Here is a 144,179-nt window from a genome sequence, read left to right as displayed (position 1 = left end):
ACATCAGTATCTTAATCTAAACTTATTAACTCTATTAATGAAATCCTGTATTAAAGCTACACATATACATATACAAATAACAAAATTACAGTTACATAATTTCTTTTGATATTAACTAGAAAGGGTGGAAACTGATTCTCTTTTTCATATTGGAATTTCAGTTTTAAGTATTATACTCACACACCATTATTCTCTGTCAACATTGAATAAATATCATATATTATTAACTTTCAATGAGCCCTCATACTTCATTATATTCATTCAGAGTTTTAAAGGATCTGCATTCATCCTGCTAACTTTAATTTCAAAACGTCTCTCTTTAGTACTGCGAGCTAACAGCCGAAAGATGTTTGGGCTCACATGCTGTCCCTCTTCTTCAAAATGTCTTGACTCTAGCTCGTACATGTGTCGCATTACATGCCCTAAATTTGACACCTGTGAACCTTTGGTTAAATTGTCTGGCTGATGGCAAGTTTGCGAAATTGTATGAAACATACAACATTAATATAAGATATAACAACAGTAGTAATAATATTGGGAGCTAAATTAGCGACCCATAAATAATGTAGGCCACACAGTCGCGATTTGGTTAGAATAATATTTATTCATAGAGCAAACTAATAACGAAAGTGATCATTTTTAGAAGTACTATTACACTCGAGTGCATATCCATTTGACACAGTTCAACAATTCACAATCTCATTGCAAATTACATGTCCAATACTCCATGTCGTTAACTACGCGAAAAGTTTGAGTTCACACGAGGTGCATGGCTGCTCACTGCTCAGAGACTAAGTCCCAAGATACCACACAATGCGAAATGTTCTAAGTCGTTTCATTTTTTGCTACCTAAAGACAGACCGTCCACTTTCGTGTCTCCATCAGCACTGTTCCTCTGGCTGTCGCCGGCCGCGATTCCCACTTGCTGAACATCCTTGCTCAACTGACTTGTGCAGTTCCCTTTCCTGAAGCCGTCCATCTGATTGGCTACAGGTTATTCTTAATTATTTTACATGTTAACATATTTAAATAATCAAAGCTTGACCACTTTCACATTCTAAATAAAGTAACAATAATATCCATTATATAATAAACATTAAAACCAATATAATTTCGTTTTTAACTTTGAATGTCATGGCCAATAGCCTTGCACCAATGTCCTTTCTGATAAATAGATAAAGAACAAAAATAATTATTATCCACTAAACTTTACAACAAATATTCTGTTACTTAATGATTCAAAAAGGTGTCATGCTCTCATCATTCAGTGTATTCTGTGTGGAGGAAGTGATGATCTGATGCGTAACTTAAAATACTGATAATTTAAATTTACTTCACTAAAGTTACAGCCTTGATATTTACAACATCTGTCATTTTAATAGTGTTCTTCTATACGAAATGTCGATTATTAAGATCGAACAACGCGATCAGATTTTAGTATTCAGGTTTCTGTTACAAAACTTGTTAATTTCACTTTAACAGTAAATCCTAAACTATTATAGATGTGATCAATATTCAAGTCTTATTGAGATCACCATGAAAATTTATGAAGGACGGATGGTAGATTAAAATTACTGTGGTTACATTCCCTAAATTACTACAAAATTAAATAGTTTTCATAAATATTTCGCTTTATGGCTGATCTTAGGTCCGCCATACCTTACTACATCCCCCTGGCCACAAACAGCTTCTACAGGGTTTCTCTACGACATAGGTTCTCGTCTGTCTCACACACTACAGCACTTAGGTTTCATTCAGCACAACAGACGTCTGTGAATTTCCCTATCTCATTGCGAATCTGCACTCTTTTTGGCACATGGTTCTGGATGACCCAGTTTGCTTCACAATTCCTATAGGCTGACTCTTTCAGCCAAATACATAAATGAGAGTGAAATGCTCGTTAACTCTCAGTACATTACAGTCACATTATTTGTGATCTTACTTTTAGTGCATAACGTTATACAACAAAGAAATGCTTTGGTTATCCATCAGATTTTTCACTCTTTAGGAGCATCCATCATAACATATAATCAATACGTTTCACTAGCCTTTTTTACTGTTATATTTTCACTAATTTTTCTCTAGAAGATCATGTTGCACTACTTGAATGTCCATATTGCATGTTACTGCAAAAGAGAGTACATGAAATCATCATTACATCATGTATTAAAACAATTTGTTTATGACAGAATGAAAAATATTGCTTCTAATATCGAGTTAATTATATTCAGATAAATTCATCAGTTATTACACACCTTATTTAGAAAACAGCAAATATTAAAGGTTTGCTTGCATCTCATATAGTTGGTACCAATTGAAAGAGTGTTATCTTTTGTTTAATATTAGGGACTGAAAACCAATGAAGTCAACATCGTTAAAGAAATCTTCTTTATTTTTATGTATTACTAGTTTTGGCTAACAGTCTAGGGGTCTTCAGATTTAAGGTATCAAACAGATTTTTTCTCATGATAGCACCATATAACAGCATACAGAACTGCATGTAATACTGTAACACTTTTGAAGAGTATATACACAAATTAATTACAGAATACATATCATAAAACATTCTTGATTAATGTTGGTGCCATTACAGCTTCACATTTCATTAAAATCGTTCTGAAAATGACAACATCCATACATGACCTGGTTAAAAAGAGCTTTGCGTTGCTTGTGGCCAGTTTAATTGAACTATGGCCACAAAACTGAAAATATACATTACTATAAAGAAGGGGCACTGCTAGAAATTTAATAGATATGTTAAAATTGACCGTCTTTTGTCACATTCTGCTATCTTCAGTTTTTAGCGCAGTATAGAGTTTGGACAGATAGGAATATATCTGTTTATTATTTAATAGTAACCACTAAAGTGAAGAAAATGGCGTGTACAATTATTATTGTCCTGTGTCACCCTTTTTGTAGAGGTGGCAAAGGTGTTTAGCTGTTCTTGAGGATGTAAAAAGAGCTAAATGAAAACGGATTAATTCATAGCTGGCTTGGACAGAGTCAATATGGCCACTTGTGCGATACGTAAAAATTAATCGTGTATAGTTCTCACCCTCTTCAAGAGTTTGCAGTCTTAACTTCCTGTTTCAAAACATAGAAGCAATAATAGTTTTCTCCAAGTTAGCTCATCAGAGAAGCCTTCTGCTTCCTGAATACTGATCTATAGGGAGACAGGTATTTTTTGGCTAGATTAAGAAGCTAATCATAATCATGAAATATGGCACTAGGAAATAAACCATTTGTCCCTCTCTTGCTAATGTAAATCCCTTCTTGTGCTGCAACTAACGAATCATCCTCAAATTGTGGGTGTATCTGATTTTCAAAATTATTAAATTATTTTTTTCTCACTAAACAATCAACAATTTTTCTACTCCTGTCAGTACACACAGCTAACACACAAGGAGATTTTGCACCTTTCTTTTGGAAGAACCCTCGCTGAAAAATTATCCAAGTGGTCATTGAACATTTTCATTCTTTACTACAACAAACAAAAAAACTAAGAGGTTGTAAAAGCACAAATTTTAGTACTATAAGACCCTACATTTTGGTACTGTACCATTTACTACCAAGGCTGTGTCATTCACTAGTCATTGCTGCATAGACTGCATAAAAAATTAAAAATATCATATAAATATAAATATAAATACTATGTGACATTACCATAAAACGAAAAGGTTTAGAATTTTACTGTATAGATACATTTCATTTTCCATTGAGATTCTAATTCTCTGACTGATTTGCGACAAAATTTAGTAAATCCATTTGCTTTCATCACAGTCAAAATTTTCCTGTGTGGAGTATAGCAGATGTAGTTTTAACTCTCTTGAATTTTCTTTTTACCCTCTCCAGTGACAGGACCTCCACTTCCATGGGTAGTGATTTGAACATTCACAGAGCTATCTTCAGAAAGTAATCTCTTGTTTTGGAAAGCTGATAGGTTGGTACATTTATCTTTGTTGCATGTGTTGTGGTCATGTATCTCATGCATCCTGCTGAAGGAATCTATTTTTTCTTTAATATGGAGGCGGCACAAAAATATATAATGGCTGTAAACAGACATTATTCCTAATTTTGTTCATAATGGTCAGCAATGCTCCTGTCATCTCCTCGATGTAATAATTGTTATTACTTTCTTTTGCAATGATAGTAAATTCTTGCAGCCTGATGAATGACTCCAAAGCTGTAGTCTACAGGTAATACAACTATGGAATAGGGCATCATATACATTTAGCAAACATTAGCCTGTAATAATGCTTTTTAATGTTCTCAGGAGGTACAAAACGTGTGACAGTCTATAGCATATATGCTCAGGGAGACTGTTCTCTGTGAGTTTATGGTCTACCACAAAATCTAGCAGTTTCACAATTTCTACATTTTTCAGATATATATTTTTGCTGAATCATCATTCCATATGCTGCATTCTGTCTACATTTACTCTCGTCTTATTTGAGGTAAATCATTCCTTCCTCTTTTTGTTACCACATCTGATTCCAGAACTGCTTGTGTTGGATCTTTCCCTTCTGCAATGAGAGTAATGTCATCAGAAAACTATCTTGTGTTACTATCTGTCTTTCTTTAGATCTATAGAGTAGAAATATCTCTGGAGTAAGCACTGCATACTGTTCAGATGGTTCAAATGGCTCTCAGCACTATGGGACTTAACATCTGAGGTCATCAGTCTCCTAGAACTTAGAACTACTTAAACCTAACTAACCTAAGGATATCACACACATCCATGCCCGTGGTGACAGGAGTCGAACCTGCGGCCATAGCAGTCGCGCGGTTCCAGAATGAAGCGCCTAGAACCGCTCAGCCACACTGGCCAGCGACTGCATTCTGTGTATGTTGTCAACATTAAACGGCGAGTGTCACATGATCTGTAAACTACACTGTGTGTTTGTGCTGGTGTCGAGTATAACACATATTTGTTGCATTTTTACCATTTGTTCATTTGTAACAGTGATGGAGAAAAGGGTAATCATTGAAAATTGTCTTAAATGATTAAATGTGTCATTTTATGCTGCTAACATGATTTTCCACTTGAATTTCAATATTCGTTTACAAAAACAGAAATGAATTTGAAATAATTTGAAAGCCGCTAAAACGCTCCATTCACGTCATGTGATGCCTGTACATCTCTGGCTAGCTCGCTGCTCCTACTACTGTAATGCTAATTCACAGTGATGTCATGTTTTGGAATTTACGTTTCGGAAAATGGGTTACAGGTAGTTTGTAGTACCATACTGTAAAATTCCATCTATAAATACTGCTAAAAAGCTGTTTTTTAGTGTTCAAGAGAAGAAGAGGATGCTTAAAATGTGGTTGCATTGTACTGGCAAATTGTCACTACGTCAACAAAAAAGTTCACTAATATAATTAAAAAATGTGTTGCACTTTCAAGTTAACATTAACTTACCTCTGAGGTATGCTCCTGACTGCTACAACAAAGGATAGCGTCATTCAAAGAAATTAAACTCGTAGTGAAAATCGTCATTGTACCCAACTACACATGAGCTCAGTTGTTAGAGCTTTAGATCCTTGAATTTTAGAAGATGATATCCATCGATAGCTGGTTTGAATCTAACCTGAAAGAAAATTTTTGCTTATATGTAAAACAAACCCACTTCCAATCGCTGTTAACGCATGTCACAGTCAAAAAGATATTTTCTACTTAATGTGACTACCGACTTTTTACTCAATTATGAACAATGTTTTTATTTTCGTACCACCCACCTAGGATCCCTATTGTTTAAACTTTTGGAGTTTCATCATCTTCCACAAAGATGAAGTAAGTCTGCTTCAGATGCTAACGTTAGTTTACACTTTGCAAATATCAAAAACCTTTACGTTTGAGTCACCTGCATGTTCTACATGTTTGATATCTCTCCATATAACCTCTTTGTATGAGACCGCATGGTGATATCTTCACTACCAGCAATGCTTTCCAAAAAGAGAATTGTCTGTTCGCAAAGTAAATGCATTTATCCTCTGTGGTCCATTTCTCAAACTAAAACTAATGTGAAGCTATATATAATACATCCCACAATCGAAACAACTGCCACAATCAGTTCTGGCTATTTTCGTATTTAATGTAAAACTTTTAAAAGTATATGACCCTTCCAGGATTCGACATGTGACCTCTTTCACTGCAGTCAGATGTGCTGTCCATGGCACCACTGAATGACTGCTAGATTCCATATTTCCACAGAGTATCTTCTACAAATGAAATCAGCACTATGTTTTGCCAAGAATAATTTTATTGTGCTTTCGATCATAGTTCATGACAGTCGACAATCTAGTTATAATATATAGACTCATTTGAAAAAGTTCTACAATTCCTTAGTTTTGACTGATTTTAATGATGTTTGCAGGGTCCAGGGGAAAGAATGTCTGTCGTTACACATATCACTGCTCTAAATGGGTGGAGCATAAATTAATCAACTTCAGCAAGGCTTCCACTATCAGTATTCACAATTTCTTTCTATTGTTACTTAAAATTTGAAATTGCGTTTTCCATCACTAAATAGGTAACTGTTTGCAGAAAAAGTACATAAAAACCTCGTATCATCTGCTGACACTCCTAGTCAGTGATGTCGTCGGAGCATCAGCCAGTAACAGAACATTTTCAATCATGTGACCAGATCTTGATATTTCATGATTCTTAAGCTTTGATTACATAAAAATAACAGACATTTTATGAGAATATTGACCATAAATGCCGTTTAAAAGTCATAATCACTCAGAATAACAACAATCCGAACATATTTTAACATAGGAAATTAGCCCATTACTGTAAATACTACAGGTACAAAGAGAAATACAGGACATAAGGAAAAACTGGTATTGTATGATACTTCGACATACCGATACTGTAATATACTGTTTTGGCTGCACTTTGAATAAATGTTTTAAATCTATTTTATGTATCTAAAATGTGTAGGATGACTCAGCAGCCTTTGGTCATCAGCAGCAGTCATTTCTGAGTATTCCTACACATAATAGCAGGAAACCCACAGCTCAAAAAATGGCCTTTTCTTTTGATGGTGATGAATCTCAAAGAAAGACTGGTAAAAGTTAGGCTATTTTTCCTTTTCATACATTTCTGATATCTCAAACCTGCATAATTTATGGTCAGTTTGGTTGTTTTAAACTGATATATATACTTTTCTTAGGATGCAATGTAACATGAAGAAACGTTTCATCAGTATATATATATATATATATATATATATATATATATATATATATATATATATATATACTGGATAGGATTTTTTACAGAATAGAGAAGAAAAACTATATGTATACAATGTAACATGAAGAAACATTTCACCCATATATATATATATATATATATATATATATATATATATATAACATTGTACACTAAGAAAAGTATATATATCAGTTGAAAACAAGCAAACAAAATATATATATATATATATATATATTATATATACACTCCTGGAAATTGAAATAAGAACACCGTGAATTCATTGTCCCAGGAAGGGGAAACTTTATTGACACATTCCTGGGGTCAGATACATCACATGATCACACTGACAGAACCACAGGCACATAGACACAGGCAACAGAGCATGCACAATGTCGGCACTAGTACAGTGTATATCCACCTTTCGCAGCAATGCAGGCTGCTATTCTCCCATGGAGACGATCGTAGAGATGCTGGATGTAGTGCTGTGGAACGGCTTGCCATGCCATTTCCACCTGGCGCCTCAGTTGGACCAGCGTTCCTGCTGGACGTGCAGACCGCGTGAGACGACGCTTCATCCAGTCCCAAACATGCTCAATGGGGGACAGATCCGGAGATCTTGCTGGCCAGGGTAGTTGACTTACACCTTCTAGAGCACGTTGGGTGGCACGGGATACATGCGGACATGCATTGTCCTGTTGGAACAGCAAGTTCCCTTGCCGGTCTAGGAATGGTAGAACGATGGGTTCGATGACGGTTTGGATGTACCATGCACTATTCAGTGACCCCTCGACGATCACCAGTGGTGTACGGCCAGTGTAGGAGATCGCTCCCCACACCATGATGCCGGGTGTTGGCCCTGTGTGCCTCGGTCGTATGCAGTCCTGATTGTGGCGCTCACCTGCACGGCGCCAAACACGCATACGACCATCATTGGCACCAAAGCAGTAGCGACTCTCATCGCTGAAGACGACACGTCTCCATTCGTCCCTCCATTCACGCCTGTCGCGACACCACTGGAGGCGGGCTGCACGATGTTGGGGCGTGAGCGGAAGACGGCCTAACGGTGTGCGGGACCGTAGCCCAGCTTCATGGAGACGGTTGCGAATGGTCCTCGCCGATACCCCAGGAGCAACAGTGTCCCTAATTTGCTGGGAAATGGCGGTGCGGTCCCCTACGGCACTGCGTAGGATCCTACGGTCTTGGCGTGCATCCGTGCGTTGCTGCGGTCCGGTCCCAGGTCGACGGGCACGTGCACCTTCCGCCGACCACTGGCGACAACATCGATGTACTGTGGAGACCTCACGCCCCACGTGTTGAGCAATTCGGCGGTACATCCACCCGGCCTCCCGCATGCCCACTATACGCCCTCGCTCAAAGTCCGTCAACTGCACATACGGTTCACGTCCACGCTGTCGCGGCATGCTACCGGTGTTAAAGACTGCGATGGTGCTCCGTATGCCACGGCAAACTGGCTGACACTGACGGCGGCGGTGCACAAATGCTGCGCAGCTAGCGCCATTCGACGGCCAACACCGCGGTTCCTGGTGTGTCCGCTGTGCCGTGCGTGTGATCATTGCTTGTACAGCCCTCTCGCAGTGTCCGGAGCAAGTATGGTGGGTCTGACACACCGGTGTCAATGTGTTCTTTTTTCCATTTCCAGGAGTGTATATATGTGTGTGTGTGTGTTTGTGTGTGTGTGTAAGAGAGAGCGAGAGAGAATTGAAAGCAAATGTGGAAGTTAAATATATACTAATAGCAACGTAATATAAATATTTATGAAGTAAATGAAAGCTGGAAAGTATGACTTGCTATTCTGAGTGAAATGTCAGCATTTATCTTAAATATATTTTGTGCACAGTCTGATACAGAACTGTTATTTTTATCACACGCATGGGCCTTTGGCTCCCAAAGCCCATATCGATGATGTTTCATTGAATGGTTCACATGTTGACACTTTTTGAAGGTTCAGCATTGAAATTTGGAGCAAACTGTAGAAGGATTGCACTTCTGTCATGTTGAAAGATTCTCTTCCGTCGTCATTCTCCCTGTTCTTGCAGGATCTTCTTCCAGCCACAACAACATAGGAGATTTGATGTTTTACCACATTCCTGATATGCTTAGTACACTCATGAAATGATTGTATGGGAAAATCCCCATTTCATCACTACCTCAGAGATGCTGTGTCCCATAGCTCATGCCTTGACTATAACACCACATTCAAACTCATTTAAATCTTGATGACCTACCATTGTACCAGCCGTAACTGATCTAGCAACTGCACCAGACACTTGTCATCTTATATATGCGTTGTCGATCGCAGTGTCGTATTCTGCCTGCTTACATATATCTGTATTTGAATACACATGCGTAAACCAGTGTTTTTGGCACTTCAGTGTAAAACCCAGAGGTAGTGGTGGCTTTCCCAGATATCAAAAAATGAGTGCAACTGGACTGTGACACTTATTGCAAAGAAGCAAAATTGCCTCTTCATTTCTCTCTTCAAGGTTAGAGTCCAGTTTATTCTCGGTATCAAATGCAAATTGTTATGATGTTTGTGAAGAGTCTATACCAAATCTGCAGCACCTACGGAGACAATCTGTTTGTAATAGAGGTGTAGTGACATTCTAAATGTACAAGTCGCCTTAAATACAGACCTACTGCTTCCAGAGATCACTTAACTACTGTGACTGTTTATGTTGGCAACACAAAATCTATTCTCCACATCCAAATGTTCACTCCAGAGATATTTCTACTCTATGGTATGTCTGTGACTTAGATCAGTAGAGGACAAACATCTCTGGAGTAAGCATTCGGATTCACACAATAGATTTTGTCATGGAGGTAAAAAAGGAAGGGAGATGACCCAACAGACATATGCTGTATATTGTGTTGAAGCCAGAGTAGTGCCTCCTGCCATCTTAGATAGCCCACAACATAAGCAGACTACTGTTTACGTTACAGAGTATCAGGTCACAAGTATTCTAGAGGCAGATGCTAGCCTGAGCCAGGTGACAGAGGACACAGGGAATTTGTGAAAAGGTTTTGGGAAAGAGGGTGGGTTATTATAGTTAGTGGTGCAGGGGACAATCTATCTAAGAACAGTAATTACAGCATTAGGAGTTACCTGAATAAAATAGGAGAAGCAATCTCATATGAGTGCAGTGCCAGTTGCTACAGTTGGGAGATGGAAATATACTAGACATGGCCTACATCTGAATAAGAGAGGTAAAGATAGGGTTTCTGAGGTTTTTGCAGATAATATACTGAGGGAGGAGAGGGAGGGGGGAGGTGGGCTAATCGCACATAGCAGGATCCCTCATACCAGAGGGAAACATTTTTTAGTTTATAATCAGGCTTCAGGTGCCCTGTTTTGAAAGAAGTGAAAATAACTGAAGAGCCCCACAAGATACTTCATCATGCACAGAAAAGTAAGGTTAGCTCATTTCATCAATATATTAGGGGATCGAGTAGTAAGGTATGAGAGCTTCTTTTTTGTTTGGAAAATTTAGAGAACTCTTGAATCATTAATTAGACATTCCATGTTTAGGACACAAGTAAGCCACTCAGCAAGTTGTGGGACGTTTCAAAAATTTACATAATGATAATACATCTCTATTTAAGCAAGATTTATTCCTAGTTTAGGCTCATTTCTTAAATTAAGATCAGTGAAACTTACGAAAAGGGAACTATGATTGAAAATAGTAAATGGTCAACATATTGGAGTACATGTATGTGATACTGATACCACACCCCTTGGAGATTAGTGTACATGACAATATTTCTGAATGCTAAATCTATAACTGTAGGCACGTAGTGTGTTAAAAACAATGGATCCAGTACTTTCAACCAGTCTTTTTATCAGCGAAGCAGCATTAATGACATTGAATTGTTTGGGATACACTCTATGTTCTTCCACCATTTTCACATATTCGGTAGAAACTTCTATATTTTCAACCCTCTTTACCAGCATACCATATTTTCCAAAATTTCAGTCACATTGGTTGTAGGAGTGACCCCTAACAGGGAATACATGTTCAAATTCAGTATTAAAATGTTTGGCCAGCCATGATGAAAACATAATGACAATAATATTTTTGTTCTGTCCTCTACAAAAATCGGAAGAAAACAGTTTTCTTCACATTCACATATATTAGCAACATTTTGTGGATAAAATCATACAAACATGAACACACGGACTGTGGATTTTTTCTTGCTTCTATGTCCAAGAAATAGTACCATCATTGTGGCAATGAATAATAGAAGTATACAACCAAAAATCTGTTTGTAAAACTGTGACATTACGTTTAATTTAGGTATGGGCAAGTTCTGGACATAATCAAATTCTAGAAAAATAATCCTATCATCAGAGACAAATTTAATTTCTTTCATTAAAACTGCCTCTAAAGATTGGTATGCGTTGGCACATACGTTATGTATATTACAGTTAACTCTACATTGATCTTCAGGACTTTTGCCAAAAGCACATCACATTCAACACAAAAATCACACCTATCTGATCTCAGTTGCCAAAAAGAATATTGACTATGTTGCCTCCAATAACTGTGGTTAAGTGCTGTACTTTATTTTAAGTGGTTTTCCTTCTAACTCATAAAAATGTTGCTTAAAGCACATATAAAGATTATGAACAGTTAATTAAGGATTATCAAAATACATCCTTTTGGTTCTGGCACTGCTGCAGCCGGACTCCTTATGTGGGAACTGGGACCAATGTTCTAATGTTCATAAACAAGATGCGAAACTTTTTTTCTATCTTATTGGGCTGATTATGGTGTTTACCCCTTTTGTCTTCAGAAATAACACCTAGAGCATGACAGAACTAGCCAAAATAATTATAACTGAATACGATTGTTGAAGTTAATATAACAGACCTTACAATAATATTTGTGAAATGGACAAGTCAGTGTTAACATAACATACCTATCTTTATTGTGTTTTGTATTGATCTCAGCCTTATTTCAGAAATCTGCAGCACAGATCTTTAATATTTCTCGTAAACTATTTTTACAAATCTTTTTGTTTTATGGTATATGTCCAATAATAGCTCCTTTTCTGTGCTTCGTGATTGAGAGCTGCAATTTCTTTTTCTTTTTTTATATGTATCCCAACAAGATTGCGTCCTGAAGTATTTTGTCCCTATTATCCCAAAATACAACAAACAGTTGCTTCTGTTGATTGATTTGTAAACTCTGACAGCACCTAGAATAGATTGCAACAAATGTAGACTATGATACAACAATAAGCAGAACTGTATAATACTAAACTTCGTCCACTTGAAGATATGGCAGACAAAAATGAACAAATAAAACGCAGACCTCTTCTTGCAACAGGATTCAACTGGCTTGAACTTCTTGGCTTGGCTGGTATTTTCTTTCCTGTATATACAGATATTTATATTTCGCCTGAATTTCGGAGCTTCTTAGCAACATTTCTTCTCAACCCTTTTGAATTGCATTGTCGTTTTAACCTTCCAATCTCGCGTCCGTCGGCCGTCGCAATTTAATATATTATTATCGTTATTATTATTTTTTGATTGTTGCTGACTTACGTGGTGGGCCTTAATAAAAATGATATTCCATTTAATTTTGATTTTACGATTAAATGCTTTCCTGAAGTTCTCCTTTTTAACAATATTAATCTCAAATTATTTGTTACATTAATGAATGTTAGACTCGCTGCATCTTAAAACATGAGCATACAAGCTGAACAATGTAATAAACTTTTCATATTAATTTCCTCGGCTAGTCAGTTCACTTTAAAGCAAGAAATCTTTAGTTATTAATTAAAATTGCGGGCCACACACACGCGCGAGAGTATTTTTCTTACCTCCGTTAACCATTGTATTGTAGTCGGAGTCCTGGCTCTGGCTCTGGCTCTCGGCTATGGTACTGAAAATAAGAATCTTAAAGCTTAGTATGTTCTGCAACGTCGGGCGCCTGTGGAGAAAAGTTAATATTATGTTAATAGCGGGCGAGTTTTCCGCTTCCGCTAATTTTTCATAAGTTAATATCGCCACGTAATGGCGTCGTTGGCTGCATCGGCTGCTGCGATTCTTGAACTGTAAATTACTTGAACGCAGGTTAATTCAAGGAAGGCGGACATGAAATCGGGATCACCTCTTACAAATTAAAAGTGCACAATAATATTAAATCAGTATATTATATGCTTAACTCATACAAATATGCTTACATTTGCCAGCACTCGCAAGATGTCCGTCTGTACACACTCAAGACAAAAATGGAAGTGAAGACGACTAAAAAATTAAAAAAAGAGCGTATCTTGTCGTCTCTTTAGATCACTTTGTTATATTTCTTTGCATTGCATTTCTTTGCATTTCTCGACAGAGAAATTATTGTTTAACGGCTACATGAAAAAAAAATATATTATTAAATTTAGGAATGTCTCTTATTTATAAATATTGTTTTTAAGTCTTTTCGTAATATGGCCCTGGGGACGCTATATTGCCCCCCGAAATGTTTATGTCATAAAAAATGTTCGTGTTTTTTGACATAAATATTTCCTCTTTCATGTCCACAGTGTCCACACGCAGATTTTTCTTTCACAGTCTACATATGTCACATCATATATTTACACAGTAGTAATTACTGAGGTGTGTTGCACACAAGGTGTAATACAGATGAAGTTATCTGCATAACAATATAATATACAATTGGTTACGTATACAGTCATGTACAAAAGGTCATACAATATAATTAATTTCATTTTGGCTGCTTCCTTTTAGGGTTGCAACTTTTGCAGTGTTCAAAGGTATACAATCACGAGTTAGTCCGCAATATTTGAAGTCCCAGGGGTGTCAACTGTTCGCTCCCCATTTGGTGCGGCCGTAGGGAAACCTGGGGAACACCTCGGCGGAGCGACATACTAACTGCTTGGGTCACTTTCACTTAAACGTTTCTGGGATGTCATTGGAGTACAGAATGTGCATACATTACAAATAATGTTTTGTTGCACTACGCAAAGAAATGAGGTCATTATAACAATTGATTGCGGTGTCGTTGATGATCTACGCCGCGGCGTTTAGCTCGCGACGGCGTCGGTTGGTGTGTTCGGAGCTCGGCGGTCGCGGCGGCTGCGGAGAGGTCAACGCCCGCTCGACGCCAGCGTGTCTCTCGCCGTCGCGTAACGTCAGAATCAGGTGATCGGCTGCACGGTTGGCGATGCGCTTCTGTCTCGCCCGGGCGTGGCGGAGTGGGATGATATTCGCCCCCGCGCTTGTTGGCAGGAGTCAGCTCTGCTACGCATCTCCGACGTAGTACATGAAACATACACACAACCAACGTAATATTTGTTTCCCGCTGCAGATGGTTACGCTAGTGGGAAAGAAGCAATTATTAGTGCGGCAGTTGTTGTTAAGCTTTTGCCAGTTTCCGAGTGTCAAGCCAGCACTGTCTTGCAGAATACATGACATGGACCTTCTCCCGTGAATGCAGTTTTGATGCAATACTGTTTCCATTACACGTCAGTTTTTGTCTTGACAAAATTATTTGTTTTCGCCGTACTCGCAGGCACTGGCGAGTGTCCCAATACGAGCTTAACACAAACATTCGCCGTTTCTGCGGTCGCTGTTTTGCAACAGTCCACGCATCGCATTCCAATCTCGCATTGTTGTACTCACTGAAATTACAGTCTGTCCCAAAAATATTGACTGTGGGTTCATTTCACGTTAACAGTTCACATTTATAAGCAAATTCACAGTTTTTCGTGCGTAATATTGGCGTTTGGCGTCTTCACTGCTGTTGAACGTTCAATACTAGCGCTTCACCGTCCGCATTCACAGTTTCACCTTCACAGTTTTTCACACTGCTTAAAGTAACTGTTTCGATTAGTTCACAAACCCTAATGTGTTTCATTCAGTGTGAACTGGATTTTGGCTCGTGCTGGATTTTACCAGTCTCTCGCACTATTTATCTCTTTTTATTTTCCACTTAGGGTCGTACTTGCCTTCAGATTTTTTGACTATACAATTGTATTTCCGTCCCATCTGAGGTAAGTCCCCATGTCATGTCTGCCCACTCATTGCGTACTTGCCCTCCAGAGCCAGGCTCGACTTTACAAAACTTTGCCTCTCGCATTATTGTACACATTTTATAATCTACGCCTAGCGTGCAAGTTCCTAGATTAATGTTAGATTTGTGACTTCTGTTTACACTACAAATTCGTGCAAATCTTTGCCTTAGAAGATGGCAATATATTTTAACAGTTCTTAGCGGTAGTCGCGTTTACTGATTTGCTTTGTACCTTGTCCACAACACATGAGGTACCTTGGGTGATGTACACCCTGCACTGATATTGTTAAGTAAATTATGATTGAGCATATTTCAAGATCGGTATAGACATAAATACATGGAACAACATATACACTATAATATTGAATTTCATAAGTTTCATTACTACTACAGTTCAAAAATATTCATGACACACTAATGAAAAATTCTTTCATCATTAAATGCTGTTGAATTGTTTTTTAATCTTTTTTAAAGCATTTTTAAACATGAAATTTGTAAAATATTCTTAAACCTTCGTTCATTTTTTTCTTTCAAAATGCAATTGCTTAAAAATACTGTTACTCCTTCACATCTACAAAATTGAATCACACTAATCTTGTGTGCCTCATTGTCTTTAAATATTACGCTAATATCTTAGCATTTACTCACAGAAAAAAATACACTATAAACTTAACCTACTGCTAATATATACGTAAAAGTTGCTCTACTGAGCGAACGTCTTTGTAAGAATTTTTCTCATTTCCTTCGTAACTGCCTCCTTCTTTGACCACGGGATGGTGTAGTTTGCGTGACAGAAAGTATCGCGAGGTACCACTTCGATGTTATAGGTGTAGCCCTCGATAACACCGGGTTTTTCCGAAAACACATTCTCATAATCTGTAAGTAGCTGAGTCAATTCATTTTGTTGTGCTTCAGTCAAATGTTCTGACTCCCTAACTTTCATGGCTATCAGTTTCCTTTTTTCCTCTTTGTCTTCAGTAATAAAATCTTTAAAATATACTTGTCTTGCACTTAAGTCAGAATATACATTCATTACCTGTATTCCTTCGAATCTCGACCGAAAGCTCCGGCAATATTTACCGTGCACTTCCCGTGTCCTCAACAATGGCAAAATTACACATGTACCCTCATTCATAAGGCTTACTTCCCCGCACAAGAGGTCGAGTTTTGCGTCCCTCTGGCGTATAAATTCCATCCCCAGGATGCAAGCAACACCTAATCCTTTAACTACTAGGAACGAGCTTTTCATTGCTTCATTTCCTACCGTAAACTCGACTTGCACCTGGTGCTTTATGATATGATATTGTGCACCTATTGCACCTTTACATGACAATTCTTCACTGGCAATACTGGTATTCTATTATTTTGACTCAAGTACTTGTAAAAATTTGCGCTCATGACATTGGTTGACGCACCGGTATCGACTATTATGTGTATTGGTGCTCCGTACATATCTGCTTGCAATATAGCCTGCACAACACTTTTGTCGGTTCGGTTACATTTCTGCGGTATGTCTACAAGTTCCTTTTCTATTTTTATTCCCTCATTGTATCTCAGCATACAAAGTTTCTGACTGTCATTCGTGAATGTGCCCTCACTACACCATCCTGCAGCCAACAACGGAGAGCGTATTGTGGCTGTCTTTAGTTTAACGGATGAGCATTATTGGGTTGACAGTTGTCTGTCGCTTCCACTAACCTCACATTGTGGTTCTGGTTGTTGTTGTTGCTACTGTTGGGTTGGCCGCCCTGCCTCCCCGATGGTGTATTTTGATATTGTGTATGGCTCTGGTTTTGCGGTGGTCGGTTGTAACTTCCTGACATGCTCTGTGATGGACCTGGGTTGGCGTTCCATTGTGGCGCTGTGTTTTGTTGCCACTGTGTTGTCGGTTCGTTACGACCACGCCACTGGTTTCGGTTATTCCGCCATTGCGGATTGCCGTTACCATTATATCCATTACTCATGCGTCCATCATGATGTCTCTTTCGATTTTGACGATTATAACCGTTGCCGTTATAACCATTGCCATTGTTTGTGCCTCGATTCTGTTGCCGGTGCTCTTGCCTATTCCCGTTACCATTTGGTACTAAGTTACTACCGTTACTGTGGCTGCTATTGTAATCGGCTTTTTGTTGATTACAGCCTGCATGGTTCCACTTGTTTTCGGTTTTCATATCTTCTATCAATAAGTCAACAGAATCCACTATTTCCATGAACTGTTCTATATCGTATTCCGGCACATTGATGAAATATCTTTTAATTTCACTGGGCAACTTCATTTTTATTAATCTGATTATATCACGATCGGACATTGGCTCGTCCCAGTACCTGGTTTTGTTTATATACTTTTCGAAATATTTGCGTAACGTTCCCATCTTAGGATTGTACATTTCTGGACTGTACAACTCCTTTCGTAGTCTTTCTTGGACGCTATCGGACCAGAATTTTTGCAAGAAAGCACCTTCAAACTGTTGCATCGTTAGACATTTTTCGGACACGTTGGTGGCCCACAGTGCCGCGTCACCTTGAATAAAGGAGACCACGAACTGTATTCTTTGTCTTTCCGTCCATGTCCTGGGAAACACATTCCTGAAGCTCTTAATAAATACAACAGGGTGGACATTTCGTTTTTCGCTATTGAAGGGTTGGAATGTCCTGTGTTTTATTACATTGTCCTCTTTTTTGCACATCTGATTGCTACATTCTGTGACATTCATTACTTTGTGATGTGCGCTGCATGGTATCGCATGTTGTTCGTGCTCATAATTCGCATTAGGTTGCGGTTGCACACTCGTACCTTGCATACCGTCAGCGTTATTACAGTAATCAGTACGCGGAGTCGGATTCATGATCTGTCCGCCACTGTTTACATTGCTTTCCAACGCAGACAGTCTCCGCGCGACCTCCTGTTGCCAATTTGGCAACTCCGCTGTCACACGGGATTTGATCTGTGTTAATTCGGCATGTAGTGCAGCAGCGCTAGCGTCAATATTTACACTCGCGGCCGCAGTCGCTTGTTCTACAGCTGTTTTTACGTCGCTTTCAATCTTTGCAGATATCTCGCGATCCTTTACTTCTAGCCATTCATTTAATTCTTTTTCTACTTTTTGAGCTTGCACTTCCAAATATGCGTCAATACTTTTCCGTGCATCTATCTCCACATTATCCACGCGGTTGGTTAAAGTCTGGACATTGTCTTCACGCCTAGCCTGCGATATCTGTAATTCTTGCATCTCGCCGGCTAAGCTTTGCACAAGATCGGGGATTTCTTTGCAAGCGTCCTGCATCTCGGTAAGTTCGCTTTGGATCCTATCTAGTTTCGCTTCATTGCGCTGCTCTTGCTCACGTAGCATCTGAGCCAGTTTTTCGTCTCTTTCCCTATCTCTTTCTTCGAGCCTCCGCAGAAATTCTGCAAATGGGTCTGCAATCGGTGAGCATACTGGTGCCCCGCTTAATCTAGCACTGGCCCCCCTGCCCAGGCAGTGGAGTTGTTACTCTATTCCCAATCTGCTGTGGAGCGTCATTCACCGTCCACAGATCCTCGCCCCCCGCTCCGGAAATTATGTTATCCGAGGCGGTGGCTTGGGATTCGTTTACGTATTGCAAATGATCCTCACTTTCTATACTAACAGAATTTTGTTCTTCTGGTACAGATGCTTTAGGTTGTCCTATCTTAACCATACTAAATTCACTTTAAGCCACTGACGAATCTTTAACACTGATACACACACGATTAACTATCCCCTCCAAAAATAAACACATAAATACACAAAACACCGAAGGTATCTCATGTGCACATGGGTTCGATATTCCGCACAGAGCTACACAGGATGCTTGCACAATAGGCCTTACCTTACTTATTTTTCTTTCTCGCAATCCTTTTTCTTTTCTACACTTTTTCCTCTCCAGATCTCCTCAGGGTGTGGTTTTGTTGTTGTACATGTAAAAGAATTCATACAAGCATTAATATTTTACAACAATTAGACACATACATAATTACATTCATTACAATAGAGTCAGATTTCGTAAATTTCGTATTTTCTTTAATCGGGCACCAAAGTTGCGGCGCCAATCTCGCGTCCGTCGGCTGTCGCAATTTAATATATTATTATTGTTATTATTATTTTTTGATTGTTGCCGACTTACGTGGTGGGCCTTAATAAAAATGATATTCCATTTAATTTTGATTTTACGATTAAATGCTTTCCTGAAGTTCTCCTTTTTAACAATATTAATCTCAAATTATTTGTTACGTTAATGAATGTTAGACTCGCTGCATCTTAAAACATGAGCATACAAGCTGAACAATGTAATAAACTTTTCATATTAACTTCCTCGGCTAGTCAGTTCACTTTAAAACAAGAAATCTTTAGTTATTAATTAAAATTGCGGCCCACACACGCGCGAGAGTATTTTTCTTACCTCCGTTAACCATTGTATTGTAGTCGGAGTCCTGGCTCTGGCTCTGGCTCTCGGCTATGGTACTGAAAATAAGAATCTTAAAGCTAAGTATGTTCTGCAACGTCGGGTGGCTGTAGAGAAAATTTAATATTATGTTAATAGCGGGCGAGTTTTCCGCTTCCGCTAATTTTTCATAAGTTAATATCGCCATGTAATGGCGTCGTTGGCTGCATCGGCTGCTGCGATTGTTGAACTGTAAATTACTTGAATGCAGGTTAATTCAAGGAAGACGGACATGAAATCGGGATCACCTCTTACAAATTAAAAGTGCACAATAATATTAAATCAGTATATTATATGCTTAACTCATACAAATATGCTTACATTTGCCAGCACTCGCAAGATGTCCGTCTGTACACACTCAAGACAAAAATGGAAGTGAAGACGACTAAAAAATTAAAAAAAGAGCGTATCTTGTCGTCTCTTTAGGTCACTTTGTTATATTTCTTTGCATTTCTCGACAGAGAAATTATTGTTTTATGGCTACATGAAAAAAAATATATTATGAAATTTAGGAATGTCTCTTATTTATAAATATTGTTTTTAAGTCTTTTCGTAATATGGCCCTGGGGACGCTATACACTGTTAATTTCATTGTCATCAACGATAATTTCTTCTTCCATAGTAACATATTCATCACTAGTGTCCATCTTCACCATGTGGCTGCAGCATGTGTGTGAACAATGAACTGAAGCCATGGGTGCAACAAAAGCGTTGCATGCAATCTTCTTTCCAAAGAGCGCCTGCCATCTAGCGGCGTCATATGGAACTAATTTCTTTAAAGGTTATAGTCGAATGTTTGAAGAATGCAATACACACTCTTACACAATATCAGCGTTAGCTGTTTAACACTCTTATTGCACCCAGGTACTCAATTAATAACCCCAGCAGAAATGTTTTTAAGAATAGGTTACAGGAGACGTAATTTATAATGAACTAAATACTAACATAAAATGTAATCTTTTCCATGATATATTCGTATCATTACTTGAAAACATCTCTCTGTGTAAGTTAATCAGAAAGGACACTAAACAGCCATGTAAAAAACCATGACCACTAGAGAAAGTAAAATATCTTGTGAAAGGAAAAGGGAAATGTATCTTTTGGTAAGAACAAGTAGAGATCCTGCAGTAGCTGCACATTACAAAAAGTACTCAAAATTACTAAGAAAGGTTATTCAAACAATCAAGGAACACGCACCTTATGTCAGAAAGGAGTACTTCCACCATCAGACCTAAGGCTGTATAGAATGTAGTAAAACAAGAGACAGAACAACCAGACATAGAACAAGACAACATCCCTACTGAACTGAATCGAAAAGCTATAAATGATGGGTCACAGATACCAAATGCATATAGTAATCATTTATCATCTATAGTAGAAAGCATAAGGACAAGTAGTTTAAGAGAAAAATCAAGGTAGTAAGTTGAAAATGTTAGTTTCACAAGATTCAATCATAAGAATATATCACCAACTTCTTCTGAAATTAAGAATATCATACATTCTCTCAGAAATAAAAGTTTATTTGGTTTTGATGGTGTTTTCAATGAAGTACTATAAATTTGCTCCTATGTAGTAAGCCTAGTCTCATCTGAGATATGTAATGCATCACTAGCTCAAGGAATTTTTTCAGAGAGACTGAAATATACCATTGTTAAACCCCTCTTTAAGAAAGGTGATAAGAGGGGTGACAATAATTACTGACCTGTTTCACAGCTGACGTAATTTTCCAAAATTTTTGAGAAGGTGATGTAGTCTAAACTAGTATCTCACTTTAGCAACAATAGTATCCTTAGCAAATCACAGTTTGGGTTTCAGAAGGGTTGCTCTACTGAGAATACCATTTACACATTCACTCACCAGATTTTACAAACATTAAATAATAAAACAGGGCCTGTTGGTATTTTCTGCAACCTCTCTAAGGCGTTTGGCTGTGTGAATCACAGTAAACTCCAAAATAAATTGACGTTTTATGGGATTGATGGTTTATCCAACCAATTGATACTGTTGTATCTAACCAAAATAATGGAGAAAGTTGTGCTCAGTAATTCAAGAATATGGCCCAGGTACAGAATTCTGACTGGGGAGAAATCATGTATGGGGTTCACAAAGGTTCAATCTTAGGTTCGCTACTATTCTTCAAATATGTAAATAATCTTCTGTCTAGCATACAAAAAGCAAAATTAGTTACTTTTACAGATGACACTAGTGTTGAAATCAATCCAAGCATGTGTACAGAAACAGAAGAAATGGTAAACAAAATAAAAGTATCATTGACTAGTTTTCTATGAATAGTATCACTCTCAATTTTAAAAAGATGCAGCATATTCAGTTCTGCACACCTAGTGGTACACCATCAAATATAAGTGTAACATATGGTGAGGAACTAATAAACAGAGTGGAAACTTCAAAAGGCTTAGGGGTCCATACTGATGAGAATTTAAATTGGAAAAAACACATTTTGGGACTCCTAAAACAGCTTAGTTAAGCCACACTTCTGCTTAGAATCATTGCAAATCTTGGAGATAGACAAATTAGTAAGTTGGTGGAGTTTGCATATTTTCATTCAATAATGTCGTATGGGATAATGCTCTACAGTAACTCATTTTTAAGAAAGAAAGTCTTTCTTGTGCAAAAACGAGATGTAAGAATAATATGTGGTGCTCATCCATGGTCATTTTGTAGACATCTGTTTGAGGAGTTGGGCATTCTGACTACTAGTTCATAGTATATTTATTCCCTCATTAAGTTTGTTGTAAATAATCCACTATGGTTCAAAAGGAACAAGGAGGTATATAATTATCATACCAGAAGGAAAACGACAATCATTACTTTAGCACAAAAAGGGGTGCATGGTGCTTCAACAAAAATTTTTGATCACTCACCCAGTGATATAAAATGTCTGACAAACAGAGAAGTAAAATTTGATCAGAAGCTGCGAAAGTTTCTCCTTGACAACTCCTTCTGTTCCTTAGAAGAGTTCCTATAACAGTATTACACTAACAGGTAAAAAGTGTTGAGTATAAATAACTAACTCACAACTCTACATATTTTTGGTAAAAAGAGAGAAAAACTATAGAAATGTTCAGAATGTAACCATATGGACAAATTAATTTGTGATGTGAGTGCAGAAAGACTCATTCGACATCATTACTATCTATCATGCAAAATCATCCATGGAACATGTAACTAATTGACTTGTTCGTTATTTCTGTCATGTGCACACAACAACTGTTTTAAATACTAAACATTACAGTACTTACCTGATTAACATAGGTTCACATTTTGTCTTGTTAATGCTACTTTTTTGTTGACATTTTAAAAATAACCAAGAAAAGAAGGAAGAGATGTTGCAAAGGATGTTTTCATAATACACTTAATGCCACTTTTACTGTATTTGTATCGATATCAGATGAAGCTGAAAGTCCGAAACTGATGACTTTTGTTTACTGGTACTGTTTCGTGTTCATTACATTTTCAGCTTTCAATACATATGCACAACATTTCTGATGTTCATTTGCAAAAAATTACATATGTGTTCTGTATTAGCCAATAAACGTGTGCAATGAAGAAAGAAGAAAGGCTTGCTGTCGTATCTTATGCATGTCAATAAAGTGAACTGTTACTAAAATATGAAGAAACAGAGCAGCATAGAATTGTACCTCCATGCAGACTACAGTTCCTGTTTTATTAGATTGCTTGTACATTAGCTTCACTGTAGTTTACACGGCTTCTCGCTTAGATATCTTACCTAATATGTGTTGTTCAGTGTGTGATCAATAGTAGCAATTTACAGGATAAAAAAAGATACAATTTTTTAAGCATGTTCCAGCATTGTGCTATACTATATGTGATTAAGGGAATTGTCTCAAACGCTTAGACCCCGTAAAATGGATATTTTCCTTTAACATGCAAGTAAGTCATTTGTTTATTAATGATAGCCTAACCTGTGTAACTATTACTACCTTTCGAAAAGTAGTCTATTTGCTTATGTTCCTAGAAAATTTCTCACCAGCAACTGTGTTAGTTTGGCAGGAATAACGAAACGTAGCACAATTGGAATGTACATCCACTTTGATCATTTGCTTCATTTTATTTCTGAATTTCATTTTGAGGTGTTCAAAGTGTATAAGACTATAACATGCATTGTGATATACCAAGTGTTACTTCTTTAGTTATCATTTGCATGATACATCATAATGATGTGCAATGAATCATCATGTACTGATATCAATTTGTTTTATGAGTATACCTCCATGCTGATAATTTATTAGTTGTTTCGTATTTTAATCAGAGATGTACATACATTAGTTATAATTCCTATGCATCACTATTTGCATATTACAATAATAGACAACCTTCTGCAGAATAGAAGGAGTTTTCAAAGAGAAAAGTTTTCTGTTTAGTTTCAAATTTTACATTGCTGTATGTCGGGTATTTTATATCAATGGGTAAGTGCTCAAGACTTTTGGTTGCAGCATTGTGAACCACTGTTTGTGTTACAGACAACCTTATTGTGGTGTAATGAATGTCATTCTTTCCCTCTGAGATTGTAATTGTATACATCTTTGTCCTGCTGATGGGCAGTGGATTCTTTAAAATAGACTTCCATGAAAAAATAATTGTACTCTGAAATGGATAGATTGCTACTCACGCCGAGCAGCAGGGAAGCAAGACAAAATCAACGTCCACATAACTTTTCAGCCAAAGCCTTCTTCAGAAAGGAAGTAAAGCACACACACACATTCATACAATCATACACACAAACTCACACACACATGACCACCGTCACTGGCTGTTCAAGCTAGAATCTTTCTTAAAGAGGGTGGAAATGTGAACAATGAATAATTATTGGCAGGTGGAATTTAGAGCATGACAAGCTGCCACAACAATCAGTGGGGTTACGTAGCTGTGTGTTGCGCAGGGAAAAGAGCGTTGATATAGTGTGTCTTGAATGTCTGATCATTTGTGATTTGGAAGGGAATGAAAAACACAGGAAATGGGAGAAAGAGTGGACATTGAGTAAAGTAAACCAAATCTAAAGTCAAATGAAAGAAATAAAACTAATACAATAAAGATAAGCAATGCAACCACATTATTCATATACACAAAAAAAGGCTACACTTACAAATGAAATGTGATTCCTTTAAATTTTAGATAATGTTCAGATCCATTAGTACACTCATAAACAAACCTAGTTGGCGTCTTTGATGAAACAACTACGTCTTCACACAATCTAAGCACCCAACAATGCCGAAACTGGGCATTGAGAGGTACGAATGCGGTAAACGTAATGCTTTGGGCTACTTAAGATTGCAGATGTCACCTTCAAATCTGTGATGTATTGATGACTCCCTTCTTTTTTTACCTCCATGGATTTGTGTTGTCAGTACTCTAATCGTGTGATCTCGGGATGCAGTACGTTTCTCCATAAAGTGCCTTGTACATTTAGAATGTCATTATGTCTCTATTACAAACAGATTCTTTTCATAGAGCTGGCCGGAGTGGCCGTGCGGTTCTGGGCGCTACAGTCTGGAGCTGAGCGACTGCTACAGTCGCAGGTTCGAATCCTGCCTCGGGCATGGATGTGTGTGATGTCCTTAGGTTAGTTAGGATTAATTAGTTCTAAGTTCTAGGCGACTGATGACCTCTTAAGTTAAGTCGCATAGTGCTCAGAGCCATTTGAACCATTTTTCATAGGTGCTGCATATTTGTTATAGAAACTTTGCATTTGGTAACTGGACTCTTTATCTTTGAAGAAGACATGAAGAGGCAATTTTGCTTCTTTGCAACAAGTCTCACAGTCCAGATGCACTCATTTTTTGATATCTATGACAGCCAGCACTAGTTTTGGATTTTATATGGAACATTATCATGTTACTAAGTCCATTGTGGTAAAGTTTTGCTATGATAGCGTTGGAAAACTGCTTAATAACAAGCCAGTACTTTTGGAAGTGCTTCAAAAAGTGCTGAATTTGCCGTACTATTTATTTTCCTCTTTTCTTAGGCTAAAGCACAATTTTTCTTCATGGTAACACTTTGATCTGTTTATGTGACACATTTATTGCATATACTCCCACAACATTACAAACCAAGTAGAAATGGAAAAAAACGATCACTGGTTAAATCTAGTAGAAAGTCAAATGTATTCCAAGTATTGAAAATATATATGACATATTGCACTCTACGCTTGCTCCCTGCCACCACCCCACTTCCCTCCAGCACACTGAAGATTGCATGAACGTACAATACAGTTTCCTCCATAACATTCATTTAAGCTCCTCAGTCCCATCTGTCGAGGTGTAGAAGATATAACAGCATGAAAGAAGTGGACAATGACACACATGTAGGAGTCTGATGCTATCTTTGGCACTAATATTTTATGTCTGTTAATCGGATGGTAAAGACTGTAATTTGAATGTATTTCCAAAAAGGCAGCTGAATTTTAGTTTGATTACAGTATATGCGTGTGTCTGATTTCTGTTCCCCATTATTGTGGTTCACATTCAGTATGTTGATTTCTTATTGACTTACTTGTAAAACAGAATATAGAACCATCAACCAAGATGTGAAGATGCCATTGTGGTGATAAAAATAACTAATGCATACTGTACCAGACCTGCACAGAAAATATATTTAAGATAAATGCTGAAATTTCACTCATTACTGTGCGTCATATTTCCCAGCTTTCACATATTTCATAGATTCTCATTTCACATTTAACCTTTTGTTTACTCTTTCAAGTCTCTTTCTCTCTCTCTCTCTGTCTCTCTCTCTCTCTCTCTCTCTCTCTCACACACACACACACACACACACACACACACACACACATATATATATATATATATAGTATTGAAAATATATATGACATATTGCACTCTACGCTTGCTCCCTGCCGCCACCCCACTCCCCTCCAGCACACTGAAGATTGCATGAACGTACAATACAGTTTCCTCCATAACATTCATTTAAGCTCCTCAGTCCCATCTGTCGAGGTGTAGAAGATATAACAGCATGAAAGAAGTGGACAATGACACACATGTAGGAGTCTGATGCTATCTTTGGCACTAATATTTTATGTCTGTTAATCGGATGGTAAAGACTGTAATTTGAATGTATTTCCAAAAAGGCAGCTATATATATATATATATATATATATATATATAGAGTGGTCCATTGATAGTGACTGGGCCAAATATCTCACCAAATAAGCATCAAACGATAAAACTATACAGAACAAAACTCGTCTAGCTTGAGGGGGGATACCAGATGGCGCTATGGTTGACCCACTGGATGGCGCTACCATAAGTCAAACGGATATCAACCGCGTGTTTTTAAATAGGAAACCCCATTTTTATTACATATTCGTGTAGTACATAAAGAAATATGAATGTTTTAGTTGGACCACTTTTTTCGCTTTGTGATAGATAGCGCTGTTATAGTCACAAACGTATAAGTATGTGGTATCACGTAACAGTCCGCCAATGCTGACGGTATTTGCTTCTTGATACATTACTCGTGTTAAAATGGACCGTTTACCAATTGCGGAAAAGGTTGATATCATGTTGATGTATGGCTATTGTGATCAAAATGCCCAACGAGCGCGTGCTATGTATGCTGCTCGGTATCCTGGACGACATCATCCAAGTGTCCGGACCATCGCCGGATAGTTACGTTATTTAAGGAAACAGGAAGTGTTTAGCCACATGTGAAACGTCTACCACGACCTGCAACAAATGATGGCGCCCAAGTAGGTGTTTTAGCTGGTGTCGCGGCTAATCCGCACATCAGTAGCAGACAAACTGCGCGAGAATCGGGAATCTCAAAACCGTCGGTATTGAGAATGCTACATCAACATCGATTGCACCCGTACCATATTTCTATGCACCAGGAATTGCATGACGACGACTTTGAACGTCGTGTACAGTTCTGCCACTGGGCACAAGAGAAATTACGGGATGATAATAGATGTTTTGCACGCGTTCTATTTAGCGACGAAGCTTCACCAACAGTGAATAATATGCACTATTGGGCAACGGAAAATCCGCGATGGCTGCGACAAGTGGAACTTCAGCGACCTTGGCGGGTTAATGTATGGTGCGGCATTATAGGCAGAAGGATTATTGGCCCCCATTTTATCGATGGCAATCTAAATGGTGCAATGTATGCTGATATCCTACATAATGTTCTACCGATGTTACTACAAGATGTTTGACTGCATGATAGAATGGCGATGTACTTCCAACATGATGGATGTCCGGCACATAGCTTGCGTACAGTTGAAGCGGTATTGAATAGCATATTTCATGACAGGTGGATTGGTTGTCGAAGCACCATACCATGGCCCACACGCCGCCGGATCTGACGTCCCCGGATTTCCTTCTGTGGGGAAAGTTGAAGGATATTTGCCACTGTGATCCACCGACAACGCCTGACAACATGCGACAGCGCATTGTCAATGCATGTGCGAACATTATGGAAGGCGAACTACTCGCTGTTGAGAGGAATGTCGTTACACATATTGCCAAATGCATTGAGGTTGACAGACATCATTTTGAGCATTTATTGCATTAATGTGGTATTTACAGATAACCACGCTGTAATAGCATGCGTTCTCAGAAATGAGAAGTTCACAAAGGTACATGTATCACATTGGAACAACCGAAACAAAATGTTCAAACATACTTACGTTCTGTATTTTAATATAAAAAAACCTACCTGTTACCAACTGTTCGTCTAAAATTGTCAGCCATATGTTTGTGACTATTACAGTGTGATCTATCACAAAGCGAAAAAAGTCGTTCAGCTAAAACATTCATATTTCTTTATGTACTACACGAATATGTAATAAAAAAATTGGGGTTCCTATTTTAAAAAAACGCAGCTGATATCCGTTTGACGTGTAGCAGCGCCAGCTAGCGGGCCAACCATAGCGCCCTTCAAGCTAGACAGGTTTCGTTCTTTGTAGTTTTTTCGTTTGACGCTTATTTCGTGAGATATTTGTCCCAGTCACGATCAATGGACCACCCCACAGACAAACTTTCCCTAAATTATGCAGTTATGAGCTATCAAAAATGCATGAAAAGGCAAAAAGCCTAGCATTTAAGAGTCCTTTTTTGAAATTCACCACTGTCAAAAGAAAAGGCCATTTTTTGAGTTGGTGGTGTAAGAATACCAAGAAATGACTTCTGCAGATGACCAAAAACTTCGCTCAGTAATCCTACACATTTTGCAAACATAACAATAGAGTTCAAACATTTATTCAAAATGCAACCAAAACATCACAGCGCGGTATCAGTTCATCAAAGTATTCATATAACACCAACTCTTTCTCGTTTCATGAATTACTCTCTGTACCTGTAGCATGTGCAGTAATTCTCCATTGCTGTTATGAATAAACAGATGGTAAAAACGCAGCAAATACGCGTAATATTAGGTGTTTCGAACGCAGACGCAAGTACAAATAGCGTCGTCCCGAGATCACGTGACACTCTCCATTTGATGTTGACAACATGTCCAGAGATACTTCAACTCTATGCTTAGGTCACTTACAGAAATGAGAAAATGAATAGTGGCTATGACGATACCTTGTGATATCACTTCCTATGATGTTGCTCCTTGAACTGAAACAGTCTGCCATCTGCTTTCTAAAAAGCACTGAAAGGTAACTGTAACAGCGCCTTCCACACCATAGTATTTTAATTTTTTGAGTAAGGTCGTATGGGGTATGCCGTGAATGCTCTCTCTTTTCAGTGCTACCTTTATATTTTTTAGTAAGTCCAGTGCAGCAGTAGTTGTGAATTCTCGCTTTCAAAAACTAATTTGCGCACTATGGAAGAGATTGCTTCCCTCGAACCCATGCAAAAGCCGATTTTTCACAATATATTTCATCGCTTTAGGTAAGACTGATATGACTGAGTGAGGGCTGCGAAAATAGGCTAACTTCCGATGCTAACAGACAACGACACAGTTTTGCCCATCAACGTCAAAACTTTCTTTCCGAGAAACCTTGACGGTGACGTCCCGCTCCGATCCCTCGCTTTCCGCGCCGTCAACGGATTGTGTGGCTGCCGCCATTCCGTCAAGTGTGAATCGGCTTTCACATCGACAAACTGAAAATATCGATAGCTACTTCGATTACGCTGAATCATACGATAGTTTAGGCGAGTTCTTAGATCGATTTTCAAGTGTTGGACTTGTTTAATGCTTTTTTCGCGGAGAAACCCGTGTGTGGGTATGTGGAGGGGCAGGGATTGCAGACGTAAAGGAAGCTGAGGGGAATCTGTCAGTGTACATCATTCCGTCAGTAGTGAGTAAGGCACGTTATGTGGTGGTATTCCGATTTTAGGTGAAAGAACCCAAACAAATATGGATAAATTAAGGTAAATATGATTCAGAAAGTTCGGTTAGCAAGCCTTATTGCTTTTAAGTGCGAATGATCTCCAAACAGTACTTTATTATGCACAATAATAATTCACATCGAATACAAAAAAAAAAACAATAAAGTAATCATAGATTGGTTGTCATTTTTTGCCTTGTCAAATGAAAATCACTGGACGTAAGTTCGACTGTTGCTTCGTTTGTTTATCTGGAGTGGTCACATCAAGTTTGAACACATATAACGCATGTGTGTAAGACAGATACGGACCAATTGGAGCCCAATCCAACAAGCAACATCATGTCAAATTGTATTTTTACGTTGCTTAAGTCCTATTGCCGTTCGTAACATGAAAAACTATCTAAATGCGAACCCTTCCTTTCGGCTGCTAAGCTGGCTTTATTGTTGGGTAAAAGTTAATTATTGGCGAAATACATCACAAGTTTTATTTTAATGTGTTCATATATCCCATGCTGTTCTGCTCCGGATTTGAATTTTGGGATGATGGTTAATGAGCATTTTCTCCTGATGTTTTTACTCCTGTCATGTGTTTCAGGTTATACATGGTAACATGGAATGTGGCCACCCGACAACCAGAAGAAGATGTGGAAGAGATGTTGGGAATCGATAAAATGACTGATGACTTGTTGCCAGATTTGTATGCTATAGGGTATGTTGCCTTCAGTTTTCCCATAATTCATTACTTTTGCGTATAATATCCAAATAAACAGTTGTTTTTCTTGTCTTGTCAGTATGCAACCTAGGTTTGTAAAGAGCCTAGCATTTGTGTGTTTATCTGTTCTAAGAACAATAATTTGTTGTTGACTCAAGACTATTTGGACTGTCAGTTATTCAGAAAATTTTGCAGAGACATGATGTATTGACACTTTCCTTGCTTTCAGCTATCATTATTATTATTATTCTCTAAAAATGATTAGGCCTATCAAGTTTTGTAGTGACCATACACGCCAATGAATCTGTTGTCAGCCCATGAATATGGGTCTATATAAGTAAAAGGACAATGTGGAAACATTATAGAAGTTTTTCTGCCATAGAATTGAGAGTATTTGAGCTGGGATTGCAGGTGACCAAATTTTGGTCATCAGTCTCTTCCTCAATAATTATCTGTCACATCGTATGCCTGTTGTTCCAGACCACATAAATCAGGAAATTCTGGGTCCAGATTGTTTGCTGTGAATTTTCAAGATAAAATAATAATAATGTGTAGTAGTATCCATGTGTGAATTCTGTCATTGATTTCAGTGAACATTGTTGAACCTATTCATGTGTAAGTGATTTCATTTTAGACTGCATGAAATATTGATGCATTTGCTTCCTGTGTGTCAGTTTCAGCTTTATTAATACTTGCACAAAGTAAAGTGTAACTCCCAATTACCGCTACTTGTGTTGTAGCTGTCATTTTTAATGACTTGTGTATGCTGTTTTCCTTCATTCTGATGCAGACTAAATGTACATTATGTTTTTTGGAATTTTACTTTCTTTCTTTTTCTCATGGTGTTGAACTGGCTATTCCCTAGGTTCTGCTTTCTTTTCTTGGAGTATTCATTCATCACCTTCCGGCTGACGTAATCTTTGGTCCACTTCTTGGTTTCATGTTCATTTTCCAAATTTTTTTCTGCCCTTGCAGGTGACTGTGGAAGGACACCTTAAAAAGCACCTATTGCATGCAGTTTTAAAGTTCATCTGCACACAGTACCTGCATAGAATATTATACGCACTTCAAGCCAATGCAGTAGCCAATCTGATGTGATGTGATCGTTAGCTGCTATTTTGGTTGAGCTCCCAGACAACACTGTTGATGCCTGAGCTGCTGTCAACCCATGTGTACCAAGGAGCCTGTCTTCTGGAGCACCAGGAATCCTGGCAACAGTTGTAATGTCAAATGGACTTTACTGTGGCCAGATTGTGCCTTTGTGGAGAGCCCTTGATTGGAATATGTGGTGCCACGACAGATATGTCGCACATAAATCATTAAATTACAGCAAACTAGTGGCCGTTTTATTACCTTTATCTGATCAGACAGGTATAGAAATTTCATTGTGGACAGTTATAACCCCACTTCTTTCCTTACCCTGGATTTCCATAGGAAGAGGCACAAGCCAGATGTCTGGGAATGCAACAATTTCTCCATTACTAAGTATGACCAAACTGTTGGGGCCACTTGTATTGTGATGTAGCCATTATTTCTTGTAAAACACTTAGACGTTGGAAAAAGTGTAATAGATAGCCATTACTTAAAGCCTCATCTGATACAGTCTACAACTCTTCAGCCCTGTGAATGTCTGGGCAACATATCAGTGACTAGTGTCACACACAAAAATGTGTAGCAAAGGAATCATCAGCTACAGAGATCTTATGCTCAGACGAGGCGTTATGACTAATCTCAAACAACGAGGCGTGCATTTTATCTGCCATGTCGAAAAGGGTCCCAAGGATGATACAACAGGTATAGGTGCCTTTAAAGGGAATGCCCTCCCAGAAAAAGTTAGTCATGATGTACAGGTGTACATCCCACCATCCATCATCCAAGAGGCACGTCCGATGCTTACGCTTCAGGCATATGTCATCTCACTACATGGCAGACCCAAAATTTGGGAGCTGCAGACAATCACTCCACAAAGATAGTTGTTGTTAACAATCACGTTTGAGTGTCAATTGCATGGAACAGTATCCTTCGCAGTCACCAGTTTGCCTGATCTACAAGAGAGAAAAGAAAATACAGGAATATAAATATATTAACTGCTGTCATGTAATGAGATATGAAAGATATATGAACACCTACAGGTGGTCAGTTATGTGAGTCACATCCATCACTCCCACTACCTCAGTTTCTTTCAAATCAGTCTTTCACTGCTCTCCTCTCTTGTGGTTCCCTGTGCCATCATCTTCGGGAACCATGTCCCGCACCCATTTGGAGGAGCAGCTTCCTCCTCCGGCATCTACTGTTGACAGAGGTCTCTGTAGCTCTGGAAACCCATGGACCATAGACCTGATATGAGCCAGTGACTGAAGGAACAATTGCTCGACAGTCCCCGAGGTATTCACTCCCCGTCCATCCCCACTCTCATCACAGATAGGCCCTCGCAAGGATCTCAACCACCAAAGCCTGTGAAGGAGAACAAGAAGAATCGGGACAAGGCTAATCTGATGATCCTGAAGGTGCCAGATCCTCACATGCTGTTGGATTCTGAATTAATGCTCATTGATGTGGTTTCATCCGTGTCAGGGACAGGTTGTGATCCTGGGATGTGACTGCTCCTCCTGGCCCTTCACAAGTGCTGGACACCTGTAATGTGATAATTCAGTGGAACTGTAATTGGTGTTACTGGCACCTGCTGGAAGTACTCCACCTGACTTCCTTCTCTTCTGCAATTTGCTTTGCTCTATAAGAAACACACTTCACTGATGACTATTCCTCTATGCTCCAGGTGCAGTGTAGTGCATTGTCAGAACTGTACTGGCACTGAGAGGGCATCTGGAGGGGTCTGTACATTGCTTTGCACAGATGTCATTTAAATGTGCCTTCCTCTCAATACCATATTGGAAGCAACAGCAGTGCAAGTGCAAACAACCTCAACAATAACCATTTGCAATCTTTATTTACCTCCAGGCAGGCCACTTATTTGCACTGAGTTGAACGCTAATCCAACTACTCGCCCACTCCCCTTTTCTAGGAAATCAGTATGCACCATCCCCTTTGGGGGAGTACCACTTAGTCTGTTACAGGCCTTATAGTTGAGCAGCTTCTTACCGCCTATGACCTGTATCCTCAGTGATGGTTCTCCTACCCATTTTATTGTCGCCATGCTCCTTTTTCAGTCATTGACCCGACGTCCATCTCTTTCCCAAAACTCATGGCTTCAATAGATAGGTCACTATGTGACAGTATTTGTGATAGTGGCCACTTTCCAGTGATCCTGTTGCTTCCTTGGCACTGCAAGGTGGACTGACCATCATGTTAGGTGCTTTGAAGAGCAAACTGTCAGTTGTACGCCTCTTGGTGTTGCCTTCACCTCATCTGTTATGTTGCATCAATGAAGTTCTGCAAGACGTCTCATACACGATGCTATGCTGCTGTAACTACTATTCCCCTTTCTACTTGTCCTCTCTTTTGCCGGATGGTGCCATGGTGGACCAAAGACATTGCAGTAACTGTTCATGATCACTGAAGAGCACTGCATTGTTTCAAATAATCTTCAGAAATCAGCCTTACCACATTTAAGTGACCTCATACTATGGCTCGCTACCTTAGTAAATGCAGCACGAAGGAACTCGGGGAGTGCGACATCATCACTGGGAACATGTATCGTGTCTTCTCTACATATTTCTGTGTGGTGAAACTTCTTGGTGTTTATCTGCATAAATATACATAAAGTGCTTCATACAGTCTTAGTTGCTGCATGATCACAAGCAGTCAGCACGAGAACATAATGATGTGGATTTTTCAATGGCACCATCACCCCAAGGAAATTTCGTCATTTGGGAAAACAAAAAGTAGCTAATGTAAAATTTATTTTAACATGAACTAACCATCTGAAGATGAACCTGCAACGGCACTATTTAAATAAATAAATAGCACTGTAAAAAGTGACTGGATGTTGTCGTCTTCTGTGTAAAAGTCAATCTATATTTTGTATACAGCGATGGCCACAGAATATCAGCTTTCAACAAAAATAGCATAAAGCATAAATAGGTCTGTTTACAACTCACAAAACTGAAGAACTGTTGAGTGTCATAGACACGCACACAAACAAGACTGCAAACTTCACTAGCTTTATAGACAAATCCTTACACACACACACACACACACACACACAAACAAAAACTGTATTGCTATGAGAACACAGAGCCATGACTGCAGTTCATAAGGCAGGCTGAAATGAGAGGTTCTGGTGGGTGGAGTGAGCACGGGAAGAAGAGGCAGGAGAGAGGGTTGGGGAATGGTGATTCACACCTTAGGAGTAGTATGATGAGGGGGAAAGGCTCAGATGTAGATGAAAGCTGACTGACTTTATTTACAGATATATGCAACCATACCAGGGTCGACAGAAGCGTCCGATTCAACGCGTCGGCTTTGACCCGTGACATAAGGGTGTTGTCGTGTGTGACCTCATGACGGCGCGGAGTTTGGTTTGAGTGTGGCTGTCTCCAGTTCTGTTTTATCTTATTTTATTTATCTTTCTGATCTGTTCGTTCTATCCCGTGAGATTTTTTTTTTTTAAAAGACAAAAAACACTAATCAGCTACTGAAGCATCTTTATCTTCTATGGGTTGCAGGTGTTACGACCCCTGGGGAGGTGGGTGGGTATTCATGCATGGCTGTCTTCACTTACACGTTGTAGCTACGCAAGGCGTCTAAATTTGTTTACATTTAGTTTGCCCCCCCCCCCCCCCCACCCAAAACACCACATTTCCCGCGCTTGTCTTGTTAGTGTCATTAGGCTTCTTGTGGAAAGTGTGTGTGTTTGTTTTTGTTTCCGCCATATTTGTGACGTCATGGGTCAAAGCAGACGGGTGGGATCGGACGCTTCCTTATTTCCCCATACCATACCAAAGTTCAGTATTTTATCTCTATTTTCAGATAGCATTGCAAAATTTGTAAGTGTTGACCTTTTTAACACTATGATGGTGCAAGAGACATTTGCTAACAGTTTGAAGATAAATTATTTTTTTAAAAAATTGTCATCCAGTTAGTATACATTTGGTGGTTGTACATTGTAAAGTATAAAGATTGTAAACAACATTATTTAACATCTTTAAGTAAACTCGCCAAGGTAGCAAAGAAATGTACTGTGGAAGTCTACGCAATTATATGAAGTAGTGTCAGTTTCAAATAGCATCAATTCACATGAAAACCTAACATCTACTTATTATTCACCATGAAGAATGAAGAAAAAAAAAATTGCTGCACTGTATCATAACTTAGTGATAATTTGACTCTGTAAAACTATAAAAAGTAGTCTTTATTTAGTATTATCTCCAGAATGGAGAGGTAATGAGAATCTATATAGTGTAAATTTCTATTAAAAATCATTTTGATTATGTGTGATAAGTTTCCTTCCGGCACAGTCCACATCTGAAAGTATTTGTTCTGTGTCCACTGGCCTCATTACTGTTCACATTTGGTAATGTTATTTTTGATTCTCTTAAATTTCAGTTTTGAACATATAATTCCTAAATTTATTGTGTTGCAGTCTTCAAGAAGTTAAGTCGCAGCCTCAGAACATTCTGATGGATGCCATATTTGATGATCCCTGGACCAATGTTTTCAAGTAAGTCAGCTTTGCTTGTGTAGACTTGACAGTCTTTCTCAAAATTTTTTGTTCCCTGTTTCACCACCAGAGAGTAAATTTCCAAAGACAATGAAACACTTGCTCTTTTTTATTTCTGACTAAGAAGCCAAATACAAATTTTTATAGATTTATCTTTGAAAATGCTTTCAGAATGAACTAATTTCATGAAAGTGGTAATTTCCAATTCTGGTTCCTTAGGGAGTTGAATTTCCAAAAACACTAAAAGCTGAGAAGTCAGATTCAGATTTTTATAGATGTAGCTTCAAGAATACTTTAGTAATTCTGTGATGATGATTTACTTTCAGAAAATCTTTCACACACTACTTTTCTCTATAAGCAGTTGAATTTTCAAAAATACTGAAACAGTTTGTTGTTGTTGTTGGTTTTTTTTTTTTTTTTTTTTTTTTTTTTTTTTTTTTTTTTTTTTTTTTTTTTTTTTTTTTTGGTGTGTGACTGAGAAACCAAATACCAATGTTTGTAGTTCTAGCATCAAGATTACTTCAATAATTATATATTTTCAGAAAACTTTTCATCCCCTAAGGAGTCAAACTTCGACTGATCTATTCTTAAACAATGTTTAAAATGTAGGATCCACACCCTCACCAAATTTCATGATTCTACACTTAGCGATTTTGGGTGGGTGGTAGTGGGTCAGTCAGTCAGTCAGTGAGGACATTGCCTTTTATTTAGACAATTAAAAACACACTATATGCTGGTATTTTTTAAAAATGGAGGCACATTGTGCATTAAACATGTAGCAGCAATCAAACATCAATCAGCATTTTTCTGTCTGCCCAATAATACCTTGCTGCTTTTATTCACAGTGTAACATGTGTGCACCTATGTCTCACCTGAATAACTTGCTTGGTATTTAATTCCAGTGCTTCAGTTTTTCATAAACATTGAATGTAATATACTCTCTTCACAACTAAGTTTTGTCCATTGTGCAACATCATTTACTTATTGTCATCTTTTAAAGCCAAGTTACATGGGGAAATAAATTTTTTGGAGAACTATTTTGCTAATGTTGAAGTTCACTTTGTGCCACAAAATTAGTCCAGTTTTACTGTTCATAAAAAATAATAAACAGGACTGTGATTAAAGTTATCAGGGGAATGCTTATTGTGGACATTTGGTGACTTGATCTTCAAGATAACAACTTTAACCGTCATGTCCCTCCCGTCATAATTTGCAGACCATTGAGTTGACTTAAATTCCCTGGAAGTCTGATTTGTTGCCTTCTTTGTTACTGTTGCTCCTTGCCACCAATAATTTTAATGAGAATAGAAAGCCAGTGTGCTTGTATGCCATGATCATTTCCACATTTGTCATTCCATACATATGAGGTAATTACCATCGCTGGTACATGGTTGTATCCTGTCATGGGACCAAGTTGCTGGCACTACTTGATATACTTGCACAGACTCCAGGAAGCTCATAGATAAATTTTTGAACAACTATCATAGATAGTATTAAGGCCTAACTATCAATGAAACAAGCTGTTCATTTAGTACTGGCAGTAGCAGAACAACTGTTTAGCTGAATGTTTTCCTTGTTGTCAAATCAGCTAGATCTTCGAGGAGCTGTTAGCTTTATCTATCCAAGTAAAGGATTACGGGAGAAAAAAGACAAGCCTTGGTACTCCTGTTTATGTATTTTTCCATCACATTTGTCAGCAGCAGAATCCAGCCTGAGATAAAATAATGATAAATGTCATGTTAAAGTAGGAGAAAATTGTCGCAGTGATGAGCAAATTCAAATGAATGTGTGGATTTTTATTTCTGCATGTCTCTGGAAGACTACTTACTATTAGAACAAAAGTGCTATAAGGATAAGATTGTCCTGGAGCGCTTCTTTGGGGGGAGGGGAGCAGTAGGAAAGGGCTTACATCTATAAAAAATGACAGATATTAAGAGCAAATCCATAATTTGTGAAAAACATGAAGATGAATATTGGAATAGAGGCTTTTGAGGGAAGAAGAATCAAACAGAGCTATGGGTGAAACAAGGAAGGTGAAAAAGCAACAGGGGACAGGATAAAAGAAGAGACAACAGAAGAGTTTGTGGAACTGAGAAAAGAACAATAAATTTGTAAATTTATTTATATACTGTATTTATAATGATCACTATTGCTTCTCATACTTTTGTCAGCAAATTTCACTCTTAACCAATGTTTTGTTAGTATTTTATTCTTCTATCTGATATTACTGCTGACCTTCTAAGAATTCGATGCTTGAGTGATACTCTGTCTTATTCTTTCTTTCCTGTTTTAATTTATCCCATATGTTGTGTTTTTCAGCTATAGCTGCACCATAGAGGAATGCATTAGTCAGTAATTAAAACACTGTGTCATGTGACTGTGAAATTGATATTGAGAAGTGTACAAAATATATCTCGCCCCCCTGTCCCTTCCCCCCCTTCCCCTCCCTCGCCTCCCCTCCCCTCCATCCTCTCCGACCCTTCTTGTGTGTGTGTGTGTGTGTGTGTGTGTGTGTGTCTGTCTGTTTCGCTATTAATATTTCATTCGTGACACTGATAACTGATATTCACCAGTTATCATAAGTAAGTCCTCAGCCAGTTGTTACTATTTTCATTACCCCATTCTTTATTCTTTTATAAAACTATGAAATAAATCAAATATAAAAATAATGCTGAATTTTGTGACTTACAGTTCATTTCTGCAATGTATGCACAGTTATTTACTAATTACTTATACTTCAAACAATTTGAAAAACTGTGCCTGTTGGAGTAACTATTAAAGAGTAATGTTAAGTATCATTAATGCTGTTATTGTATTGTTTTTTTTATTTTTAGAGATGTATTAACAAAACGTGACTACATAAAGGTGAAGACCATAAGACTCCAAGGAATTCTTCTAAGTTTGTTTTGCCTCAGAAAACATTTGCTGCATGTGAGAGATATGGAGACACAATACACAAAAACTGGTTTAGGAGGTATCTGGGTAAGATCCATTTTCTTTTCTTTCATTTGTTGAGGCATATTTAAAATGGGAGAATTGGGTTGTCAGTGATTCTATTACTAAAATATTTGACATTATTCACGACTTCATTTGGTGCACCTTTGTCTTTTAATTTAGTAAACTATAATTTTATTGTTAACTTATTCTTGTACATACCTGTTAATTTCTGAAATAAGAACTTTGATCATCCTTTAGTATATAAGTTTTGCAGAAATAGTGTCCACACCTGAAAGATGAAACATTAATGTCCCATCATATGCATACTGGGCTTGCTACTTATTGATTTCCTGAGATTAGACTACTTTGGATAACTAGGTTAGTTTTGTCTGCAGTTACCAGCCTGTGGCCAAACGGCACTTCTGTGCAGTATTAGCAGTAGTTGCATTACTGTTTGTAATGTATTTTTGTATCATAATGCAACAGCTGGTGGGTTATAGATAACGGAAGGAGTAAAGTTAACAACTCACCAGATAGTTGAAGTACAGAGCCATCAGTAGGCACATAAGCAAGACAGAACATTGCTACGTTTGCGACAACTCTTTCTTCATGTGTAGGATACTTCTGTGCTGTGGCCGAGGGAGCCACGCCAAATAATGTGCCCCAGGCAGAAACAGCTATGAACTTTATTTACACTCAAATGGAATACAACAAAACAAGTCATTCAGACTTGAATACACAGTACTTGGTTCCAGTCCACTGGTAGGCACTGATGTTGTGCTAGGAAACTACTTACGAGGATGGCAAAGGTGCAGCTTTATCAGTGATGAGCAGTAGGGTTTGAGGATGATCCAGGAGAGATGTACCAGCGAGGTGAAGGCTCATAGCCAGCCAAATGTGGATGTGGCTGTTGTGGAGAAACAGCTCCCTCAGATGTACTGATGAGGTGGCTGGCAGAGGAGGGTGCAAGGTTAGTTGCACACAGACAGGCCACAGGTGTGACTGATGTTAAGCCCAGCATGGAGAACTTCGACTAGATGTAGAGGGATGGCTCGAAGTGAGGGTGTCAGCAGCCGGTATGAAGAAATTGAATGAGGATTGGATTGAAGACTCAGACATGACTCCAAGTAGGCAACAGTGCTGATCTACAGAAGATCAGATTGAGGGACCAGTTTTTGTAGTTGGCATGATGCCCTAGAGTGACTCCTGGCAAGGACTGGCTCTGATGGGCTGGGTGGTGTCCTTTATAGCTGCTCAGCAGATGAATACTTCCACAGTGATCAGCTATTATGTGATTGCAGTGCAAATTGCAGCACCTCTTGTGGGACAACAAACATGATGTGCTTGTATTTGTGGTCAAATTGTTTATCGTGCATGTCTGTGGTGGTGTTGGCAGCAGCCCACAATAAATTCCTGTATTGCATACCAGTGGAACCCAGGGAGGGTACTATAGGTACACATGGAAACTGCATCGTTACATTTTTCTGGCTTATTACACTGTGCCAACACTGCAGCTCTACAAGGAATTGGGGGTTGTGTTGGGTGGTATGATTGAGATGAAAAAGGTGACATACTGAAACATCACATTTGTTTTATGCATGTTTTTAAAATGTTGGGATTTTATCAGAAGTTTGATCCTGTGTAGTGCTATCACAGTTCATCACAAGATGATTGATGCCTCTCTATTAAAGCACATAGTTTTTCTGCTTACAGCCAGACTGATTGAGGAACAATAATTAGATTGTGCAGATACAGCTGTCCAAGTGCTTGACAGGTCTTCATGCATTACATGAAACCTTATAAGTTTCTTCATATGTATTCCTTGTACATGCGCACTAAATAAATGAGAAAGTTACAGTGTAACAGAAATTGCTGTAAAATCACGAAGGATAGTGATACAAAAGTGTCTTGAATTAAATGGCCACACTTCACCTAACGAAAATTACTGCATGTGGTGTTCTTAAAGGTTCCCTGTTAAGTTCTGTATGAATATCAACAATCTTCCATCAGATACTGCAAAAGGTCAAGTTTGTTTCATGTGCTGCAAGTATTGTGATACATGGCAAAGGAAATATCATTTTTGAATGAGCTGCTAACGAAATTTTCATTGAATAGCTGATATACTGTCATTCAACTAAGGAAAGTTTATCACGTACACTTCATACTTATTGCCCAAGTCTAAAAGGAAACACCTTATTATTAATAAATTATTAGAAAAAAAATTAGATGGACTGGAAAGACTTAAGGCTCCGGAACGCCCTATACTTGCAATGTTAAAATAACGCTTATAAATTACATCTTTCCTCACAAAGTATTTGAGGTAGGAAGTTGAACTTTTTACAGATTATTTATTGGAATATGGGCTACAACTTAACACAGGGATTTTAAAAAATTTTAGTTCAGTTATTAAAGATGATTTTTTTTCATTGTAATGAAAATTCACAACATTTTTTTGCAATTTTTTATTTATATATTCAAAAATAGACAGTTTTTTGGAAAAAGGCTGTGTTAAATTATGCAGAAGGTACTGTGTAACATTTACTGAAAGTTTGAAACAAATATGTTTGGAAGATCCTTAGAAAACATGTAATTAGTATGAGAAAATAAAAGTTTTGGGAATCGAGCGACAAAGATTGGATTAACTTTTTAGTGCATTCCAAGTCCATAGGATGGATTATCTCCATCCTCTGCAAACTCCTCCTCCAGCTTCCTCTTGTTCCTCCTCCTATTTACTCTTGCTTGTATTTCTAGACTCTTTACAGCCCTGTCTGCAGCCCGAAGGCGTTCCTTGTCTAAAGCAAGCATCGCTCGTTGTTGTGTTCGTAGATTTTGCTACCATTTTCTTCAGTTGCAGTTACTGCAACACTGTTCCAAAATGTGGTCATGTATGAACACTTATCACATTTCAATTGTATTTCACTAGCAAGTCGTACGCGCTTTATTATGGAGAGTTCCAGACCAACTTCACTACAATGAATACATCTTACACAGTTTGAAAAAATTCCTTTGAGAACCGACATATCAAATATTTCATTCACATCCGATTCGCCCATAAAACATTCATAGTTTTCACTCATTGAACCAAGCTTCTTCTGTGAAGTATTTTCTTTCCCACTTTGACTGCTATGGGCAGGTGTACTTGAGAGGTTAGGTTCACTCACTTGGTTATCGTCTTTATTGTTTACAGTAATAACACATACCTTTGGCTTTCCAACATTTCTCCTTTTCTTAAAAGCCTTCAGAGGATTTCTAATAACTTTACTTTTACTCATTATTATACTTCAACAAAACAGAGACTCAAGAAACAGAATTAATTACGAATATTTTCGAGATAACGACAGAGTAAATAAACATGAAACAATCGACAATCACACCAGCGATATATATTGAACCATCACAGGTTAGCCACAACACATACTTTATCTCACATCACTAAAATGTACCTGATGAACACGGACGTTAATAATAACACCATTTGACAGCAAGTTAACAGCGCCACAGTGGGTCACGCCCATGTAGAACACATTTCAAAAAAAATTTAAAAATAGTTGTAGTCTTCGGAATTGAATAAATTATATATCTATTAAAAGGTAATAGTCTGCAGATTCAGAAAACGCAAAAAAGTAAAAATTGAACTTTTCATAATTTTGAGCCTTTCCGGAGCCCCTTAAACAGTGTGGAAACTGCCTCTTATGCAGCTATTAAGGTTAAAGCACTACTAATTATTTCAGAGAAAGTATTTAGAGCGGCTTAAAAGATATTGAGGTGCAAAATCTTCTAATTAATTTTGTGGATAAATCTTTTCATCAGCTGACTTAAAGAAATAAGGATGCACTGTTGAAAAGAGTTGAGCATTCACAGTACGCACCTGAAAAGTATTTATGGAATATCAATCCTCTTATGGATAATAATGGAGAAGAACACATTGTTAGCTATTGTTCTTTTGTGGAGCTTAATTTTTACCTGTCATCCAACTGAATATAGATTCAAGAGGTGAGAAATTCAAATAGTTGAAAGATACCCTTCATTGAAATGGGCCCTCCTCCCTTTTTGTAAGGTGAATTGAATATCATCCTGAAAAAGCTTTGTAAAATACTAAAGTGAGATTATCCTACTTGTTCTTACCCATTCTTGATGCCAGTAATTTGCTCCGTCTTATCTCTTTTCACTACCAGGCCATATTCCATGGTTAAATAAAATAACTAATTTTTCATGCTTGTTGGACTTGATTATTCATAGCCAATTGCTGATGACAATAATATCTTTAGTTCATATGCAAAAATTTTATTTAAAGAAATATTTATAATTTAATATTGAACTACGCACACATTAAAATTCAAGCCTGCTAAAATTCTTTGTTTTAAGATTTATATAGCAATTTTGAAAGCTCTCATTCTCCTCTTTCAAACAAACATTTTACTTTGTCCAAAAGCTTAATATTTCAAAAGTTATTTCTATTCAAAATTTATGTATCTAGAATTTCCAATCATAAATTTTATTCTTTCCAAAAATGTATGCTTTTACAAAAATATGATACTAGTTTATTAATTATGCCAATTAAAAAAATTCCATTTTCTAGAAAGATCTTGATGAACTTCAGGGATCCCCTTGCATATTAAAACTTCCTCATAGACACAATTTATTCTACCATTCTCTAATTATAAACACGTTTACTTCATTTCCTAATATAGGTACATATCTTTCACTTTTTCCACCTTTGTCTAAAACGTAATAATCCAAACAGTGGAATGTCCTGAATGGAATAACAAAAGTAGGGAAAGGATAGATAGCTACTCATCACACACAGGGTGGATTTGAGTCACAGACACAATGTATAAAAGACTGCTGATGTATTAAACTTTGTCCGAAGTATAAAAACACACACACACACACACACACACACACACACACACACACACACACACACACAAAACCATGTATGAGTTGGTTGTGCTTGTGTGAATGTGTGTATGTTTTGTATTTCAGAAGGATTTTGTGCCAAAGCTTAATATTTTAGCAGTATTTTTCATTATGCCTGTCTGCAACTCGGTGCCTCGTCTATGTGGTAGGATACAATCTATCCTTTCAGTAGGTTTAATAGTTCTGTGCAGGGTGTAATTAAAGTCCAGGAACACTTTCAATTATTTATTGCACAAGAACTAAACATTTTACAGATGTCATACATACTGCAGTTTGGAGAGAAACTCTGAAAGTTTTTTTTACAAACATTCGATATGCGAACCATGGTGACCCAGCAGGCGTCAGTACGGTAATCAAATTCTTGCCATACCAGTCCCAGCATGGCATCGTCGACTGTGGCAGTCACTTCCCGTATTCTGTCCCAGAGCTCTGCTGCATCATGTGGTAGAGGCAGTACATACACCAGATCTTTAATGTGTCCCCACAGAAAAGTCACATGGAGTGAGATCTGGTGGTCGGGGAAGCCATTTCATGAAACAGCTGTCTGCTTCTGTTGCATGGCGGATCCTTCGATGCGGCAGCACTGTGTGGTCAGGTACCCACTAATATCACAATGAAAATAGGGTTGACCCCATCCTGCTGAAAGATTAATGGAGAGTCCAATTGCATTTGAGGCATCAGCCATTGCTGCAACATGTCCAAATAGGAATATCCAGTAGTGACAGGGCTCTCAGCGAAGAAGAATAGCCCCTACAGTTTTCGATGTGACAAGGCACAAAAAACATTTACCTTTGGGAAATCACGCTCAAATTCAATGCATTCGTGTGTATGCTTTGTACCCCAGATTCAAGAATTATGCTGGTTCACTTTCCCATTAGTGTGAAAACTGGCTTTGGTGCTAAAAATTAAGCGATCAGCAATGCCATCCCCTTCCTCATTCAGTTGTTGCAACTGCGAACAAAACTCAAAACATTTGTCATCGTCGCCATTGAGCTTCTGCACTAGCTCCAATTTTAATGGTTTCATAGACAGCTTCTGTTGCAGGACTTCCCACACTGTCAGTGGAGCCACTTCGAGTTCATGGGATGCATGATGTACTGATTTCTTTGGACTCCTTATGAATGTCTTTCGTATGTGCTCCACATTCCCTTCACTCGCTCTGGGACGTCTGCTTCTCTTTGCCAGACACAAGCAACCTGTCGTAACAGATTTGTTGTGCCATTGGTAAATGGCCTTCCTTGTTGGTAGCTTCTTACCATAGTTCGTTCTAAACATCCATTGAACAGCTGTAGCACACTTGTTTTTGTCGAACACTGAAAGCTCACTCTGAACCTGAATTAGCCGTGTTTGTGACTAGTGCTGACTATCAGCAAATTACCAGACTGTGCTGTGGTGGTACTCATCGGAAAAAAGACTTCCAGGGTTTCTCTTCAAAATGGCATATGTATGATACCTGTACAATGTTTGGTTCTTGTGCAATAAATAATTGAATGTGTTCCCGTACTTTATGTACACCCTGTATTTTACCTTTCTGTAATACACACATCTATAAATAGGTGTCGTGCACACAGTAGCAGTCAGTCAGGGCCAAGAAGTGAACTCAGACTGCCTTGTTCAGTATTTAATCATGTAAATTTCAGTCAGTTAGTGTTTGGTGATGAACCTGTGAAGTAATATGTTGGTCACTCAACACTTGGTAGTCATAAGGAATATAACTGTAGTGAGTCTGTACAGTATTATCAATTTTGCATTTAGCAAGCATAATGTAATGTTCTAAGTCAGTGTTACCACTTCTGAAACTTCTGTTAATTGGTGTAGCTTAATGACCTGTTTTACAATATTGGTATTTAAGACATATCAAGATAATTGATCATCAGTACTGAATATAGTGTTTATAAATTTGAAGAAAATGGAAAGAAAGTCTTAGTGTCATTTACATCTATTTAACAAATGTTTATTACATCAGATAACCATAGGAGTAAGGTTAAAGAATATGTAGGAGGCTTGTGTTTGAGTCATTAGCCTTCTGAATGATTTGCTGCAACCCACCACGAATTCCTCTCCTGTGCCAGCCTCTTCATCTGAGTAGCACTTGCAACCTTTCAACTATCTGCTGGATGTATTCCAATCTCTGTGATCCTGTACAATTTTTGGCCTCTACAGCTCCCTCTAGTACCTTGGAGGAAATTCCCTGATGTCTTAGTAGATATCTTATCCTGTCCCTTCTCATTGCAAGGTTTTCCACATATTCTTTTCCTCTCCGATTCTGTGTAGAACCCACTCATTCCTTACACTAATTTTCAACATTCATCTGTAGCACATCTCAGGTGCTTCGATTCTCTTCGGTTTTGGTGTTCCCACAGCCCATGTTTCTCTACCATTCAATGCAGTGCTCCAGACATACATTCTTAGAAATGTCTTCCTCAAATTAAGGCCTATGTTTGATACTAGTAGACTTCTTTTGGCCGGGAATACCCTTTTTGCCAGTGCTAGTCTGCTTTTGATGTCCACCTTGCTCCATCCGTCACTGATTATTTTGCAGCCTAGGTAGCAGAATTCCTTAACTTCATCTAATTCGTAACCATTAGTCCCGACGTAAAGTTTCTCGCTGTTCTCATTCCTGCTACTTCTCATTACTTTTGTCTTTCTTTGATTTACTCTCAATCCATATTCTGTATTCTTCAAACCAGGGCTTCCCAATCTTTTCAGCTGGCGGACCCCTTCTACAGTCGAAAATCCTTGGCAGACCCCTTCTACAGTCGAAAATCCTTAGCGGACCCCTGGTCAATCAAGAGCACAGTAACTTTAAATTACAGAGTGAAACCCATGGGAACGGAAAGCTGATCCCAGTGGAACCCCCCCCCCCCCCCCCCCCCCGAAGTATCAATAGTCTTTGGAGCTTCTTGTGATTTTTCTTCCTTTGGTCATCCTCCTCCTCAATCATTTCAACTGGAAACTTCCCTTGTAGTGAAGGCGATGGAGAAACTGCATCCTTCTTCAATGATCTTGAATTCAGCCACGGATCCATGTTAGAAGTAATAAACTGGTCAAAAATCGACTTATGAAATAGGTAGTGCACTGACACAGCAAGTTTCACATTTAACGATGCCTGGAGCCGCATATGTGCCAGCGAGCGCTGTGATTGGTCGAAAAAGCTCACTCCGCGCATGCGTAAAAGGTTTCAGCGCATCTAGTGCCTTGATCCGGAGCACAAACGACCCCCGTACTGCTGCAAAACAGTCAATCAGGAAAGCCGTATTGTCTGGCACTAAACTGTGTATGCGTTCTCACTTAGGAACCGCAAAGGCTACTTGGGAATACGACCTGAAGTAAAAGTACACATTTTACATACGAAAAAAAAATTGTGATGAATTTGATTTTCACATTTTTATTCAATAATTTTACTCATTATTTTACACGTTTTGGTCAAAGGTGGCTGCGGACCCGCTAGAAAGAGCCGGCGGACCCCTAAGGGGTCCGCGGACCACACGTTGGGAAACCCTGCTTTAGACTGTTCATTCCATTCAGGAGATCATGTAATTCTTCTTCACTTTCACTCAGGATAGCAATGTCATCAGTCAATTGTACCATTGATATCCTTTCACCTTGAATTTTAATTCCACTCCTGAAACTTTCTTCTATTTTCATTCATTGCTTCTTCGATGTACAGATTGAACAATAGGGCCAAAAGATTAAATCCTTGTCTTACACACTTTTTAATCCAAGGACTTCAATCTTGGTCATCCACTCTTATTATTCTTTCTTGGCTCTTGTACCTTGTCATATAGTTTACCCCTATTTTTCTCATAATTTTGAACATCTTGCACCAGTTTACATTGTCGAATGCTTTTTCCAGGTCGACAAATCTATGAACGTGTCTTGATTTTTCTTTAGTCTTGCCTCCATTATCAACCGCAACATCAGAATTGCCTCTCTGGTGCCTTTACCATGCCTAAAGCCGAACTGGTCATCTAACACATCCTCAATCTTCTTTTCCATTCATCTGTATATTATTCTTATCAGCTACTTGGATGCATGAGCTGTTAAACTAATATTGCGATAATTCTTGCAGCTGTCAGCTCTTGCAGTCTTCTGAATTGTGTGTATGATATTTTTTCCAAAAGTCAGATGGTATGTCACCAGTCTCATACACCCTACACATCAACCTAAATAGTCATTTTGTTGCCACTTCCTCCAACTTTAGAAATACTGATGGAATGTTATCTATTTTTGTGCCTTATTTGTTCTTAAGTGCTCCAAAGCTCTTTTAAATTCTGATTGTAATACTGGACCCCCTATCTCCTCTAAATCGACTCTCTTCAATCACGTCAGACAGATCTTCAGTGTACTGTTTCCATATATCCACTCTCACCTCTGCATGTAACAGTGGAATTCCTGTTGCACTCTTAATGTTGCAACCCTTGCTTTTAATTTCACCATAAGTTGTTTTCACTTCCCTGTATGCTGAATCAGTACTTCTGACAATCATTTGTTTTTTGGTTCCTTCACATTTTTGATGCAGCCATTTCGTTTAAGCTTTATTTCATTCCTCAGTGACTTGTATTTCTGTATTCATGAATTTCCCTGAACATTTTTGTACTTCCTTCTTTCATCACCCAACTAAAATATTTCTTCTGTTACCCATGATATCTTCCCAGTTACCTTCTCGGTACCCATGTTTTTCTTTCCAACTTCTGTGATTGCTCTTTTTAGAGATGTCCATTCCTCGTCAACCTCCCATGGGGCCCACAGTCGTTTTGTGGGTATGTGTGTGACATGCACGGGGCCCTGAGCTATTGCAGTCTCCTTTCCTTTCCCTATCCTTACTCTTTTGTCCCTGCCCACTCTTTTCCCTCTTAGTGGACTTCTTTATGATGGCCTGGCTATCCTCCTAGCTTTGTTAGGTCTGTGCTATTGTTTAGTTTGTGTTTCCATCTCCTTTTCGGTGTTTTTGGTCCCTTTGGGGTTTGACCACCATTCCCAAAATTTTCCGTTCAGTGTGAACCATTTGGGGATGAACTCCCTACCTAGCTTCCATGGTGCAGGTTCCTCTCCACCTCTCCCCTCCTCCCCCCCCCCCTTTCCCTTTGCACCCTGGCCCCCCACCTGATAGGTCACTAGCATGGTAGCCAGTCTGTGTGGTGGGGCTGTTAAGTACCCACTTGGCTGAGCCCCCTGAAACCACAAGGATCACACTGCTAGTACCTGAGCTGTTAATGCCTCGTGTATGCCCAGGAGTCGATGCTCATCAGTTTGGGGCACCAGAACTCCCGGCAATGGCTGCAGTGCCAGATGGCCCTTGCTGTGTCTGGGTGGCACCCACGGGGCAAGCCCCTGATCGGAGTGGGTGGTACTAGGGCGGACGCCTTGCAAATGAAGTGTCAAAAGCTTCAACATCTTGGCCATTCTGTGGCTGTCTCTGAGTGGTAGCAGACGTAACACTCCTTCTTCTGATCCTTCAGCCTTCCTCTCCCTGGCCACCCCCCTGGGAGGAGGGTCAGGCTCGCCAGCTTGGGTTTAAACCTTTCCCTCGGTACCTGGTTTGTACCAGGACAGATTGCGTAAGTTTTGCCATGACCAAGCCTTTGTTTTTCGTGGAGACGATTGAAGATAAGTATGGCGAAGTGGAATAGAGGAGTAAAATGCAGTCCGGTGCTTTGCTCATAAAGACATATTCTGCTGCCCAACTGATGCCCTGCGTGCTTGTGACTGTCTCGCTGATGTCCCAGTCTCCGTCACGCCCCATCAATCTTTGAACTGGATACAGGGCATTATTTTCCACTGAGATCTTCTTCTCCAAACTGATGAGGAGCTCTGTTCTCACCTTGAGTGGCGAGGGGTTCGTTTTATCCTCCATGTGCAGCGAGGCCCTCCAAACAATCACACCACTACAGGTGCCTTTATCCTGGCCTTCGAGGGGGATGTCGTCCCAGAGAAGGTCAAGGTAATGGTGTATCGGTGTGATGTAAAACCTTATATTCCACCACTGATGAGATGCTTCAAATGCTACGGTTTGGACACACGTCTTTCCGCTGTACCACTGATCCCCTCCGCGGTGACTGTGGGTGCCTCCTCCATGAGGTGGTCCCCCACCAGTGTGTGTAAATTGTCATGGACATCATTCTCCACACTTGCCTGTATGCCCAATGTTTGTGAGGATTCAAGAGTACAAAACCTTAGATCGGCTCACCTACACTGAAGCTCGTCAAAAGTATGACCGGCTCCATTCCATGTCTATGTCTTCTACTTTTGCTTCTGTTATGTTAATTCCCCCTCCTCTTCCAGCTCCACTCCATTTACCCCATGCCTTCAGCCTCCTCCTCCCTCTCCTACTCCCCCTCCCCGTCAGTACTAATACCCACCACTTCGGGTGCTGCTGCCCCTCCCCTGCCGGGGAAGTGCTTCCCTCCTTCGGCAGCCGCCAGTACTGGAGCTCCATCCCGGGACTCCTCTTCCTGGCACCCCCATGAAAGGCGATGTACTGCTCCACATCGGCAGTGCGGTCCATGGCCAGTGGGCGCCAAGATTGCCCAGTGTAGTTCCGTGCCCGCCCTCGCTGAAGTGTGCCCTTCTCTTCCTTCCCAAGAGAAGCAGAAACGCAAGAACAAGGGCATGGCCCCTCCGGTACCCCCTGAGGTGCAGCTTTCCCCTCCTCCAGTCAATGAACCAACAGTGTCCGACCCCACCTACATGGATATTACCCCATACTTATTGGTGACAGATGGCGACTCCGGTCCCTTCTCTTCCCCTTTGGACTCTGGCTTGAGAATCCTCCATAAGAATTGTAATGGGTATTTGCATCATCTTCCAGAGTTGCAGGCCCTTCTTTCCTTCTCCTCTGCCGCTTGTATTGCTCTCCAGGAGACCCATTTTGTCAATTCTTACTCAGCTGCCATTCGTGGGTTCCGCACTTTCTGTCGGAACCGAATTGGCCCTTTGTGTGCTTCTGGCGGAGTTTGCACCAGGAAGCCACTTCTGTCAGTGTCCATCTGGCCACTCCAATGACAATCTGTAACCTCTACCTCCCACCTGACAGGCCGCCCACACCCCAATCCCTCACTGCCCTTCAACAACTCCCTTCTCCCTTCCTGCTATTAGGGGACTTTAATGCCCAAAACCCTCTTTGGGATAGTCGTACAACTACTTCCCTGGGCAGGAGAGTTGAAGCTGTTCTGGCAGGGCTTGACCTCTGTTTACTAAATACAGGTGCTCCCACACACTTAAATGTGGCGCACGGCACTTTCTCTACCATTGACCTCTCCATCTACAGTCCTGGCCTTCTTACCTCCATTCAGTGGGGAGTCCACGATGACTTATGTGACAGCCACCATTATCGGATTGTTTTGACCTTCCTTCAGTGTGTCTCACTTCGTCACCCTCCCAGGTGGGCCATATCTAAGGCTGATTGGGGTGCCTCCTCCTCTGCTCCCATCCCCCCTGTATTGCCCCATGACAGTGTTGATGAATCTACTTACACTCTGACTGCTGCCAACCTTTCAGCAACCCCTTCTTCCTCAGGTTCCCCATGCCGGAAGATGGTCCCTTGGTGGACTCTGGAAATTGCTGCAGCCATAAAAGACCGCCGCTGTGCTCTTCAAAACTTCAAGCGGCACCATTCTACTGTTCTTCTTCAGGTCTTTAAACTACTCTGCACCCGGGCCCACTACCTAATCAAATCTCAGAAACGAATTTATTGGGAACGATATGTAGCTGCCATAGGACCACATACCCCCTCTTCACAAGTTTGGGCGAAACGCAGGCAAATTTTTGGCCACTGTGCTCCCACCGGGGTTGCAGGAATTTATGTGCATGGTGTTGTCCTTACTCTAGTACCTTCCGTCGCGGAAGTCGAACACGCGGCAGAACAAATGGGCGTGGTCAGCCCATAGAGGGCTCCGCCTCCGCCGAGGCTATTCCGCGCAGCGAGGGCGCCACTGCTAAGCCACGTGCAGACAGCGGCCAATAGCTGCTCCCTCCAGTTTCGTATATAGGGACCCGCTCTGCCCTAGTCCAGCCAGTCTCGTACTCGCTCTGGATCTCACTTCTATCTCGGCGGTACTGCATTCTGGTCGTTGCTTGTTGTTGACATTTGCCTGGCTCTGGTTCCGAGTGGATTTACGTTTGGTGTTGTGGTTTCCACAAGCCTCCGTTGTTTATCTCTTCCTTGTTGTGTCGCTCATAGTCGGTCGTGGTCGGTTGTTGTCAGTTGTCGTTGGTCTGTCGTCCGACTCGTCCTGTGCTTACCCGGTGGTGCGTGCTCTACCGCCGGTGGCTTCCCCGCCTGGCGGCTCAGATCCGCAGCCCAAGGCGTTCCCGCTGTTGGTTGTGGTTACTACATTTGGCGACATGGTAAACGGAACATAGGAGTATGGAAGAGAAATTACTCACTCTCTTAGAGCAACAGCAGCAGCTCGTGCTACAGCAGCAGTTGGAGCTCTTACAAACCTCACTGCAGTTGCTCTCGGGCAGGGTCAATAAGCGGGATTCCCTCCCACCTCTTTCCCCAGGTGCCCTGCTTTCAGACACGTTCCCACGTCCGCCGTCGTTCCCACCATTCGACGAAGCAAGAGAGGACTGGGAAACGTACCTGCATCATCTGAAGCAACATTTCACAGCCTTTCAGGTGTCGGATGACTCTCTGCAGCGGTCGTTGTTCTTGTCTTGGGCCTCACTGGACACGTTTTTGTTGCTCCGCAAGTTGGCACCGTTGGCCGACCCTGTGGCTCTCTCCTTTCACGAGATCTGTGTGCTGCTAACTAACTATTATTCCCAGCAATACCACGTGGTTGCGTCTCACTTGGAATTCCATCAATACCACAAGCAGCTGGGTCAGTCCTACCCTTCCTGGGTGACGGATTTGCAAGGCCTCAGCCGCAAATGCAACTTCATGTGCATCAATCAGCAGTGCGTGGCGTCATATGCAGATTCGTTAATTCGGGATGTGGTCGTTCAACTGGCGCCCGATCCAGAGGTCCGCACTGCGGCGTTAAAGTTGGACAACCCCTCATTGGAAGACATTCTGCGTATTGCCCATTCCTTCGAAATTGCTCAAGCGGCGAACGAGCGTCTCATGGCGCGGCCCCAGGTGGCAGCGGTCGAGTCCACTTCCCACTCCACTCCTTATCGCCGTCGATGGAGCGCAGTCTCCAGAGGGCACCGCCGTTGAGATTCCTCGCTGTCTGACGTCTTTATGGCGTCCGAACCGCCGGTCACCCCTCAATGTCGGCCGCGTGGCCCTCTCCTGTCTTGCCCCCAGTGCTTCTCGGCCCACACTCGAGCTGACTGTCCCCATCGCTGGAAGACCTGTTCGCTCTGTGAGAAAGACGACCACCTTCGATCTGTCTGTCGTAGCCACTCGACCCGCCCCCGTCCCGCCCCTGCGGGCCACCAGGAGGCCGTCCATGCTTTACGCGCAGTCGCGCCTCGGACCGACACATTGGCTCAAAAGTTATTCCTCACCCTACGCATCTTTAACGAGGATGTCCGTTTCCAGGTCGATATGGGGGCCACAGTTTCTTTGGTCAATCTGACGACGTATGCACGTCTTGGGTCTCCAGAATTGTCCCCACCCTCTCGGAGGTTGGTCACCTACGGCGACGGTTCCATCGCTCTCCGTGGGCAGTTTTCTGTTATGGCCATCTATAAAAACGTTCCCCGGCCCCTTACCCTATTTGTGGTGGACCACCCGTCGGCTTCGAACATTTTTGGACTAGATGTGTTTACACGGTTTGGCTTTTCCATTCAAGACGAAGTGCAGTTCGTTTCAACTACGGTTCCATTTCAGGACCTAGACGATCTGTGCGCGTCCTTTTCCTCCCTGTTTTCGGCAAACTTGGGCTGCGCTTCCGATTTCCAGGCACACATCACTTTACTGCCGAACTCATGGCTTCGCTTTTGTCGGCCTTGGCCTATTCCGGTAGCTTTGTGTGCGGTCGTCAAGCAGGAACTCGATCGGCTCCAGGCTGCGGGGGTTCTCGAGCCAGTACAATCGGGTGCCTGGGCAACGCCATTAGTGGTCATCAAGAAGCCCAATGGATCGCTTCGTCTTTGTGAGGATTTTGGGGCTATGGTCAACGCTCAGTCTTTGGTCGAAACTTATCTCATACCTCGACAGGAAGACCTCCTCGCTAAACTGGCAGGTGGTGAGTACTTTTCTAAGATTGATCTGGCAGAAGCCTATCACCAATTGCCGCTGGATGAGGAATCGCAGGCCATCGTCGTCATCAACATGCCTTTCGGTCTCTACAAATACAAGCGTCTTCCGTTTGGCATTTCCTCTGCCCCAGCAATTTTCCAGCGGTATCTCGAGCAACTTACGCAACCAGTACCGGCTTGTGTCAATTACCTCGATGATATCTTAGTCACGGGGTGCACGCGCCAGGAACATCTGGGCAACCTCAGTACTTTATTTCAGGCCCTGCAGTCTGCGGGTTTACATTGTCGACTGGAGAAGTGCAGTTTTTTTCAACCGGAAGTGGAGTACTTAGGACATTGGCTCAGTAAAGATGGCATTCGCCCTTTGGACCGCAATGTTGCAGCCATCGATGCCCTTCCCCGTCCACAAAACTTATCCGAACTCCAGGTATTTTTGGGGAAAGTCAATTATTACTTAAAGTTCTTACCCCAAGCCGCCCACGTCGTGCATCCCCTAAATCGCCTGCGTCGCAAAGGGGTACCTTACACGTGGACTTCTGCCTGCGATCAGGCTTTCACCCGCCTGAAGACGATGCTGAAATCTGCCCCTTGCCTGACGCCTTTCTCTCCGAATCGTCCCTTGGTGGTGGTGGCCGATGCCTCAGCGTAGGGGATTGGGGCATTCATGGCACACAGGAATGAGGATGGGTTGGAACAACCTGTGGCATATGCATCCAAGACGTTAACCCCTGCGCAAAGGAATTACTCTCAGATCAAAAAGGAGGCTCTTGCCATTATTTTTGCAGTTCAGAAATTTCACATTTACCTGTTTGGGGTGCGGTTCACCCTCCTCACGGATCACAAGCCCTTAGTGTCACTTTTCGGGCCCCATTCGCACCTCCCAGAACGGATGGCTCAGAGTCTTCAGCACTGGGCGTTGTCCTTGCGTAATTACGCTTACACCATCCTCTATAAGCCCACCAGTCAACACACTACTGTAGATGCCTTGTCACATCTCCCAGCAGGACCCGATCCAGCGTTCGACCAGCAGGAAGTCCTGTGCTTCCACAGCGACTCTGCCCGCCGGGAGACTCTCGATGGATTTCCTCTGACACCCACGCAAATCGCCGCTTCCACGTGCAGGGACCCCATTCTGCGGCAAGTCATCAGCTATGTGACCCATGGTTGGCCTCCCTACCTTACCCGACATTTCAAAACTGACTTCAGCCCGTAGCATCACGTCTCACACAGACTTTCGGTGATGGAGGACGTCCTCCTGTTGTCCACGGACTCGGACGCCCATCGGGTGATCATCCCTCCGGACTTACGCCACCGCGTCCTGCACTTATTACACCGCGGACACTGGGGGATGTCTCGCATGAAGGCGTTGGCTCGACGACATGTCTATTGGCCAGGGATTGATGGAGACAAAAGTTCTCCACAATCTTTCGCGCCCTGGCCAACACCCGGCCAACCCTGGGACAGGATCCATCTCAATTTTGCAGGCCCCTTCTTAGGCTCCATGTGGCTCCTCATCATTGATTCCTATTCCAAATACCCATATGTGGATTGCATGGTGTCCACCACCACTGACGCCACCCTCACCGCCTTGGCCCAGGTGTTGGCCATTGAGGGCCTTCCTCAGATGTTGGTCACAGATAACGGGCCCCAATTCACGGCGTCCTCGTTCCAGGCCTTCTGCTCTGCTAACGGTATCAAACACATTCGCTCTCCCCCCTTCCATCCTTCGTCCAATGGCGCAGCGGAACGCCTGGTCTGCACTTTCAAACAGCAGCTGATGAAATCAGTGGAGCCGTCGGCCACCACTTCGGCCCTCACCTTGTTTCTAAGCACCTACTGCACTACACTGGTGGCTGGTCATAGTCCTGCCGAACTCCTTCACGGGCAACAACCTCGGACCCTCCTCCACCTGCTGACACCATCCCCTTCTGGGCCCCGCTCTCGCTCCTCCCGGCGCTACGCCTCGGGCATGGCCGTGTGGGCCCGCTCCTATGGCAGCACACCTGCATGGACGCCCGCTACGGTGACAGTGGCTCATGGGCGGCGAGTGACGACCGTACAGACACACAGAGGGCTCGAGCGTCGCCACCATAACCAACTCCGCCCTCGGGCCCCTGCCTTGGTTCCTCCCCCGCCGCCTTCCCTGCTTCCTGGTGCGGACACATCCCTTGAGGTGGAACCCTTCCCTTCAACGTCCATCTCCTCACCGGCTCTGCAGGCACCCCTTCTGCCTCACCGGGGTATAGAGACGCCCACTGACCCCTTGCCCTCTGGTGACACCTTGATGGATGGCGCAGACAGTCTGCCCTCCCCTCCCCCAGTGGTCCCTCCAGACGTCTCACAACCCATGCCCTCGTTCCGCCCGCCTCAGCATTGTTCGGAGCATTTCCGCCCCTATGCACCAATTTGGGGGGGGGGGGGGGAGGGATCTAGTACCTTCCGCCACGGAAGTCGAACATGCGGCAGAACAAATGGACGTGGTCAGCCCATAGAGGGCTCCGCCTCCGCCGAGGCTATTCCGCGCAGCGGCTCTCGCGCAGCGAGGGCGCCACCGCTAAGCCACGTGCAGACAGTGGCCAATAGCCACTCCCTCCGGTTTTGTATATAGGGACCGGCTCTGCCCTAGTCCAACCAGTCTCGTACTCGCTCTGGATTTCGTTTGTATCTCGGCGGTACTGCGTTCTGGTCGTTGCTCGTTGTTGACATTTGCCTGGCTCTGGTTCCGAGTGGATTTATGTTTGGTGTTTTGTGTTGTGGTTTCCACAAGCCTCAGTTGTTTATCTCTTCCTTGTTGTGTCGCTCATAGTCGGTCGTGGTCGGTTGTTGTCAGTTGTCGTTGGTCTATCGTCCGACTTGTCCCGTGTTTACCCAGTGGTGCGTGCTCAACCGCCGGCGGCTTCCCCGCCTGGCGGCTCGGATCCGCGGCCCAAGGCGTTCCCGCTGTTGGTTGTGGTTACTACACTTACCAATCTGGACTTTGCAGCAGAAAATTTCACCCAACACTTTGCTCAAGCTTCGGCATCAGCTCAGTGTCCGCCCATGTTCCTTCTCCTGAAAGAGCGCTCAGAACGACTGCCTTTGTCTTTTGTTTCTCGCTGCTCGGAGCCATATAATGCTCCATTCAGCGAGTGGGAATTTTCCTTCGACCTCGCCTTTTGTCTTGACACGGCTCCTGGACCAGATCAGATACATAATCAAATGCTCCAACACTTATCGGTGGCTGGCCACCATTGTATACTGACCCTGCTCAACTGTCTGTGGAGTGAGGGAGTCTTTCCTACCCAGTGGCAGGAAAGCATTGTTGTTCCAGTGCTGAAGCCAAGGAAGCTGCCTCTTCAAATGGATAGCTACCATCCAATTAGCCTAAAACACCCTCTACAAGCTCCTTGAACACATGGTGACTCGGCGGATGTTTTGGATCCTTGAATCCCATGACCTTTTGTCATCAACTCAAACTGGTTTTCGCTGTGGCCACTCTACTGTGGATAACTTGGTGCACCTGGAGTCTGCTATCCAGTTGGCTTTTGCCCATCGGCAACACCTCCTTGCAGTCTTCTTTGATCAGCATAAAGCCTATGACACCACCTGGCACCACCACATCATCACCACCCTTCACGAATGGGGCCTTTGTGGCACTCTGCTTATTTTTATCCATAACTTCCTTTCTTGTCGCTCTTTTCGGGTCCAAGTTGGCTGCTGCTACAGTGCTCCCCCATCGGCAAGGAAATGGGGTTCCACAGGGTTCCATGCTGAGCGTCCCTATCTTTCTCATGGGCATTAATGGTCTGGTGGCAGCTGTTGGGCTGACAGTCTCACTCTGTGTATGCTAACGATTTTTGTATCTACCTCACTTCCTCCATAATGGGCACTACAGAATGCCATCTACAGGGGGCAATCTGCCGGGCGCACTCATGGGCTCTCTCCCATGGTTTTCAGCTTTCGGCGGCCAAGACATGACATGCATTTCTGCCTTCGCCGTACAGTCCATCCCCATGCGGAACTGTTCCTCGATGGCCAGCCCTTCGAGGTAGTGGACACCCATCGCTTCTTGGGTCTGGTCTTCAATGCCCAGTTGACATTGTTCCCTCATCTTCGCCAGCTGAAGAGGACGTGCTGGTCCCATCTCAATGTTCTTAGGTGTCTGTGCAATACCGCCTGGGGTGCAGACCACTCTGTTCTCCTGTGATTGTATCAAGCATTGGTCCAGTCTCGTTTAGACTATGGAAGTCCTGTCTATGGTTCTGCGTTGCCTAGACCCCATCCACCACTGTGGGGTTGAACTTGCGACTGGTGCCGTCCGGACTAGCCCCGTACTTAGGCTTCTCGCAGAGGCAGGGATTCCACCACTGCAAGTTTTGCACCAACAACAGATGATATCTTATGCGCTCCACATTCGCTGCAACCCAAAGCACCTTAATTATGGTATCCTTTATCCAGACATGGAGATCACCTTGCCGCAGAGGCGGCCACTATGTGGGCTTACCATGGCTGTCTGCATTCAGTCGCTCTTTTGTGAGCTCCAGCAATTCCCTTTACCGCTTCTCTTCTCTGCTCACGCACATACCCCTCCTTGGAGCATCTCTCGGACACAGCTCTGTCTTGATCTCTCAGGTGATTCAAATGATTTTGTCCCTCCGATGGCTCTTCACCACCAATTCTATTGTCTCCTCATTTCATTCCAGGGTTCAGAAGTGATTTATACTGATGGCTCCATGGTTGCTGGCCGCACTAGTTTTGCTTGCACCTATGAGTGACTTACAGAACTTCGTTCCTTGCACGATGGATGTAGTGTTTTTACTGCAGAATTGGTAGCCATCTTGTGTGAACTGGACCATATCTGCTCCTGCTCAGGACTATCCTTCACTATCTGTAGTGACTCATTGAGCGGTTTGCACACTATCGGCCAGTGCTTACCTCGCCACCCATTGGTCATCACTATCCAGGACTCCCTTTATCTCCTTGCTCAACGTGGATGCTCGGTGGTTTTCATTTGGACACCAGGCCATGTTGGGATTGCTGGCAATGAACTTGCCGATCGACTGGCTAAGTTAGATACTACCAGGCCATCTCTTGCTATTGGCATTCCGGGAATAGACCTTCGCTCGGCAGTACGTCGTCAGGTTTTGGGCCTTTGGGATGCAGAATGGCACACTCTTTCTTCGCCGAACAAGTTCAGGGCGATTAAGGATTCTACAACTCCGTGGCAGTCCTCCTCCTGGGCCTCTTATAAGGCCTGTGTCATCCTATACCAGCTCCGCATTAGCCATACTTGGATGACTTACAGTTATCTCCTCTGTCGTGAGGACCCCCATCTCTGTCGTTGTGGATCGATGTTGACTGTGGCTCACATCTTATTGGAGTGCCCCAACTTAGCCACCCTGCGATGCACTTTTAGCTTTCCAGAATCGTTACCCCGGGTGTTAGCTGACAATGCCTCAATGACAGATCTCGTTTTACGTTTTATTCGTGATGGGGGTTTTTATGGTTTTATTTAAGGGAGGGACCTTCCACCTTATTGGTGAGTGGAGGGGATGGCAGGCCCTCTTGCTCCCCCTTTCGCCCCAACTGGATTGGCTTCAACTGGGTTTGGTGGTTCACCCCAGACCTCTGCCTTCCCACTCCTTTCCTTATGGGGTCTGTTATGTCTTGAGCATTTCTCTTGTCTCCTGTGCTTCTTCCTTCACACCCGTCATTAGTCACTTTCTTTCCCTCACCTCATCTTCCATTCTTTTCCTTCCTCTCCTGTCAATAGTTTATCATTGTATGGATGTTGTGGTTCCCTCTTTTAATGTGGGATTTTATCGGTTGTAGTTAATCTAAGGTTGGAGGGACTGATGACCGCGTAGTTTGGTCCCTTCTCCAACCAACCAACCAACATTCATTCTTCTTCAGTTGTACTGCCTACTGAGCTAATCCTTATTGCTATATCTAAAGCCTTAGAGATCTTCAAGCATACCTTGTCATTCCTTTATACGAGGTGTACATGAAGTCCGGGAACACCTTGTTATTTCTTGTACAAGAACAAAACATTATACAGATATCATTCATATGTCATTTTGAAGAGAAACGCTGAAAGTTTTTTCATGTATACCGCCACAACCAGTTTGGCAATTTGCCAATAGTTTGCGCTAGTCACGAACATGGCGAGTTCAGGTGCGGAACGAGCTTTCTGTGTGTTTGAGTCCGGCAAAACCAAGTGTGCTACAGCTGTTCAATGGATGTTTAGAATCAAGTACGGTAAGAAGCCACCGACAATGAAGGTCATTTACCTCTGGCACAACAAATTCGTTACAACAGGTTGCTTGAGCCCGGCAAAGAGAAGCAGACGTCCCAATGTGAGTGAAGTGAATGTGGAGCGCGTACGGGAGATTAGCACGGACTATTGGCAAATTTCCAAACTATGCTGTGGCGGTATACATGGGAGGGGGGAATCTTCCAGGGTTTCTATTCAAAATAACATATGTATGATATCTGCACAAAGTTTGGTTCTTGTGCAATAAATAATTGAAAGTGTTACTGGACTACGTGTACACCCTGTACTTCGGTATCCCACTTCTTCCATTTTTATTCTTCCTGACTAATGTCTTAAACTTCAGCCTATTCTTCATCACTTCTACATTCCGATCTGAGTCTATATCTGCTCCTGAATGTGCCTTACAATCCATTATCTGATTTTTGAATCTCTGTCTGACCATGATGTAAGCAAACTGAAATCTTTCCATATCACGCAGCCTTTTCCAAGTATACCACCTCCTCTTGTGATTCTTGAACAGAGTATTCGCTATTACTAGCTGAAATTTATTACAGAACTCAGTTAGTCTTTCTCCTCTCTCATTCCTTGTCCCACGTCCATATTCTTCTGTAATCTTTTCGTCTACTCCTTCCCCTACAACTGCATTCCAGTACCCCCTGACTATTAGATTTTCATCTCCCTTTGTGTATTGTATGACCCTTTCAATATCCTCATATACACTCCTGGAAATGGAAAAAAGAACACATTGACACCGGTGTGTCAGACCCACCATACTTGCTCCGGACACTGCGAGAGGGCTGTACAAGCAATGATCACACGCACGGCACAGCGGACACACCAGGAACCGCGGTGTTGGCCGTCGAATGGCGCTAGCTGCGCAGCATTTGTGCACCGCCGCCGTCAGTGTCAGCCAGTTTGCCGTGGCATACGGAGCACCATCGCAGTCTTTAACACCGGTAGCATGCCGCGACAGCGTGGACGTGAACCGTATGTGCAGTTGACGGACTTTGAGCGAGGGCGTATAGTGGGCATGCGGGAGGCCGGGTGGATGTACCGCCGAATTGCTCAACACGTGGGGCGTGAGGTCTCCACAGTACATCGATGTTGTCGCCAGTGGTCGGCGGAAGGTGTACGTGCCCGTCGACCTGGGACCGGACCGCAGCGACGCACGGATGCACGCCAAGACCGTAGGATCCTACGCAGTGCCGTAGGGGACCGCACCGCCACTTCCCAGCAAATTAGGGACACTGTTGCTCCTGGGGTATCGGCGAGGACCATTCGCAACCGTCTCCATGAAGCTGGGCTACGGTCCCGCACACCGTTAGGCCGTCTTCCGCTCACGCCCCAACATCATGCAGCCCGCCTCCAGTGGTGTCGCGACAGGAGTGAATGGAGGGACGAATGGAGACGTGTCGTCTTCAGCGATGAGAGTCGCTTCTGCCTTGGTGCCAATGATGGTCGTATGCGTGTTTGGCGCCGTGCAGGTGAGCGCCACAATCAGGACTGCATACGACCGAGGCACACAGGGCCAACACCCGGCATCATGGTGTGGGGAGCGATCTCCTACACTGGCCGTACACCACTGGTGATCGTCGAGGGGACACTGAATAGTGCACGGTACATCCAAACCGTCATCGAACCCATCGTTCTACCATTCCTAGACCGGCAAGGGAACTTGCTGTTCCAAGAGGACAATGCACGTCCGCATGTATCCCGTGCCACCCAACGTGCTCTAGAAGGTGTAAGTCAACTACCCTGGCCAGCAAGATCTCCGGATCTGTTCCCCATTGAGCATGTTTGGGACTGGATGAAGCGTTGTCTCACGCGGTCTGCACGTCCAGCACGAACGCTGGTCCAACTGAGGCGCCAGGTGGAAATGGCATGGCAAGCCGTTCCACAGGACTACATCCAGCATCTCTATGATCGTCTCCATGGGAGAATAGCAGCCTGCATTGCTGCGAAAGGTGGATATACACTGTACTAGTGCCGACATTGTGCATGCTCTGTTGCCTGTGTCTATGTGTCTGTGGTTCTGTCAGTGTGATCATGTGATGTATCTGACCCCAGGAATGTGTCAATAAAGTTTCCCCTTCCTGGGACAATGAATTCACGGTGTTCTTATTTCAATTTCCAGGAGTGTATTTTCTCTACCTCATCATCTTCAGCTTGCAACATCGGCATATATACGTGTACCATCATTGTTGGTGTTGGTTTCCTGTCGATTCTGATAAGAATAACCCTATCACTGCACTGTTCACAGTAACACATTCTCCACACTACCTTCCTATTCATCGCGAATCCTACTCCAGCTATACCATTTTCTGCTGCCGTTGATATTACCCTCTACTCATCTGACCAGAAATCCTTGTCTTCTTTCCATTTCACCTCATTGACCCCAACTATATCTAGACTGAGCCTATCCATTTCCCTTTTAAAATTTTCTAGCTCCCCTACCACGTTCAAGCTTCTGGAATTCTATGGCCCAACTCATAGAACATTATTCTTCTGGTGGTTATTCAATCATTTTCTCATCACCTTCCCCTTGGCATCCCCTGCCAGAGATAGGAATGGGGACTATTCCAGAATCTTTAGCCAATGGAGAGATGTTCGTGACACTTTTTCAATTACAGGCCACATGTCTCGTGCATAAATGTTGTCTATCTTTAACGCAGTGGTTCTTATTGCCTTCTGCATCCTCTTGCTGTTGATCATTGCTGATTCTTCTGTTTTTAGGGTCAGTTTCCCACCCCAAGGACAAGAGTGTGCCCTGAACCTCCCTCCACTTGTTTGTCCTCTTTGACAAGGCCATTGGCAGAATGAGGGTGTCTTCTTATGCTGGAAGTCTTTGGCCACCAATGCTGATTATTAATTAAAATTTAAGCGTTGGCTGGTTTCAGACACGGGACCAAGGACATTTTAATTACCAGTCAATGAGGAATGGGGTAGATTCAAGGGAACATTAGTAAGTGCGGTGGAAGCAATATGTGGGAGGATAAGCAAGAAAAAGAGATAGAAAGAAACACCCTGTGGAATGATAAAACAAAGGATATAGTACAGAAGAAGAATAGAGTCTATAGGGTGTAGTTCCAGAAGAGGGCAGGAGGGACAAGAGAAGAGTATCAAGCAAGAAAGAAAGAAGCAGAAAGAGTGGTGGTGGAGGAGAGAAGAAAGTGGATGGAACAGTGGACCAGAATGGAGGAGGAGGATAGTGAAGGTTGAAGAAAGGTGTTATATGAGATGATTAAAAGTAAGAGGAAGAACAGTACTACAGACTATGCCCGACTGGTGAACAAAAGTGGGAGACCTGGGTGAGGAGAAACAAGCTGAGGAGAAAAAAGAGGAGGAACAGCAAATAGAAAAAGACCTTACATGGGAAGAAGTGGGAGAGGCATTGGGCAAGATGAAGGGAGGGAAGTCACCAGGGTTGGATGAGCTAAGTGTAGAGATGGTGAGAACAGCAGGAGAGGTGCTATAACGAGTAATGAAAATAGTGTGGAGACAGATGATGATCCCAGAAGACTGGAAGAAGGGAATAATTGCCCCGATCTTTAAGAAGAGAAATAGAAGAGAGTGCAATAACAATCAGGAAGATAACATTGATGAGTCATTGTGCAAAGATTTTTGAAAGAAATTTGGAAGCAAGAATTCGGGCAAAATTTTGGGGGGGGGGGGGGGAGGATGAGATAGGAGCAACGTGGCTTCAGAACATGGTGGATGTAATTTTTGCTGTAAGACAACTGATGATTTGGAGGATAAAGAGGAGGAAGTACGAGAGCAGTTGGATGTATGGGAATGAACAGTACAAGAATATGGGATGAAATATAATATAAGTAAGAGTGAGATGATTATCACAACGAGAACAAAGGAGATAGGAACAACTGCAATAACGATTGGTGGGGAACAATTGAGGAGAGTGGAGAGTTTCAAGTACCTAGGAAGCCTTATGCAGGAAGATGGAAAAACAACAGAGAAATAACTGAGTGGGGGAGAAAAGCGGAAGCATTTGGGAAGAGTGTCAGAAGCCTGATACGGAGTAAGGATGTACCCCAAATCAGTAAAAAGGTTATATACCGGTCGTACTATATCCTAGTCCTGACATATGCATCCGAGACCTGGGCTGTGAAAAGAAGAGAGAAAAGCAAAGTACAAGCTAGTGAGATGAAATTCTTGAGGAACGGTATTGGAGTGACAAAGATAGACAGGTTAAGAAATGAGAGGATCAGAGAGTTAATGGAGTTGGAACCATTACTGGAGGAGATAGAGATATCGAGGCTGAGATGGTACGAACATGTTAAACGAATGGAGGAGAAGAGGATACCCAGGAGGATATAAGAGATGAAACTGGAAGGAAAGAGGCCAAGAGGAAGACAAAGAGACAGATGGCTGAAAGCAGTGGAGGAAAGCATCCAGAAGAAAGGAGAAGACTAGACCAAGGTGAAGATGGAGAGATGGTGGCAAGACAGAAGACGATGGAGAGGCTTACCGTATTTACTCGAATCTAAGCCGCACTTTTTTTCTGGTTTTTGTAATCCAAAAAACCGCCTGCGGCTTAGAATCGAGTGCAAAGTAAGCGGAAGTTCTGAAAAATGTTGGTAGGTGCAGCCACAACTTAGTTCTGTCGTCGAATATATGTAGCGCTACGCAGGCATGCTTCACAGGCACAAAGGCACATACTGGCACCAAAACCTCTGCGTCAGTAAATAAATAAAAAAAAAAGGTGGAAGACGAGCTTTTTTTTTCTCCGCCCCGAGTTTCGACCACTGCATTTTCATACATTATCCGACGAAGTAAATACAAATTCCGTATTGTTCCTCTTCGTACGTAGCAGCATTTCAATGTTCTACGAAAATCCGACTGGCAAGACTGTTTGGGATATTTGTCAATATGGCCAACTGTGCTTTCTGTATTTTTTCCTAACTGTGAGAAGAAATGGTTGCTAATAGGAACTTTTATGAATTGCGAATCACATGCAGTACTCTCTTCACCATAAGAATAATACGAATATAAACATTTTGCCATGTATTCTTTCGTGTTTGCTGCTATCTCATTTAAATCCTGTCCGCCTAATAAACTACGAAACTAGAGTGAGACAACAGCAGACGCGGAAGAATATACATACCATGTCATGTTTATATTCGTATTATTCTTATGCCTAATAGTGATACAGTCAGAAATGAAGCACGGCAATTGACTAGATTTTTAAATCTAAGATGACTAATTTCTGTGCATAATGTAATGTACTAAAGAGGCGTCTGCAAAGATTTTGAAACGGAAAAATTTTTCACTAAATTCTCGTTCAGAACATCTTCTATCATACGCAGTCTGTTATTTGGTTCCTGTTGATCATTATCAAAGAAAGCAGCAGTGTAAATAGCAACGAATAGCAGTCTCTTGCCATTGTTTCGCTAATGAGACGATTTCTCTCTTTGTTTTTTTTTTTAATTGTAAGCGGCGGTAGCGTGCACAAAAGCAAGCCATGCCGCAAGCGGCGACAGGCCGTAAACCCTCATTTTCAGAATGCGACAAACAATGCATGACACAGTACAGTAATGCATTTTCAGCTTTGAGTGACGGAAACACCTATAACAAAGAGAACTGCACTTGTCAGATCAAAGAAAAATAAGCAATCAATTCAAACCAGACGAAGCATGTGAAAAAGGAAGGGCGCCTGTATAAATACGGATGGAGCGCCTGACGCATAACAACGGCTACCTGGTAAAGCTTAACTGCTAAGCTTACGACTCGAACCAAACTATTACAGCCGTATCGTCGTTCATTCAACCTAATTGTGTCTCATATTACAATGGACCAACTTTGTTTCGATTTGGAAGTGCGGCCTAAAACTTTTCTTTCCCCTTGAATTTCGAGTCTCAGATTTCAGGTGCGGCTTAGATTCAGGAAAATTTTTTTCCCTCGATTTCGAGTCTCATTTTTCAGGTGCGGCTTAGATTCGAGTGTGGCTTAAATTCGAGTAAATACGGTATGTTCCAAACAGACCCGGCCACAGGCTGGAAACTGTCCATGATGATGATGATGAATCAAAGACACTACCTCTAGATCACGGTTGATACTTGAGGCATAAAAATAGGTCAGTAATACTACAGCCTATTCAAAGAATTAGCTCTTCTACATACTGCTTCTCTCTCTCCTCGCACAAAGTGAGTGCTTTACAACACTTGATTTGCTCTGAAGCACTGCTATATGACCAGTATAATTAAATGTTACAAACTCGTTTCATTTGGAAATTCCTGGCCATACTAGTCTAATAATTATTCTACAAAATTTGTATGTTAACATCTTTGGTAACTGCAGCATTAATTTGTAAATGGAAAAATAAGTTATATTTATTTTTACTGGTTTAGTGGCCATGAAGTCTGCTTCATGTATGGTCTGTGGTTCCGCATTAAATTGGGGTCTATCAATTCTTGTATTAAACGTGTTTGTTTGTTTAACATATTTCATGCCCATTAGGAACTCCTCACTGATTGTATGAAAAGACAGTATATGTAATATAATGTAATTGTAGTTTCTATTTTACAGTGTACCTCAATTGCTAATGTAGATACCACTCCCTGAATGTGGTTTATTTTTAGGGCAACAAAGGAGCTGTTAGCATCAGATTAAATATATATGGCTGTTCCTTGTGTATAGTGAACTGTCATTTAACTCCGCATGACCCCTACCTGCAAGAAAGGGTTGCTGACTATAACACAATAATTAGGAAACAGGTCTTCAAAAAGAGAGAGACAAGTCACATACTTTATCATGAGTAAGTAGTCATATTTGTATATGTATTTGTTAGTTGCAGAAAATACACACAATCAATTAATTAGAATTGCAAACTTCTTTACAATAAAACTTTCATAATCTTCTGTTTGTATAAAATCAGAATTGAAGTCAATTAAAACCAGTAGTTAAGCACAGGATGCAAAATAAGTGAAGAGGTAAATGTTAAAATGCTAGTTTCACATAAAATATGAATTATGGACATGATTAATTTGGGAGCCAATAATTTGTATTATAAATATTGATAAAGACATGATTTACATAAATTGCTTCTATGTCTTATCCTTACTTATCGGAAATTAATGAGGTAACTGGAACTGCAGTTGGGAACAAAAGAAACTTCCCAGTAGATGTATTTACGTAACTATTGCTGCAGTTTGGAGGGGGGGGGGGGCAGATTCATTTAACTTTAATACCTAGACCCTATTGAAGGAGCTGTTCAACACAGTAGCGTCAGTGTCGTAAAGCTCAACATCCAGGAAGGAGCCTTGAAGTTTGGAAAATAAGACTAATTTCAGTTTAATAACTATAAGATGGATGTATATTTCTCTAGTTCATCCCACAAAATATCATTGATCAATGTGTTTATAGCCATAGTGATTCCAAATGATAAAGAATGACATATAATGGGGCAGCCTGTTTCTCATTGCTTTTTCCTAATTTGTGATTGTGGCCCCCAGACATTAAGAAAATTATTGGATTGACTGAAGTTGGCCAGTGAGGTAGTGTGTAAAACATTTTTTTTTACGTGTGACTTTTTACATCATCAGATTTGAATTTTCCCAGCCTGCACAAGGTTGCATGAACATAGTAATGAAAACTTCCTCTCCTGCATGTCTTCTCAGACCACCATTCTCCAGCGCTCCCTCCAGAATACTCTATGGTCTCATCTTCCAGCCTCCAATGGGGTGTTTCAGAATTTCTTTTCATGAATTAATTCTCCCTCTTCCTCCTTGACCCCCTATTTACTATATTTACTACAGGTTGTTTATTTTATTCTCTAGACTTGCCTTTTCCTTTTCTTTTTCTTTGTTTATCTTCATTTCCCTATCATCTTGTTCTATCACCTTTGATTTGAATGAGGCACTGTCATTGATCTGTACCTAACCTGTTCGTCAAATTGCAGCTGTCTCAGCATGCCAACGAAGATACTTCTGTTTGGTAACTACATGGTGCTCATGAAGTGTCAGCAGAATACAAAAGGAAATACTTCAATTCTAGTTGCCTGAGACTGCAGCCGTGTGTGTGTGTGTGTGTGTGTGTGTGTGTGTGTGTGTGTGTGTCTTGCTATATGGTGAGTAGCAACTTTCCTTTCCATAATAGTGTTACATTTCATTCTGGATTTTCAATTGTTTGATACTTTCTAATTCTGCATCTTTATGTGCTTACTACATTAGATGTTCCAGATTTGTAGAAAACAATGAAATGAACCGTTTCAACATTAATTCTGCTGCCTCATTTCAAAACTAGTGTGAGCTTGGTACTGACAAGCTGATCAGAAACATTGTTCTGCTTTATTTTGCATGTGTTACTCATACATTCTGTTGTGCAAAATAACACCATGAAGATGAAATTGAAATAAATTAATGAAGCACTATGTTATCTAAACTTTTAGGTACATATAATTAATACAAAATGTCACATTGTTTGCTTAGGCATATTACTACTGATAATAAAAATTACAAATTTCCCAAACAGGTACTCACCAAGTACAGCCTGATGTTAAAATGTGCAAGGACACTTACTTCTCAATTTAAAGTGAAATACATTCTACATACTTGCCATATGAAGTGGCACATTGCAAGATGGTATTTATATTGTCACCCACTGCGAAAGTGACTTTGAATTTCCCTCCATAGGACAGTAGTTTCAGGAGTAATACATGCATTTTAATGTGATTTGTTTTGACAAGATCAAAGACAATGGATTTCAATAATAATGTTGGAAATATTTGTCAGTTTCTTGCAGGATAGACCCAGTAGAGGTAGAAACCTCACAAAATACTTTGGGAGCACTAAATTTTCTGTTACTTTTCACAGGAACAAAACTATGATTTATAGATGCCTATCTTATTGCTTGGCTGAGGGATTTCAGTAGATGATGTATTTGAGAAAAAGTTCCACCTCAGTAGTATCCTGAGAATGTCTTTGTCCTACAACATGACTAGTTTCAGCAGCACATTACTGCCGTCCTCGGGCCCCACCACTGCCAAAAGAGTATTTGATTTCATTGGCACATTTACTCTGGGATCTTTGTTACTATCACACTTGGGCTAGCTTTCATCAGGTGTCTATACTTGACACTGAGTTGATTGGAGACAACACAGTATAGAGTATAGACTCCTGATGAAAAGCTAGGCAGTGGTGGAGCCTGAAGATGGTGGTAACGTGCCTCCAAAACTAGTTGTGTGAGAGAATAAAGACATTCTCAAGATACAGCTGTGATGGTACTTTTTCTCATATAAAGTGAAATTATGAGATATTGTAAAATTTGTAACTTAGGTGAAGGAAGGAATTATTTGGGTCATGTGGGTGTTTGTAATGAAGTACTGCAATATTGTTCCATTAAGTTTCGGGTGTGCTAAATCTGCTGGGAGTACCACCGTCTGAGTATCCAGGCGTAGCTTGCGTAGAGCAGCCCTCTCTGCCACAGGTATATTGCTCCTTTGTGGGCGAGCCTTCATAATTGCACGGCATGTTTCACGTCTTATTTCCTCTGCTGAATCCGAGGGAAGTGGTCGAACAGCTTCTTCAGTGGAACTGATAAACGAAGGCAATGACAGAACCTGTGGCGTGGGTGCAAAATTCAGTCCCTTACTCAAAACCATCATCGTAGCATCGTCCAAATCTCTACCTGTCATATTAATAACAGGGTGTCGAATAACAGTTTCTCGCTGCGATGTCGTCTTCAGTCGACTAAATTTTGCAGTCTGTCGGGATGTGGCCACCTCACGAATCCAGTCTGATTTGGCCCAAGTTGTACCATATTATGATATTATGCAGATTTGACAGTCTCTGTTCGGCCCCCCAGGGGGTCCACAACTCTTTTGTGGACACGTGCGTAGCGAGCACGGGACCCCGAGCTAATGTGGCCCTCCTTCCTTTCCGGGCTGCATACTTTCCCTTTCCGCATCCTTCCCCGTCCCCCATCTTCGCCCCCCCCCTCCACCTCCCCCCCCCCCCCCCCCCCCACCTCTGGCTCTTTCCTTCCCTTTCTCCCCCTCTGGGAGTATGGTTTGTGCCTACGTCCGGAGACGGACGCTCGAAACTGTTCCAAATTTATTGCTTTCTACACTTACAAGTCCTCGTCCTTCCTCTGTCCTTCTCTTTTCCTTCCCTCTTCTCCTTGCCCTTTTCTCCGCTGCGGCGTTTGAGACCCCCTCTTCTTTCCTTTCCCTTTCTCTTTTTTCCTCCCTGTGCGTGTCTGAAGGCCGACCCACGCACTTCCATGCGTAGCCGGTGACGGGGTAACGCGTAATTCCCCGCCCCGGGTAGACAGGTAGGACACGTACGTACCCCCTGGTAACGGCCAGGCCCAGGGAGGGGTGATTACCCGAGCTGATACCTTCCGAAAGTGCCGATTGGTCCCTCCGTCCGTTTGTCGGGAGGTGTGACCTGAGGTGTAAACAATCACCTAAGGCTGGTGTGCCCTCGGTGAGGGCCCCCACAAGGGAGGAGCGCGCCATCGGAGACGCCGGTAATCATGGGGGATTCTTCCGCAATGGTTTCCTCACCTTCCACTATGTCCTCTCACAAACGTAAGTTCACTGAGTCTCAGCCACAGACGGTTCTTCCATCGTTGCCACAGTTCCTTGTTGTTTCTCGGTCTGACAAAGGTCACGACTTTTCCACGGTCAACCCTTTCATTATTCAGAAAGGTGTCGACGCAATTGCGGGTCCTGTAAAGTCTTGTTCCAGATTACGGAATGGCACCCTGTTGTTAGAAACACACAGTGCCCTCCAGGCTCAAAAATTGCTGCGTACTTCTCTGCTCCACACCTTCTCTGTCCGGGTGGAACCGCACCGTACGTTAAATTCCTCGCGTGGAGTCGTTTATACACGCTCCCTCGATGGATTGTCTGACGAAGAAATTCAGCACTACCTGTCTGACCAGGGCGTCACGGCTGTTCATCGGGTTGTGAAAAGGGTTGACTCGAACATCATTCCAACCCGCACTGTCTTCTTGACATTTGACAAAGTTCAACTCCCATCAAAAATCAAAGCAGGCTATGAGATCATTTCCGTTCGCCCTTATGTCCCAAACCCTACGCGTTGCTATCGATGTCAGCGGTTCAATCACACCAGCCAGTCCTGTTCCAATCTGGCCAAATGTGTTACGTGTGGCAAGGATGCCCATGAGGGTGCTTGTCCACCTCCATCCCCTCGCTGCATCAACTGTATGGGTGACCACGCTGCTTCCTCTCGAGATTGCCCCGTTTATAAGGACGAAAAGCTCATCCAGGAAATAAGAGTGAAGGAAAAGGTGTCGACCTTTGCTGCTCGAAAATTATTCGCCAGTCGACAGCCCACCGTGCCTCAGAAAGGAAAATACAGCACTGTCCTTGCTTCTCCTCGGCCAACAAAGGAGGCGGCCACACAGACTTGCGACCTCACCTTTAGTACCACGGTCGTCAGATCGGCCAGCGCAAAGATCGCCCGTTCAACCTCACCACTTTCGCCTGCCCACTCAATGGCTCACCCTTCATCGGGTTCTGCTAAATCTCGAGCCCAAAAGTCAGACGCCAAGTCTTCGAAAAAAGAGCATTCTCGTGAAGAGTTTTTACGTACCGCAACTTCACAACCATTGGTTCCTCCTTCATCTAAACATCATACTTCCAAGACGGCTATGAAGAAACACAGTTCCTCTCCTTCTCCGCCAAGGCGTGTCCCATCTACAGCACCACCTGACGGAAATCGCCCTCGGCCGTCTTCTGTGTCGCCAAGGCGCACTGCTGGTGGCTGGTCAACCGGCCGATCGCTGGTGGCAGGAGCTGCTCCTGACCAACCTATGGATCAGGATCTTCTGCCTTCGACTGAATGCCATTCCATGCTGTCGGTCACAAGCTCTGAGCAGTCGTTGAGTTGACAGCACCCTTGGTCACGTTCCTCCATTTTCTGTTCACCCTATGTCCATTATCCACTGGAATATCCGCGGCATTCGAGCCAATCGGGATGAATTGTCGATCCTCTTACGATCCTACTCGCCGGTCATCTTCTGTCTTCAGGAAACAAAGCTGCATCCCCATGACAGCTTTGTTCTCCCTCATTTTCAGTCCGTCCGATATGACCTCCCCTCTGTTGAAGGCACTCCAGCCCATGGAGGACTCATGATTCTGCTCCATGATACTCTCCATTATCACCCAATCCGCTTAAACAGTTCCTTCCAAGCTGTCGCTGTCCGTCTTTCCCTTTCTGGATACACGTTCTCTCTATGTACGGTATACATTCCATCGTCCACACCAATGGCACGAGCCGATCTCCTTCATCTTCTTGATCAGCTTCCACCCCCCTATTTGCTGGTTGGGGACTTCAATGCCCACCAATCGCTCTGGGGATCTCCGCATCCTTGTCCACGTGGCTCCCTATTGCTAGACGTCTTCCACCAAGCAGATCTAGTCTGCCTCAACACTGGGGTCCCCACTTTTTTGTCTGCCTCCACGACAAATTTATCTCATATGGACCTTGCGGTCGGTACTGTTCCGCTAGCTCAGCGCTTCGAATGGTTCGCCCTTGATGATACACACTCGAGTGACCACTTTCCATGTGTTCTTAGACTGCAGCCTCACCTGCCATATATGCGCTCGCGACGCTGGAAGTTTGCCCAAGCCGATTGGACACTTTTTTCGTCTCTAGCGACATTCGATGACCGTCGCTTTCCCAGCGTCGACGATGAGGTCACACATGTTACCGATGTTATTCTCACAGCTGCGGAACGTTCAATACCACGCACCTCCGAATTGCCCCGGCGTCCCCCAGTTCCTTGGTGGAACGAGGCATGCCGTGACGCAATACGTGAGCGGCGACGTGCTCTTCGCATTTTCCGTCACCATCCAACTTTGGCCAACTGTATCCGATATAAGCAGCTCCGTGCGCGATGCCGTCGCGTCATCCGCGATAGCAAGAAGGCAAGCTGGAAATTCTTTATTAGCTCATTTAACACCATCACTCCCTCCTCGGAAGTTTGGAGTCGGCTTCGACGGTTCTCAGGCGCGCCTAGTTTCTCCCCGGTCTCTGGGCTCACTGTTGCGCATGATGATACCTTAGTGGACCCCGTCGCAATTTCTAACTCATTGGGTCAGCACTTTGCTGAGATTTCGAGCTCTTCAAATTACCCGCCAGCGTTTCTCCCGAAGAAACGTGCAGCGGAAGTGCGACATCTTGCTTTCTCCTCTCAAAATCACGAAAGCTACAATACTGTTTTCTCCATGCGGGAACTCCAACATGCCCTCTCTTCTTCTCGCTCCTCCGCCCCAGGACCGGATGGTATCCATATCCAAATGTTGCTGCATTTATCAACCCATAGTCTGCGTTACCTCCTTCGCCTTTATAATCGCATTTGGACCGACAGTACCTTTCCCAGGCGATGGCGGGAAGCCAGTGTCGTTCCCGTTCCGAAACCTGGAAAGGACAAACATCTCCCCTCTAGTTATCGCCCCATTTCTCTCACGAGTAGTGTCTGTAAGGTTTTGGTGCGTATGGTGAATTACCGTTTAGCTTGGTGGCTGGAATCCCGCAGTCTTTTAACGCCAGCCCAATGCGGATTCCGAAAGCATCGTTCTGCAGTTGACCATCTTGTTGCTCTCTCTACTTATATCATGAACAATTTTCTCCGGAAACGCCAAACGGTAGCAATATTTTTTGATCTGGAGAGAGCATACGATACCTGTTGGAGGACAGGCATCCTCCGCACACTGTTCTCTTGGGGCTTTCGGGGCCGGCTGCCCCTTTTTCTTCGTGAATTTATGGCAGAGCGCACATTTAGGGTGCGGGTGAACACTGCTCTCTCCCGTACTTTCTCCCAAGAAAACGGGGTACCCCAGGGCTCCGTGCTGAGTGTTGTACTGTTTGCCATCGCCATTAATCCAATTATGGATTGTCTCCTTCCTGATGTCTCGGGCTCCCTCTTTGTGGACGATTTTGCTATCTACTACAGCTCTCAACGGACCAGCCTTCTTGAAAGACGTCTTCAAGGATGTCTCGATCGCCTCCACTCGTGGAGCATCGAAACCGGCTTCCGTTTCTCACCCAGTAAGACCGTTTGTGTTAATTTTTGGCGACGTAAGGAGTTTCTTCCGCCCTCCTTACATCTAGGTCCTGTCAACCTTCCGTTTTCCGACGTCGCTAAATTCTTTGGTCTTATGTTTGACAGAAAACTGTGCTGGTCCTCCCACGTTTCCTATCTTTCGGCTCGCTGTCTGCGTTCCCTTAACACCCTCCGTGTCCTGAATGGTACCTCCTGGGGAGCGGACTGAGTGGTCCTTTTCCGCCTCTATCGCGCCTTAGTGCGCTCGAAATTGGATTATGGAAGCATAGTCTACTCCTCTGCTCGGCCGTCTATTCTTCGGCGTCTCGACTCTATCCACCACCGTGGATTACGTTTAGTGTCTGGAGCTTTTTACACCAGCCCTGTGGAAAGCCTTTATGCTGAGACTGCTGAACCTCCGCTGTCCAATCGGCGGGCAGTCCTTCTGAGTCGTTATGCTAGCCATCTGTCTTCCATGCCTGCTAATCCAGCCCATGACCTTTTTTTCGACGCCTCCTTTGATGTAGGGTATGCAGGCCGCTCCTCCTCCCTACTACCCCCGGGAGTCCGCTTCCGTCAACTGCTCCATTCTTTTTCCTTCCGCTTTCCTAAAACCTTCTTGACAACTTGGGGTACAACACCGCCTTGGCTCCGTCCCCGGATTGACTTGCTCCGAGACCTGTGTCAATTTCCCAAGGATGGTACCCCTACACTTGTTTACCGTCGGGCATTTGCTGCTCTATGTGCACAAATGACGGACGCCTCATTTATTTACACCGACGGCTCGAAAACATCGTTAGGTGTAGGGAGTGCCTATATTGTTGGCAACACCCCAAATCACTTTCGGCTTCCCGACCAGTGTTCTGTTCATACTGCGGAGCTTTACGCTGTTCTCCAGGCTGTCCACTACATCCGCCGCCATCAGCGGATACAGTACGTAATCTGCTCAGATTCTCTCAGCTCTCTCCTAAGTCTCCAAGCTCTTTACCCCGTGCACCCTCTGGTCCACCGGATTCAGGACTGTCTGCGCTTGCTCCACCTGGGGGGCGTCTCGGTGGCGTTCCTCTGGCTCCCGGGACACGCTGGTATCTGTGGGAATGAGGCGGCCGATATAGCGGCCAAGGCTGCAGTCTCTCTTCCTCGGCCAGCTATTCAGTTGCTTCCCATTACCGATCTACGGAGCGGTTTATGTCGCCAAGTTGCTCATTTATGGCATGCGCATTGGTCAACACTTCCCCATAATAAATTGCGGAAAGTGAAAGCCCTTCCTTGTGCTTGGACCTCTTCCTCCCGAACGCGTCGTCGGGAGGAGGTAATTTTAGCTAGACTCCGGATAGGGCACTGTCTTTTTAGCCATCGACATCTTTTAAGCGGTGATCCTCCCCCACTCTGTCCCCACTGCTCTCAGCTGTGGACGGTCAGACACCTTTTAATTGAATGCCCCTATTTTAATCCGTTACGCTCCCGTCTACAGCTATCGCCTGATCTATCGTCGATTTTAGCAGATGACACGCGCTCAGCCGACCGCGTTCTCCAGTTTATTAGTGACAGTGAAATGACGTCAGTCATTTGAAGCTTTTTTGGGGACAACCAACCCCTTTCTATAGTGGATTTTTAAGCATTCCTTCTGCCTTTAGTTTCTCAAATTTTATGACTTTGTTCCCATTGCTGCTGGTTTTAAATTTCGTTTTTTTCCTGTTTCCTACGTCACGGGCTGGGCGCTAATGACCATAGACGTTTTGCGCCCTAAAACCACAAAAAAAAAAAAAAAGTCTCTGTTTGGAAATCTTTTGCCAAACTACAATAAGGCAGGTGATGATAATCTGCAGGTGCACTGAAGTTCTACACTCAAAGACGAGTTCTACATTCAGCTAGTATAGGGGACACTTGTCACAGTGCTTTTTTATGGAACGTCTTGACCATGTACTCTCTGAGTATTTTTCAATCATCTTTGCCTCCCTCCCCTTTCAAGACCCTCCTAACTTTGATTCAAAGTGACTGACTCCCACTCTCATAATATTCTCAAACTATTTCTTCTTTCCTACTCTGAAGCCTGTGGGTCTGAATGTTAAGGCGCGTTTACACTGAGTTCGCAACATTGTTCGTGGCTAGTAATGGACTACCGATGTTTGCAACACAGTCAGTGTTTCACGGCTGCGTCGGTAGAGATCAAAGAAACATTGTTCGTGGCCTTCTACCACTAAATTCCGCTATGCAGCGCTAGTGTTCGTTTGCTCCGAGTGAATGTTTTGGTGTTTGTTTTGCTGGAGTGTAGTGGTGCGTTTATTTTATGTCTCTTCATTTTTATTTGAAATGGAGTGGTCACGAGACAAAATTTTCCAATTGATATCGCTCTGAGGCAGAGGAGTGCCTGTGGAATGTACGTTGCGCAGGTTATAAAAATACTAAAATCAAACATGATTCATTACAAAAAGTTGCTGCGGTGCTTGGCACCAGCAGCAGTGATGTGGACAAAAAAATTTAAATCTCTCTTGTCTCAGTACCAAAGAGAGAATAGAAAAATAGAGGAAAGTAAAAAATCTGGATGTGGTACTGACACACTCTACAAAACAAAGTGGTTTGGATTTAAATATCTATGTTTCCTGGATGATATCCAGGAACCAAAGGAGACCCAGGACACAATTGAAGAGGTAAACAAGGTTATACCTGCATATGATTGATTTTATTCTCTTGTACAACAATTTTAACTGTAATTATTTTGCCATGGAACAGCTCCTTGTAAGCTCACAAAGTAGTTGGCAAATTCGTTGCGAATTTCCTTGAATGTCTGAGAAGTTCTCCGTGGTATATTTGGGAGTGCAGTAATAGAGGATGCATTAGCATCTCGTCTCCATGCCCCTGAAATGACTTCACCTGTTTGTGGAAAATAGAATCGAAGCTTCCAGGTGGGCTGTATTAACTTCTTGACTCCGAATTTCTTCTTAAAAAATTGTCCAGACACACTGCTGTCATTGTGATGGTTTGTGCCCTCTGTCGTTGTAATAGCATCAGTTTGCCGAAGACACGAAACGCTGAAGCCATAATACCAAATCTGTTTTCCACACTCATCTTTTCCCCTGACAATCTGTAGTTATAGAGCCTCTATTGTGCCTACCTGGATATGGCTTCATGATGCTTTTCCTGTAATGGAAAAGCATCATCTGTCGTGAATACATATGGTAGTGGCTTTGTCCATCCAGATAAACACTTGTGACATGGCAAGTTTAGTTTGTTTTTGTGAATTAGCTCACTTATGGAGGCATTTTTGAAAACACCTCCATCAGAAATCCTCCCTTGGTAGCAAACGTCAGCATATAAAAAGTTGTAGTTGGTGTCAACTACAGCAACCAACACAATGCTAAACGATCCTTTATAGTTATAAAACTCGCTCCCATTAGCAACAGGGCACTATAGAACAATGTGCTTCCCATTAATTGCTCCCACGCAATGAGGGAAGTGGAGTGCCTGGCGAAACACACTTTCTTTTGAACACCATTCGTCTTCAGTAGCTGGCATCTGAAACAAGTAAATCTGGCTTCAGGTTTTGCAAGAGCTACCTCAACATGCAGCAGCTGGAACAGAGGAACTTGCAGAGAAAGGTGAAGAGGACAGCACACCACCTCCACAAAAACGGGCCAAAAGGGGGGGGGGGGGGGGGTGGAAGAAGTGACCCCATACTTAATGCTGCAGAAATGTTGCATAATATTATGCAGCAGCAACATCATCAATGCCAACGACGGCAGGACTCAGCAACAGATTTCGGAAAATTTGTTGTCACTAAGTTGAAAGAGCTTCCACCCTATGAAAGGGCCGTGGCTGCAAAACGAATAAGTGATGTGCTGTATGAGGAAGAACTGAATGCTCTGAGGAAGCAGCAGCTTACAGTAATAAACATAGACGCAGCAGGATCATCAGCATCAACTTCAACTGCAGATTCCCCTGTCACATTCATTGGCAGCATATCTGATTTGGATTGTGAAGAAATTATCTTCATGGAATGATTCAAATATGTAAATGCAAAGAAAAAAATAAATATCTAATCAATTAAATACGTTGCAACCTGGCAAGAGTAGTGACACAACTCAAAAATGCAATATTTGAGAAAATACTTTTAAAGAATTATACCAAACTTATAGTGAAGTGTACAAACTTCTTTTACATTTCAACTAAGTACTTAAAGGCAGTATCTTCTGTTATATTATATACAAAAGTAATACTGTAATTATATCCATATTTTTCAGTGACGTAAACTTCGAGTTGTCTCTTTTCTTGCTGCAGTATGTGTTTCAGTGCTGTTAACATAGCTTAATTACCTTTACATGATCCTTCAACCAAAGCTTCACAAACTTCTGGAACTATTTGAGGTATGGCTGGCTTTGAAATGTGGAATAAGTATGCAAGGCTTTGATAGGAGTCTCCTGATGCCAGAAAACGAAGAGTAACAGCAAGTCTTTGGTTCACCGGGATTGCTTTTCTGAAATTTGTGTCTTTCTTTGAAACAACTGGTCCTATAATATTCACCAACATTTCAAAATCTGACTGTGACATCCTAGTGAAGTTGCGAAAGTCAGAACCGTCTTCCAAATTCAGCTCACATAGCATGTCATTCCCACCACATCTTCTATAGTACATTTTGGTCCACCGATGACGACTACATCGTTTTCTTCATATTCAGTTTGTTAAGTATTATTAATGCATTACCATATGTCATTAATTCTTCCTCTCCATTTGACATAGCATATCTCTTGATGTGAATACACAAAGTAACCTATCAGTTCACCGCAGCAGACTATGTGAATACGTAGAAATGTTGGTCACTAGTGTAAACAGGAGTGCGAACAACGAACAATGTTGCCAACATGTTGAGGAACAAATTGCACACAATGTTCTGAACAAAAACATGTTCTGAGCTCAGTGTAAATGTGCCTTTAGAAGTACTTTCATTGTTTACTTTTGTGTGTGTTTGCTGGTTGTCTTATAGTGGTGCCTCCTGAAAATGAGTACTAGCCAATCCACATGTCTTGCTATGAATGTGATGAATTTCTCAATGGAGTTTTTCTTTTACAATTACATAATCACTAAGTTTGAATTAATGTGAAATTTTCTGCTGAATAGTTAAACAAATGCTTACTATCCATAAAAAGAAATATTATATTAAAACCATTTTTATCACTTTTTGATGCAATTTACGAATGTATTTTTTGTTACAGTTATGTATTTTGGATCGGTGACTTGAATTTTCGCTTAGAAGAAAATCCAGCTTTGACAGCAGAGAAAATTGACTCACTTGTGAGGAAAGGTGATCTCAAAACCCTTTTACAGAAAGATCAACTCCATCAAGTAATGAACAGTGGGGATGCTTTCAGTGAGTTGACAGAAACATTGCCAACATTCCCTCCCACATACAAATTTCAGTTTTACTCTTCAGACTATGATTTGAAGTGGGTATACCATTTGTTCTCTCTTGGAAAATAGAACTATATAGTTTAGATTTCCCATAACTTGTGTTCTGTTTGAATTACAGGAGACGGCCATCTTGGACAGACAGAATTTTGTATAATGTGAATGAAAATGCTTATGAAAACATGACACTTGAAGTGGAACAGCTCTCCTATAATAGCTTTCCACAATATATTCAGAGTGATCACAAGCCTGTTAAGGCAGATTTTCTAGTAAAGGTAAGTAATAAAAGATGTTTGGCAGTTGTGTTGTTCATAAAAATGTGTTGCAGATGCCATTTTCTTAACGATGTCTATTAATTTTGAATGTAGTTTGTTTGCAATGCTGTATGGAAAACTGAAAAGAGGATTTCATTTATGTAGTAGACGAACTAGTCACTGAATCGAACAAATGCTGTGAGCTTTCAAAGTCTTTAACTGTTAGTTGCAGATATTTTACTGAATGTCACATCCTCGTAGCTCTGTATTCTGTAATGAACAATGATATTTTGTTCTCCCTTTGTCGACCAGTGCTACAGAAATTGCATTTGATGCATTCATAAAACATTTGACAAAACACTGTGATGAAATACTGTTAGAAGACAAATCAGAAAGATTAGAAGGAAAACTGTATGGGCAAACAGTGAGCTGGCATATAAAGGCTGATGTGTTTCCATAGTGAAAAAGGTTGATGGGATTCAGGATGCTGCCAAAAATTGTGAAAGGCACGTGCACGTTCATGTGGATGGGCAAAAGTCTTGAGTGCAACAAGCTTTTATGTGCTCAGGTTAATTTGGATCCAAGCAAATCTCTTAGACTATTGTCTCAACTTACGCACAGTGACACCCTTTCAAAGGAAAAGCTGATCTCCGTGTTACATATTACTCTTACCTATAATCTATTTACAAAGTGTTCTACAAGAGTATAACTTTGTTAGACCATGGAAAGAAATCAGTATTAACATAAATACTTCAAGGCTTTTCTAAATAAATTTCTTTCAGCCACCTAATCTTTATGTTGTAGCCCCCCTTAGCCCACTTGCACATACCTCCTTTGCTCATAATCCTTACTCACATGAGCCAGATCATTACAAAACTGGTCATAATCCATCCTGAGCTCCGGAAATCCAGTCCACTCCCACTGGCAATTCATACATAATCAAGCGAAAGGATAAGATGTGCAAACATGCATGATCAGTTCATGTCAATCTGTCAGAACAATTGACCACAAGCAAGCATCTGTACCTTGAACATGTTGAATGTGGGCAATAAGACACACAAATTTGTTGAACGTGTTATGTGATGAGAAAGCATCTCTAAATATGATTGGAATTCTACTCTTTACTTTACCTTTTGATAGAGAAATTGTTGAGTTGTGGTACATGGTTCATTTATTAAGCACTGTTTACTGGTTACACAAAACAATACTTGAGACCAAGTCCAACTGGCACAGGAACCTTGGGAAGTCTAAGTCTGTCACAGTGGTCATCATATAACAGCTAGATCACAGGGTCTGAGCACTGGCCGAGAACAACACGCAAGTGGCACACTTGTTGGCACCTTCATCTGAGTCGGAAGTTGATTGGTGCCATGTGATCCAATGTAGTACTGGGAGATGTCTTCCTTCTTTTATGCCACTCCCTGTGTAAATGTGGTGATTTATATGTCACTTAGATTTATGTGGGCTTGGAACCACAGAAACTCAGTTGTATGGATTACAGCAAAAGTTTTGATGCTTGTGGTTTAAAATTTTGTGTGTTCCTCTCTAAAATCTGAAGTTATAGTTATATTGCAGAATGTCTACCTTAAGGCAGATGATGATTCTGAGCTATCACTTGCTGACAAGTATGAATGTCTTCTTCGAAACTCATTTTCTGTGGGATTTTAAGTGACTGTAGAGGCCTGATGGAGCTAAGATTTTTCCACACTGTTGACACACATTTGTTGTGGTGGGGACTGGCTGCATAGTGTTGCTTATTGTCAGGAGCTCCCATTTTTTCCTAGCATTGCACTTGTCAGATTTTGTTTTCTGCCTCAGTTGCTCAAAATGCCGGTTTCCTTCCCAAACTTTACAACTATCCCAGTTACCAATTTCAGTTTGACATCTTTTCATATTGTCCTTTTATGTTTGTATCATTTCTATTTTTTTCCAATTTGTCTTTGACCATGCTTTGGCTGGCATACATAATTTGTTTTGGTAGGTGGGATTCAGGTGTTCAAACGATGTGGCCCATCCAATGGAGTTGATGCTTAATGATCACGGCTTCAATGCTAGTAGTTTTCTTCTTCCAGATCACTGATTTTAGTTGTCCAGTCTTGTCATTTCACCCTTAAGATCCTTCTCAAGCAGTGCTGATGGTACTTTTCCAGATATCATATGTGCTGTCTGTAAGTAGTCCATGCTTCGCACCCATATGTAAGAGATGGTGTACAAGTTGGGTGTTATACCTGGAGCTAATGACGACCGGAAGCCGTACTCCCATATTTGAGGTGATGGATTTCAGTATCAATATTTGCGTTTGCCAAAAGGTGGCTGCCAGGGTATGGGAAGTGTTCTTCATTCTGCAGGACTTTGCCTTGGACTGTGATTTTTGGGTGTATGGCGGTATAGTTAGGTGCCGGTGGATGTAGGATTTGCATCTTCTGGATGTTAAGGCTTAGTCCAATACTTAAGTTTGCTTCATCAGTACATTTAGGTTGCTTGTGGATCTTCTGAGTTTGCAAAAATGACATTATCATCTGCATATTGAATATCAATGGTGGTTGTAGTGGATACTTTTGTCGTCGCACATAGTCTATGGAGATTGAACAAATCCGCAACAGTCCTGTATTCTATTTTCTATGCACTTTGGCAGTTTCTCAGTGACAAGATGAGCCAGATAAACATCTCTCAAACTATTTTGACCAAGTTAATTGTTTGTTGAGATAATAACGTAATGTGCCACTGCATATTCTGCAGCCGAGCTCACATTAGCCTGCAACATGTAAAAAACTATTGTCAGGTATGGACACAGAGCTTCAAAGTTTGATTCTTATAAGACAGTGTCTATACCACAGACGAGAATATATAGTTACCGCAAAAAATGTCTTTTGGGGGTAAACAGACAGTTTAATACTGAAGTCTATTGTTAACACATTCACATAAAAATTTTTGAAATAAAATTTTCACAGGTTAGACCTCATTGTTTTGTCAATTGCAATCGAGGTATTGTAGGATCAAGCTCACAGTTTCAGCTCAGTGTGTAAAGCAGCTCCAGAAGAATGTGATCCTCCCAAGCTATATCCATAAGGGACAAGCAAGCAAAGTAGAAAGCCCAGTTAATCATCAAGGCAGAGTGGAGACATTTTCCAGGGAAAATAACTCTGACGAGAATATCAGTCCTTAAATGATTGAACATTTCTGTGTCCAGGAGGTAAAGTATATTTTCTTATACCCCTTGATATACCTGCTCATCAGAGGATATGAGGATCAACACCGATCGTGTTTAGTCACACCATCTGTTCCTTGATTGTAATTGGTAAAGCAATTAGGTCTAAACTGTGTTTTCTCAGTTTTACACACCGCATACTCCGGTATATTATGAAGCATTTTTTTATTTTTAAATCAGCGTGTTTTACAGTAAGAGTATTATTGGCTGATCCAAATTTTAGTTCCATTTTTCTCAGGGTAGTTCCACTGATCTGAGGTAATCCATGTTGATCTCGACAGTACTCCTGTCTAGCTATTCCATGGAGATCTTGTGAAAATTATACCAGCTGGCAATGCAAATAAGTCTGATCTTCCTAAACAGAGACACATATGCACACATTTGTAGCAAAATATTTTCACTGGCTGAAATTTGGCAGCCACATCACCACTTTCTTTTTTCTTCCCTGAACATATCTTTAGATTATGACAGTATTCATTTTCTGAAGCTAAATCTGTGAAAGTCTGCCACCAAATAAAATTAGACTTTCATAAACGTAAAAGATTTTGCCTAGAACATGTATTCTTTGAAATCTGTCGAACAATTGTGTGGCAAAGTGGAAGCCTGTTCTTACCTCCACTGGGCTTTTTGTCAGCAAGTTGCTTTCTTCCCAATTTTTTTTTTTTGAGCTGCCTCAGTCTTGACCCCATTCTCTTCTGAACATGACCAATATTTTCCAACTTTTTTTATTTTGATTTTGTTACCAATTCAATTGTTTTGAAATTTTTGAAGTCACCAACACCTAGGAAATTGACATATCCTGCATTGTACTATGAGATAGACTTTTCAAAAATTTTCTTTGCCTGCTCAACTTCCATACCACGACTGCTTCCACTATAATTAGCTTGACAGCTTTCAGAATGTTTATTTTTAATTCCACAAGGGCATCTGCAATATTTTGAGAAAACTACATCATCAGTTGCCTTCGCAATGTCTCCACTAGTGGCTGTAACCACACTGAGTGACCGATGCCTTCTCTCTTGCCAGGAACCATGTAAGCCTACAGTAAGGTCCATTATGTTGACATTGTTAGTGACATGAACAGCTTCTTCAACTGCTTTCTGCATAGTTTCATGCGCAATATCTTCCACTACAGACCTAATGTTTTGTTGGAAGTACTAAATTTTGTGGAAGGCTTTGGTAAGTTCATAAGACCACACATCATTTCTTCTGTGGTTGCACTTTTCCGATAGAGAGAAGGGCATAAAGCAGTCTCAGATTAAGTTCAAATAACTTTCCTGGTTCTCTTTGCATAGAGTGACAAATAAAAAATGATACTTTGTAATTACATGATAGGATTATTTCACATGCAAGGCCAACATGTGACTTGACTTGAAGCTCAATACCTCCCTGATTATAATTCTTACACCTGATATAATTTTTAAAAATATCTGACTGTACACTTATGTCAAATATTTCATTTACGTTGTTTTGATCTGTTTCCTGAGACATTTTATTGCAGCTGTCTTCATTTGTAGTCAGTTTCTGCTTGTATGCACTGCACTGGGAAGAAGCAGCCTCACTATCTGCTTCAGACCTAACCTCTGGATTTGCAAAAATGTTCTTCCAAATATGGTTCTTCCATTTTTCTTTCCGCTTTCTATTACTCACTTGTGGCATTTTCAGTAAAAAAAATGATTTTCAGACAAGAATGCACCCACTCTGTCTACCTACTCAACACACTTCAGAACACCACACTCAAAATTGTGCTCAAAAACCACACAACAACAAACTTCGATGTACAACTGTCATATTTTCTGCCAGAGCTACCAACCTCTGCACAGAAGCCACACAATGCAAAAGTCCTAGCCCTATCTCTGAAGAAAATAGAGGGAAGTTCAAAATATGTAAAAATCTTTCTCAGACACAAAAACCATGTTAAATGGGTCGGGAAACACCCACAAAGAGCAGTGCAGGCCCTTTTTATTTATTTATTTTTAAATACTTAGAATTAAGTTAGATGTATGTCTTGAAACAAGTTAATCAGAAAACTTGGTAAAATTCAATTTATTTTTCGTATTTTTCACATTCTGGGTGCCCTTAAAAATCGTGTCAGAAATCCATTTTAAGACTTTGTTTTATAGTGTTTTATCCCGGATGCCATAGAACTGTTGTTTTTCTTTCAAATGTCAACAGCAAAGACAATTTTTAGGAAGATTCACTAATTGGTGTGCATTTCAGCTATTCACCTTTGAACAGTGCGCTGCACACTTCGATGTCACATCAGCATATGTTTCTTGTATCAAAAGTTTTGCTGCATACATTCAGATCCCCCCACTCCCTCGAAAACAAAAGTTACTATATTTGTTATTTTTCAGTGCGTCACTGGCATTGTTAATCTTCACCATTGCTCGAATCCCTCTCAAGGACTCAGAATTCATTTGCTGAGTATGGGTTTGGCAACCCCAGGGTTCCTGAGCTACCAGTTCCCTGTCACTGTAATCTCTGGGCATGCATCAGCAACCACCATCTGCATGGTGGGGTACTTTGTGTGGCACAGGGAGTGGAGATCTTGGCTTGTTTGCTCGCTGTATCTACCTTCGCGAGACACGAAGGTAGATACAGGCTCTCATAGGTGTTGTGGAACAATTCCCACAACCATTTTTGCTACTGGGAGACTCAAAGTCCACCATGTGTTGTGGGGCTCAACCTCTACTTGGCCTCAGGGCCAGCTTTTTGAGAGCCTCATGATGTCTCACAAGCTGTACATCCTCAACACAGGTACTAGCACACATTTCTGTACTGCTACTGGGTCATTCTCAGCCATCGACCCCTTTTTCTGTTCTCTAGCCCTCGCAGACTGTTTAGTGGGACGTCATTGACAACTTTCATTCCAGTTACACTTCCCACTCCGCATTCACCTACTGGGTGCATCATTACCTGATGAGAAGCCACCAAAATGGATGCTCAGCAGGGCCAACTGGATGCAGTTCAGCCAGCTGGTTGTGTTTGAACATCATGACAGCACCTAGGAATGAGTGAACCACATCACACAAGTGATCCACCGTGCTGCTGACTTATCCATCCCAAAGTCCTTAGGGCAACTTAGGAGGTGACCTGTACCTCAGTGGACAGATGAGTGCTGTTCATCCATCTGGGACAGGTGTGCAGCACTTCAGCAATTTAAATGCTGCACTACAGCAGACAACCTCGTAACCTTTAGAGTCGAGAGAGTCAAGGCTCAGTGCATAATTAAGAAGAACTAGTAAAGGTCATGGCAAGTGTTCGTGGAGTCTTATCAACCGTTCCACTTGTTCTACAAAAGTGTGGGAAGCCATCGGAAGGAATTCCAGTGAAAACAGTCATTTACCAATAGTAGCAGTGCTGAAACAGGAGTGTCCTCAAACAATGCCCAGAGACATCACTCAGACACTGGCAGAGCATTTTACAAAAGCCGCTGCCAATTCCAGCCAGGATCCGGCGTTTTGCTGCTACTGTGCGACTGTAGAGTGGGGCAAGTTGCAGTTCAGATCCCACCATTCTGAGTCCTACAACTCCCATGTCTTCATGTGGGAGCTGGAATCAGCCCCGTATGAGACTCATGATACTGCAACTTGTTACAACCAAATCTGGGACTGTTGCTTTGACTCTTGCCAGAAGTGTCAAAGGAAGACCTTCTGGGTCGTTTCAATCTTATATGGCAAACAGGTCACTTCCCCAACTCGTGGAGAGAGGCAATTTTGATACCTCTCCCCAGACCATGAAAGGATCTCTCATGACTCAGTAGTTATCGGAGTATTGCCTGAATGAGCTGTGTAGGAAACATCGTGGAGCGAATGATTAACCATTGTCTGGTCTGGTTGTTAGATATCAAGCAACTCCTTAGTCTCTCTGTGTGGATTCCGGAGATTTCCGTCCACTGTCGACAGCCAGACCCTAATAGAGCCAGCTGTTCAGCAGCTTTCCTACGTAAATATAGCTATATAGACATATTCTTAAATACCAGAAGATATACAATACTACTTGGAGACACAGTAGTCGTGCACAATTGCGTCAGTGGGGCTTTCATAGCCATTTACCCTTCTTCATATGGTCTTTCCTGTCTCAGCAGGTTTCTAGGACTCGAATTGGTGATACACTGTCAGATTGTTGTGTCCTTCATGGCAGTGTTTTAAGTGTTATCCTCTTTATCATAGCTATAAACAGCATATTTTCTATGGTAAGGCATTGTAATTATTTGTGGATGATTTTGCTGTTTTGTGTTCCTTCTCCGTGGTTACAACAGCGAACCATCAGTTGCAACATAGTTCTGAGTTTAGAGGAGTGGGCTGCAAAGATGGGTTTTCAGTTTTCTGTAGATACGTGTGTGTGTGTGTGTGTGTGTGTGTGTGTGTGTGTGTGTGCATTTTAATTATTCTTTTTGTTTGTTTAATTTATCTGCCTTGCATGTGAAGGACGCCATCCGACATTTTAGCAACTCAGTGGGGTTCCTCAGCATCATTTTTGACTCCAAACTGTCGTGGTTGCCACAGCTGAGAGACCTGGAAGCTGGAATTCTGAAGGCACTGAGCATCATGAAATGCCTTAGCCACAGGTCTTGGGGAGCAGAAAGGGCGCACCTGCCCCAGTTGTATAGTACTTTCATGTATTCGTGGCTAGACTATGGGTGCACAGTATATAGATTGGTGAGGCCTTCTTATTTGGAGATGATTGATGCTCTCCACCATGAGGAGATTAGGCTGGCCACAGGTGCTTATAGGACCGGCCCCATACCCAGTCTCTGTACTGAGGCTGGTGAACCAGCACTTAAAATTTGATGGCAACTTCTCAAGGTGCATCAGGCATTTAAGTTCCTCACGGCTCCAAATTTATCAGCATACCACACTGTTGCATGTCCACCTCTGGAATACCTTTTCTCCCATTGTTCATGAGCAACAAGGCCATTTGGGATCCGCATTTGGTATGTGCTGGTGTCACTTGGAGTGGCACAAGTAGTACAACCTCAAATCCAGGATTTTAGTCGTCTGCTACCTGGTTACGGAGGGCTGCAGACTTTTTGATTTAGTGCAGTACAGGAGAGATTGCACTCCTGCTTCTTTTATTATTATTATTATTATTATATGCATATGGACCCTGTCAGATCACGCATTACATTTATGGTGAAGGTTTTGCTCACGTACAGCACTTCAGGTTTAATCACTGTATTATAATGTTTGATCTTTGTATGAATGGACATATATTTCTTATTGTAGATTTCATCCTTTCTCCCATATGCTCGTTTGAGCTTCTGTAACCAAACTTTCTGTGCTTCCTTTTCCAACTCTGTTGGTTCTATAATCTCACTGAGGTATTTGAAGTGTGGAACTTGTTTGATCTGCCCATATTTTGTTTTCAGTTCCTGAATGTCGAATTTAGTGCAAGTGAACTTGGTTTTCTTGAATGAAATTTGTTGTCCAGTTTTCTCAGCGCACTCCTTGAGGACTCCAATCTGTTTGATCGCTGTATTTCCGCTGGCTGCTAGCATTGCTAGGTCGTCTGCAAAAGCTAGACAACTGACCTTGATGTCCTCATTCTGTTGTCCAAGTTGAATGGGTTTCCAGTGGTCCTGGGTTTTAAATTCTTTCTCCCAATCTTGGATGACTTTATCCAGAACAAGGTTGAAGAGCAGTGATGGCAATCCATCACCTTGTCGCACACTGGTCTTTATGTCAAAGGGCTCTGACAATTCGCCCATGAATTTCACTTTTGACTTTGTGCCCATGAATGCTTCCTTGATGAGTCTTAATGTCTTTCGATCAAGTCCCTGTTTTTCTAAGATGTTAAAGAGGGACTGTTGATCCACCGAATCATATGCCTTCTTGAAGTCGACGAACATACAGATGACCAGAGGGCTTTGGGTTGCTCTCTATTTCAATAGCATCTTCAAATTGAATATTTGTTCAACAAAAAAAAAGCCTTGGTCGGAAACTGGCTTGATAGTCACCAATTTTGTTTTCACGCTGTTGTTGTGTTCTTTGACGAAAACACGCAGATAGAATTTTGTAGGTGACTTCAAGGGGAGAAATCTCTCTGCAGTTATTGGCATCTGTTCTGTCACCTTTCTTGTGTAACAGATGGATGAGTGCACAGTTCCATTCTTCCGGTACCTTTTCCGTTTTCCATATGTCTATGATGATTTGTGTGAGCTCCTCAAGTGTATTTGGGCCTGTGTTCTTCAATAGTTCTGCAACTATACCATCTTCTCCAGAAGCCCTATTATTCTTGAGTCTGAAGATGTGTTTATGGATTTCTTCTTTGGTATGTGATGAAGATTCTGGGTTTACTTGTGCGGCAGTCTCTTTGGGCCATCTTGAGGTGGGCTTCTGGCAATTGAGTAGCTCTGAGAAATATCGAGCCAGTTCTCTACAATTATCTTGGTTGGTCAGTGTGAGTTTGCCGTCTGGTTTTCGCAAACATAAGTTCCGAGGGATAATCCTCGAATCCTCCCTGTGAACGTTCTGTAAAAGTCTCAAGTACTGTGATCTCGGAAGTCTTTTTCTACCGAGTCCAACTGGTCCTTCATGTGCCTCCTCTTTGTTTGTCTGAAAATTTTTTTAGGCTTTCTTTCTGGTCTGAAGGTATTGTTGAGTCTCCAGTGACTTTTTTGTTATATTTCTGGAAAGCACTCTTTCGTTCTTCCAGTGCTTCTTCATATGCGGAGTCCCACTATGGGTGTTTCGTATTCTTCTTCAGTGGTCGTGCCTCTTTGGCTATCTAGCCCATAGCTCATGGTCTCGCAGTCGTGTTCTCGCTTCCCGAGCATGGGGTCCTGAGTTTGATTCCCGGCAGGGTCAGAGATTTTCACTTGCCTCGAGATGACTGGGTGTGTGTGTTGTCATCATCATCTTGAAAGTGGCAAGATTGGGCTGAGCAAAGGTTCAGAATTTGTACGGGTGCTGATAACCATGCAATTGACCGCCCCACAAACCAATCATCATCATCATCATCATCATCATCATCATCATCATCATCATCATCATCTTTGGCTATCTTGATTATCTTGTTACGGAATTGATGCCAGGTGCCTGCATTTTTCTTTTCCCATTCTTCTTTTATGTTACTTCCTTCGATCTTTTTGGTGTCGAATTTTTGAGGATGAGTTTTCATGTGGTGGATTCTTTTCAGAGTGAATTTCACTTTCATCCATACTAGATAGTGGTCAGAGGCACTGTTGGCTCCTCTTCGGACTTGCGTGTCATGAATTTCCTTCTGTGAAGGGTGTGTGATGACCATGTGGTCATTCTGATATTCTCTGAGAGACTGTATAGGAGAGCTCCAAGTCTTCTGTTTTTGAGGATGTTTCCTCAGTGAGGTGGTCATTATTTTAAGATTGTTCTGTTGACACACTTTGGTGAGTCTCATGCCATTCTTGTTGGTGAATTTATGGGCCGGGATTTTACTTGTGGTCTTTTGGTATCCTTTTCTCTGCCAATCTGGGCATTGAAGTTGCCTAGTAATATCTTTGTGACTTCTTTGGGGGCCTAATTCCATAATCTTCTCGAGTTTAGACCAAAACTGCTCTACCTTCTGCAGATCTCTCTTATTTTCAATGTTCGTGGGTGCATGTACGTTAATTACTGTGTATTTTTTGTTTGCAGATTGTATGCGCATTGTCATTAGTCCATTACCGTATTTACTCGAATCTAAGCCGCACCTGAAAAATGAGACTCGAAATCAAGGAAAAAAAAAAAATTCCCGAATCTAAGCCACACCTGAAATTTGAGACTCGAAATTCAAGGGGAGAGAAAAGTTTTAGGCGGCATCTCCAAATCGAAACAAAGTTGGTCCACTGTAATATGAGACAATTTAGGTCGAATGAATGACGATACAGCTACAGTAGTTTGGTTCGAGTCGTAAGCTTAGCAGTTAAGCTTTACCAGGTAGCCATTGCTATGCGTCAGGCGCTCCGTCCGTATTTATACGGGTACCCTTCCTTTTTCACGTGCTTCGTCTGGTTTGAATTGATTGCTTATTTTTTCTTTGATCTGATAAGCGCAGTTTTCTTTGTTATAGGTGTTTACGTCATTCTACGCTGAAAATGCATTACTGTACTGTGTCATGCATTGTTTGTCGTACTCTGATACTGCGTATTTACGGCCTGTCGCCGATCGCGGCATGGCTTGCTTTTGAGCGCGCTACCGCCGCTTACAAATAAAAAAAAGAAAAAAAAGAGAGAGAGGAATCGTCTCATTAGCAAAACAATGGCAAGAGACTGCTACTTGTTGTTACTCACACTGCTGCTTTCTTTGATAATGATTAACAAGAACCAAATAATAGACTGCGTATGATAGAAGATGTTCTGAACGAGAGTTTAGCGAAAATTTTTCTCCGTTTGAAAATCTTTGCAGGCGTCTCTTTAGTACATTGCATTCTGCACAGAAATTAGTCATCTTAGATTTAAAAAATCTAGCCAATTGCCTCGCTTCATTTCTGACTGTATCACTGTTTAGCAAAAGAATAATACAAATATAAACATGACATGATATGTACATTCTTCCGCGTTTGCTGTTGTCTCACTCTAGTTTTGTGGTTTATTACGCAGACAGGATTTAAATGAGATAGTAGCAAACACGAAACAATACATGGCAAAATGTTTATATTTGTATTATTCTTATGGTGACGAGAATACTGCATGTGATTCACAATTTATAAAAGTTCGTATTAGCAACCATCTCTTCTCACAGATAGGAAAAAATTCAGAACGTAGAGTTGGCCATATTGACAAACATCCTAAACATTCTTGCCAGTCGGGTTTTCGTAGTACATTGAAATGCTGCTACATTCGAAGATGAACAATACGGAATTAGTATTTACTTTGTTGGATAATGTATGAAAATGCAGTGGTCGAAACTCGGTGCGGAGAAAAAAAGCTTGTCTTCCACCTTTTTTTTTTTTTTTTAATTTATTTACTGATGCAGAGGTTTTGGCGCCAGTATTTATCTTTGTGCCTACAAAGCATGCCTGTGTAGCGCTACATATATTCGACGGCAGAACTAAGTTGTGGCGGCACCCACCGACATTTTTAAGAACTTCCGCTTGCTTTGCGCTCGATTCTAAGCCGCAGGCGGTTTTTTGGATTACAAAAACCGGAAAAAAAGTGCGGCTTAGATTCGAGTAAATACTGTATTTATAGGGGTGACTTCTTTAATAGAATCAACTATGCTCTTGTGAATGACAAATGCCATACCTAGGAGTGGGGTGCCATCTCTTCCTATTTGTTTGTCTTTTTTACTTTTGAAGATACAGTACTTACCATAGTCTAGTGAGTTTTCATCTGTAAGGCGTGTTTCCCGAAGAGAGATTGCACTCCTGCTTATGTTTTCAATATGATATTTTCTTACATTTTATATGAGCACAACAACTACATGGGTCTAAACAGAAAAGGGGGGGAGGGGGGAGCAAACTGGTGGTTGCTCTGTTGTTTTCCCAGACCATGTCCTCAAGGTCCAACTGCCTCAAGACTTTACTGTGTTCGATGCAGAATTATATGTGGTCTTGTGGATACTTGAGCAGATGAGATGGTCTCCCAGTTTTAAATTTCTTGTGTGCTCCGATTCTCTGAGTGCCCTTCACCTCTGCAACATTTTTACATGACAGGTAAAGTAATCCACAGGTAATCCAGGATGCCCTCCTCCAACGATGAAGACTAGGGAAGGGGGTGTCATTTTGTTGGGTACCAGGGCACAAGGGCTTTGTGGGGAACGAAAGGACAGATCTAGCAGTCAAGAGGGCATGTTGTGATCCTCAGTTGTTTCAGTGTACCATCTCTCTGCATGCTATAGCCTCACTGTTGAGATCGAAAGTCTTCCATCAGTGGGAGGGTAAATGGATGGAAGTGACGGACAGTAAGCTACATCTAGTAAAGCCCACAACGCAGCCATGGTGGACCTCCTTGCTGCCATGTCGATGGGACGAGGTCATCCATACTCATCTTCGCATAGGCCACAGCCCTATAACATATGGCTTCTTGCCCTGGAGAGAGGCCCTCAGTGTGCACCACAATTTTATCGGACTGTGTTTCATTTTCCGACCAGTGGGCCACAGTGGATTTGCCAACAGGCCTGTCCTCTGTTTTAATTAATGTCCAAACGAATGTAGTTTGAGTTTTAAAGTTTTGTGAATCATCCAATATTTTTCCCAAGAGTTCATGGGAATGGTTTTAATGTGTTCACAGGGTGACTGACTCTCGCGTTTTTTGTGAGCAGTCAACTAGTCACATTTCCCTGTGCCTTTCTTTTAGCTCCTGTATCATTTTACTTATGTTTTAGTCTCCCGTATAGCACATTTTAGAATTTCTTCATTGCCTTAGTGCATAAGTTAACATTTTCAATGTTTTATCCACATTCTTTCTTTTAACATGTGTAAGGGCGCTCGTAACCTCACCGTGTAGCGCTCATTAGCGCCACACACACACACACACATTCTCTCTCTCTCTCTCTCTCTCTCTCTCTCTCTCTCTCTCTCTCTCTCTCTCTCGAATCACAAGTCACATACTTTCTAACAACCACAAAATTCTCATGGTGTCTTCTTCATACATGTCAATCGTGCTGTCACTGAGCTCGCAAATTTCAGACTGCATTCCTTTAAGCCCAGACTGTGGACTTTGTTTCACAAGTTCACCACAAGTGCCATCTGCAGCTGTGCCCACAGTTCTACTACAAAAAGCAGTGAGCCCAAGGTGAAGTACATGGTGTGCCTACAGTGCTGTGTTGGCTGTACCCGTCATTGTAGTGCAATAAACAAAACTGAGTGGTGTAATTTACTGTAAGTTAACGACCAACCAAAGGTTGGTTTGAATGTCCCAGTGTGTTAATAGACATGAAATTATCGGAAGGAATATACCTTTGCTTTGTCAGATCTTTGGACTGACTTACCCAGCCAGTCACAGGAGACCTACAGGTAAAGATGGATTCCGAATCATGATGCAGCTCGACATTTTTCACATTGACAAGTCATTCCCAGAGGTAAAGAAGCATAAAAGGACTCAAAGGTTAGCAGGAATTAAATGCTGAGCACTTGAGTTTATAATCTAAACACACATAAAAAAGAAAGAATTACTTTACAGATTTTCCAGGGCTAATTTAATTGTTTTACATACTTTATAATAAGTACTTCAAATTTGGATTAGGGTTGTATTATTTCTTTTGTGTTATGACAGAGAGGCATGCCGAGTTACGTGCCACAGGCAACAAGAATAAATGTACTTTATTTACCCTCAGTAATGGAATACAACAAAGCAGTAATTCGCACTTGAGTCAACGCTGCTTGGTTCCAATACACTGGTAGTCATTGATGTGGCACTGGTAGAGCCCTGACAAGACATCTGATGTTACTTTATGTGTTACAACAGTATTCATATTTTGTTGTTATAAGGGAAAAGTTAATTTTCCACCGTAAACATGAAATTTATTTTTCAGTGTACTGTATCAAGTACTTACTTTGAATAACCAAAAATGAAAGAGTAATCAAAGAATTATTTCAATAATATTCATGGCTACAATGCAGCATTTGCTATGGTCAGCTCTGAGGCAAAATTTTCATACACAGTTTTACATGCAATATATCACTTTTTAAGATACATGACTTTATCATTGGTCACCTCCAATGTGTGGTCATTCACCATGTCATGCACAGTTACATTTTTATGAGATCAACATATTAGGTCAAATTTCAGGTACAGGCAATACTAGAAGAAATTAATGTATCTCTTGGGATCCACTATTAGGTAACACAGATGTTTACTGAGGGCTGCCGCCTCTCCAGGACACTGGCAACACCATCACAGAAGGTACAGGATAAATAGTGCAATCCCAACATAAGCACAATGTGTTTGTTGTCAACCATGTATCTTGCAGCCACCACAGTAACACACATAGTCAGCTTTGCCACTGTTAGTGCAGGCATCACGGGCACCGACTCCTGTTCTGCAGATCACATGTCCACCAATTGCTGGAGGAGTATTCTTCTACCAGGCAGCTATAGAGAATGCCAACTGGAGCCAGTTTGCATGGGGAATCACTGCAGACCAAACATCAGCCACAATCACCGGTCCCTCGATTAGAGCTCCTAGGTCCCAGTGCATTCCTTCTCTCTGAGTCGCATCCAGTCGCATCCAAGTCTTCACTCTGTGCCTCTCAAGTTCTCAATAGTGTCTGTCAATATGTCACGCCAAGCCGCATTCCAAGTCTTCACTCTGTATCTTGTTTGAGTTTCTCCATGCTGGGCTCGACAGCAGCCACACCTGTGGCCTGTCAGTGTGGAACGCACTGTTGCTCCACAGCCCATTCAGTGGAACCCATCTGTCCACAGTATTAAAAGTCATTTTTGCAGCAGAAAAAAAAGCACAAAGTTCTTTAAAATGTCACAGGAAATGCATTAACAAATGACAAATACAGCAAAACCATGGGAGGTGGCAAATGTTTACTCCCGCCCTCAGCATCTGCACTGCTAGATCGCCATGTGTGAAAGGATCAAACACAGCTGAATCAGCGCAACCAGTCCCGTGGACTAGCAGGTTATGCAGTCAAACTGCCAGCGTATAAAGCCTTATGGGGGCTTTGTCTTCAGTCAAGAATGTGACTTACTCGTGTGACCAAATTGCCAGTGACCAAAATGCAAGCATATTTTGGCTGGGTAGGAGCATGCTAGGGAGAAATGTAATTGGTATGTTTCCACTCTTGGACAGTATTGGCAAAAAGGTAATGATTTTTAATTTCCAATTTTCCAGTCTTATTTTACCCAACCAGACAGCTGTGCATTTCAAAGTGTTGCTTCCGGGACAAAGAAGTGCACCAGCCATGCGTCGTATTTGCCTGGTGGATTAAAAAGGAGGGTTGGTATGCTGGCCATGCTGGATCTGTTTCCACATATCCCCTGATGGGAATACTGGGCTTTTACCCAAGTCCTGCCTCATTTGCATGATTTGTAAATATTTAGGTACCTTTTTGCTCACATTCACACTATGCACAAACATTTGGGGCACACACATTCTGTCCTGGGGGGGGTAACTGGGTAGCAACGGGAAACACATCAGGCCATCCTTTTGAAGCATGCTAAAACCCTTAATAACCACACTGACCCTGCATTGGTGTGGGACAAAAGCACAAGAAAAAGAGTAATGTACAGTCTCCTTTTCTTTATGTATGGTCATTAAAAAGTCACTGCTGGGAGATAGTTCAGTTCGTTACCAAAATAATTATTTCCAGAATAGTTAAGAGAATTGTACACAAGCTCAGATTTATTTATTGATTGATTATTGCCACATTGACATTGTATCAGCATGTTTACTCTGTGTTAGAATGTTTGCCACAATAGCTTGACTGTTGGGCACCTTCTGATTATCTCAGGCCATCTAGACCCTAGTTACTGCAGCCACATAATTATTTTCTGTTATTTCTGTTGTGGGTTATTGTAGCTCTCTGCATATTTCAGTTATACTTCCATCCACTATGTAATAAATGTTTTCTATTAAATTATTGTGCCACAGGAGGTACCATTGAAATGGAGGGATGTAGAAATATTTCCGTAATGCCTTGCATAATTTGAAAAAATTTGATAATATGAATGGAATTTTATTTGTTGATAGTATACCTTATCTAGTTTTTATAGATAATGTGCAAATCAGTAATTGATGAAATCAAGAATTTTTTTTAATTTAATTTAATTTTATTTATTTATTTATTTTTTTTTTTTTTTATAAGTACAATGTAGTTATTTTGCTGCAGGTCTTCAGTGATCATGAAGATAGCTTTGTGACATTTGAAGAAATTGGTGTCTGGTGTACGTCACGTGATAATTCTGCTACATATTTAGTTCCTTCTGGTGTAGAACCAGCATTTTGGGACTGGATTGGAGTGTATAAGGTGAAATATTATTTAGTGTAATTAGTAACTTTAAATAGCTATCACTTGTCTTAAATACAGAAAAAGTGCTGTATTAAGTACCATGTGACATTACAGGCGCTAAGCTTTATATTAGTTGGATGCTAGAAGAGTAGTTAGCAGTTGAAACAAGCAGTTTTTCCTGGGAGAGAAGAATTAGCTGTTATTTGTGGGCTTGGGCATTGTTATTGCAAAATGCCTGCTTCAGGTCTGAACAATTTCACTCATGGTTTGAGAGCCAAGAGTTTTGAAATCAAATTTGAAGTGCCAGATAAATGATTGTTTTAACTTAGAAACTTGTGTTCATCTATTTCATTTACTAGCTGTGGCTGCATGTAATTATGGGCTTCTATTATGTTATAGACAATGGAAGATAGCCAATGAGATTTTTGGACTTAATGAGAAAATTCATACTAACCCCTAGACAGCAGGATTCTTCCAGTAAGAAGTTGTGATCCAACTCGTACTAAAAGCATTTTATAAGCAATTGAAAGTCCTGGATGGAATAGTGACAGTATTACAAAAAGGATACATTACGATTCACCTTACAGAGGAGACTTCGGGTTGTAGACAAGCACAGTGAAAAAACTGCTATAAATTTAAGCTTTCATCCAAAAGGCCTTGTTCAGAATTCGAAAAGACAACACAATCACATGAGCTCAACTCACACACACGATGACTGCGGCAGAGCCTTGTAGGGGATAGTCTGTACGGATGGTAGGTGTGATGTGGAGGCTGGGTAGTGCCTGAAGGGAAGGGATAGCATGGTTGGGGTAGGGGAAGGTGTAGTGCTGCTTTTGAGAGCCTGCAGGGACATGATGGAGACAGGGAAGGACTGCTAGGTGCACTCAGGAGGTTTGTTGGGAGATGGGGCGGGGGGCATACTGGAGGGTGCGATGGTGGAAGAAAAGGCTATGTAGTGCTGGAGTGGGAGCAGGGAGAGGTGGATAGGTGAAGAACAGGAGGTAGGAAAGGCTGAATGCTGGGGGTTATGGGAATATAGGATGTACAAGGGGGTACCCAAAAGAAATTGAATTTCTTTTTGGTGGCATAGCTTTTGTAGTACTGCATTTTGCTTCCAGGAGTGCATAGAGTGAACATTCCAGAGTCAGTAAGCCAAGTGCCATTGCTGAAGGTCAAGACTAGTTTCGCCAGAGTTTATAGTGACAACTGTTCTGTGTGATTGTTGTTTTTGCAATGGCTGCTTTCTGTGAACAGTATGCGGCAGTGGAATTCTGCTTTTTGCTTGGAAAAAGTGGAACAGAAACTCTTGAAATGTTAAAAACAGCATACGAGGAAACTTAAGTGTTCGTGCAGATCACAAACATCTGAACCAGGTGAGGTGGTTTCGAATTCTGGATAGTTAGGAAGGATTCCTCAGGAAGACTCATGAATAGGTGCCTCACCAGGTTTAGTTTCATTGATGACATCTTAGTGATTGGACCGTGGTCGAGGATACCCTATCCACATTCCTCTAGAATCCCAACATCTTCTACCTCATTCACTTTACCCAGTCCTCCTCAACCCAACAAACCACATTACTCAATGTTGACCTCTACCTCAAGGATGGCTACATCTGTACCTCCATCCATATCAAAATCACCAAACACCAGCAATTTCTCTATTTTGACAGCTGCCACTGATTCCATCCCAAGAAGTCCCGTCCCTATAGCCTACCCATCTGTTGTCGATCTGTTGTGATGAGTAGTTCCTTTCCAACTATACCAAGTATCTACTGAGGCTTCACAAACTGAAATTGTCTTCCCAACATTGTACAGAAACATGTTTCTCATGCCTTGTTTCTCTGCTTGCCCAACGCCTCCCATATACCCAAAATCCAGCCACAAAGGAGCACTTCCATCACGATGCAGTACCATCCAGGACTGGAGCCACTGAATCACATTTTCCACCAGGATTAAAACTACCTCTTATTGTGCTCTGAAATGAGAAATGTTCTACCCACTAACCTTCCCACGCCTTATACAGAGGTCTTCCACCACCCACTAAACCTATGCAATACCCTTGTCCATAAATTTTCCATCCCTGCTCCCAGCCCCTAGCCTCATGGCTCATATGCTTACAATAGTCCTAGATACACGATCTGTCCCATACATCCTCCTACCACCACCTACTCAATTGCACTCACAGGCATCTCTTATCCTGCCAATGCCAGGATTACCTGTAAAAGCAGGTATGTGATCTACAAACTAAGTTGCAACCACTGTGCTGCTTTCTATGTGGGCGTCAAAACCAACAAGCAATCTGTCCTTCATCAAACTGCGGCTAAGACACAGCTGGACCACCCAGTTGCTGAACATGCTGCACAGTGACTTCTTCACAGCCTATGGCATATGGATCCTTCCTACCAACACCAGCTTTTCAGAATTGTTCTGCTTGGACCTCTCACTGCGGTATATCCTACATTTCTGTAACCCCACCCCCCGGCCTCATCCTTCACTAGTCCCTGTCCTTCACCTACCTATCCCCTTTCCTGCTCCCACTCCAGAGCTATACAGACTTCTATTCCACCCACCCACTCACCCCCTACCAGACTACACAACCCTCTATTCCACCAAAGCATCCACCAATCCTTTTCCCTTCTTCTATTGCTCTCCTTTTCCCCACCCCCTCCTCCTTCAAACCTCCCAACTGGACCTACAAGCCCTACCGTTTATTACCATATTGACTTTTACACACAAAACAACCATAGTTGTAAATCTGAGCTTGCTCCAACTAAGGTTGACAACCTTCGAAAGTAAAAAATGGAAAGGTCTTTTAGGAAAAAAATTCCACCGTCCTGCTCAAAAAGGCAGGAAAAGGCTACATCGGATTCGGTGGGTAGTCAACTAGAAGACAGCAACGAATCGGAGCGTTTGCAACCATCCCAATGCACACTAAAACACAAAAAGAAGATTGAACATGAACAAATAAATTATATAGCAACACACAACATAAACTCACTACTTCAGACCGGAAAACTCAAGGAGCTAACAGATGGACTAAGTAAACAAAAAATTTTAATAACAGGGATCCAAGAAATGAGAAACACCACAGAGGACCCATTTGAATCACAAGGATACAGAATTTATAATGGGAAACCAGGACCGAGGGCAATGAAACAATGTCCCCAGTTTGGAACAGGGTTTTTAGTAAACATAAAAATAATAGATTCAGTAATGGATTTCCAAGCAGTATCACCAAGAATTGCGACTCTAAGCTTTAAAACAATGAATAAAACCTATACAATAATAAATGCTCATGGCCCAACAAATGAAAACAATTGTCTAACAAAAACAAAGGAAGAGGTAGATAAATTTTGGGACCTTCTAGAACAAACTGTGAACAGAGTAAATAAAAAGAATGTAAAAATCTTATTGGGAGATTTCAATGCTCGGTTGAGAAAAGAAAGGAAATATAAAGATATAATTGGAAAATGGAGTCCACATAAATTTACGAACAAAAACGGTCAAAGACTTGTAGAACTCTGCAGAGAACACAACCTTATATCTAAATCAACATACTTTAAGAGGAAGCCAAGTAAACTTAAAACATGGAAACATCCAGACTGGAGGAAGGGCGAGTGGCAGCTAGACCATGTCTGTATGGACAAAAATTTTCATAAGGAGATCCACAATGTTGAAGTACTGAGAGGAGTAGACACAGGCTCAGACCATTATATGGTTAAAATTAAAATCAAATTCACTCCATTAAAGAAGAGGACCAGAAAAACTAATCAAATAAAAAGGAGGTTTGACCCACATCAGCTAACTAAAAATAACAAGTACCAACAAATAACACAAACCATCAAATTAACAGATGATCTAGAACAACTAGCGCCTAGTCTTAAAAAAGAAGGAGAGAATCTAGCTCTCTTGAACCCACGAAGGAAACATGCATGGTGGACATCAAAATGTGACAAATTCCATGAAGATAGACACCAAGCATGGTTAAAGTTTCAAACACATAAAACTGAAGAAAATGTCATCAATCTAAAAAATGAAAGAAAAAAATTCACACAAAATATTAGAAGAATAAAGAGAGGATTTCATAAAGATATTATAAACTCTATAGAAGGTAATTATCACAAACCAACTCCAGGAACTACTATAAAATCTTTGGGAAACAACTACAACAATATGAGGCCCCTACACTAATACTGAAAGATGAAGATGGTAGAATGACACACAGTAACAAGGAAAATGCAGAAATCATGGCAAAAGCATTTAGCAAAATTCTAAATTGTGAGGAACCCAAAGAACCCATACAAATCAACATAAATACCCCAATAAAAACCAAACCTAACAAACTAGACCCTCCAACTTTACAAGAAGTAGAAAAAATTCTTAAAGAACAAAAAAATTATAAGGCATGTGGAGAAGATCAGGTTTTTGTTGAAATGAAATGTGGAAATATGCAAGTGACACAGTCAAGACCTCCTTACACATGGCTCTAACAAAAATTTGGGTAACAGAACAATTTCCCGAACATTGGACCACAGCTATCATCCACCCACTACACAAAAAGGGAGATAAGAGCAACCCAGACAACTACAGAGGAATCTCTCTCCTAGATTGCACATACAAAATTCTATCCAAGATCCTATATGAGAGAATCAAGGAGCAATTAGAACAGGAGTTAGGGGAATATCAGGGAGGTTTCAGACCGTGGAGAAGCTATGCAGAGCAGATAATTAGTTTAAAATTGATTATGGCATACTACAAGAAACGGAGCAAACCTCTGGCAATAACATTTGTAGATTTTAAGAAAGCATATGACTGTCTCCAAAGACCTTCAGTATTAAAAACTTTAAGAAATCTAGGAATCGATCCAAAACTAATTAAAATAATACAACATACTCTAACCAACACCAAATCAAAAGTGAAGTTTAGAGGAGAAATTTCAGAACCATTCCTCATAAAAACAGGCTTAAGACAAGGTGACTGCCTATCACCATTACTGTTCAACTGTGCACTTGAATACATAATGAGAGAATGGTACAAGGACAATCCAAAGATGATAAGAATTGGAAGTGCAAAAGATGATATTAGCTTAAACTGCTTGGGATTTGCTGATCATCTTGCTCTCCTAGCCAACACTGTTCAAGAAGCCAGGCAACAAGTGAAATCACTACAAGAAATAGCAGAGAAAGTAGGCCTTAGAATATCATTTGAAAAAACGAAGATTATGCTAACTCATCCACCACTTGCAAACAAAATTACAATAGGAGAACAGGAAATCAAAATTGTTGATAAATTTAAATATTTAGGCGAAATAATAACATACAATCTAAATGAGAAGCCATCATGGCAGAATAGAATAAAAAACTGAACTACGCAAATTACATTACCAAAACTACATACAACAACAAAAGCCTATCTATAGATGCAAAATTAAAACACTATAAAACAGTTACACAACCAGAAATAATGTATGCAGCTGAAACTATCTTCAAAACAACTAATACAGCAGAAATTGAAAGAATACTAGAAATAGAAAGAAGAATAATTAGGACATGTATAAATAAACAGTATAAAATAAATGGACATTGGAGAATAGCATCAAATGAAACAGTATATAAGAAAATAGAACCAGTCATGAGCACAGTCAGGAAGAAACGCATCTCATTCTTTGGACATCTGATGAGAACTCCAGAAAACAGAATTAGTAAAAAAATAATACAAAAATTGTGGGATAACAAGAGTGACATTAAATGGATCACAGAAATTAAGGAAGATATAAAAGAACTTCAAATTACAGTAGATGACCTAAAAAACAAGACAGAGAAAACCAGAATGCTGCAAGACCCGCAAACCAGACTACAAATGAAAATCAATAAAAGGAGTACAGGAAGAGTTGTCTCAGATGAAGAAAGAAAGAAAATATCTGAAAGAATGAAGAAATATTGGGCAGACAGAAGAGCAAAACACCTTTCATATAAGAATAGACTCTAATAATTATATTACCTAAATATCATATTAAGTTATTGTTGAACCAAATTGTATCCCCGTGTAACAACTTGTTTACAACTTTGTATTTTTGACTAGAGTGGTCCAATTAAGGCCATAAAATAAATAATAATAACACACAAAACACAACATTACATTATTCTCAAACTCGAAAGAACAGAAAAGAAAGAAATCCTGCATCAAGCAAAAAGCATGTGTATGTATTAAAGGTTTATTTTACATGTAGTACTCCTTAGCATCAGGTGCTTCTATATCTGAGCGATGAGCAGAACATTTGGTGATTTTCTACCATCTCATAGCAAAGGTTGAGATCTAATGCAACAGCCTGAAGTTGCCGTGAAAACGAAACAGTAATTTCAAATACAGTGGCGGCTACTGTCAAAGTTAAGACAGTCATATCATTGAATAGAAGCCAGAAGACTTGCACTTTCCAATGACGGAGAAGTTCTGTCCATTTCTTCAAGGAACTGTACAATAGTCAAAGAGCTCTTTGAATTGAAGGGGTGCCAATGCCTTTCAAGCCAGCTTGTGTCACTAAGACTTTGTTTCTTAACTCTTTTCGCCTCTGGGTGTTTTTCAAGGATAGCTCGCTTGATAAGTATCAACCTTTTTGCTGACTCTCTCACAATATTGGTAACACAACTTACAAATCGCATCATATTGCGAATACTAGGCAATCTGCAGACCCTCACAATAGCTAGGTTTAGTTTATGTGCTGCACAATGCGTATAAGTCACTAGCAGTTGGAGCTGCTTTATTCGGGATTGTACGCCACTGAACTTTCCAGACATGTTGGCACTTCCATCATAACCTTGACCTCTTAAATTCTTAACTTGTAGGCTGACTTGATTTAATTCTTGAATGATTCGATTGCTTAATGCAGCACCAGTCATATCAGTTGCAGATAGAAAGCATATGAAGTCCTCATGTATTGTGCTTTTTTTGTAAATTCAGATACCTGGTACAACAACTGAGTTGTTCCGTCACCAAGGAAAGCATAATATTTTGCTTCTTTGACAGTGTCGAGTACCTTTTTCATAATGACAGAATGGCAACAATCGATCAGCTGATTCTGAGTTGTTTTGCTCAGATACGTAGCATTTTTTTGGGACAGTCTGGAGGGATGAATCACCTGAATCAATGCGAAATTTTAAAAGTGCTTGAAATTTTCCTTGGCTGATTTCATCACTCAGTGTACCATCATCTCGGTGGCCTCTTAACGGTACGTTTTCTCGATCACATAATATGATCGTCTTCACTGCAGGAATCGGCCACTCTTTGTTTGATTTAACAATTTTCAGTTTCTCAATTTTGATTAAATTATTTACAAATTTTTCAGGATTTTCATATGAACTTTTGAAATGTGTGCTTTTTAAAACTGCCATTTTGTGATAATCTGTGGCGGAATGGTTTCTGAACCTTTCTAGTACTTTTATGTATTTGCACAGCGGACGAGTGACTAAAGATCTTAGAGCCACAGAATGCTTTCCCCCATTATCTGCTCAAGAAAATAGTACGCAAGGCAAATAATATGCACTGTTCTGTTGTTGGCTATAGATTAGCCAAGAGTATTTCTTTAGCCTGTAAGAACGAAACTTTCTTTTTTGTCCACCCGCTGCTGCTCAGAATATGCATAATTATGACATTGTTCTGAAGACTCCATCAGATGTTTATACTTTCCCTCATCACTGAGTACTTTTCCTACCACATACGAAATATCAAAAGGATTTGCAGCACAAGTAGTCAGTGTACTAGCCACTTCCATTGAGACTGGTTCTGGCTCTGTAACAACAGCAAACAAAAACTACAACTTGTATACACAAATCAGAAAATCGTATACAAGCAAATCAAAAAATCGTATACAAGCAAATCAACTACTTATCAACAACTAGAATAACTCATCAGAACTATATCACAGGTTTATTTAAAAAGGCAAATAATCATTTAAGGGTTTAAAATAAAACTCACTAATATATATAAAAACAAAGATGATGAGACTTACCAAACAAAAGCGCTGGCAGGTCGATAGAGACACACACACACACACACACACACACACACACACACACACATCAGTGGGTTCTATTTTTATTTTTAACTGTAAATTTGTTGTTAACATATTAACATTTTCGTCGTTTACAACGTTATGTAAAAGTTACATTTATAACTTAATTGGCGAAAAGTAACATACCTTACATTATATTATTGTCCTCTTGTTTTGGTAGCTGTTATGCTACACAATATACAACATGTCATCTGCAAACAGCAAAACGTAATTTATTTTCTATTTGTTATGTATTTGCGAACGGAAATAAGACTGTATCACGTTTTCTTTCTGTAACTTACAGTTTTGAAGTTGTGGTACGTTTTCCTGTCTTGTTGGCGGAGTAAATGGGCTTACTTCTTTGCCTGTGTTCGCGTGGTAATGCAGTTTTTCGATTACTCAAAACATAGGCGGAGTTTTCGCTGCCACTACGTGTTGTTGTGGCTGTATGGCGTTCGTTTGTTTCGTATCGCGTTCTGCTGGCTGAGGCGCGCGAGTTTGAATTGTATTTGGTGTTAGTTGTGTGTGGTGTATGTGGGTTTGCCTGTGTGTGATGAGTACTGGGGCAGAGAGAGTATGTGTGTGTGTGTGTGTGTGTGTGTGTGTGTGTGTGTGTGTGTGTGTGTGTGTGTGTGTTTTACTTGTATAGTTCTTCTATTGTGGCGAAGAGAGTTTTGTTGCACAGTGATGTGTATTCATTGAGTACTTTCTTATAAGTTCCTACCTGTGTCAGCACTTCTGTTGGTGGTTCATTATTGTGGCAATATTGTTTCTTCCTTCAGGTTCCTGCTCGAATCAACAAATCTGAATTCATCATTTCAGATTTCATTTTATTTTTTGCTTTAGTTTTAATAATGTTCATCTGGCCAAAAATTCTTTCCACTTCCGCATTTGCATTTCTGTGTTGAAGCATTTCACAGCACAAATTAACGTCTCTTTTGGGCCATTTATTTGTCATTGAAAACCAGTTTTTGTTAATGTGCCAGGATCAATATTACACGATTCAAGGAGAGGAATCAATGACTTTTTAACAACACGAAGAGCTTTGGGCACTGAAACAAGTGAAATTCTCGTCAAAATTTCTTGTTGTCTGGAAGCCTCTTAGCTCAGGATTAGGTTGACCAGACACATCTAGAGGTCATGGATTAGTTAATTTGGTAATGGAGAGTAGTCTGGGTGGTAAAAATGTAGAGGGCCCCCAGTGCTTGGCTATGATTACCAGGTTCAAGTGGGTGTAGGTTCCATTAGTTACACAAAGATGAAAAGACTTGCATTGGATACAAAAGTGTGGGAAGTTGCATAAAACCAGTGTTCTGACTGAAGACTGCAACAACTATGCTAAATACAGCATGCCATGTGTTTGATAAATGCAGATCACCACTAAACTTGGCGTAACAATATTGGAAAGCAACAGGTTCAAATTTCAGTCCAACTATCGTAATAGGATAGACTTTTCCCAAGGTTTCACATAACCACTATATATAGCTATGAACACATTCACATAGGCCAAGAAGTGAGTTCTTTTAATAAATAATTTGTTTACTAAATCTACAGTTGTTTTGGTGACCACAGAAAATTTTTTGGAGAGAATTGGGAGGTGCTCAGTTACTGCTGTAATGAAGAGCAAGAATTTATTGAGAGACTAGGAATAGTCAGTCAGTCAACAAGTGTGTTTCATGAAAATTATTGTCATTGGCAACGAGGATCCTGCTCTGACATAGTTGAATAACGGTGTTAAAAGACGTCCAGAATACAGATACTCTGCTGGAAAAGCTTAAAACTGATCTCTGTTTTGAAGCTGTAACTGTTTTCCTTCTGATAGGAATGATCAATTTTAGCTCACTTGTAGTAGTAGTAGTAGTAGTAGTAGTACAACAATCACTAAGTGTGTAGGGAATATTTCAGAACAGGTGCTTCAACTGATGCATGCTCCAGATTTGAGAAGTAATTGGGATAATAATTAACAATATTAAATTTTTGATGTTAGGTAAGTGGAATCAAATATATTGGGTATGAAGCCCGTAAGGAGTGGTCCTTATTTGAGGCTTACTGAGCCACACAACGGTCCATATGAGATAAGATTTGCAGAAGTGACAATAAGTGTAGGATATTTTCCCCAATTGGTGCAAATAGAAGAAGAAGAAATAACGAGGTAGCAGCAAACTGAAGGGCATCCAAAGAATATCTTTGCATTCTTTTGGACAGATGACAGTTGTACAAAATTTCTGAAATAATGACGTTCTTGCCATTGACTGTAATTATTGTTTGTTACATTATTGGCCATTGTGTAATTGTCAAGTGGTGCTTGATGTGCGTGAAGACGAGCCGAGCCACCAAGCTGTACAGCCACCAGCATATGGCAGACAAACATAAAACATATAACAAGTTGTCATGCATAAAATTAGTATAAAAACTGGTTAATTTAGCAGCAGAAACAACACTTCCTAGGCGGGTTACATATAGCAAATTAAAAATAAATGTATAAAGTGCTATTTGGGGAATGAACTATCTATGTAAAATATAGCAGGAGAGTGCTAGCTGAATGTAAATGATTGTGGAGTGAAGGAAACCACTCACTGAATAGCAAGAGCTTTGAGCTGTTAACAGAAACACACAAAACAGGGAGAAAACTTGCTAGTTTTCGGAACAAATAACTTGTCAAGTTACAGTAAATGTGTACATGCCCCCCCCCCCCCCCCAAAAAACACACACACACACACACACACACACACAGGGTTTGTGGTGGTACACCTCACTTTCCCATCAGTTCCTGTAATAAGTGGAACCTGAAGAAGATGTTGCCATACAGTGTGGCCTTAAAAGCACCCAACTCTATCCTACATACAGATGTGAACATCAGTTAATCCAGGCTTACCTTGGGGAGGTAGGTGTAGAGGAAGGGCTGGACCACAGTCATAACAGTGGGAGAGTCTGAAATTTTACTCGTTTCAATTAATGTAGTCTGCACTTAAAATCTACAAACAGGAAAATGAATATTAAGAACTGAAATGGAAGGTAAAGGTGCATTAGCATACAGTATCAGATTTCATACATTATCAAGCATCAGTTAAAAATGTCACAAAATGTTATCAAAGAAGCCATTATAAGGTTGAGACAAATGTAAGAGAGATGTCTTCCAGTCTGGTTGATCATTTGTGTCTCACAAATAGTAAACAACATTCTCAATTTTCAAAGGTGTCACAGCTCTTAAATGTGCTTGAGGCTTTAGAGCCAGACTTTTGCCAATGTGACACCTACCACAGGGTCCTCTGAGATGGACACTGCCTATTTGGGCACTTCATGTTGACTGCTTCAGGACATTGACAAAAATGAGGCTGAGTGACCCTGCTAACTGCTGTTTAAAAACTTTTCCTAGCAGAAAACGGGCACTATTTTCTATAGCAACTCCAAATGGTGCTTCCTGCAAAAGGCTAAGTTCATTTTACAAGTGAACTCTCTGGTTCTGTTAGGTTACCATTAACTGGGTGGTCCTAGCTGCAATTACATCTAAGGAAGGTAGGCACTGCTGACATCCTTCTTCAAGCCGAGGAGCCCTCTAATGGTCACTCCCATCTTGGTGATCACCAATGATTACAGCTTGAAAGGCATTTCATTAAAATTAACTTGTACCAAAATTACTGCTTTATAGAGGGAATGATAATATGTAATTTCCATCCCAAATGTTTTATCGCAGGTTGTGAGAATAGTCTGGGAGGTTTAGAGAACAAGAAAAAGTTAACATATCTTAATCATAATTGTACATCTTGTGATATGTCTGATATTCTGCAAATCATTGGACAGCAAGTTTGCTTATAGATAGTTGTGCGCCTCTGGTGCACTGTGATACGTATAAAAGTTTGTTATAGTAAGCTAGTTGGTATTCACTGACAACTTTTTCTTTTTTAATGATGCAAATTTTACCATTGTTTCCAGGTATGCAATGAATGTTTTTCCTTATTGGAGCTTATTTTCTTAAGTAATTTCGTGTTTAAAAAAATGTTTTTGATTTTCTCAATTGCTGATTTAAAACTGAACTTTCTAGGATGGTTTTACAAGCCTCGATGACTACATCTGTTACTCATATGCTCCTAGAATGACTGTAGCTGTGAGATCTGATGATGGTTCCCAGGTGAAGAAAATAACATTCCCAGTCTGCACTCTAAGGACAACAGGTCTTCATCGTCTTGTATATTTTGGAAGTAATTCAGGAAGTATTCTAGGAATGAGCCAAGTGTTTGAAATCAAGAGTACTGATTCAAGCCACTTGCATAATGGATTTGATAATGATGAGACCTGAGTGTGTTGTTTGTGGTATAAAATGCATTATTTATTTGTCTGTCATCTGTGAACTTAAGTTTTGACAGTACATGCAATGGCTGGAGGCATTGCTGCTCGTTTGTATTGAATGTACAGTGTGTGAGAGGGTTAAATAGTTACTCTCTTTGTGATGCAATATTTTTGTGTAAAGAAAAAAAAGCTATTTCATCTGTTGAAGCACATTGGAGGCTGATACAGAATGCTGTTTTATACTTCAGCTTAAATGAAACTTCTCATATTGATAGTTCCATTAACACAATGGACTTGTGTCTGTAGTGTTTAAAACTCACTTGAATTGGATAGTACCTGTTTTGGCAAATTAGCCATGGCTCCTAGTAACTGTTAATGCAGTGTTGTTGCTTTCTAAATCTTACAATACACTGTTAGGTTTCAAATTATTGCTCATTGTTCTAAGATCCAAAAGATAAACTTTAGATATGTACTTACAGTATGTAAAATAATTAGTTATTTTCATGCATGTTTGGCTGTTTCTGCTGGCCATCTTAATATAATTAACCTAAATAAGAAATTTAAATGTCTTGAGACATTGGCAGTCCATAATCGTTCCTATAGTAAGCTAACACGTATTGCCAGTACTTTGCGTATTTTTTTGGAACAGTACATATCACTATTTTAACCTTTTTGTGACAGTATTTTGTGCAGAGCCTCTAGAAGAAAGTGTTTGTGGTGGGAAATTAATTGTATATGAAACAGATGTGGTGCATTTACTTTGTATTTTGTATACTCTAATTCTTAAAACAAAGTATAAGTGTTCACATGTACTTTCAGTATTTTGATATCACACTATCTGAATTTGCTGTTAGTCAGTCCTATGCATTCAACATAAGTTTTCATGTAATCACAATAGATAATATGTTGTTGATTTAAGAAATTATACGGTACAGTACCTGATTTCTTTAACTTGAAAGAAAGATTTTATTTTTGGGTGTAAATTATGTCATTGCTTTTTGCAAGGATCACAAATGTAAGCATAATTCGTTACTTTGCCAGTGTTCATTGCAGGTCCATTTGTCTCCCTTAGTTTCAGAACTGTAGGGGTAGTCTTTGCACACCAGTTAATTCAAATTTTGTGATGCTATAAACTCTCTGTGTGTTGGATTATACTTCTGATTATCATTAAAAGTCCAAAAAACATTTGTGTTCAGTCTGTTTTCTTTTTTATAGTGAAAAAGTTTATAGTTTGCAGTTTTTGTCATGTCATAAGCCTGTAGTTTATTTATGGTTTTATTTTTTCCATCTCCTTGGAAAGTGCAGTAATTTGTTACAGTATAAATATAGAGTTATTCTTATGAACATTATCACTGTAAAGAAAGACAGAGAAGAATATGTCATGGAGGATTTGCCAGTCTTTCATAAGCAGCTTTAACAGAGCTCCAAAGAGATATTTTTATTAAAGAAATATGTTGTTGGTTTTTCTTTTCTTTTACTCTGTAACTTTGGTGATGTATGTCACTTTTTCCTTTACGAATTGCATTTAATTATATGTCTTTAAAGTGATTAAACATGTATGCAAATGTTTCATGTGAAATCTGCTTAAAGTTCCTTTACAGCAATGACAAGTACAGTTCTTTAGAGCGATTTACCTACCAGGTTTACTATAAATTTTAATCTGATATATATTTGTTGGAAACAGTTGCCAACATTGAATTAGCACAGATATTAAACACAAGAATGTGACATTAGTTACCAGTACATCTTTCCCATTCCCTGTAGATTTCTTGTTTGCTTTTGATTTTTTTTTTTAATTGATAGATTTGCAGCAGATAACTAGACACTAACAGATGTGCCTCCTCCTGTTCAAGGAGACCTGTAAGCATAATGGATATTCCAGTATTGAAATATTAAACTAAGTATGAGGATAATAGCCATTTACCTGCAGTTAAATGATTGTGGCACATATGCTTATGTGAAAGGACAGAAAAATCATACCAGCTTTAAAGTCTGAGCTCTTTTCTTAGAATTAGGTAAAGCTAATACAATTTTCAGAGTCTTCAAGTGTGCCTATGCCTTCACATATTTGCTGGTGAGTGTTACCTATCTTATTTTAAATCTTTTTTATCCTCATTTTTTATTTTTTGGCTCAGTTAATAAAGTTGGTTTAGTAGTATTTTACACCACAAATGTTGACTTGTTCAATAACAGTTGCAGTTAATTATCAGAAAGAGTAAGGTAGTGTTTGTACGTATATGTTGGTTTCATTAAGGTAAAGATGTGAGTTTTAGGCATTTTGTGATCGTGTTTTGTCTGTGTGTGTTAAGTTATTTCATCATTTGTTATCTGTAATACATGAGTATTCTGATGAAGAAAATTATATGAATCCTGAAAGATTGTGCTTAATTTTTGGAAGCTATTGTGCTTACAGGTCTTAAGTTGCGTTTTGGAATAACCCAGAACCGACTAATGGCTGTACTTTTCTCATAACTATGGGTTTTTATTCTTTCAGTTTAATTAAGTATAAAGTCTGAGAGGAATAATATAAAGAAGGCAACCTCTGTTTTTTAAAACTGTTTCGTTGAATGTGATAGAGATGCTTCTGCATTACTAATGCTTAATATCATTTCAACTGCTTGTGACAACTTTGTTCATTTTCTAGTTAGACACTTTAAGGTCTTTTAGCCTCTTTTTTAATTGTGTTAAATGGACAACACTAATTATATTTAATTGTACAATTGTTGTTCATTGTGATACGATCTCATTAAATTGCTTTTTGTGTTCTGCATAATCTTTCTAATATGCTATAAACATTTTCTTAATGGAATATGCTTGTCTTTGTTGGTAAAGAAGTTCCAGTTGGTAAGCATTGCAGGTCAATGCTATAGAAAATGTTTTGTAATGTACAAATCCTTTTAACAACTGTAAAACTGTTACTTCTTAGTGGCTTCCATTAAAGACCACTGCGTTTTGTTTGTTCGATAGACTTCATTAGCTATGAGTTATGTAGGTATCTGTATTATATTTCAAAAAACAAATAACTTGGTTTAGCTTTCTCACAACCTTTTGTTTAAATTTTGTGAATAGAAATAGGGTTTCATACTTTTCATATGTGAATGGCAAATTATGGACGCATATCAAAGTGCTAGGAGCAAAAGCAATAAATCACAATATAAAAAATTGATCCCTATAGTGGACATGACCATTAACAAAGTAGTTGGTTGATGTAGCTCATCTGTTTAAGTTAGGTTTACAAGAACCCAACTTACTCTCCCTCCCCCCTCCTGCTCCTCACTTCCCCTACCATCATCAGTGCAGGTACATACTTACAGATCTTTCTCATCCCCCCCCCCCCCCCCCCACACACACACACACACAGAAAAGGCTAATTTTCTCATCCTGGTTTCAATCTGTATGATGTGATCTCCCTCATCTGTTTTTATGTCTATATGTACCTTTGCACTTACTTTCATTTGTTCATTAATTTTATTTTTGAATTCTGTTATCTCATCCTCCTATCTTTTGTATCCATCTCACTCTTGTGATTATTCACTTGTAACTACATTTAATTTCTTTCCTGCAATAAAATTACAGATAACTTTCTCACTGCTTCTCATTTATGTGTAATCTTCAGATGATTGCTTTGCTGGCCAGGACTATTTGTATATATTATTGTGTGTGGTTTCCTTGGTATTGTTTTCTGTCCCGCCACTGTAATGATTTTGTTTTAAATTCTTATTTGACATATTTCAATTTTGTTTTGCAGTTGATTTGTTTTTCCTTCTTTATTTCTGTTTCCTGGCCTTATGTCTCACCTTCCAGGGTGCAAAACCAGAAAGACAGCTTATTTTGGTTTGGAAGTGAATATCTGTATCTGATGATTTCAAACACCTGTGAAATACAGAGTGTTATGTAACCAGCTTGTATCTTGGTTCAGTGTTCATTTATTTGCATTCATTAGGTTTTTGCCCCATTTGCACCCTCAGCCCATTGACGACTTGTTGGCTCAGCTCAGAGATCCAAAATTGCAGTTGTCGAAATGTTATTTTACAGCTTTGATGAATAGTGAGTGCATTGTACTTACAAAAAAATCATAAGTTTCACAGAGTTTCATATTCGACTTTAAATTGTGGACGAGCTAGTCCTTAGGCCAATGGGAGATAACTGCTTACCACTGTACTGTAGCCTATAAGATGTAAACACACTTGAAATAATTTACTGCACACTGCCTTGGTATGTAGAAGCCCATGGCACCCACAAATATATTCTTTGAGCAGGTAAATTTGTCGGTGTAATGCATTCCCCTGTACTTGGGTATCAATTTGATGAAAGACATAATTATTCTGGAAGTCTATACACTGGTGATTGATGCAGACTGCATTCGTTTGTGAGAAAAAGGAAGTGATAAAATTTTGCATTTTAATTTCATTTTTCAGGAGATACTTTAGGATTTATTAGCATATTGAAGTCCTTTTTCTAAGCAGTCACAATCACTAACTGCCTTAGTTTTGCACTGTAAAAATTGTGTAACTGTTATATATAAGATTGATTTTTGTATGGGGCCAATATCCATTTGTACTTAGTTGTATATACAGGTCAGTGTATGCTTCCATGATTATAGTAGATGGGCTGTGCAGCTGAAAGGTTGAAAATGGAGACCTTTTATCTTCTAGCTTTTTAATTATTTTATTGTTTTGTGTGTACAATAAAAAGTGCCTTAAATTTTAAATATATTTGCCAATAATTTAAAATATTGTATCATAGTAAAATATATTTCTCAATAAAAATCTTTGTTTATTGCTCTTTGTTAAAATTTGAATATACCTTTACATAAAATAGGGCAATCAGTTGAAAAAGTAAAATGCAATCAATGAAAGAGGAAAAGAAAGGCTTACAGAAATCTGGTTAATTATCTAGAGCACATTTCAGCACAATTTCTAGCAATCGCTGGAAAATTGTGGAAGTGTTGTTAATATATTGTCCAACAGTTACTCATTATTCTCTACCACTCCAAAGTGATAGACTGAACTTCTACATCTGTACTCGACAAGCCACCTTGTGGTGTGTGTCGAAGGGTACTTCAGTAATCACTACATTTTTCTGTTTCCCTGTTCCATTTGCAATTTGTCTTTGGGAAGACCAGATACCTGTAAGTCTGTATTACAACCATGAATTTCTAAGTTTTCCATCATACTCATTTTGCAAGAGTTGTGTGGGTGGAAGTAATATGCTGCCTGATGGTTAGAAGTGGCTGCTCTCACGGTTGTAACAGTAAACCTCAGTGAGCTGCATAAGGTCTGTTGTGCAGCATATGCCAGTTTGATGAGCATCACCACTCTGTGTTACTAATTGAATCTTTAGTGAATTTACTGCTCTTCTTTGGACCTCCCCTATTAACCCTACACAGTATAGACTACATTAGCCCAATCAATAAAATAAAATGGATGGGTGGGAGGGGGTGGGGGGGATTTGCATAGTCACATTTTTGTACAGTGGTAGGAGGGAATTCCATGTTCAATATGCTAAAAATCCCAATTGGTGGAATGTGGTGTGTGTGTGTGTGTGTGTGTGTGTGTGTGTGTGTGTGTGTGTGTGTAAAGGTCACTTTTCTATGTTTTTCTTGAATAACTTGAAAATTGCAGCTTCAGTACTAAATAAAAATATGTTAAATTTGCTACAAAAAGATTCTATAATTCTTTCTTTAGTACTTATAGTTTCCACATTGCAGAGAATGGAAAATTGCACATTATTAAAAATATTGATGGTATAAAATTAACATTTATTGTTGAATGAAGCGAGTTCACAACAATTTTTAAATGCTTCTACCACATCTAAGTGCAGTAGAGTCCTATTTAGGGATAAATTGTCTTCCATGGGTGTAGCTGGGTGGAGGAGCGATGTGGAGTGTACAAGTGCCAGGAAAGGTTGGTCACCAAATAGTGGTTGTGCACTCCTTTCCTTCATAGGTCTTCAAACTGAAGAGGGAGCAGATTATTATGCACTCAGCTAACCCCACTACATCGCAAGATGCAGATGCAGTGTCATTCACGAAGTTATATCAACCCTCCACAGGAAACCTCGTGAATCATTGGTCACACAGTGTATAGATGTGCCTGGGGGTGTTTCTTTTCCACCAGCTGCATTAATACTACGTGGAATGCAGATTTGAGTTACTAATAATACTTATGCATGTGGGCAAGATCCGTGTAAATCTCTGCACACTGTTCTACTATGCCAGAGGAGAAAAGGATTTTTAGTCATGCTGTACGTCAGCTGTAGTATTCTGGGAAAAGCAACTTTCCTACCACAAGCACTGCTCCCTTTTCAGTTTAAAGACTGACTATACCTTCCCAGTATTTCCTGTCCCCTTAAGTGAGTAGATGAAATAACTTTGCTGAGCACATGATTATATAATTAAGTTATTTTCAGTTTATTAAGTGAGCATTTATTTGTAATTTTTAAGTGAGCTTTTATGTAAAATATTTTCCTGTAAACAATGGCTGAGAGGTGTTTAATTTGCATGATGTTGTCAGTGATTTATGTAGTGTTGGTGCAAAAGGGACTGGCTTGGCAAGTGACATGTTAGTGCTGCCTGTTGTTGACAGTGTATTGTATAGCCATCTACACTCTGCAGACCACTTTGAAGTGCGTGGCAGAGGATACATCCCATTATACCAGGTATTTGGGTTTCTTCCCATTCCATTCATGTACTGAGCACAGGAAGGATAATTGTTTAAATGCCTCTGTGTGTGCTGCAATTAATCTAATCTTGTTCTCACAATCACTACATGAGCAATAACTAACGGGCTGTACTATATTCCTAGAATCATCATTTCAAGCTGTTTCTTGAAACTTCATAAGTAAGTTTTCCCAGGATAGTTTTATCTTAGTGTGCCAGTTTCTTCAGCATCTCTGTGACATTCTCACATAGGTTGAACAAACCTGTGACCATTTATGGTGCCCTTCTCTGTATACATTCAGTATCCCCTATAAGTCTTATTTGGTGAGCAATATTCCAGAATGGGTTGCACGAGTGGTTTTTAAGCAATCTCCTTAGTAGACTGAGTGCATTTTCCCAGTATTCTACCAATAAACCAAAGTCTACTACTTGCTTTACTCACAAGTGAACCTATGTGATCGTTCCATTTCATATCTCCACACACAGTTACACCCAGCTATTTTTAGGAGGTGGCCAATTCTGGCTGTGGCTCATTGATATCACAATCAGAGGATACTACTTTTTTTATTATTTTGCGAAGTGCTCACTTTTACATTTATGAACATTTAAAGCAAGTTGCCAATCTTTGCATCACTTTGAAATCTTATCAAGATCTGACTGGCTGTTTATATAGCTTATTTCAGACAGTACTTCATTATAGATAACAGCATCAGCAGCAAAAAGCATGAGGTTACTGTTAATATTGTCTACAAGGTGGTTAATAAACATCATGAACATCGAGGGTCCCAACAGACTTCCCAGGAACAACCCAAAGATACTTCTGCATCTGACAACGACTCTCCATCCGAGGTAAAATGCTGTGCCCTCCCTACCAAAGCATCCTCAATCCAATCAGACATTTCCCTTGATAAACCGTATGATCATACTTACGACAATAAGTGTAGATGTGTTACTGAGTCAAATGCTACTCAGAAATCAAGAAATATCGCGTCTTCTTGAATGCCTTGATCTAAAGCCATCAGTATGACACGTGAGAAAAGTGCAAGTTGGGTTTTGCATGATCGATATTTTCATAATCAGTGCTAGTTGGCGTGGAGCATGTCATTCTGTTCAAGATACCTGCGTATGGTTGATTGAACTCAGAATGTGCTCTAAGATTCTGCAAGGTATCAATTTCAAGGATATTGGATGGTTAGTTATGTGGATCACTACTACCCTTCTTGTAATTGTGTGTGATCTGTGCTTTCTTCCAACTAAGATTTTTTGTTCAAGGCATCTATGACACACATAGTTAGAAGAGGATTTCTTCACTGCAAATTCATTTTAGATTCTGACAGGAATTTCATTGGGCCTAGGAGCTTTGTTCAATTTTAACAATTTTTAGCTGTTCTCAATACCACTTGATGGTAAATTAATGAATGATCAGAAAGTTACTGCACTTTTTCCACCATTAATTGTGTTACTGGCAGACTACATAAATCTCTTCCATTCTTGAACTGCTGGCACTTGTACGGGCTACACTGAGTGGAGCCACTTACCGCACATCTGCAGTTTATCTTACAAACTGAGTGTGAATATCTCTGAGGGAATGGAACTGATCATGTAAAAGTTCTGACCCACCCCTTTCTCAGAGGACTACAATAATTGTAGTAATAAAAAAAAATAAACGAACTTCGCAAATTACTGACCCTGCATGTGTTTCCATAAGAAATGCATATTAGTATGAGCATGTGCAGGTAGAATAATCAAAGTTCATTGTTCATATTTAACTTTGTGTTCGGTGAAATTGTTGTTTGGCTGTTCATATAGATGGTAGATTCTGATTTCTGCAAGACATGGTCAGGTTGTTACTTGGACATATGTACATTGAAATAAAATTATTATACAGAGTACTTTTTCACATCAACTTTTAAGTGACCACCAGATCCTTCATCGTGTGACACACAGACTACTTGTTGACAGTATAATAAAATCATTTGCAAATCGAGTTCACAGTGCAACAGCTCATGCCAGCTTTCAACTTGCTACTCCATAACTGACAGCACCAACTACTATCAGCAATAACAAAAGCAGATGAAGTTTACATACAAATGTATATAATATGTAATTTGATATAATAGATGTTTCTTAACTGAAGAGTGAGTCACGTAATATTTCATAAACAAAAGCATTTTTCTGTAACTTATGTTTTTAAATAAGTATGAAAAACAGTAAGTATGATTAGAATACTAAATCGCAATGTACTTAACTTTTTATTTATGGTGTTTCACGTTCTTCGATACTTTGCAAAAAAAGAGGTGTATTGAGCAGCTGCATTCCTATGTTGAGAAGTTGCATTCCCTTAACAACAGCTAACACCAGCAGAAAAATACAAAATCATTGAATTTGCAAACATTAATGGCAGTAAGATAATTGAGGTAGTCAACAATCTGTAAATATGCAGTTCTTCAAAGGACAACAGAGAGGGAGATTCTTGTAGCAACTTTCAACAATAATGTATCCACGACCCAGCGCACATGCCACCATGAAGGCGCAGTTCAACTTGCTGCCTGCCTGCCAGGCTACTGCCAGCGCTTAACTGGCAAATGCTACAGAGAATAGTCCACTTACCCCGTGTGTAAAGTAACAGTTTGAAGCAGCAGGGATTTTAAATTAAAATTGTAGTCCACCACAGCCAAAGGCAAAAGAAAATCTAGTGGGACACTTCCCATATGGCACATAGTTTACAGATGGATTATACCAACCCATCATTTCCAGTCCAGTTCTCTTATGTATGTAGACAAAATAACGTCACCGAATTGTTCTATGTATAGTACAGTTATTTTCAGTTTATTAGTGAGTATTTATTTGTATTTGCAGTTGTTAAATGAGCTATTATGTAAAAAAAGAAAAAGAAAACACCTTGAAAGCTGTAGCTTTAACCTGTCTATCACACTGAAGAACCTCTCCCAAGTGTGTGTTAATTTGTCTCCACTATCACTGGCTGGAATATTTTTCATAGCTTGAGGGGTATGAAATGCATCTCCCCAACCTCTACCATCCCAACATCTAGAGAAGCATGGGGGCTTGTTCCCTCTGCATTATTACTAGGACACTTAAATGCCATGGAACTTCAGGTATTTCAATATAAGTCAAGCAATGCATTAGAGATGATTACTGCTCTAGCAACCTGGCAAACGAGCTGTGAGCCAGATGGTGCCTTCACGGTGGTGTGTGCACTGGGCCATTGACACATTATTGCCTTTGAGAGATGCTATTAAAATCTAAAATCAATCTCTCTCTCTCTCTCTCTCTCTCTCTCTCTCTCTCTCTCTCTCTATCTATCTCATCTCTATCTCTCTCTCTCCCCCCCTCCCCTTCCTCTCTCCCCCCCTCCCCTTCCTCTCTCCCCCCTCCCCTTCCTCTCTCCCCCCCTCCCCTTCCTCTCTCCCCCCCCTCCCCTTCCTCTCTCCCCCCCTCCCCTTCCTCTCTCCCCCCCCTCCCCTTCCTCTCTCCCCCCCTCCCCTTCCTCTCTCTCTCTCTCTCTCTCTCTCTCTCTCTCTCTCTCTCTCTCTCTCTCTCTCTCTCTCCCCCCCCCCCTCCCCTTCCTCTCCCTCCCTCTCTTTTTTGTGATGTCCCCTTTGAAGAAATGTGTATTTACAGATTCTTGATCACCTCAATTACCTCATAACTGTTGATGTTTGCAAATTCAATGAATTTGTGCTTTTATGCTGATGTTAGTGGTTAAGGGAATTCAAGCAGTGACTAAGAATTTATCACCCTTAGTGATATGCTCCTCCCCCAATGAATTATAGACCTTGCCGTTGGTGGGGAGGCTTGCATGCCACAGCGATACAGATAGCCGTACCGTAGGTCCAACCACAACAGAGGGGTATCTGTTGAGAGGCCAGACAAACGTATGGTTCCTGAAGAGAGGCAGCAGCCTTTTCAGTAGTTGCAGGGGCAACAGTCTGGATGATTGACTTATCTGGCCTTGTAACATTAACCAAAACGGCCTTGCTGTGTTGGTGCTGCGAACGGCTGAAAGCAAGGGGAAACTACGGCCGTAATTTTTTCCCGAGGGCATGCAGCTTTACTGTATGGATAAATGATGATGGCGTCCTCTTGGGTTAAATACTCCGGAGGTAAAACAGTCCCCCATTCGGTTCTCCGCGCGGGGACTACTCGGGTAGACGTCGTTATCAGACAAAGAAAACTGGCGTTCTACGGATCGGAGCGTGGAATGTCAGATCCCTTAATCGAGCAGGTAGGTTAGAAAATTTAAAAAGGGAAATGGATAGATTAAAGTTGGATATAGTGGGAATTAGTGAAGTTTGGTGGCAGGAGGAACAAGACTTTTGGTCAGGTGAATACAGAGTTATAAATACAAAATCAAATAGGGGTAATGCAGGAGTAGGTTTAATAATGAATAAAGCAATAGGAACGCGGGTAAGCTACTACAAACAGCACAGCGAACGCATTGTTGTGGCCAAGATAGACACGAAGCCCACGCCTACAACAGTAGTACATGTCTATATGCCTACTAGCTCTGCAGATGACGAAGAAATTGAAGAAATGTATGATGAGATAAAAGAAATTATTCAGATAGTGAAGGGAGATGAAAATTTAATGGTCATGGGTGACTGGAATTCAATAGTAGGAAAAGGAAGAGAAGGAAACGTAGTAGGTGAATATGTATGGGGGTTAAGAAATGAAAGAGGAAGCCGCCTGGTGGAATTTTGCACATAGCACAACTTAATCATAGCTAACACTTGGTTCAAGAATCATGAAAGAAGGTTGTATACGTGGAAGAACCCTGGAGATACTAGAAGATATCAGATAGATTATATAATGGTAAGACAGAGATTTAGGAACCAGGTTTTAAATTGTAAGACATTTCCAGGGGCAGAAGTGGACTCTGACCACAATCTATTGGTTATGAACTGCAGATTAAAACTGAAGAAACTGCAAAAAGGTGGGACTCTCAGGAGATAGGACCTGGATAAACTGACTAAACCAGATGTTGTACAGAGTTTCAGGGAGAGCTTAAGGGAACAATTGATAAGAATGGGGGAAAGAAATACAGTTGAAGGATGAATTGGTGAAGGCAGCAGAGGATCAAGTAGGTAAAAAGATGAGGGCTAGTAGAAATCCTTGGGTTACAGAAGAAATATTGAATTTAATTGATGAAAGGAGAAAATATAAAAATGCAGTAAACGAAGCAGGCAAAAAGGAATACAAACGTCTCAAAAATGAGATCGACAGGAAGTGCAAAATGGCTAAGCGACGTGGCTAGAGGACAAATGTAAGGATGTAGGGGCTTATCTCACTAGGGGTAAGATTGATACTGCCTACAGGAAAATTAGAGAGACTTTTGGAGAAAAGAGAACCACTTGTCAAAAGCTCAGATGGAAACCCAGTTCTAAGCAAAGAAGGGAATGCAGAAAGGTGGAAGGAGTATATAGAGGGTCTATACAAGGGCGATGTACTTGAGGGCAATGTTACAGAAATGGAAGAGGATGTAGATGAAGATGAAATGGGAGATATCATACTGCGTGAAGAGTTTGACAGAGCACTGAAAGACCTGAGTTGAAACAAGGCCCCCGGAGTAGACAACATTCCATTAGAACTACTGACAGCCTTAGGAGAGCCAGTTCTGACAAAACTCTACCATCTGGTGAGAAAAATGTATGAGACAGGCGAAATACCCTCAGACTTCAAGAAGAATATAATAATTCCAATCCCAAAGAAAGTAGGTGTTGACAGATGTGAAAATTACTGAACTGTCAGTTTAATAAGTCACAGCCGCAAAATACTAACGCGAATTATTTACAGACGAATGGAAAAACTAGTAGAAGCCAACCTCGGGGAAGATCAGTTTGGATTCCGTAGAAATGTTGGAACACGTGAGGCAATACTGACCCTACGACTTATCTTAGAAGCTAGATTAAGAAAGGGCAAAAATACGTTTCAAGCATTTGTAGACTTAGAGAAAGCTTTTGACAATGTTGACTGGAATACTCTCTTTCAAATCCCGAAGGTGGCAGGTGTAAAATACAAGGAGCGAAAGGCTATTTACAATTTGTACAGAAACCAGATGGCAGTTATAAGAGTCGAGGGACATGAAAGGGAAGCAGTGGTTGGGAAGGGAGTGAGACAGGGTTGTAGCCTCTCCCCGATGTTGTTCAATCTGTATATTGAGCAAGCAGTAAAAGAAACAAATGAAAAATTCGGAATAGGTATTAAAATCCATGGAGAAGAAATAAAAACTTTAAGGTTCGCCAATGACATTGTAATTCTGTCAGAGACAGCAAAGGACTTGGAAGAGCAGTTGAACGGAATGGACAGTGTCTTGAAAGGAGGATATAAGATGAACATCAACAAAAGCAAAATGAGGATAATGGAATGTAGTCGAATTAAGTCAGGTGATGCTGAGGGAATTAGATTAGGAAATGAGACACTTAAAGTAGTAAAAGAGTTTTGCTATTTGGGGAGCAAAATAACTGATGATGGTCGAAGTAGAGAGGACATAAAATGTAGACTGGCAATGGCAAGGAAAGAGTTTCTGAAGAAGAGAAATTTGTTAACATAAAGTATAGATTTAAGTGTCAGGAAGTCGTTTCTGAAAGTATTTGTATGGAGTGTAGCCATGTATGGAAGTGAAACACGGACGATAAATAGTTTGGACGAGAAGAGAATAGAAGCTTTTGAAATGTGGTGCTACAGAAGAATGCTGAAGATTAGATGGGTAGATCACATAACTAATGAGGAGGCACTGAATAGAATTGGGGAGAAGAGGAGTTTGTGGCACAACTTGACTAGAAGAAGAGATCGCTTGGTAGGACATGTTCTGAGGCATCAAGGGATCACCAATTTAGTATTGCAGGGCAGAGTGGAGGGTAAAAATCGTAAAGGGAGACCAAGAGGTGAATACACTAAGCAGATTCAGAAGGATGTAGGCTGCAGTACGTACTGGGAGATGAAGAAGCTTGCACAGGATAGAGTAGCATGGAGAGCTGCATCAAACCAGTCTCAGGACTGAAGACCACAACAACAACAACAGTGATATGCTGTTGTGCTTAGTATACTTTTCCTTGAGGGGAATTCGGACATTGGTTAAGCTATGGTTAGTGTTGCTCTAGTTGTACTTTAGGTGTTTATTTGGTTTTAAGTGCTACGTTGTGATATTTTACTGTGTAAAAGTCTGTCAGTGTTAGTAGTATTCGTGAGGAGCAGATTTAGTTCCCATATGCATATTCGTTGAAGGGGTTTGGCTTTGATTGCAAACATTTCCTTAAATTGCATGTTAGTAAATAGTAATAGGGTGGCATTGCCCTGTGGTTTTATTGCAGTGGAGCCAGAACGGAGTGGGCTTCATTCGCCAAATTTTTCTAATATGTCAATAGGTGTTGGTCATATTTATTGTTTTTTCACTAAGTTTGAGTAACTGTTTGTGCTTCAGTGGGTTTCCAGATTAGGTTGTCTGGGGGTCATTAGTTTTTAAAGTTGTTAATTTGGGAAGTCTGTTGTAGTATTAGTGTTGTGATTTTTTTTTCTCTTTTTAACCTGTCAGTGGTTGTTATTTGCATTTTATGTGTAGGGACTTTAAGACAATTCTGAAACTAATGACTGATATACCTTACATCAGTTAAAGTGGTTTACTTGTTGTATTTAGTTGTTGGTCTCCATATGAAGTTATTCTTCATCATACGTGAAGTTGACTAGCGTCACATTTCTAATTAAGCTGTGAAACATGTATAACCTTAAGCCGTGCAGAGCAGTAATTGGTGTGTTGGTTAACTGCCCTCATTGATTGTTGGTTCTGGTCCCTAACTTTGGTGTTGCAATTAGAGGTAATTTAAGTATTGCAAAAGAAATAAACCACAGCCCCCCACTCAAGTAATGCTTGTGGAAACAAGCAGGGAATTAAACTGAAAAGTGAGCAACACTCTTGGTGGGGGATGCTGCCTTTCTCGGAAGAACACTACAGCTACTATACAGGGCACAAAGAATAAATTTTCAGTGTAGAACAGTGTGCAGAGATGACGTCCATATGTGTTCACTGCATTTATATTATTGGTAACTCATATCGGTATTCCATGTAGTGGTAATGCACTTTGTGGAAAATAAAGATCCCTTGACATGTCTATTCCCTGCACCATCAGTGATTCATAAGACACACTGTGGAGGGTCAATACAATTTTGTGAAACACCTTGTATTTACTTCAGACAATGGAAAATCCAGGATGGAATGTAAAAATATTATGAGAAGGAAAATTGCTGCTCACCATATAGTGGAGATGCTGAGTCACAGATAGGCACAACAAAAAGACTCTCACAATTACAGCTTTCGCCCATTAAAGCCTTCATCAACAATAAACACACACATTCACACGCACACGCTCATGCAAACACAACTGTGTCAGGCCTGAGTTGCTTTTTTTTTTTTAAATTTATTTTGTGTGTGTGTGTGTGTGTGTGTGTGTGTGTGTGTGTGTGTTGTATTCTTGGGTTTACTTCATGTGACATAGTGGAGGAGAGAAGGTGGGAAATTACCTGCTCCCTCTTCAGTGTGCAGATCATTGAAGGTGAGAAGTGCATGACCCTAATCTAGCAACCTGCTTTCCGTCACACTTCTACCCTCCACCCTCCACCCTCCCTGTTACACATGGTTACACCTCCAAAACACAATTTGTCCCTTAGTATGCCTCTCCTGCACCTAGATGTGGTATACATATTTAATATTTGTTCTTAACCTACTTCATTCAACAATAAACATTGTTGTATAATTAATACACTTGTTTTTAATAACCCTGGATTTTTCCATCCCTGCAACACGGAAACCATTAGTCATAGAGGGGGGAAATAAACTAATGGGACCTTTTTGTAGGACTTTTAATATGGTTTAATTTTGTACTGGGAAAGCCATGGTTTTAGGATTGTTGAAAAGGAAAAAAGAAACGTAAGAAACAGTCCTTCAAACACCTCCCCACCTCCAAACTCACATTCCACCAGTTGGGATTTTTAGTATGTTGTTAATGGCACTCCTTCCTATCTGTGTACAAAAATTTGCAACTACATAAATTTTTTCTCCTATATGACCTTTTTCAGTCTTCATTGACTGGGCTATGGACTAGTGAGCAGTACTCAAGAACTGGTCAAACAAGAGTTCTGCAAGTTGCTACAATTGTGACTGAATTAGATTTCCTTAGAATTTTAGCTTTGCATCCACTTTCCCGACATAAAGTGTTGTAATTTCACTTTAGAACATACCAGATGCATATTCCTAAATATTTAATGCTGGGGTCACAGTGGCATCAACACTGTGGAGTTCCGCCACCTACAGATATCAACCAAAGACAGACACAAGTATGTACATGGTCTTGGTATAGCCAATATCAGCCGAACAGTACAGACTTCATATGACATCTGGTGAAATTCAGATCAATTTGTTTTTCTTCCCACAAGCAAAACATGGACTGTGAGAAATTTTTAAGTGTGGTAGTAGAAAGGAATAGTTTGCGGCTGCCTGAGGATGAAACATATAACAGGGATATCTCAGAATATACAGTCTGAAATTGCCTCTTTATTGGAAATCACAAGTTTCAAACAACTTAAAAATTTAATGATAATTAATTGAAAATTATCTTATATTACATTATATATGTTCTCATGCTGTCTAGCCATTCTAGCCTCACATCTGCATTTCATGCTGAATGTAGGTGCATTTACAAATTATTATTACTGCTTACCGGTGTTTTTATGGCAGTGGAGTGGCAGTTCTGTTACGAGATGGTTTGCAAATGATCAGCTCACTGAAACCAGCACTGCCCACTGCAATGCAGTACCGCTACATCGTGCTGCATTGTTTACAAGATAAGTACGGCAATTGGTGGAAACAATTAATTGTAACCCAAAGACCAATTCCACCAATTTGGTTGTTCCTGCCTAAGCACCAAGTTGTATTGTGACATATCAGGGCCAGTTCCATTCATCTGTAGGGCAACTTTAGTTGATTTTGTATTCAGAAATAACTTATCTGAGTATGCCATTTAGCCATTTGTGTAATGATTGAAAGAAAGAACTGTACTATGACTTTTTGCAATGGAACACTTTCAAAAAATCTAATTCAGTAATTTTGCTTTCTCCCAGGCATTGTCCATTTTTAAAGCCAGTTTTATAATTGAGTGACTGTGTAGATAATTTTGACTAGTTTACTGACTTAATTATAACCAAAAGGAAAAGTTTTTGTATTCTAGTTACCACAATGAGCTCTCCTCCTTTCCCTCCCAAAAAAAAAAAGAGGAAAAAATTAAAATTGGAAATGAACTTGCATCTTGGGTGTGCGCCAGGTCTGCATATGGAGGTGGCTGGTGGGATGGGAAGGGACAGGAGGAGAATATAAAGGCGGCATCAAGCGGGTATCACTCAGTCATTAGAACAACCTGAGGATGGCGAGAAATCAGCTTTGCTAAAATAGCGTGCCTTTTGGATGAAGCCACCTGTCCAAATACCTGAGAACTATTCAAGAAGTTGCATCTTGCCCTGCCACACACATATGAATCAACTCGGTATTGGTTTGAAGAAAGTAATGGACATAGAACAATATGAAGTGTACCCAGAGCCATTTGTTATGAAATCTTAAAACTATTTCACCATTTGCTGCTGTTCAACTGTGTATTAAACTGAGATGAGCCAGCATTATAAAAGCTTCCAGTAGCATTGTATCGTTAGCAATGTATTTTCTTACATTTACAGCCAATATAAAAAGCTACTGAAATATGAATACAAAAATAGTTAGAATGTATTTAAATGTTCCCTGCCCGAGAACAAAATAAAATACAAAAATCTCGTACAAATTATGCTCTGTGTTATAAACTGTAGGTAGTAGAGTCACATTGCAAAGTGGTAGAATCAGTATGTGAACACAATTTTCCATTGTTTCAAAGAATGGAAACTCAAGGTAGGAGTACTGACAATGTAGGAAAAGACAGATTGCTACTTACCATAAAGAAGACATGTCAAGTTGCAGACAGGCATAATTAAAAGACACTTACTTATAGCTTTCGGTCACAGCCTTCACCACACACACACACAAAAGAGAGCAAGCTCATCTCACGCACACACAACCGCCAAGGGTTGTCGTTTCAACACATTCTTCCCTCCCATAATTATCCCAGCCACAACCTGTGTAACATACTGTTCCCACACCCTCCACCCAACACTTTCCACTCCCTTGGTCCAATCGTCTCCTCCCCATTCTCATCTCCCAACCGGCCAGAATGCAACATCATGTGGGATGTAACTACAAACTGGGGAGGGGGCCAGTGCAAGGGATAGGGATAGTAGTACGGGTGGGGAGAGAGACAAACACTGTCTGGTGGACTGCACAGGGACTAGACTGCCAACAGGTGCAACATCAGGAGGTTGTGGGGCAGGGAGGTGGGGAGAAAGGTACAAAAATGGGAGGAGCACGGAAAGTCGGGCAGGTGTGATGGCAGAGGGCTGCAAATAATCAAGTTGGAAGATGAGAATGGGGAGGAGATGATAGAACCGAGGGAGTGGAAAGTGTTGGGTGGAGGGTGTGGGAGCAGTATGTTATGCAGGTTGTGGCTGGGATAATTATGGGAGGGGAGAATGTTTTGTAACGATAACTCCCATCTGTGGAGTTCAGAAAAGCTGGTGGTCGAGTGTAGGATCCAGATGGCTCGGGTTAGTGAAGCAGCCATTGAAGTTAAGGGTGGTGTGTTCAGCTGCGTGGGTAATCTACATTGCTCTTGGCCACAGTTTGGTGGTGACCGTTCATCCTGGTGGACAGCTGGTTGGTAGTCATACCAATATAAAAAGCTGTGCAATGATTGCAGCAGAGCTGGTAAATGACATGGCTGCTTTCATAGGTGGGCTGGCCCTAATGGGGTAGAATAAGCCTCGACGGACTGGAATAGGAAGTGCTGGGTTGGTGGATTGGGCAGGTTTTGTACCTGGGTCTTCCACAGGGATAAGATCCTTATGAGTTGGAGTTAGGATTGGGAGTGGCATAGAAATGGGCTAGGATGTTGAGGAGGTCGGTTGGGTGATGGAACACTACTTTTTAGGAGTGGTGGGAAGTGTCTCAGGTAGGATGTCCCTCATCTCAGGGCACTATGATAGGTAATTAAAGCCCTGGTGAAGGATGTGGTTCAGTTGTTTCAGTGCTGCTACAGAGACCCTTGACGAAAGGAACACTGCTTTGTGGCTGGGTTCTGGGTGTGGTGGGAGGATTGGGGGCAGGCGGGGGAGGGTAAATGGCACGAGATCTGTTTGTGGACTGGGTCTGGGGGATAGTGCCTGTCTGTAAAACCTTGGTGAGACCACCAGCAAACTGAGCAAGGGAGTTTTGTCACTGCAGATATGCCTTCCCCGGGTAGCCAGTCTATATGGAAGGGATTTTTTGGTGTGAAAGGGATGACAGCTGTCAAAATGCTGGTACTGTTGGTGGGTTTAATGTGGACAGAGATGTTGATGGAACCATCAGAGAGGAGGTCATATCTAGGAAGGTGGCATGCTGGGTTGAGAAGGAATGTGAAGCGGATGGGAGCGAGAATGTTGAGGTTGTGAAGGAACGAAGATAGGGTGTCGATCATGGAGCTACCATCAGTGAACCTGTACCAGACTAGGGCTTTGGTATTTTGGGAGGCTAGGAAGATCTCCTCTAGATGGTCCATGAAAAGGATGGTATAGGAGGGTGCTACCCAGGTGCCTATGGGTTTGCTTTGGATTTGTTTGTACGAGGTGGAATCCAAGATTTTCAGGACTGTTGCTGCCATCTCGAAAGTAGGAGTAGTAGATCTTTGCACTGCTAGGTAGCAAGAGCTGCATATTTGACGAGTCAGTGTGTGGAGTGTCATTCATCTGGGAGGAAGTGTTGGATGTCCATTTCCGTAATACTCTGTCTTTGGTATGTGGTGATTTTATGATGGATCCGTGAATAGAACAGCGCATGTGTATCAAATTCTGTGTAAATCTCGGGAAAAGTGCTGCTACAGAGACCCTTGCATGATTCAACAAGTGTTTGGGGGACAGAGCATGAGCCGTACACGTGTTTGAGTGGCATGCTTGGTTCAGGACCGGCCGTACAGACGTCAAAGATGATGCTCACACTGAAACGCCTGTTAGCCACACAACGCCAGGCATTGTTGCCAAACTTCAACAATTGGTTTGTGTGGATCGATGTCGAACCATTCAAGACCTTGTGGATGAAGTGGGCATTGGTTATGGAACATGTCAACAAATGCTGACTGATGAATTGGGCATGCATCATGTCACTGCAAAATTTGTGCCAAGGATCTTGACTGCTGATAAGAAGGCACAGTGTGTTGAAGTGTGCACGGAACTTTGTCAGACCACATCTGATGATCCAACCTTCTTGTCATAGGTTATCACCAGCGACAAAAGCTGGATTTATGGTTTTGACCCAGAGACAAAGCAACAATCGTCCCAGTGGAAGAGGCCAGGATCTCCAAGGCCCAAAAAAACAAGACAGATGAAGAGCAAAGTGAAAAGCCTGATCATCATTTTCTTTGGTACCAAGGGAATTGTGTACAAAGAATTCGTCCCACCCAGCCAAACATGGAATTCCGCTTACTACTGTGACGTTTTGTGACAGCTCCATGAAAACGTGCGGCAATGACGGCCCAAACTTTGGCGTCTAGGGAACTGGCTGCTGGATCACGACAAAGTGTGCTGTCACATGTCCTTGCTCACCAGGACCTTTTTGGCAAAAAATAACATGGCGGTTGTACTCCAGCCACTGTACTCACCAGATTTGGCACCTTGCGACTTCGCGCTATTCCCAAAACTGAAACTCAATTTGAAAGGCCAATGGTCCGACACTCTAGAGAGGATTCAAGAAGCATCGCTGGCAGTGATAAACACACTCAAAGAACACGTCTTCCAGAAAATGTTCGACCAGTGGCAGAAGCGCTGGGACCGGTGTATACATGCGGATGAGAGCTACTTTGAGGGTGATGGTGACCATTGATCCAAAGGTAAGGTTTTCAACAGATGGCACCACCAATCCCGAAAATTGGGATTGGATAGCAACTTGTATACACCTTCCCTTAAAATGAGAAATAGCAGTTATGGGTTGGGATAGAGTTAGTGAGGAGTGTGAGGAATGAGGTAGTGGGTTTGAAGTTTGAAGGACATTGGGAAAGGTAGTGTTCAGTTGCAGTAAGATCATTCTACTACTCTGCAATCCCTACTCCATACATCACATGTCTGAAACTGAATCCCTTACTCTCCAACACCTGAAGGAGTGTTCCAGACACCACATCCACAAATTATCCAACCTGCTGTCATCCTACTACCAATTCGGGACACCACTATCCAACCCCAATCATACCCACAGTGTCCCTCCTCGTCCACCCCTCATAGCAGCTGAATCTTGCCTAGCTGACCTTTTCAACTTGCCACACACCCCCAAAACTCCCTATCGATGCTTCAACAAATCTAGAGCCAAAACATTCTCATAACAGTGTTGTTAACCTTTCACCAAAACCCTCAGCTCCATAGAACTTTGTCCTATCCAAAGACCTCGCATTTAGCCCTACACACAAATTTAACCATGCCGGACTTCTCAGAGGCCTACTCTCCTTCTCCCAATACCTGCAATGGAAGCACTTCTTTGACACCAATTCCTCCAACCAAAACCACCCTAATTCCAACATTGAAACCTGGCTCTTCCAGTTCATACCACCATGCAAACATGATTTCCTCCAGACTAACCAACTGCTGATCACCTTTCAGGAATTCCTTACCTCCAACTTGGCCTCACCATCCTTCCCCAGGTCCCTTCCTCAGAATGCCAATCTTTCAGTAGAAGAAAGAACAGCTATACACACCTCAAAACAAATCCTGACCTCATCATCCTACCTGCAGGCAAAGGGTCCACCACTATTGTTATGAATCACAATGACTATCTGGCAGAAGGATTCCACCAATTATCTGACTTGTCTACCTATAAACTTTGCTAGAGTGAACCCATTGCAGAGGCCCAACCCAAACTCAAATCCCCGCTTCTAAGACACCACCACTTCCTTCACCGACTCTTCACCATCCCCACCCTTTACTTCCTGGATCCCTACTCGTCATTGGTGATGCCACTTCCCCATTCACCAATATCCCCCATGTCCATGGTCTTACTGCTACTGAACACTACCTTTTCCAATGTCCTTCAGACTCCAAACCCACTACCTCGTTCCTCATTCACTTTACTAACTTCATGCTAACCCACAACCATTTCTCATTTGAAGGGAAGGTATATATGAACAAGTCTGCAGCATAATCGTGGGCACTCATATGACACCCTCCTTTACCAACCTTTTTATGGGCCATTTAAATTAGATCTACCTAGCATCCAAAAACATCAAACCCCTAGTCTGGTTCAGGTTTATTGACGATATCTTCATGATCTGACACCCTATCTTCATTCCTTCACAATCTCAACATCTCTCCCATCCACTTCACATGGTCCTTCTCCATCCAGTGTGCCACCTTCCTAGATGTTGACATTCTCCTCTCTGATGGCTCCATCCACACTTCTGTCCACATTAAACCAACCAACAGTACCTGCATTTTGACAGCTGTCACCCATTCACACCAAAAAATCCCTCCCGTATAGACTGGCTACCCAGGGACGGCATATCTACAGCGACAAAAATTCTCTTGCTCAGTATGCTGAGGGTTTCACCAAGGCCTTCACAGACAGGCACAATCCCTCAGACCTAACGTTCACATCATGTAGGAAGATTGCCCAATTTTCAGCCATTCTGCGCATCCCCCTCTACTAGCCACCGGCAGCAAATAATATTCATTCTCTTTCCAAGCGGCTAGCAGCGAGTTACAGCTCAAGAGCAAGAATCTTGCTTCTACAGGCTGCACTGTTGCCGTACTTTGTGACAACCAAATTATTCTTTACACTGTCAATTTTTTTTTTTTTTTTTTTTTTTTTTTTTTTTTTTTTTTTTTTTTTTTTTTTTTTTTTTCCCTTGCAGCAGTATAGCCGTGAACGTGTATTTGTAAATTTTTAAGTGCAATTAAAAAGAAAGGCAGGTGACTGCAATAAATGTGAAGTGCTTACAAGCAAGTGAGGGGGATTATTTACCACATTTATAACTTTTTCAAATGTGTATTTGAAAGCAGATCTCCTACTGCTGGCGTTTGACAACACAAGTATGGACTCCAGAACCATGTGTTGTTGCCAAGAGAACTGTAAAGAGAGTTGTAAATGAAAGTTTCAGAGCTGTAGGAACCGTAGAAAAAACTGGTTTCGTGTCGCCTGGAAACCATTGAAATGCAAGGGACCTTTAACACAAATGGATGGTTTTAACAATGATGTCTTAAAGTGCTGCGAGTGAGTGATGAATACCCAACATAACAAAAACATGTTACAGTTATGAAGAAGAAAATTGGCTTTAATGGTAAGCGCTTCATCTGTGTAAATAATTTTAAGACGTTGGTTCCAGATATCTTAAGAAGAGAGTTTTTAGTTCAAAGAAGTGACCTAAGTGTAGCATGAACTACATCTCATATAAAGATGGGAATAGGCTCTCGGATAATTATTCTGCATGCTGACTCTTCTTCTGGTTTTGTTTCTGAGAATAAACTTGCATTTACATGTAAGAAAAACAGCAGTGAATACCATTTGGAAATGAACACTCAGTTTAGCGACGTGATTCACAATTCTTGTTATATCTTGCTTCAAAGTCGGTCATTGCTAGTTATAATTCAATATTACAGAGGAAACCCAAGTACAAACACCAGAAAAGCAGATATTTTTCCCTGGATTAAAAATAAAACTATTAATCTCAATATAAACCAGACTTGTGCCGATCTCCTGTAGCTCGTTAATTTATGCAAGTCACGTGACAAAATGTACAAAATTGACAAATGGAGTCATGCAGTTTTGCATTCACCCACATGTCACTGTTGTAGCATGGGCACAGTCTGTGCAGCAAGCTGAAAAGCTTCAGAAAAAAACAATTTGACAGGGAAGTGATGATGGATATAAACCTTGAACCTAACATCATAAATTTGCAATCAGATTGTTCAGAAGCAGACTTGAATAGAAGTGATGATGGTATTACTGTTGTAATTGCGACCAGGACGGTCCTGGGGTAAATAAATAAATAAATAAATGATGGAAAACGCGGCGGGACTCACAGAGAGGTCCACGAACAACAACACAATGGGAGAGGACGGACACGACCAACAAAGGACAGAACAAATACAAGATAGAACAACGGAGTCACCAGGAAACAAACACGTCCACTCGTACACAGAACAAGGAAAGAAGCTGTTTAGCGCGAAGTGAGGTGTAAACAGACGTATGGGAAATTAGACTGGCTGGATGAGCGCTTAAGTACGCTATCGGGGGCACCGCTATTGGCCGCTGGGACCACGTGTTCCACTGTGGCACCCTCACACTAAAAGCGGGTCAGGAGATGCGCGCCGCCACAGCTTACAGTGCGATGGTGCAGAGACCTCTACGGGTCTTCAACATCCATGACGTCTGGCGCAGATTCAAATTCTGTGGCGCAGTACCAGAATTACGATGTAGACTTTGAAACAAAGTAATAATATTTCTTAGTTTTAAAGAGTTGTGGTTTAAAAAATATGTTTGTCAACTTATCAGTTGCATACGTAATAATAACAACTTCCTAACCTTTCAGATTAGGACTTTGTATCCTTTGAATTATACAGACTACCATGTTCAACATATTGCCAAACAGAAGTTAAGCTTCTCCCACCATGTTGTATGCTCTAATAACACATGAGAATGTAGCTGGATAAATTCATCAGAAGTCCAATATTTCCACATGTAAACCCCTGTCATTTTCAAGGCATGGACTTGGTAAGGCCCTAAAATGACAGTAACTGTTTCTTGTCGAAATATTGGTGGTTTTCAATGTTATCAGTCAGCATTCCCTGGAGTTATTCACAGATGATGGTTAATTGTTTGCTTGTTCAATGGATTATAAATGCGGTCTCTCACTGTAATGTCAAACAAGTTAGTTTACACTCGTAATGCCCATTAACAGTGAAAAACATAACAACTTACTGACAATTTTGCAATAGTCTTTTACATTAGTGTTTTCTACTACTAATTCTTTTTTACGCACAGTGATTACACTTAAGTATAGTTAAACACATCCACACACACCTTACACATTTTTAAAATTTCTGTTAATTAGAAACAGTTGTAGAGGAACTGTAATGATATCGGTTTGTGCTTGAAGTTCATTTTGTTGTGTACTAAATTTTTACTTACAATACAGTTCATATAGCAAAAAATGGTAATTATTGCAGGCTGTTTCAATGATCTTGTCATTAGACAATTGCCATTTTGAGAAAAATTGTACTTCACATATTCACAAAGCTGTGTCAGCTGTTCCCGCCTTCTGACGTCATGCACAGTAAATCTCTGAAGCGGTGGATGCAACGTCATCAAGATGTGAATTAATATCTCTCTCATGATGACTGATCAAAATTGGTTTTAATATTTACTATTCCTCTCATAGATTTGAACATATAATACAATGTACTGTAGGCAAATGAGCCTGACTGTTTTCCACAGCAATGTGTTCAGCAACGTGGACTTTGTTTGCTGTTCATTAACTAGCCATGTGTAGTAATTTAAAGTTTGCCTGTTTGGGCCATTTAGCTGAGACCATTAGCTTCAGCTAATTTAATTTGTAATTCGGTCCTTTAGCACAACATATATCAGCTGGGGCAAGTTAGTTTAAGTGTGTGTGCTTCCATTTGCTGATCACTGGTTGGCTGTCTTTTTATGACTGTAGCCCCACAGTGGGGCATTTTTAGCCTAGGGCTGTTTGAAAAATTTTGCTCCATTTGACATCATCTATCCTCTCTGACCTTATAACCAGGTGTCTTCCCCATTCTGTGTGTCTAAGTTAATTTCTCACCAGTTTAAAAGTTTTGTGATGGAATAAAATTGAAATACTGGAGAAGGGTGCTGAAAGTTAAGTTGATGGATAAAATAAGAAATAAGAAAGGTCAATTCAGAATTTCTAAGGACAGGAATATATGGAAACACTGTCTAGAAAAAGGGATTGGGTGGTAGTACATGTACACCATGGAATATCATCCATGGTATAAGGAGCCTTAGATCGTAAAAATTGTGAGGGGAGATAGACACAGCATTCAAGGCCTTGCTCCAAACAAATACTAAAAAAAACTTAAATTTATGTTAGATGTTTACAAATTTATCTTTTTTTCAGAAACATGTTTCTTCATTTTGCCAGTCTGCATTTTATGTCCTCTACTTTGGCCATCACCACTCAATTTGCTCCCCAACAACAAAACCCATCTTCTACTGGTGATGTCACATTTCGTAATCTAATTCCCTCAGTATCGCCTGGTTTAATTCAACTACATTCCATTATCATTGTTTTATTTTTGTTGATATTCATGTTATATTCTGCTTTATAGACACTTCCCACTCCTTTCAACAGCTCTTCCACGTCCTTTGCTGCCTCTGACAAAATTACCATGTTATAGGCAAACAGCACAGTTTTTTTGTTTCTCTCTGAGCTTTCTGTCCCTCTCAGAAAATTTCTTTATTTCCTTTACCCCTTGCGTAATGTACAGACTGAATGACATTGAGGAGAGCTACAGCCTTGTTCCCAGGGCCTGTTTAAAGTCCAAGTGATACAAACCACTACTTCACTTGGGGCACCAAGCTGAGAGGGGGCCATCGGGAGTGGGAGACATATGATTGTTATCACAAGAACAAACAAGATTTATGGAACATAGTACTTCATAGAGCGACACATAAGATATAGGTTGTGCATAGCACTGAACACATTGACTGGACAACAGTAATACATGGTAAAGAACAGGCGAAGCACTCATTTGCGATCACTTAAATAATAGTGTTCCTGTGGCAGTTCACCAGAGCACACTATGGGGCCAGGTGAGTCTGTAAACTGTATTCATCATGAGTGGAGGTACATCAATGATAAGTTGCTTGTGGGGGGGAAATGTTCTTGAATGGATCTGCCTGTCTCACACTCTTACAAACTATTGCTTCCCTTTCATGTCATTCTAGTCTTGCTTTGTGCTTTTTGTATAAGTTTTGGATAACTTTCTGCTGCCTTTAGTTTATCTCTGATACCTTCAAAATTTCAAAAAGTATATTCCAATCAACGCTGGCAAAAGCTTTCTCTAAATCAGCTTTGTTATAAATGTACATTTGCCTTTCTTTGTTCTCTCTCCTAAGATAATTTGGAAGTCTCATACAGCCTCATGTGTTCCCACATTTCTCTGGAAGCCAACCTGATCTCCCCCAAAGTTTGCATCTACCAGTTTTTCCATTCTTCTCTAAATAATCACATCAGTATTTTGCAACCGTGACACATTATACTTATGGTTTGGCAATGTTCACATCTGACATCACTGCCCTTTTTGGAATAGCAATTTTTACATTCTTCTGGAAGTCTGAGACTGTCTGCTATGTATTGCATACGAGGTGGAATAACTATATCATAGTTGGCTCTTGTAAAGTTAGGACAGAAAGCTTACTGCATCTTTGAGGAACTTTGGACGGAGTGGAGCGGATTTGAGTTGAGGATAGCATGACATATGGAGTATTTATGATTGTGTGAAGTGTAAAAGTACTCAGAGTGCTAAGTAAACAAGAAGGAGACTGTCAGACTCTGGGCAGTGTATGTAGACTGGGAAAGAACTTCAGTAATTACACCACACTCCCATCTGTGACCCTTGTCAACATTGGTAAGTAAACTGCTTGTAGAAGCTGAAAGTTGGATGCTTGTGGCAGAATGTGGACCTACTGAGGCAGATGAGATGCAACAATGTTGAGTGATGGCAACCACAGAGAAACTCCTCTGGCAACTGCTCGTCTCTTGGCAAAGTGTGATACAAGACCAGAATGTCTTGAAGGCTTGGTTCCTTGAGTGAATAGAGTGCAATTTGTCCATCTGTGATCTGAAAGTTTGAACACATCATTCTGCCATGGTCTAGTGGAGTGTGGCCATTCAAAAGAATGTCGAGATGTAGAAGCATGAAGCTCCACACAAGCTGTTCACTGAGAAGTTAACTGTTCGGTTATGTTGTCCATACATGTCCAAATACAATGGTGAGTTGCCAACTGTTTAGTATAGACAATGCTCGAATGGCCGGATCTCCTTGATATTGTGAGGAACACTTTGACCTACTGCACTTTAACCTTGCTTCTGACAACTCTTTGAATGACAATTCTAAAATCTGCAAGTGCTCAACTAGTGTCTGACCAGACACTACTATATCATCCAAGTACCATAACTGGCACAGGAAGGAACTTATGACGTAACGTCAAACAACTGACTGTACTTTGAAGAGAATGCATAATGTCAAACAACTGACTGTACTTTGAAGAGAATGCATCAGCCTCTCACTTGTAACATATTGCCTTGTATGGAAAAACCAAACTAGCTGAAACTGTCTATACCAAAACTGTTGGGCTATCCTGCTACCATCACACATGGTAAAGTATTGACTTTGTTGCACCTCAAACAGTGGCAGGCAGGCTAGACACTCCCAGTACAGTGATATCCTGACAATTAAATCTATCAGTGTAGCAAGAGACTGTTGTTAAGCAACTTAACAGTTGCACCAGTATCTAATTGTAATTTAACAATGTGACTAGCCACATGCAAATGTATAATTAACTTACTGGTGTGCTGTTTGATCACTTGAGTTCATTTGGACTGACAAATATGTTAAGCCACTAACTGGTCACAGTCCACAAGTGTAGCATTAATAACATTCACTTCCATGGAAACAGAGTTTGAATTTGTGAATTTGACTTTGAAAATTGCCTGGCACGGAGCTTTTGAAGTCACATACTCTGAATATTGCCCTGTTTGCCCCATGAAAAACACATTGCTTCCCGACACAGACGTTGTCACTGATCATGCACTCAGAAACACTTTGTGCAAGACTTCCTTTTGTTCATTTACTGTGCTGTGCAATGACAGTGTGACCAAGTATCACAGAACTGAGACCTTGGACTAAACATGAACTGTGTGGGAGGGATATTGGTTATGTTGTGCACTCTGAATGACCAAAATGGCCAGAGCTTGCATATCAGTTCAGTAACATCAACTATATCCTGAGATTCCATAACAGACAACACAGTTTCATGATGAAAAATACCAATGCAGCTGTACGATAAATACCTACTTCTGTTTCAACTAGTTTCTTGGCAATACAGCCACATTTTCAGGGTCATATCTGTATATAAACAAGAGCAAAATATATAAAGATCCTATTTCGGATTAAATATAGCTGAACTATACACAAAAGATATAGAAAAATTATGTACTCACATTTATTTCATGGGTTAGTTGAAGTGCTACCTAGTAGATGATCCAACATTATCTGTCAACAGTGAAAATATGTTCAACTGTCAGCAGCTTGGTAGTCACCGCTGAAATATGTCAGAATGCGAGGATCATCACCCCCATATAGGAAATTTAGAATAAGGATAAAGCAGTAAATTAGATGGACGTAAAAATATAAAAGAATGATATGTGTAGGTGTGAAACCTATGTTCACCTGGTAAGGTGAAATAAGTCTCCTAACACAGAACCTGTATGATTGTACTATAGGAAATGAAGGAAAAGTCTAGATAAAATGTGTCTTACAAAAATAGATCATCGTCTAGATAAAAGGATGACTGGCAAAGGGAAAATTAAAATATTATATAGACTTACCAAAGGTGTAACATTGTCATGACAACAAGAGGCACACTGTGGCCACCAAGATCAGAACTGTGCTAAGCCAGCATCAGCACCAATAAGGAAAATGAGCACATTCATGAAAAAATGAATACAATGAGAGGTGCCAAACAATGCATGGCATAGAGTGGCCAGCAGTTTTTCACTGCATTGCCAAACATAACATAATATCAGCAGAATGGGTATGCAGGGTAGGGAGCGAGGCAAGTGTCAACCGCATCATTTTTGGCACTCCACTGGAGGTAAGCTGTGCATTCAGGCAGCATTGGCAGAAGACATCAGCAGTTCAGGATTAGGCACAGGTAGTGCCAGGTGTCAGCCACTAGGTGGATGTACTCTGAGAAGTCATGCCTGCTCTTGCACGCCCCTGCCACCAATGTGTATTGAAGCAGGTGGGGGGAATGTGTAAAAATGCAAAATAACAAAAACTCCAGTTATTTTTGAGTCCCCCCTAGTAGTTTCCAATGAGTCTACTGAATGCAAGAGAAGCTGGAGTTGTAGTTCTTGCAGAAGTTTCACTAGCTCAATGTCCTTCAAGCAATGTCAGGCATGACTTCTAGACCCACTTGTGATCATAGATGGCACCGAAGGTACTAGGGTGATCTTGAACCAAGATGTCTTTTGTGAGTAGTATGGTGGACTGCTTTAGCTGCCAGACATGACAGGCACTCGATGATGACAGACTTCATCATGGCATATTTATGGTGTGATGAAGGATGAGGAGGAGGAGGAGATTAGTGTTTAACGTCCCGTCGACAACGAGGTCATTAGAGACGGTGTGATGAAGGTCATAGAAGTAAGTCACTGATGAGACTGGTGGAACCGTGGCAATGGCTGACAAGGCAGATGAATTGGGAGTCGTCATTGAGAATGCTGTGTATGTCAGGTAGATTGTCCATCAGTGTGAACCATGCTTTGGAGTGGTCCTTGTGTGATTAATGTAGCTTTGTGAACCTGCCTGCTAGAATATGCTGCAGAGGTGTAGGTTGAGCTGACATACATTGAGACATGAGCAGCAGTGTAGAAGCATGCAATGATCTATCCACGATGCCAGGAGAGTGAGTTGAATTGAAAGTGCCATGTGGAGTAGTAGGCTGACATGCTGTGCTGCCCAAAGTCACTGTGGGAAGGAGGGGAGTGGGGGGAGAGGATGGAGCACACGGTGGTTTCAGGTGATGAATTAATCAAAAGGTATAATAGAGCACTGTGACACATTCAGAGAATAACTGTGAACTGGCTGCCAAGGGTGAATAACTGGTGAACATGCAGGCAGCACCAGATACAATTAGTGACGGCTGTGCTCATATCATAGATATCATAGCATGAGACTGCTCAGCCTATGGCTCAGGTTCGATCTTTACCATCATCTCATGTCCACTTTCTGTAATGCTGTCTTGTTTAGTTTTAGGAGACCAAAAGAAGAACACATTTGCAACACTGTCTCTGGTGGGTTGCATTCATTTGTGCATACAATGGACTGATTGGCTAACTTCCATGCTAATTAATTCAGAAACAGCATGATGTATCAAATTTTTTCTTAATAATTCCTCAGCAAACCATTACAAGCTGTTTAGACTGTTTTGGGCTGCCCTATATAGACAATGGAGTAAGAGGAGATGGTCAATTACAAAGAGAGTCTGAGTTAAAGGATTTAGAATAATCTGTGGTAAAAGAGCGCAAATATGTTTGCGTCCCAAAATTTTTGGTGAAGGTAGAATAAGGACAGAGGTAGCTGGTTCCCTTCTTTTCTGAGTTTTATGATGATATTTATCCTTTATGTGCTCTGACAGGAGCATTTTGCTGGTACTATTTACTGCTACAGACAAAGAAGCAAAGACACTTGTCCACACACTTTTAACACATTAATATGAAGGCCATGGGGGCTTGCAGATCTGGAGAATTTTAAAGAGCTAGTAATGTTGATTATTTATTAGCAATCTGTGGACATTAAATATGTAGCATATATAGATACATGATGAGTGTGTGTGTGTGTGTGTGTGTGTGTGTGTGTGTGTGTGTGTGTGTGTTGTCTGATGAAGGCCTTTTTTGCCCAAAAGCTTGCTGGTGTGACAATCTTTTTGTTGTGCCTATCTGTGACTCAGATCTCCACTACATGGTGATCAGCATCTATCCTTCTCATAATATTGCCATGATGCAAAATGTAAGCAACATAAACAGTAAAATTACAATGAAGCAAGGAGAATTGAGAGCAGTGAAAGAAGGCAAGGAAAAGTGTAAAAATGAGAAAGTAGGAGGGGAAAATTTTACTGTGCATTATATATAATACATTTGTCAAATTGTGAACCATTACCAGAAACATTTTTTATACTAAAATTTTATTTCAATTTAAATTTATTTGTCCTGTTCACAATAGAAAGAAGCAGTTAGATACCTGATTTTAATTGTTGAATGACCATCTTCAGATCTATGAAGTTATGGAAGTAAACAGTTATCATTTAAAGAATTCACATTGGTAAAAGCTGAAGGTATAGAAAATTAAAATTTCTTATGCTTGCTGAAGCCATCTGCGTCAAAATAAAGAATCCCAATCTAAAACCTTGACAATCAGGTGAAGCCTAAATGACAACCTGTTCACACATTCTATCAGTGTTGGATAGATCACATTTTATCTAAAATGTGGTTATCTACTCTACACAACATTCCTGCTGTCAGAATTTCCTGGATAAAACATTTATTTTCTTTTGCTGCATTGTCCCAGAAGATAATCCCATAGGACAAATGGGCAGAAAATATAGCACTATGATCTTCAAGCCATGGTGATACTTTACAAGATGATTACTTTATCTATGTGTAGCCTACATTTACCTTCTTGTCTGGTTGGACCACCTGTAATTTTACATATAGTGTTTCAAATATCAAATAACTGTTAATGTCTAGCTTTTGTAAAATTTAGACTGAACTATTACTTGCAAACCAATTGTAAGCCTGTTGAGCTTTCACCTGGGCTGTGTGTGATATGGTAAGTCTGGACTCTTTAAATGCCATGATACTCTTGGAAGAGAATGTTTGTCGTTGCACATCGGCAGAAGAAAACGTTAATGTGATATTAACGAACTGCAGTACCATTCATGGAAAAGTTCCAGAATTAGTCTAGCTTATTAAAGATAATAATGTGCACACAGTATTAGGAAGCTCATTAAAACTGCAACGGAGTAGCAGAAAAATCAGAAATTCAAAATGAACAATGGAAAATCAAGCTAAGTGGGAAAAGACAGATTGCTACTTACTGTAAGAAGACATGTTAAGTTGCAGACAGGCACAATTAAAAGACACTTACATAAAGCTTTTGACCACAGCCTTCATCAGCAAAAGAAAGACACACACCGTTCATATACACAAGCAAGCACACCTCATGTACATATGACCACCAACTCCAGTATCTCGAGCTGGCCTGAGATGCTGGAGTTGGCAGTCATATGTGCATGGGTAGGATTGCTTATGTGTATGAGTGGTATGTGTCTCTCTCTCTTATTTATGAAGGCTGTGCTGAAAACTTTATGTCAATGTCTTGTAGTTTTGCCTGTCTGCCATTTAACCTGTCTTCTTTACAGTAAGTAGCAATCTGTCTTTTCCTGCATTGTTGATAAATTCATATTGGATAGGTTGGACACTATTGGTGGCACATATTTACTGGTGTAATTTCTAGTGAAGTTATTACAGATTTCAAATGTGAAATAACTCAGGTAAAAATAAGCATTAAAGGTGGGTAAAATGTGATAGATGCATCTATAGGCTATATGCCTTAGGTGGTGTAGTGGCAAAACACTTCAGAGAAAACTTAGGCTACATTGTGAGTAAGCTTCCTGATCATCAAACTGTAAAAGGGGAGATTTCAATTTGCCAGCCCCTCCATGGGAGAATCATACCTTTAAAACTAGGGCCAGATACAGGGATTCATGTGATTTTTTTCTGAAAATTTGCCATGGTTTAGCAGCCACAATCAAATGTTGCTACAAAATCACAGAGAGCTTCATCACACATTTCTAAATACATATCCCCTGTTAGTCCGAGTTGGTATGGATCCCACACACTTAAGCAGTATTCCGGGACGGGTCACACAAGATTTTTATGAGCAGTCTCCTTTGTAGACTGATCACATTTCACTAGTATTCTACCAATGAACCAAAGTCTGTCACTTGCTTTTCTTAAAACTGATCTTATGTGATTCTTCCATTGCACCTATAAATTTTACGCCCAGGTATTTGTATGAGTTGACTGATTCCAATGTGACTCTTTGATATTGTAGTCATACAATACAATGTTTTTTTCATTTAGGTTTTACATTTCTGAACATTTAAAGCAACTTGCCAATCTTTGCACCATTTTTAAATCTTGTCGCAACTGAAATGAATATTTGTGCAGCTTTTTTCAGACAGTTGTTCATTATACATGTAGATAACAGCATCATTAATATTGTATGTAGTGTCATTAATATACAACATGATCAGCAAGACTTCCAGCCTACATGCCTTGGAACACCTGAAGCTACTTCTACATCTGTTGATGAACCTCCATCCAAGATAACATGCTATGTCCTCCCTACCAAGAAATCCTCAACCAGTTACAAAGTTCGCTTGTTACTACTTACAACAGTACTTTTGACAATAAGCACAGGTACCAATGTGGTGATCATCTCAAAAGATCTACTGTCACCTTCGTATTTGTTAGTTACTGATCAAGAACTTCACGAGTTGTAGGGCCGTGATGTTATTCATGCATCTGGGCAGGGTTACCATCTAATATGGTCACATGGAGGAGATTGGTAGTGGACAAAAAGTAAACAAAGAGTAGTGGTTTCAAGAGCAGAGGGATAAAAGTGACAAAGCAAGTGCTAAGGGGAAAAAAACCTCTGCGATAGTCTCATCGGGTACGAAGAGCATTTCTATCTGCAACAGACCTTGCAAGGGTGACATGGTTGTTAGTTTTGGCAATGCTCAGTACCATTATCATAGCTTAAGTCATCATAAAGT

The 144,179-nt window shown here is 40.9% G+C and overlaps 1 protein-coding gene across 1 annotated transcript; it reads left to right on the top strand.

Moving 5' to 3' along the window:
• The first annotated feature begins 29,945 nt into the window (after window positions 1-29,945).
• LOC124605301 (phosphatidylinositol 4,5-bisphosphate 5-phosphatase A-like) lies at window positions 29,946-111,477 on the top strand. The gene is made up of 9 exons (XM_047136885.1): window positions 29,946-30,107; window positions 30,660-30,773; window positions 36,319-36,396; window positions 39,231-39,378; window positions 67,255-67,430; window positions 79,900-80,130; window positions 80,214-80,367; window positions 97,297-97,434; window positions 109,505-111,477. The coding sequence occupies exons 1-9, from the start codon at window positions 30,094-30,096 to the stop codon at window positions 109,757-109,759; spliced, it is 1,308 nt and encodes a 435-aa protein (XP_046992841.1). The 5' UTR covers window positions 29,946-30,093; the 3' UTR covers window positions 109,760-111,477.
• The last annotated feature ends 32,702 nt before the right edge of the window (window positions 111,478-144,179 follow it).

The sequence above is a fragment of the Schistocerca americana genome, chromosome 1, assembly GCF_021461395.2.
Source record: "Schistocerca americana isolate TAMUIC-IGC-003095 chromosome 1, iqSchAmer2.1, whole genome shotgun sequence".
Classification (NCBI taxonomy): domain Eukaryota; kingdom Metazoa; phylum Arthropoda; class Insecta; order Orthoptera; family Acrididae; genus Schistocerca; species Schistocerca americana.
The sequence above is the reverse complement of the archived record's forward strand: the minus strand, read 5'-3'. Positions and strand labels throughout refer to the sequence as shown.

What these genes read in the sequence shown, in the direction of transcription:
- LOC124605301 (XM_047136885.1), top strand. An exon ending in AGTCACATACTTTATCATGA is followed by an intron (nt 67,431 to 79,899) that starts GTAAGTAGTCAT and finishes TTTTTGTTACAG; the next exon opens with TTATGTATTTTGGATCGGTG. An exon ending in AGGCAGATTTTCTAGTAAAG is followed by an intron (nt 80,368 to 97,296) that starts GTAAGTAATAAA and finishes ATTTTGCTGCAG; the next exon opens with GTCTTCAGTGATCATGAAGA.